The 114,983-nt window shown below is 37.0% G+C and overlaps 4 protein-coding genes across 5 annotated transcripts; 3 read left to right on the top strand and 1 right to left on the bottom strand.

The window, feature by feature from the left end:
- The first annotated feature begins 2,698 nt into the window (after positions 1–2,698).
- LOC121406434 lies at positions 2,699–14,093 on the top strand. Its single transcript, XM_041597458.1, has 4 exons — positions 2,699–3,494; positions 9,612–9,824; positions 11,605–11,714; positions 13,513–14,093. The coding sequence occupies exons 1-4, from the start codon at positions 3,227–3,229 to the stop codon at positions 13,744–13,746; spliced, it is 825 nt and encodes a 274-aa protein (XP_041453392.1). The 5' UTR covers positions 2,699–3,226; the 3' UTR covers positions 13,747–14,093.
- Positions 14,094–22,042: 7,949 nt separating this feature from the next.
- On the top strand, positions 22,043–54,129 carry LOC121413810 (E3 ubiquitin-protein ligase SH3RF1-like). 2 transcript variants are annotated; one of them, XM_041606782.1, is made up of 12 exons: positions 22,043–22,137; positions 26,840–27,363; positions 39,325–39,386; positions 40,480–40,693; positions 41,168–41,263; positions 42,171–42,283; positions 46,131–46,503; positions 46,934–47,049; positions 48,240–48,407; positions 49,176–49,872; positions 52,197–52,501; positions 53,540–54,129. In XM_041606782.1, exons 2-12 carry the CDS (start codon positions 27,004–27,006, stop codon positions 53,706–53,708), a joined length of 2,673 nt encoding a protein of 890 aa, XP_041462716.1. In that variant the 5' UTR covers positions 22,043–22,137; positions 26,840–27,003; the 3' UTR covers positions 53,709–54,129. The 2 variants fall into 2 exon arrangements, with proteins under 2 accessions (XP_041462716.1, XP_041462712.1); XM_041606778.1 differs by having other exon boundaries at positions 49,176–50,385.
- A 19,453-nt stretch (positions 54,130–73,582) lies between these two features.
- On the bottom strand, positions 73,583–86,897 carry LOC121413804 (4-hydroxybenzoate polyprenyltransferase, mitochondrial-like). The gene is made up of 8 exons (XM_041606766.1): positions 86,814–86,897; positions 79,635–80,200; positions 78,948–79,114; positions 77,675–77,796; positions 76,248–76,333; positions 75,028–75,161; positions 74,364–74,552; positions 73,583–73,792 (listed from the first exon to the last, which is right to left on the bottom strand). Exons 2-8 carry the CDS (start codon positions 80,188–80,190, stop codon positions 73,625–73,627), a joined length of 1,422 nt encoding a protein of 473 aa, XP_041462700.1. The 5' UTR covers positions 80,191–80,200; positions 86,814–86,897; the 3' UTR covers positions 73,583–73,624.
- Positions 86,898–103,239: 16,342 nt separating this feature from the next.
- Positions 103,240–110,775, top strand: LOC121413795. The gene is made up of 7 exons (XM_041606753.1): positions 103,240–103,384; positions 105,242–105,550; positions 105,784–107,384; positions 107,795–108,007; positions 109,044–109,354; positions 109,927–110,056; positions 110,540–110,775. The coding sequence occupies exons 1-7, from the start codon at positions 103,321–103,323 to the stop codon at positions 110,576–110,578; spliced, it is 2,667 nt and encodes an 888-aa protein (XP_041462687.1). The 5' UTR covers positions 103,240–103,320; the 3' UTR covers positions 110,579–110,775.
- The last annotated feature ends 4,208 nt before the right edge of the window (positions 110,776–114,983 follow it).

Raw genomic sequence — 114,983 nt, 5'->3', positions numbered from 1 at the left:
ATCATCACCACCACCATCATCATTATCATCATCATCCTCATCATCATTATCATTATCATCATCATCATCATCACTACTATCATCATCATCTTCCACCTCCTCATCATCATTTATTTATTCATGTTTTATTTAACAAAAATCAATAAAAAGAACAGTGGAGGGTAGTCCGGTCAGTCACAAAACTGTTTTGCAACGGAGCCCTCCACGAATAAAAAGAAACAAACATGATAAATGAAAAGCAGAACTCATACATAGTAAATGAATATTACAGAAAATGAATATAATGAAATAGATAACATAACACAAATCATAATAAAAAAATGAAAACAAAAACATAAATATAAACAAAAACCATAATTGAATGTGGCTGTACGTGGTATACTCCCTCCTAAACTAGGCCAGGTTGTAAAGTTAGAGCATGTCAATGATAGTTTTGCAAAGTTATTTTAGTTTTGTATGGAAAATGGTAATTTATTGAAAATAGAATATGCAGTGAATGAGAATGATCTTTCTTGTACTCAGATTTAGGGGATGGTATTTGTAGACAATTTTGGGTGGAATGTGTAGTATTATAAACAATGGGTCGTATAACAGATAATGGTTTCAAGTATTTTGGTGCAGAATCATTCCAAATTTTGTAAATTAGAATACGTTGTTGGTATTTAATCCTTTGTTCAACGGATTGCCATTCGAGTGTAGTTAACAAAGAACATTGTGAAATTGAATAATCTGTATTCAAAACCAAGCGAGCATATCCAGGTATACAATCGATCTCATTCCAACATGTGTCGTCATTTAACCATGTCTCAGATATGCTGAGCAAATCATAGCTATTGATTGCCAAAAGCTGCTGAACATCGATCACCTTGTTTCGTAGGCTTCTGATATTAATAAGTGCTATTTTAATTCCCTTTTCATGTGGAAAGTCAGCACATATTGTTTTCCCATTGCCTTTATCATGGTCGTCTTCATTACAAATACTATTTCCCAGGTGCATCAATAACTCATCGTTTTCAATATTGTCCCAAAATGGTAAAATCTGTAATAAACATCTACGGCACTGCCAATTTACAAATCCTTCTAGTGGATCATTATATTTACATATTAATGGAATGTCATCACACTTAATATGAACCCATCTCCCACAATGTGTACATGCAAGGGCTTTTTTTCTTTTTACTGGCCTACTACAACAAACACATGGGTACTTTATTCCTATATATGGAATATGATTACGTAAGTTTTAGCAAAGGTATAAAAAGTAGATACCTATAGAAAGTATACAGAGTTGATCATGAAAGGTATTAAAATGACTCTATGATATTTATAATATGCAACATCATCCTAATATGAAACATGTATTATATAATTATGTGACTGATTATTGAACAATACACAGCAAAAACTGTGGTGTTAACCGGTGTACATAGAAGACCACACCAGTTATTTTACACCAGTGTTAAATTGGTGGTGTTAGTTTTACACCTAAAGGTGTTATTACAACACCTATGCTTGTTATATTTACACTCTTTGGTGTTATGTTCAATCTCTAGGGTGTAATTTTAACACCTCAGGGTGTGGTCCTCTATTAACACCAATTGGTGTCAGTTTTAACACCACAGTTTTTACAGTGTAGAAAGCCTTTCAAACAAAACTATTAAGATTTAAAAAGTTCAATAACATCATCATCACTATTGTCATCACCATCATCACCATCGTCATCACCAACATTACCATGATAACTATTGTTTTAATGGGGATTTTTGTGTGACAAACGCACTTCACGAACTTACATCAATTGAAACTTTAACAAAATATACATAAAGCAAATTCAGGCAACCAATCACCTGTCAAAATTCGTTACAATTCCTTGGTCATTGTTCTGGCTCAAGGAAATGACCCAAAATGATTTCAATTTGACATGCATTGAGTATCCCCTATACACTGAAAAATAAAATAATAATAATAATGAGATTTGTAAAGCGACAAATCCACTCTGTAGGGTGCTCAAGGTGCATAAAGAGCTAAGAGTTAAATAGCAAAGTTTTTAGAAGATTTTTGAAAGTTTCGACAGAGGTACATTTTTTATGTCTTCAGGAAGGCTATTCCACAAAGTGGGGCATGCAAAAGCAAATGAACTTTCCCCCCAAGTTTTTGAAACTTTTGGAATGACAAGGAAGCCAGAGGTGGATGAGCGCAAAGATCTGCCTGGTCTGTAGTGATTGGTAAATGAAAGACTGTATTGTGGTGCTGATCCACGAATACTCTGAAAGGCAAGCAACAAAATCTTAAAGATAATCCGGTTTTTGATAGGGAGCCAGTGCAGCGAATACAAGATGGGGGTGATATGTAAGCGTTTACTTGACAAAGTGACAATGCGAGCGGCTGCATTCTGAAGCTTCTAAAAGCACACATATCTAAGTTCATGAAATAGTCACGAGGGGGAATGGTGAATAATTCAAACAATTTTATACAAAATAGCGAAATGTTTTATCTGGCCATGTCGACTTATCGAAACTTAGATCACCATGTCGACATAATTTCTTGTTAAGTCAACTTGGTGAGAAATTTATCTTGCAAGGTCATTTCTTTTCTTAAGTCGACTTGGCAAGTAAACGTATCTCTCCATGTCGACATACAACTTATAAGTAGACTTGTTAAGATGGAAATATCTAACCATGTCAAAGGATTAAGTCGACGAGTCAAGATTACTCATCTCAACGTGTCGACATAAAAGGCTATTGATTAGACCTGACAGGACGAAATATCTTGCCGTGTCGTCAGGTAGTTGTCACTTTAAAGCTTCCGTATAAGTTTCTGTCTTGGTCTTTTTGTCCTCGATATTGGGTTAGCATTCGAGGGATAATTTGGATCAAGTGAAAATCCTTCCATTATTGGGTAATCTTCATATCATCACGGTTTCCTTTGCTCACGATCTTCGCATCATGTGGGTGCCATAAAAGACCAACAAGTTCTTAATAAAGTTGGCGGAACGCGTGACAAAGGAGTATACATCTTCTGCCGAAGTAAGATTGAAGTCATCGTGCGCGTTTCTTAATCTTTCTTGATTAGCATCCAAGAAGGAAAAAAAAATGCAGGAGTGAAATAGGAAACACCTAGTTCGGAAGCCTTCTCGAAATCTTATTAGCATGATTAGGAGAATATATTTGAGAGTTTATGAGCTCTATCTCTCCATCCATCATTTGAAGTTTGTGAGGTGGTGACGATGGCGCTTATATGTCACGTCTTTGTGCCTATCATGGGCATCATCTGTCTTTCAGCTATGGTTTGCCCACATCGGGTAGATCTTCCCAGTGGTAGATTCCAAGTAACCCTCAGAGAGTTCCCCCTCATCGAACCGCCTAAAGAAGTCAAGAACAGTGAGAGGCATGACTGGAACAGTGGCGTTCTGGGGATCTTGGACGTTAGCCCTGGAGAAGATTCTACATCGAGTTCTTGGCCAGAAGTAAGCAGGTCATTCCGTCCGTCTCAAGGTGAGAAATTATTTTGCCACCCTTCTAATTGAATAATAAAACAAATAAAGCACAGTTCTTGTAAAAAGCATATGATATTATGTAACAACGTTTCTATGCGATTCCATTTTTTTTTAATTTCATGTCTTATCTGGCTTGAGTGGGTAAATCCCATGCCATGGCCGTACGCAGCGTGGGGGGGGGGGGCAGTTGCTTCCCAGAAATGTTTAAAACTTGCATTTTTTACTTAAATTTTCACAACATTCACCAAAAGTATGCAGAAAATCCTTCAATTTCACTTTACAAAATGCAAAAGCGTCCCAGTGACAAGATCGGTCGTTTCGCTCCCTTGCTTTTGAGGGTTTTTTTTTAAAGTATTTGTGTGCTGATATACCCCCCCCCCCAGCAAAAAAAAAATCTGCGTACTGCCACGTCCCTTGCTAAAAAAGAATTAAAGCCATGGCTGGGATTCGCATCCGCAACCATGGACGTAAGTCGGGGGGGGGGACCTCTCCTTTCGACTTTGGGATGGGGGCCCATATATATATATATATATATACATATATTAAATTAACCCTGGCCCTTATGATTTGTTCTAAAGAAGAAAAAATGATTTTTCTCACGCTTCAAGCTTTCATAATTTTGTTGAGTGACAAACGCATCCTGTTCACGGTTTTTTTAAGCGTTCTAAAGGCTAGCGCTTCACGCACGCATTTCATGATAAGTGAAATACAACAAGTCTTTAAAAGGCCCTTCCATTAATGTATCGAAAACTTCAGCTCGCGCTTCGCGGTCGCATTATGTCTATTTTTTTTTTTGGGGGGGGGTTATACGCATTCTGTTCATTGATTACAAAAGTGCTCAAAACAGGAGGATCCAGGACTGAGACAAACTTTCAGGTCACCAAATGAAAATAAAATTCTCTTTTCGCTTCACACTCGCATTATTTATTTCGAGAAATACGGAATATGCTTTTAAAAAAGTTTGTCAAAATATCTCCTTATCCGGCCAGTATACACACTAAGAAATACCGGTGCAAATGGGGTGTGGTGCAAGTTATCTCTTATGCGAGAGTATACGTGTCTGCTGTACACCAATGAATTTGCGTGCACCCCACCAGTCTCGCTGATACACGTATGCAGTGGCATAACTATGGGGGGCACCAAAAAAAAAAAAAACGGGGAAAAGGATAAACAGAGGGAAAAAGGAAGAGAAATGTAGTGTGAAAGAAGACATTATTGTTCATTATAATGTTATACTATAATATAATTATGTTATGTTATATTACATAAGAAACATTTTTTCATAACTTTATGAAACACAATTTGCTCAGGGCCTGTGTCTTCATTGTTCCTGGTGCTCGCATTGTCTGTTTACCTAGATATATAATCCTGTTATACTAAAAATCCCGTTTTCAAGTCAATATACACCAAACTGCCAAATATATTTTCTCGCACTTCGAGTTATTAATGTTTTATGGACAACAGTATGTTTCTTTTTTCATGACTACTTATATCAAGTGATTGCCCCATCTTAACGGGTCTTAATATAAACATTTCCTGTCCGTGCTTACGATAGCTGTAGTGAATTGGTGGAATATGTCCGCTTTTCATGAATTCCTAGAATCAGTCCTTAAAATGTCCCTTTTTCTAATCTGAATATCAAAAATTTTCAGCTCGCGCTTCGCGCTTGCATCATTTGGTTAGTGAGCTACGTATGGCCTTTGTGAAACAAGCCTTAAAATGCCCCTCTTCAGGTCTGGATTTCCTAAATTTTCAGCTCGCGCTTCGCGCTCGCAAGATTTGATTAGTGAGATGGGTATGTAAATCATGATTACAAGTGCTTTATTTTCATGTTTAGATGTAATTCTAACAAAATCAGCAAGCGCTTATTGGCACTCCCATTAGATGACTATGGTGAGATGTGTATACGTTTAATGGATTCCAAATATATAGTCCTTAAAATCTTCCTGTTTGGGGGTCAATATTTACAAAAATTTCAGCTCGCGCTTCGCGCTCATATTATTTAGCCAGACAGGTACGTATCATGATTACAAAAGAATGATTATAATTTCCCTTTTTAGGTCTGAATATCAAAAATTTTAAGCTCACACTTCGCGCTCGCATTATGCTCGCATTATTTGACCAGGGAGAGACATATCCGTTTAATGGCACTAGCTGTCCTTAAAATGTCTTTTTTAGGTCAGCATACCTGGCAACTGGGCGCACTTCGCGCGCTCACTTAGTGACTCAATTTTTTTTCTGGTGCCCCCCCCCATGCCTTGACCCACGGTACGCCACTGCACGTATGGTATAGATAACGTTGATTTGTGATCGAAGATTACCAGAAATAACAATGCACCAAATTACACTTTACCTAAGTGAACTTATTTGTTAACTATTTAATATTTATGTGATGATAATTGTTTCAAAAACACATTTGATTACGTGTACATTTGGAGAAACAGTAAATAGAGCTACTTGAAACACAACCATCAGAACAAGTAAAAAAAAAATCGGAGCATGTCGCTAGATACCTTATACAGTCTCGGCGCTCTCCCTGGCCTAGCGGGAAGAATCTTGACTGCAAATAAAACTAGATGAGATCGACTCCCAACGAAGGTAACTAAAAAATCGATACAAAAAGTGAATGGATCAGACGTCTCGACAATCTTTTTCTTATTTTAGGTGGGGGGGGGGTACATTATGCACCCAAAGGGGTAAACGTGTACACCCTCAGGTGCAGATGGACACCCCAAATAGGGGTGCACACTGTACACCCCTATTTGGGTCGTATGTGTACACCGCTAGGGGTACTCGTATAGGGACAAGCCTGTGCACCCCTAGGGGTGTCAAATTGAACCCGAATTTCTTAGTGTGTAACACACCGGCTTGCGCTTCGCGCTTTTGTTCATTTTACAAAATGTGTTTGAAATGTCTAGTTCTTATCAGTCTTAATCCTTCAGTAAATTCCACTCGCGCTTCTTGCTAGTATAATGTATTTATTGACATACGTAATGATTTTCTTACATGTCAAAAACTGCTAAAAACTTCCTTTGCGATCAGCATGATCAGTGTTGCCCAATACAAAATGTACGCTCGCGCTTTGCACTCGTATTATTTTATGATTGGGATATATCTCCTCGTCATGAATTTCTACAAACAAACCTTAGAATATTCCCTTTGTCCGAAAATTCCAGCCCCCCCCCCCCCCCTCTTTCCCTGTTTTGGGCGATATTGGATGTTGAAAATTTTCTCCTTTTCAGGTTTGAATACCAAATGTTTTTGTGAAATTTTCATGGAGAAGTGAAAAACAAATACTCATTTGATAGAGCCTATTTGGGGGTCAATATATAACAAATTTCAGCTCGCTCTTATTTTCTGAGATTAGCATCTTATCCATGACCAAAAGAAATGTTTGGAAATTTGTTATGTCGAGATTTCCATTATATTCGGCTAGCACTTTGCGCTCGCATTTATTGGCACGTTTCGTGACATACGCAACCTCAATATTTTCCCACATGCATGTAAATTAGTGCTTAATAGTGACAAAAGAAACCAATCAGTGGTTCGTATTCGCATTAATCATTTAAAGAAATAACCATGAGTGCCAATCGGTGATCATGGTGGGAGGGGGGGGGGGGGCGGCTGACAAAAAATGGTCCCTGTGAGAGACTTTTTTAAAGTTTATATTTGGAAGATTAGTGGCGTAACGAGTAGGGTCAGTCATGGCGTAAAGGCTTCGCAGCTTCATGCGTACGAGCAAAAAATTGACCATTTAAATGCAATGTCCTTGTTTGTGATTGACTTCGGCATGATATTAAAAAATATATATAGGATTATTCGCCTTTCCACTTTTAATGTTCATTATTTTCTCCTTCCTGGTCATGACCTTTTTATGTGTGTGTGTGTGGGGGGGGGGTCACCACGTCTGCACGCCAGCGAAGCGAAGGTGGGATAGTCCTCAAGATTAAAGATCTAATTATATGTCATATTCATTCCTACAACAAGACTAGGAGCTATATAAATGCAAGGACTAGATCATTAATGCGAGCGCGAAGCGCGACCTGAAATTTTTGAAAAATCGTCCAGATAATGAGCCATTTTGAGAACTCTTGTCGGTTTGCATGGTTATTTTTACTTCATAAATTATTTTGAATTTCAATATTCCTTTCTTTTTTTATGTTCTTCGATTATTTTACATCATAATCGGAATGAAGAATACTGACAAAAAATGAAGTGACATTCATAAGAGGGGGGGGGGGGGTAAAATAAACGGGGTTCATCCCATGCGCTCGGTTATAGGGAGATGTAAATTTCTTTTAAAACTCGTTTATTAGTTATAAAAATGAACATGTTATTCTATTTCATTCTGGATCCATTTTCTTTCTCCATCCGGCATCCGTCTGTTTCTCCAACAAACATAACACTGTAGATTTCATCAAAATCGGATGTAACCTCATTTTTAAGTTTCGCTTAAATTTCACAAAAAAGTTAAATGCATATCCTGGTCGGTATGCAATTGAGGAGACTGATGACGTCACTATTTCTTTTGTATTTTATAATATGAAATATGAAATATTCTAATTTTCTCTCCATTGTCAAGTGTAACAAAGATTAATTCCTACCTGAACACGTGGAACTATCATTGTTTAATATTATATGGTTCTGTCAAATTGGTCCTCTTTGTCAAATCTGTAAAAAATGAAATATTGTATAATTCAAGCAATAAAAAATAAAAGAAATAGTGAGTGAGGGACATCCGATTTTTATGAATTTCTTAGCGTTATGCTAGTTTTATTATTCTCTATTTATTCAAATTTACATTTTCTGGGATGAACTTGACATGTATAGGGCATACGGTTTATCGTGTCACTGGCGCACAGATAAAGAGCTCAGGGCCATATGGACCCCCCCCAAAAAAAAAATGACGACTAAGAAAAAAGGAGAAAGGAAAAGAAAAGAAATTTAAAAAGGTGAAATATCATATCCTTTTCCTATCTTGTTACTTGTCGCAATAATCCCAAAACGCAGCTCCTTGGAAGCTATACTGGGATGTCCGATTTTGTGATAGATATCAAAATCTATCACAAACTTTTATATATGCCTCAAAAGGTTCAAAACTTTTGCTCGCTTGCTTCACATGCTCGCTGCTTTTTAGACATTTTCCCCATGCACCCGGTCTGGCTCCCTCGTTTTTTATTTTATTTTTTTCTCATTTTGTTACTGCTCCGTGTGGTCTGAAAGAAACAAATTCAGTAATAAGCATTCGATAACCATTATCGTGTATATTCAAGTATAACATATTTCTATATAAAGACAACCAATTTAGGATAAAGTTACTTATATAATTCAAATATCTCCTCTTCACCTATTTGAAGGACACGGATGCCACGTTCTGTCTGCTTCGTAACTTGAACGTCACGTTTTTGTTTGCAGCATGGTGTCGTTTCCATGGAAACTATGTAATCATGGTTATACTACAAGTGACCAAATATCTACACTTCGTGTATTTCTCTCAATGATTTTCACTTATTTTCATTTCAAATTTTAAATAGAAGCGGGCAGATTAATTCCGTTCGGTCAGGTTGTCAGGTACGTCTACTAAATCCTCCAAACAGCATAGAGGTTGAAAAATGGCAGTTTCGAAACACATGGACGTCCGACCCTTATAGATTATGACCTTCTTAACATAATTTGATTTTTTTTCTATCAATTAAATAAATCTTATATTATCATGGCGTTCCTGGAATGATTTGCTTCTGTTTTCTATATATGAGAAAACCCCCTCGATCATGAAATATGTTTAAATATCATGGCTTGGGCAGTTCAGTTTCAGGGTCCGCACAGAACGGTTTTGAAAGTGTGTGTGTGTGGGGGGGGGGCTAACAAGGCAAATGTATTTTTTTACGTTTTTGTACATGTTTATTGAAAAAGGGGCTGTCGCCCCTCCCCCTCAGGATGAGTATAGAAAATGGGGGCTTTGGGCTTGATGGACAAAAAAGTTGATTGTAATTGCTCTCGAGATTCACTGTGCAAACTGTTTCTTTCGAGTAACTACGACGAATCAGACACGGTTAATTTACCATTTTAATGTGTGTTATTCATTTTGTCTTCCCCTTCATTTATATCCAACCAGATGATTCTTCATATTTTCAAGATTCCATTTTTTTCGAGCAACTGCCTTCGTTACCCAAATACCCCTTTTCACCGATTCACATAGAGAGGAGAAGCGAAGCGGGCGCTGTCAATAGCGGCCGGATGTACCAATTGCAGATGTGTACCGGGGACTATCTACGCATCGGGAATGACGGTGTTGTCTCAAGCGTTACCAGTAGATTTGATCTCAATAGTAAGTAAGAAAATATTTAAAAAATAATAACAAAAATGTAAAAGCATTTTTTGATAAAAGAATAAACACATAAAAAAAATGCTTTGTTCCAGAAGCGTAATGAATGAAAAAAAAAACATGGGGCTAGATATGGCGTATCATGTAAACTCTATAAAAAGTTGCGACCGAGCAAAAAAAAAATATTATTACAAAAATCAGATTTTGTAATGTATTTTGATATAATATTTAGAAAATAATATCACATTTCACCCTTCTCTCTTTCCCGTTCTCCTTTTTTTTTTCTTGGTCGTGAAAAATCTGGGAGGGGGCAATATTCCCCCCTCCACCCTTCCCCAGTTGCACGCCACTGTTATGTTCATTAAGAAATCAATAAAGCACTTCATTATAAAAAGAAGTTCAAATTTTATATTGTCTGCTGAGCAGGAATAACTGTGACAATTTTTCTCTGAATGGAATCGCATGAAATAAAAACTTGTATTTTCAAACATTATTTTAAATCTCTTGTAAAAAAGTCTTAACCATGATATCATTTCATGAGGCTTGTCACTTGTCAACACTGACAAGTTTCCATTACCTGTTAGCCACCGATGGAAGATTAATTTTCGATCTTGCCAAGTCGATGAGATGGGATGTTCTCATGGTAACATAATTTATTTTACAAAGTAGACGTAACAAAAACTCACATAACGAAATTTAAAAGTTTGTCATTAAGGAAAAATAACGGTCTCATTGCTTATCATTTTTGTAGATTTTTACATGTAAGTATAGAGCAAAAATACTGATAACCTCATATCCAAAGACAATACGAGAAATCTGAAAAAAAAATCAATGATTTATAATATGTCATATCTCGATTGACATTTCAAACAATATAGAAATTGCCCATGACATGTATAGGCCTAATGTAAATGTGAAATGTTTAAGAATCGAGTCCCAACTAGCTAGTCATTATTTTTTTTGTTTCTTTTCATTTTGTTATTGCATTGCCAAGACAAATCAGTTAAAATGACTAGTTAATCAGATCAGCTGGGTGCAGCTGTTATTCTAGTCATATTTGACTATTTTCTAGTTGTATTTTACTCGAGTAGAGTTATTTCTGACTATAATATGCGTCAGAAATGTGACTAGACATATCAGTTGCACCCAGCTGACTACTGATCTAGTCAATTTGACTGATTTTTTTTAAGAGTGAGGATCAATTCACAAACATGGAGCGGGACATATATATTTTCAGAGTAAGATTCTTGCATATAGCTCTCTGATATTGGCTATATATAAAAGATAAGTCACTGTATTCGAAAGACAATACTGTAGTATCAACGAGAGGGACCCTAAAGCTTTCAACTGTCAAAAGTTAGAAGTTTCATTAAGTAAATGAAGAAGGATGTTAGCAGTCACTTTTTATTCGTATAAGATTTGTAATGTTTGAATGCCATGAATGATGATATGCCATTATCACTGGCTTAGAGATGAAGATGGCTTTGGGACATGTCCCCCCCAAAAAAAATAATAATAATAAATAAATAAAAAATAAAAATGTTACACGACCAAGCAAATTAAAAAAAGAGAAAGAGAAAAGAAAAAGAGTGAGATATGATGTTATCATCTAAATATTTTGTTATAATCTATCAGTAATTTAGAAATTTCATTTTAAAAACGTCAAAAAAAATTCTCGCTCGCCTCGATCGCTCGACACTGTCCAGAATGATTAACATTTAAACTTCAACATTTTTTTTTATAAAACCAATCCTGTTTTGTTCATTTTGTCTGATTTTCACAGCTTATCTGTATTTTTACCAGTGCCTTGGTCCTTCAGCTTTTCGAATAAAAGGGGTGAGAAGTCAACGATTCCTTGCAATGAATGACGCGGCAATGCTTATAGGAGTACCGGTAAGAAAATTAGGGCCTTTTCACACGTGAATCTTGAATCATCATTGTAATGATGATTGGAGGCGTTCGTGTTTCTAATCATTTTCTGGTTTGGCTTCACAGTACTAAAAATTCGTCATTAGCCATATTTTTCACTGGAATCATCATTCAGATTACGATTTCTTTTAACGTGTGAAAGGGCGGTTAGTCACATCGAAGAAACTGATTCCTATTTCTATCTGGTCATTTTCTGGGATTCCCTTGACCATTTTGTACCTTATACATATCAGGGGTTTTGGGATATTGCTAGACTCGATTACTACGACGTTGAGTGAGGGGCCGGGGCACGTAAAATGTTCAAATTTATAAATTCACGAGGGAAGAAAACAACCAAAAATGTTGTGTGTGTTGGAAGGGTTTTGGTCAATTGAATTGAAGGGTCTGATGCATGAGACTATTTGGTGAAACTATGACAATTTGCCAAAAAATAAAAAAAATCAGAGGGGGTGTGGGCCACTTTATAGAACGTGTTCATCCTGATTTGTGCCCCCCCCCCCAGCAAAAAACCCTAATAGCTATAACCTATTGGCCTATAATCATTTTCTTCAACAAATTCATGAACTGACGGGAAAACAATAAACAGATATTTGTATTTCTCCCTAGGCCTATATAGGCCTACTATATCAAAAAAATCTTGTCAGATTGACCTGACAACCGGATGAATAATAAGTCCAACATTTCGTACCGACGACCTACTGATGGTAAAATAATGACTCTTAAAGGTATTGTTTAACTTTGTGAGCAGCCGATTTAAAAAATTCTCAAACCAAGATGAAACATGTGTACAAGTGCATGTATTAGAACTAATAAACCCTGAAAACAACTATTATTTTGAATGAAAAGCTAAAACTACAAGGCAAACCCCGATTTTGTAAGTATAGGCGTCTTATAGACACCTAAATAGTACACATAAGTGTATGGGATGAAATTAAGATGTTGTTTCCGGTCACTTTGTATTTCAATTTTTGAAGCACTAAATAATCATTTTCGAACCCAATTTTTTCTGGGCTTCATTTTTGGAACATATTACAGACACAGGTGACAAGTGTGACCTTCTAGCTCAGATTTTTTAAAAGTCAAACCAATGTTAACCAATCACTTTAAATAAGGTCCACTGACAGTGTCTGTATCTCATTTTACTTTATCGTGGATCAATTTTGATGCAGAAAGGTTTGTGATAACAACAGACCCAATTTGCTGGTAGTCTCAGGGGCCATGGAGGCGGGGGGGGGGGGGACTAACGAGGTTTCAGACTCCACCCAACTTAAATAAAGTAACGTATGCAAAAGTGTAAAAAAGAATGACGTCTTATTGACTTTTGCATGGTCACATACTCCCTTCGAGTGTTCATTGTGGACACATAAGTTTCTAATTTCTTACTACTAGTATCTCAATTATATTTTTCAAATTGCTTTAGAGGAAGTTGTCTTGACAACTCAACTTTGGGGCTTTTACAACTTCCCTATTTCCTTTATTGTTTGAATGGTAAACTCAATATGTATGTTGTATATGTATATGCGAAAGACTTTTGTAACAATATGAGGTTTACAATTGCTCTATTGTTATGTATTTTCATGAATTGTTATATGTGATTTCTAATTTCGAAATACATGAATGGAACTGATCTGAACTTCAAACTCGCTCATGGTCTCTGAATCTGACCCAGTATGTCTTGTTATTTTTTTTATTCTGTATTTTTCTGCAGTGCATATTCCTCTTTACCCATTATCTCTCGTTTTGTCTTTTGATTCCTACTTAGGAAGACGAGCGCGATTCTGATTGCAGCGATTGGAAGTCTGTGTGGTTCGAACGCCTCGCTCACTTTCAGCTCCCCCCTCTTAATGACATCACACTCCTGACGTATCACGTGACCTCGCCGGCGAGTGGACTACCGTGGTATATCGGCTTTACGAGGAGCAGTCGCCCGATTGCCTGGAACCGACAGAGTCGCGCCACAAGGCAACAAATCTGTTTTATAAAACAGGCTCGATAACGAATCTCTTCATCTGCATTTAGGCCAGTATCATCTCATGCAAGTAATTAAGTTTAGATAGTCTGTAACTTCAAGTCATATTAGTAAATATAAATCAGTGATATTTTCAATGGCATGTTAACCACCTTGAAGTTTATTTTTGTATGACAGCAATCAATGTTAAAGACATCGAGAAAAAAAATCTCTATAAATGTTGCAAGGTGTAGGTATATATGAATATATACGATTTATTACTACTTGCATTAAGTGTACTGGCGTGTAGATGGGGGCTTGGGGCACTTGAACCCCGCCCCATCCAATGTTCCTCGATCAAAACCAAAACAGGGGGAAAAGGAAGAAGAAATGAAATGGAATGGAATATTATGTAAAAATCTATCATATAAAGTAGATTTAAGTTTTAAAAGGATGAAAATTTCGCTCCCTCGCCATACACCATGTTAAGCCCCCTGATTTTTGTTGACTCATTAATACGCCACTTCGTATTGTATTACTCACTGAAAGATAGTGTTTTATTTTCATGATTGTGTACGAATTGGGCAAAACAAGAGACTGTTAAGGTTTTAGGGGACTGAGACTGAAGTGGAGGGGCTGACCATATTATAGAAAATTAAAATCGCAATCAGATGGGTTTTTTTTTTTTTTGGGGGGGGGAGGGGGTAAAATTTTATTGAAAAAATGCCCCCCTCCTAAATACATGCATGGCTCCTACTTGTTTCTGTCGGATTGATTAATTGATTGATTGATTGATTGATCGATCGATCGATTGTTTTGCACAGTTGTAATTATTTCACGTATTTCCTTTCGAATGATCATTAAATATCTTGTCAATTGTATAAATGTTGTTTAAAGTATAAATTTGTGACGATAATGATGATAAGCCCGCCCACATCACCATACACAGGAATAGCCATACTCTCCATGAAGGGGGGGGGGGAGGTCGAGTGTCCAAGAATGCTAACACGCGATGGAGCAAGGTGGTCGAGCGGATTATTGGGACGCATGTTTGTATTCGGTGGTCGGAAACGAAGGGTACTGAGGTAACGGACCGGGCATTTCATCAATATTCGACAATTTTTTAGAGCAGACAACTTCGCTTTATCCTTTTGGTATTTGACTAGAATAAAACATTCTTTTACAGTGAGATAAAAACATGCGACAAGTCCTTTCATGAGACGCTACCCTGCTGCACACTTTAGTGTATGCATAAATTTCGGAAAATTTGAAAAACGAAACTTGGTTTTGAAAACGTTTGAGAGCCTACAGAGGCTTAAAACATTTCCCCGTGAACCCCCCCCCCCCCCCGCTTGACCATGCACATGTTATGTGAAAAAAATAATATATATTATTGTTGTTTTACAATCATTACTATACAGTGCGTATCAAAAAGTTTAAACTTTGAAAAAGGTGTGGGAATTAAAAAATATACAACATGTGGGTAATATTTTCACATACAATCTTGGGTTTGGGTCTCATCTATCCAATGAAGGTAAAAGTTTTGACAGAATGTTACACCTGTGTGAGCACTGTCCATTTCTGTAAAGCTCGCAGAAATCTGTTTGCACAGAAATGATCGTTTTCACGCTGTGTTAAAGGGAAAGGGCGAAATCAAACTTAATCTGCGAAATATTTCTCTTACATTTCCGTTGCACTTTTAGTCAACTGACACAACGGATTCATTCAAGCATTTTGTAACACTTTTGCCACCCAAATTGAAATTTTAACACTTAGTAAGCACAACCTTTACTACCCTTTTGTGCCAGCTGGATCTGAGGATATTACTGAATCTGAACAAAAGTTTATATCAGACATCTCTAGCATTTTTCACTAAGTTTTTATCATTTAAAGTGGGTTTACATTTCATTTTTCATTTAATACTTGTTTCTCCACACTTTTCCCAAGCTTGACAATGATTAACAAAAACAAAATCAAGCCTAAGCCATTTCATGTAAATCACAGCTCAGTGTAAAGCAAATATCGTCATGATGGCCTCGGTGTGTGGGGGAGTGGGGTGGGGCGCAATGTACTCTTCGAAGTGTTTTGGGCATGGAAACAAGTAACAAAAGGGTTAATATATCTTTAAATCAATTTTACTAGTTAAATCCACACGTTCTTCATGATTAAGGTCTACTTTTATTCGCATAACTATTTCAAAGTTCTGCGCAAATCATTTTTCACTAACTTTTCAAAAGATAGTGGCGCTCACTCAAGCGGAAATATTTTTCGACAGTTACATCGTCATTTGGATCTGTACCAATGTGTAAATGTGGAAAAATCTTTAGGATATTACATTATGTATAATTTTACAGGATTTTTTCTAAGTGTAAACTTTTTTTTGATACGCACTTTATAAGACAGCGGCGAGAATTTGTTTTCTTCTTATAACTTTGTTGATCAAAGTATCATGAGTTTACATAGTACGAAATATATAGATATGACAGCATGTAGATTTATTTCGAACGATTATAAATGTCTTTATGATCAGATTATTATACGGTGAAAGGGATATCCATGTTTGAGTGGAATTTAACCATGTAAGAATGTTTTTGATTGATTGATTGATTTAGGCATACATAACTTCACGATTGTATGATACATCTGCATGAATATGACATGATCTATATAAGAAATTACATATTCATTTAGAAGCTTGTAGATAAGTTATTGCATTTTCTGATTAAATTATTCGATTATAGAAGCATCTATTTGGGAATATCCATGCATTAATTGGGTCTTGTTGTAATCACATTTTATCATGTTTGTCCGCTCTTTATGAATTGAATGGACGCATGCTCTTCATTTGTCAATGAATTTTGTTGGTTGCCTGTTTCTGAGAGAAGATATAATGAATACTTGCTCAAACTTACAAATCTCATTCAATTACATTTCAAACTTCTCTTCATTCTATCCGCACCGTGCGCTTCTTTCTTTCTTTCTTTCTTTCTTTCTTTCTTTCTTTCTTTCTTTCTTTCTATCTTTCTTTCCTTCCTTCCTTCTTTCTTTCTTTCTTTCTTTCTGAGAGAAGATATAATGAATACTTGCTCAAACTTACAAATCTCTTTCAATCACATTTCAAACTTCTCTTCATTCTATCCGCACCGTGCGCTTCTTTCTTTCTTTCTTTCTCCCTCTTTTTATGTGCCTTCTTCCTGCTACTATTTTTTCTTCCTTTTCTTTTTTTCCCTCTTCTTTTTCTTTACTTGAAAATCACAGGGGCACCCCTCCCCTCCTGTGGTGCATCCCTCAGCCCTGCAAAAAGCTATCATTACATTTGCTTGCAAAATGACACCGACTATGCTTATGATAGGTATCATCTCAATATTTGAACCATTGTATCGGTGATGGCGCCATCACTCTCTAATATATTACGCATAATATTCTTTCATCCATTTTTCTTGTACAATTATGTGCAAGGAGATTATTTATATTCTGTACAGTGAAAAAAAGGTCATCCTTTACAAACTTTGTTTTTGTTGCCGATTGATATGATTTTTTTTTTCTCACCTGCGAAGCAGAGTGAGACTATAGGCGCCGCTTTTCCGACGGCGGCGGCGGTGGCGACGGCGGCGGCGGCGTCAACATCAAATCTTAACCTGAGATTAAGTTTTTGAAATGACGTCATAACTTAGAAAGTATGTGGACCTAGTTAATAAAACTTGGCCATAAGGTTAATTAAGTATTACTGAACATCCTATTAGAGTTTCATGTCACATGACCAAGGTCAAAGGTCATTTAGGGTCAATGAACTTAGACCATGTTGGAGGAATCAACATCGAAATCTTAACCTGAGGTTAAGTTTTTGAAATGTCATCATAACTTAGAAAATATATGGACCTAGTTCATGAAACTTGGACATAAGGTTAATCAAGTATCACTGAACATCCTGCATGAGTTTCACGTCACATGACCAAGGTCAAAGGTCATTTAGGGTCAATGAACTTTGGCCGAATTGGGGATATCTGTTGAATTCCCATCATAACTTTGAAAGTTTATGGATCTGATTCATGAAACTTAGACATAATAGTAATCAAGCATCACTGAACATTTTGTGCAAGTTTCAGGTCTCATGATTAAGGTCAAAGGTCATTTAGGGTCAATGAACTTTGGCCGAATCGGGGGTATCTGTTGAATTACCATCATAACTTTGAAAGTTTATGGATCTGATTCATGAAACTTGTACATAAGAGTAATCAAGTATCACTGATCATCCTGTGCGAGTTTCAGGTCACATGATCAAGGTCAAAGGTCATGTAAGGTAAATGAACTTTGGCCATGTTGTGCTTTTTGTTGAATAACCATCATATCTCTGTAAGTTTATTGGTCTAGTTCATAAAAAGTGGACATAAGAGTAACCATGTATCACTGAACATCTTCGAGTTAGAGTAGAACATCAGCGAGTTAGAGTAGTATTCAAAGTCAGCACTGCTGCTATTGAACCGCGTGATGCAGGTGAGACGGCCAGAGGCATTTCACTTGGTTTCCTTTCCTTTCACAATGTTATGGAAGAGAAATTGGGCAGTTAACAAATGTAATAATTCTGAAAATGTGTAATCTCATTGATATTGATATATTTTTGGTTTCATATACATGAACAAAATCTTGATTTGAGTTGTGATTGTAAACTTATCGATTTGAAAGAGGAAGAAAATTAAATATTATTAAAAAATAAATATATAAACCTCTCTTTAAGAATGTCGAATAATCCATCCCTCTGATTGGTCAAAAGTGGGGTCATGTATTTGACTATGCCCGCAAAACAACAAACTGGTTACTGAGGGCAACGGGCACAGATAAGATTTCTGCCCGTTGCCGCTCTGACACTCTCCTTAACAATGGGCATAATTAAATTTTATTGGTTATCGAAAAAATTATGAAGATGAAGATGAAGCTGAAGTCTTCTCCGTCAGTATCAGACCAGACTATACCAACAATCAATATTTGAACAAACACCAACAGCTTTGTCATAGCCAACAGAACGAAGGTACTAAGCAGTATTAAAGGGGAAGTTCACCATGACAAAAACGTTTATTATAAAAATAGCAGAAAAATTAAAATATTGGTGAAGGTTTGGGAAAATTCCATTAAAGATTTAAAAAGTTATTATACTTTGTTTTATTTGTGACGTCATACTTCCCATGTGAATCTCCCCCCCCCAAAAAAAAATCAATGAAATGCCATTTTCTTAAATATTTTTAAATGGGTATTATTGTACCTTTAGTATACCTATAGACAAGTTATTTCACGTCTACTCTTGAAAGAATTGTTTTTATTCATCATGGACCAATTAAAAAAAAAAATGGAATTTATGCATTTTTTTTTATATAGCATATGGGACAGCTGCTGGCAATATGACGCCAAAAATCAAAAACTTAAAATTCAATTAACTTTCTTAATCTTTAATGGAAGTTCCTCAAACCTATACCAATATTTTTTATTATTTGTATTCTGGTATTTTTACAACAAACTTTTTGTCAGGGTGCCGAACTTCCCCTTGAAAGCAGCTTTCTCATTCAATTTGCGACATATATGTAGGGATCATGTTTCAATTCATCATCATGCATTTACTTTTTGCTTGGCTAGGATCATCGATGTGACGTGTGTAAAATAGGGGACGCGGAACCGAAGGGGGGGGGCTGATGCCGGGCGTTAGCCCCTCCCCCTCCCAAAGTACAAAAACGTAAAACTGACCGTCAGGGGCCCATTGCAGAAAGAGTTGCGTTTAAACGCAAGTCAAAAAATCAATCGCAAGTCCCAAATGCGCGCTGTTGATTGGTTGAAAATCAAGTTGCATGACTTTTAGAGTTGCGATTGATTGCAACTCTTTCTGCAACGGGCCCCAGGGCCTGATTGTGATTTTTTTCTCATGGTCAGCCCCCCCCCCCCTCCACACTTTCAAAACCGTATCGCGACCCCTGTAAAATGTCTTCAAAATCTTGCATATGGCGCAGGGGCGGATAAAAAGTAGCGTTAATTTTTCCAAGGAGGGGGTTTGACCGAGAATTTTGACGAGCAAAATCAATGGGCTGCACTACAGCTTGACCCTGTTGCATAAACGTTATATGATAACCTTGTTATCCAATGAAAACTCATACGGAATCCTTGATTTTGATTGGCTGTTGCAAACTTTCGCCGTGGTAGTTGCCATTGGATGATAAAATTACCATATTAGTAACTTTTCTGCGACGGGTCCCTTGACAAAATTCATATTGTTTGCTCAATGGTTGAACTAAAAAGGTTTCTTTTTTGTGCCTTCTGGTAGATGAGATTTAGAGCATTTGCCATATTCAATATGGACAAAAACATCCTTCATACATATTAATTGAATATGAATATCATTCTGACAGCTTTTTAATGTATACAGGTTTTCCCGAAACGCACTGTTTATAACGGTATTGTATAAGTTGAAGGTGGCTTTTTTTTTGGTGCATTTAGAATCATTGAACACAATCACGTATTGTCGATTACAAGAGGACAAAAAAGATGATAGAAATTATCATATAAATGTAAAATTATCCAATCTTAGATTTTTTTCATTAATAGAGAATAATTACAAGGCCCCGCCTCACAAAGAGTTGCAATAGTCAATGATATAGAATCAGATAAACAAAAATACAATTATTCTGAAATGCATCTCTCAACTACACACATTAAACAATCGCAATTTATGTTTAGATTTGTATCCACTGCAAATCTTTATAAGACACTGGCCCATGTATAAGATTACAGCTGTAAATGAGATTCGACAAATCAAGAAGTTGGAAGAGAGGGAGAGAGAGAGAAAAAAAGAGGGAGAAAGAACAAATCTGGAAGTCGACCCCCCCCCATGACTGCTTAACCCTATGAAGCTTGAAGAGGAATTCAGTAGGGGAGGAGAAGAGTAGTGTAATTATGTGCTTTGACGCGGGGTTATATTGAGTTTTGAATTTTTGGTGTGATTATGAGAGCAGATTCTTGTGTCTGTGTGTGTATTGAATTTTGTTAGACGTGTATCAATCAGATATATAATTATTTTCATCTGGGGCCGAACTATACAGTTATACCTAGTCAATCACATTTTTTACATTATATAACTTTAATATCATATGATTTCGGTATCTGATAATAACCGATTTGATTTGATTTGATTTATTGTGTTCTTCTGCATCCATAACATTCGTATAATACATTTTTCATAACATAATAAAACATAATAATTATGTTAGCATTTTTGGCATGAATCATAAATAAAGAGTACTAAAAAGATAATTCCAGACAAAAATGATTAACTATATGATATTCACAATTTGCAGTAGGATTGTCATCATAGGCAGATTGCTTGAAAAAAAATGACAATCCCATACTTATACTAACTGAATTAATTAATACATTTATAAAGCAGAATGGGCATATATTTTCAAATACGAAACATGAATTCATGCAATCTTATATAGTATGAAGATGAAGGTGATAAAGCTGAGGGTGACGGTGATAATTATGATTATGATGATGATGATGATGATGGTGGTGGTGGCCGAACGACGGGACGACAAGTCGTACAGCAGTTTTTTTTTTCATTTTCATTCAATACATTTATATGTAGCTGGTATACAAAAAAATGTTAAAACTAGTCTAGTTAAAACGGCTGTTTTCGACTCGCCGTACGGCCGCCGTAAGGGGGAAAAATGACTGCGCCGTCACGGTGAACGTCACCATCCGAAAGACGTGATCCACTAACCAGGGCGCGAACCTCTGCATCAGTTTGTACCTTCAAAAACCAAAACATAGCTTGGATTACAGGCACACGCCACAATGATGCCCCTCTAGCTTATTCCAAGTATATATCAATTCTTTAAATATCCTCTTTTTAGTGATCGGACTGAAGTTTCGTATAGATGAGGTGCCGTCCGGGCCGAGTGGTCTAAGGCGCCTGGCTATACATGGAAATTAAGTCCGGGGTTCGATCCCCGGCTGCGGCCCCTATGCCCGTGAGCAAAGCATTTAATCTACAATGCTCTTTTATATTGCTTTCAAATAAATGGAAATGCTATATGCATTATTGGTAACTAGGTGTGCACTTGTTTTAAAAAAAAAGTATAGGGCCTAAGAATAGGGGAAAAACCCGTGGCTACGATGAGAAAAACTATTCAATGATATTAAACGATTTGTATTTTTCAAAATTGAAATAGAATTTTTCTGAATTTGTATCACACGATAGGCCTAACATTACATGGAATTGAAAGGCACGATGTGCTGGCAGTTCTATGCTGCTCGTATACGTCACAACTAAAAAAAACTTCGTCGCAAGAATTCTTGGCTTTTTAGTTAAAATTTCTGCGAGCTGCATGTACGTTGAAGATACCATAGTGTATTAATGGACGCCATCAAGCAGCGACAAAACCCCTCTCGATGTTACACGTAAGTCGACAGAAATTGGGCTTGATCTTGTTTGTTACTTGATTTTTACTTGATTTTTGTGGAGTTTTTATTTAATTTTGTGTGTGTTTATTTGAATTTGAAAGAATTACAGGGTCTAAAACGATATAAAGAGTTGTATTGATTATGACGATGAGAGAGTGTTGAATGAACCATTTGGTGGGCTTGCAGGGCAGGGATCCTTTGAATGTACGGTAGGCGTGTGCAATTTCTTATGCACACAAGTGAATAAGTCAATATCACGTTTCCATGTTGAACTTGTAGGAGCCTCGACCGAATAACAAATGAATTCACTGATAACTCTTTCATATTAATTTTGTTCCTCTAGAATTAAATAGTAATTTGTATTTGGAATCTTATTCAGCTCAACAGCCACCCAAATGAATGAGCAAACATGATGTAAAATCATGTATTGTCAAGTATTTCTTATCAATATCATGTTTATCTTCACTCAGTAGAGTAGAGGCGCACGGCCAATAATGATATGGGAGACTCCAATATGGGAGATAATCTTAATATATAAGAACAAAAGAAACAACACCAACAAAAGCGTAATTTTTCCACCCAAAATTTTGTCTCACTGAGGTCAGAAGCCCATTTGTTTTGTGAGCAAGACTTCCATGCCCCTACAGAAATTTCCAAGCTTGCGAGAAGCGTGCGACTAGCTTGCGCAAGCTTGCGGCATGCTAGTAACTAGTAACTAGCATGCGGTGAGCTTAATAAGCGTGTGATATGCGTGCAGAGTAATAGTTAAGCGATCCTTTAGCGAGCAGGGACTGTTCGCTAGCATGCACTCGCTTATTAAGCGAGTGCCCTGCTAGTCGCATGCTAGTTACTAGCAAGCGGCACGCTTAAATTTCGGTAGGGGTGATATGACCCCTCCACGAAAATTGAAAAAAAATATGGAGAACTCGAGAAGGTTTATCAAGAATTATCTAACATATATCTAAGAGATTTAAGAAAGAAAAGTTGGATACATACCAAAATATGGCTTTATTCCGTCAAAAATTCGAGTGTGTGTAATTCCCAATGGCATCGGTTTATTTAGTCAAGAAAAATTTAAACCCAATACTCTTGGAGAGTAGACTAGTCATAATATCGGTTGATAACCGTTATGAAACCAGTAGCCTTCAACAATTCCTGCTAGCTCAGTGTGTAAGGCGACAGACTGGAGATGCTTCGTTCTGCAGCGAGAGGTTTGAATCCCACCAGAAGTAAGAAGAAAAAAAAAAGAAGAAAAAAGAGAAAGGAAGAAGGGAGTTTTGGCGAAGTATTTTTTGAAATTAGTGGAGGGGACATACTTTACTTAATACTTTACTTTAAGTCCTCGATGCTGTAGGCTTGAGTTGAGTGCCTGTTCATCGATCGGAGTATCTCCTCTGGTGGTAGTACAGTATCCATTGTATTAAAACAAAATATATATACCGGTACTTAAGACGAGAAAGGACTGACAGAAGTGTGTACATGTATGCTAGAAACCGTGGAAAAACAAAGACAATACTGCCTACACTGGCTTATAGAGCAAATCATAATTCCTTGACCAGTGCCTATCTAGACGAATTTTGAAGGAGTTGACTGAAGAGGCTGAAATAACACTGTCAGGAAGACTATTCCACACATCTACAACCCTGTTACTGAAAAAGTACTTTCTAATATCAAGCCTAGAAAATTTCTTCTCCAACTTCAACCTATGACCTCTAGACCTCCTCTGTGACTTAGTGAAAGGGTTGTGTTGTGTGTAATATATTCCAGTCATGTACTTGTAGACATCAATCATGTCACCTCTCCTTCGCCTATGAGCAAGACTCGGTAATTTTAGTTTCATGAGACGTTCCATATAAGACAGATTTCTAAAACCTGGAATCATTTTTGTGGCTCGCCTCTGTACACTTTCTAACTTTCTTTGTTCACTCAATTTATATGGTGACCATGCAGCTTGTCCATACTCTAATAGGGGTCTGATAAGACCTTTAAACAAATATGACATTGTAACTGCATCCAGATGAACAAAAGATCTTCTAATGATTCCTAGGACTCTGTTTCCCTTTAATGCTGCTTGTGACACTTGGTCTTTAAAAGACAGCTTTGAGTCAATTAATATCCCTAGGTCTTTTTCAGCTTGTACCTCCTTAAGAGTAATTAGATTAGACTCTCCTTTCATGTAATACTGGGTCTGCTCTTCTGTACTGTTTTTTCCTAGCTTTAAGACGGTGCATTTATCCGGATGGAATCGTAGCTGCCATTTTTTAGCCCATTCTTCTAAAAGGGAGATATCTTTTTGGAGTTGTTTGACACCGACAGCACTATCAGAACGTACATACATCTTTGTATCATCCGCAAACATTACAATATTAGACTTAACAACACTTGGCAGATCATTTACAAAAACCAAAAAGAGGGTCGGACCCAACACACTACCTTGCGGTACGCCGCTCAGTACTTCTCCCCAAGATGACGATTTTCCACCAACAACTACACGCTGCCGTCTTCCCGTTAAAAAAGACATAAGCCATTCATGGAGTTTACCACAGATACCAAAGGATTTCAACTTAAGGAAGTCTTACCGTTTTGTGTGTGGATGACAACAAAAATCCTTATCAAAACAAAAGTAGATGGTGAATTTTTAAATTAGCCAGTGAAAAGGGGTAAATTTTCATGAGGAATCTGCTTATCACATTTTTATTTGCCGCCAAGGTAATCCTTTTGAAGCAAATGTTAACAAAGGAAATTGATCTCCCAAACTGGAGACTGTCTCTGAAATTGGATACCCAAATTCTTTACAGAAGTCTCTGATATTGGAGATAATCTCTCTCATGGGAGACAGTCTCCCATATTGGCCATGCGCCTCTACTGATCTTTAAGTTTGAGTTCGACTTTGTCTTTATTTTAATTCTTTCATTTTTTATTTTTCTTTGGAACTCTATAGTCTTAACGTTATAATTCTTAATTCTTTCATTTTCTCTTGTACTATAGTTGTAAGGTCTAAGGGCATACCCAGTTGTGTGTCGGGAAAATCAATTTTAAACAGCCATTTGGAAAATGTGAAGGAAATTTCCAGCAATATTTGCCTATTTGGTATAGGGCCTAAACTGTTTAATATTAGCACAGAGAAAAAATAAAACTGAAGAAGATTTAGATCTACAACTACCGGGTATTGCAATTTGCATTCATATTTTTGTGGAGAACTTATCCAAATTAAGCCAAAAAGAAGGCTTCAAAATTTGATTGTGTCTGGGCACCCCACCCCCATCCTAATCAAATATTATATTTCTTTGTCTAAAGATCTTATTCCTTCTTTCATATTCTCTTCATTTTGTTATTTTGATAATTTCTTTCATCTTTTCTTCTTTCATATCATGCATTTCTTTTTAAAATTTTTCTTTCAATATCCTCTATCAATTGGAATTTATTCATTTATTTTTTGTCTTCTCGTCTAGACTCAAATATTATGTAATTCTTTTTTTTCCTCCATTTTCTTTTCTATGATTTCTCATGTATTGTATTTTTTCTTCTTATTTTTTGTCATATCGTTTGAATTTTTCCTTTTGTCATCTATTTCCCATTGCGGCAAGAAAGCGCTTCACCAAGATGACTTCTGTTTTCTACCTGTGACTGTTTAGATAAATCTACTCTCAAACAGTGGATCACATGGTTTATTTTCATTTGGTCCAATGCCCAATCGTCCAATTGCCAACTGCATGTAGTATCATTTGGTCTTCTATCAGTTCGTCCAATATCCACATGGTCTAATTGCCATTTCTTCCACTCACCATGTCGTTTCCTAACCAGTTGGTCTAATAGCCGTTTAGTCCATATACCTTTTGGTCTAATTAGACTAAGTGTTAATTGGGCAAAATGAATGAAAATGAAACGAATATTAGACCAACTGGTTATGAGACAAAATGGTCATAGACGAACTGGTGATTAGACAAAGTTATGATTGGATCAAATAGTTATTGGACTAAACGGTTGTAAGACGAAATGTTGATGGACAGAATGGCATTTATTTAGACTAAATGAAAGTAGACCATATGGTGTGTGGATGAGTTGGCAGTGGACTAATTGGCAATTTACTGATTACGTAGCATGACACCGGAGGTTGTGCTGTGTCATGCTCGACAGTCTAGCATGATTTTCACCTCAGACTAGGGGAAAAAATTACATGGGGGCTTGCCGCAGTTTCACCCCAAAAATGCAACAACAACAAAAAAGAAAAAACCTGGAAACCCCAAAAGAGCCATGGAAAATCTCCATTCATTGCAATGTTAAAGCTCATCCAATTTTGCAGATTCAAGCAGTAAGTTGTGAAGAGTAGCCCCCGAAAATAGAACAATATTTTTTGCCTTCTTCAGACTTACCACAGATTCATGCTTTGTCCTTTTGTGCTGAGTGTTTAGATCTAACCTTTGACAAAGGACGACCTGAGCTATTCTAGGTCACTCCAGATTTTTGGTAGATCTAGATACAAGGTAGAAGAAGACCCGTGTAATGGCTGTGTTATGGACGCATTTGGAGAACAGTTCAGTTGGAGAATAGTAGTTCTTAAATATTTTCAATTTTCCATGTGGCAATGAATTTTCTGTAATCTGTAATTGTATTATAATGATTTTCATAGTGGTAATAATTTCCAACATGATATTGGAGATACATGTTTATCATTCTTCATAATTCTTTGTTGTCACAGGTGAAAGCTGCGTGTAAACCTATTTTCATCCAGAGTCACGTATCGGCATGCCTGTGGAATGATGTAGCGTGCTACGGACAATAAGCCATGGAAGGATCCTGACTTTGGTCACATGGATACATTTTATTTCCAATCAAACTAACGTGATGAGGCTACAGAGATAAATGAATGGTCCATTCAAAATGGATGAACAATCAATATTTGACATCCTCGAGTGCTCTGTATGCCTAGAGCGTTTGGACGCGACCAGTCGAGTCTTGCCATGTCAGCATACTTTCTGCATGCGATGTCTTCAGCAGATCCTCAACACCCGAGGTGAGCTACGCTGCCCGGAATGTCGAGACCTTGCTCCGCAACAGAGGGTGACCGACCTGCCCACCAATATTCTCCTTGTGAGGTTGCTTGATGGAATGAAGAGGCCTGCTCCAGCATCTCCTTCAACTGGATCGAGTTCTGGAGGAGGCCTGTCGAAGACCAGTGACCAGGCAGATACAACTTCTTCAAGTAGGAGTGGTGTTTCTAAGGTAAGTGTACTAACTTTGATTTACTTGGAGTTTCCCTTTGAATGTGTAATTCATTGTCATGGGGCATTGGCATTCATGCGGAGTTTGACACCGTTTTAAGCATCACACATGGTCAAACCATGGTAGATCAAGATTTCTGAATAGGCTAGTGCTCAGACGTTATGTAATGCCACTGGAAAATTCATTATGGTTTAAAGTCATTGTCCTGTATTCCGAAGTTGGGTTTAATTTGTACTCTGGTCTAAAGTTGAGGGTTAACTATGGACAGCCAATTGTGGCATAAACCTCTCAGTACATGTAGGTGTTCAATGTATCAGTTCATTCGTAACTGTCCTGAAAGGATAAATAAAATAGTTGTCAGATTCTTCACCATTAAAGAATTAGGAACGAGCACAGAAAAGATAAGCATACAAAGTTAACAAAATTTTGACATGTTTGGGTTCCCACTATTTTAACATAGTCAGACTGTGGTCTTACAGGGATGCCAGTTTTCTGGCTATAGCTGGAATTCTGGCTTTCCATTTTTTTTTATCATACAATGTAAATTCCGGCATTGTCGATAATTGTCCGTTGTTTCTTTTGATCCCACCGCCGATTAGCCAGAAAATATAATAGACAATATAAAACAACAACAAAAAAGTAAAGCAAGGAAATCATGAGACAGCCAAAACAAAAATTAGACTCCTCCATGGGAGTTTCTTGTAGTGTCTTAATCGCCTGTTATATTCATAGTACGTTACATTCATATTATGTTATGTGTACATACTCCAACGACTGAAATGGAAACTAGTCTATCGCATGCGATTTTCTTTGAGAGCGTGAGAGATCTAGATGAAGCCAAACAAACTTGTTAGTTTGTGACATTACAATTGACACTTCGGAGCCCTTACACTTAGATATTATTTAGGACATTTATCTCGTGAGTGTGCAACTTTAGCGACCTTTTATTTTTTAGCCTGATCAAAACGCACCCACAGCCATGGTCGTCGATGGACCTAAATTGATTTACAAGGGGTACTTTGGACTGAAAAAAAATTATATCTAAATAAATATTAAAGTAAAATTCACCAAGCAAAAGATGAAAATTTCATCAAAATGATATCTGATAACAAAGTTTCTGAATTTTAAAATTATTATTATTATTACTACTTGTTATTTGTACTTCGCTTTTCCCATTAGGCCCAAAGCGCTTACAATGAGTGAATTAATTAAATGTAATATTTTAAAAACTACAAAGTACGAAAGATTAGTTTTTATTGACTTTCTGATTTTTGTTTTAATTACTGTAGTCTTATGCATGGTCATGAATATGCAATAGTCGGGCTGATGTTGTCATGCTCTGACTTTTCTTTTAAAGAGATTCCGCAGTTTTTGTTTTTATTTTCTTGTTTTGTTTAAATAAGTGTGTATTTTCATGATAATTCTTAGCAACTTCTCAATGGTCCTTCCATTATTCTTGTATTGTTCTTAATTTGCTATACTGTTTTTAGTCAACATTTCTTGATATGTACATGTATACTGTACATGTATACTGTATTTGTGAAAGTGGTAAATAAAATTTCGAATTCAATGTTACGTGTAATTATTTAATACTTCATTCTTCCTTTAATAACCCCGAAAGGACTGGGGGGGCAAGATGCCCCCCCCCCTTTGACGCTTCGTGCGATATTTCCAAAACACAGAAAGTTAGCGCTGCAAAATTTGATAACTTCTTCCTTTGAAGTCTCGCGCAACTTTTGAGACCAAATTTGTGACAAACGGGTATACCATCACAACGTCACATGATTTTTTATGAGGCAATGTCATGCCGAAAATGGCTTATTTTTATACTTTGTGTACAAAGTCTTTGGGAGATGAAATTCATGAAATGTTGATTATTTTTCATTCTAATCAGTCTGCTTAATATAGGTTTTAATTTAGTTGTAAATGGTTTGTAATAAATTCCATTGAAAAAGAAAGAAAAAACAGAAGATGAAAAACAAAGAAATACATAAGAAATTCTAAAACAAAGAAACTTACATATAAAAAAAACATTGGCTTTCGCAATTTTTCTTTGTAGAAACCTTTGAATTAGATTACAAAGATGACATCTGCAAAAAAGAAGAATATTTGAAGTGAAATAGGGTGATGAATATGCAAATAAAGTTTTTCAGGAATAAAGTTGCATATTTTATAAATTAAAAAATAATTATTTTAAGAATTCTTTTCATACTAGCTTGTAGTTTATGTGGTAATGGATGTGCGTGCCAATTTTTTTTGCGCGATTGCGTGAACGGCGGTCGAGATGAAGAGGGGTTCATCATGCCCCCAGTCCTCGTTACATCTCAAATAGCCCAGTCCTTTTACGGTTAATAGAACTTGTAGTGCAATGAAATCTCTAGTTACAAATTAAATCAGCAATCTTACTTTAATAACAAACAAAAAAGGTGTAGCAATCTTTAAATATTTATTGTCTTTAAATATCTTTAAATATTTAGTCCAATTTAGCAATCTTTAAATATTTAGTCCAATTTTTTTCATAGTTGGAGGACAACATTTGACTAAATATGATTCATGTGATAAAATTCAAAACAATCAAGTCAGGATATGACATCATGAGCTTGCTCATTGCATAGTCATGAAGACATGCATAGAACTGTTTTACAATCACCAATTATTAAAAAATAATGCAAAATTTTAGAATGTCTTGACTTTTTATTCCTTTTCTGAGTTTGATGAAAGTTTTGCCGTTTTGATTTTGGGAGTTCCCTAGGCTTTTTAAGCCAGTTTCCACAAGTTTGGTTTTCCTTGAATTAAAATTTCTGACTGAAACATGATTTACAGGATTAAAAGGAACCTGTTCATAAATCATGTCACCCGATTATAAAGACCACTTTTCTTGCTGTCCTATGATGGTCTTTTTAAGGGTTTGACTGCATACATGTAGTAATTTCATAATGCCAGAGGACAAATATTTGTCAAACTTGCATGAAGTTTGGGTCCATTGTAAATGATTGTAGCATGAAGATTGAAGCAGAGAATATGAAATGATTGATTCAAGCATGTTACAAAATAAACATTGAAAATAAAGGGAAAAAAGTGGTGGAAATTGGTATTGTTTGGAGACTGTAAGGGTTCATGCTGTTTTCAAAATACATACATCATACCTGCCTACATAAACATGCTGATACATGTATATGATTGTATTAATACATGAAGATGATATCTCGTGCATGGGGATTGATTGGTTAAATGGATTTTTACATTTTTAGATCAAGTTGATTGGATAATTGAAGTGAAATTGAAACAAGGAAATTACTTAAGATCACAGTCAGATAAAGAATGAATTCCTGACATTTTTAGGTATTGTAACTAGGTTCCACATTAATTACTTGATAAATCTACACTGTCTGTATGAAAGAAATCAAAAGTTTTCAATTTAAAACTTCCATGTCAAATTTTGCATGACTCAGAGTTTCAAACAGATTTCAGTAGTTATGAATTATAATTTTCTCCTATTAGAAGCCTCTTTATTTATTTATCTATTGTCCATGGTGGACTGCATTTGCATATTAAAATTCAAATTGAATTCCAGTTCATCGTGATTTAGCCATGAACCACAATAGCCTAGTGGTTAAGTCACTGCCCGGAAAGCAGTAGATGGCAGGTTCGAATCCCGCTGGTTCCAATTCTTTCTGACTTGTGATTTTCATTACAGATAGAGCATGCGATCTTAAACACGTAGGAGTAATGCCGAAAATTTGTTTACAAATTACATGTACAACTTCCTAAGTATCAAAAGCCTCTTTATTTACTAGATTTCAGTGGTCTCACTCTTAAGAGATTTGGTTTGCATAAACATGTAACCAGATCTAAGTACAATAGAGAAACATTGAAAATATTCACATTATTGTAATAATTTTGTACCATTACCTGAGCTCTAGCATGTTTTTTAAAGAGCTGCAAAGTAAAGTCTGATATTCAGTATGAGACTTGAGAGTGAAGATGAGAATACTGATGGTTTCATTCATGCAAACAACATAAAGTTTTATTGACTTGTCATATGGTATTTCTTTGAAAATACTTATTTCCTCACCAAAATACTGATTTTCAGCTTTTGAAATAGTGGATGTTGTTGTTCAAGGTTGGCAGCTCTGCATAGAAATTGTGTCAGACAGACGGAAGCTAATTCTTTGTGCCGTGACCCACGTTGGCTTTTCAAATAAAAATTGCTACAGGATTTGTGGAAATTCGAACCGAGCCAGTCAAAACAGCACAGACTGGAAGTGGAAACTTCTTTTGGATCTCATTATTATGGTGGTATACATGTACATTGTACATGTACTTTCACACCATGTAAGAACTCATGGGCATGTGCTAGTACGATAAAAAGTCTACTTTAAAAACTCTCCAGTTATCTGCAATTATGGGATAAAAAAAATAGGTGATATTTCAGAATCCCGTTATTGCATATTAAATTTACCTGAGCATTTACATGTATCTGATATCATGACGTGACAGTGCTAGACAAAGGCCTATTGAGCTGAATCTGTACAAGTCTATTATATGTTAACCAGTTTGATATACATGTATATCCAACATTAGCATAATTGTCGAAAAATTTAAGAAAAAAAAGTGGGATAGTGTACGAATTGGATCTTTTTTATTTGGGAGGCAGTATCATTCATTGTTTTAATTCTTAGTTTGAAATGAGTACGATGAGTTTCTATTGCCCGAATGTCATCAAAGGCAGTGAAACACTTCTAATAATAGGCCCTACTCTGCGCAGCCTTCAGTGTTTCAAGAGAAAAGGAGGTCAGTTGAAAACAAAGCAACTGGACAGTGTGAGGCTGGGAATAGGTTTAGAAATATAATCCTCCTCTTCACCGTGGGATGACAGGGTCTTCGGCCAAATTAAGATTCAGTTCATAAGCCTCCAGAGGAGAGAACCCTGTATACTGTTACACAGTTTTGTGGCTAGATCAGAAAACCAATATGGCACTCATTACGTCTCTAATTGGAATTTATCAGTGTTGTTCTTTTTTTAATTTTGGAGAAAAAAAAATCTCAGAAACTGCTGGAGGAAAGGTACATGTATGTATTTGGAGCAGTGAGACATCAGTCAAATTTTCTAATCATGACTCTTGTCAGTGAATCTATCATGATAAAGCAAAAAAAAAAAATGTTAATAATCCATGGGTTTTAATGAAGTTTGATTGATTGATTTTATTTGGCAAGTCACCATAACATGTATACAGTACATGTAGCATTAAAAACAACAGGCTTGCACAGGATGACCCATGAAAGCTTATATTTCCAGCATACATGTACTTTATGTTGTTGTTTTAGCTTAGTATATGGCACGTATCATTCTGTCGTGAATATTTGCACCCTTCAATTCAATAATGGTCTTGTTCCAATTTCCAAATAACTTTATTTCAGGATTTTTTGTTTTCTCAGAAATTGCCTTGAAAAAGAAGTATTTGGGGACACTGACAAATTAGTTGAATTTTTTATGACTCTATCTATTTTTAGAATTGGTTGAGATAATAGAAGGAATAAAAAAAGGTTTATTTAAGGGTTGGTATAGAGCAAGCAATATATTTAAAAAGACATTGATTGGTGTTCATGTAGTCTTCAGGCACAGATCCCTTGGTTTTTGCAATTTGCATAATGCTTGATACAGTGTCTGAAATAGTGAGGGGGCTTGGGACGAATGGTGGACTGTGGGGTTCCTGTAAACACGGCGGGATGGTACACTATTCTTTAAGATTAAGCCTTATAAAGAAAAGGAGAATTCCAATTTGATGAAACTATGAAAGATAATACAATTTAACAGTAATATTGCTCTTGAATGATAGCTTTAAAACAAATTCTACTCCGCTTCAGTATTCTTTAAGAACAAGCCTTCAGAAAATGTGAATTCAAATCTGATGAAATATAACATAATTTATCAGTAAACAGATGCTTATTTTTCATCATGAGTAGCATACATTGTAGTTTTGTGAATTACCGTTTGCTGTAAAGTGTAGCTGGGATTGTTGGGTCTTTTCCTCTTCATGTGTGCATGTACTACATGAATTGACAATATCATGCACAGCATTGCCTTAACATATGAATAACCCACTCTCATCTTCATAATTCTTTTGCGATCTTGATGCCTCCAACTGAATATGACATCATCGTTAGATTATTATGCAGCACACTCTCCGCTTGACCTGGATAAAGTTGCCGCTGGAGATACAGTATATAATTTATTGCATACAGTATTATGAGGCATGGGAGGCAATTGACATTTTTGGAATGACAAAACTGACCAGTTGCAGGACCCTAATAGCAGTTTATCTTTATTGCAGTCCTAATCAAATTCTTAGATAGAGCCTCCGGAGGGGCATGTTTCATTTAACCCTGGAAAGAAAGCAAAGGTTTGCGCTGTGATATGCAATGAGGCAAATGTATTGATGGGACCAGGGAGTTGGGACTTGGGAGAGATATCGTTCACAAATTTGGACTGAAAAAGTGAAGCAAGCAAGTTGAAAAATCAATAATAAAATTAATGATTATTGTTATGATAAATAAAGTGATGGGACTGAGTTGGGAGCACTGTGGGGGGGGGGGAGTTTGTGAGAGAATACATAGAAAGCAAGCTGGAAAATATCAAACGTAATAAATAATTTTATGATAAAGTTTGGGTCTAATACCCTTTTTAGACAGGCTAAAATTTCCTTAACCCCGTACTATTGGTGGGGCTAAATGGCAATTTAGCCCCACCTATAGTACGGGGTTAAGCTTAGCCCACTTTCGTTTTACACAGCGTTTTTGCAAAGTGGGCTAACCCCACCTATAGTACGGGATTATTTGGCCCTGCAAAAAAGCAGGGTTATCCCACCAATTGCGGTGCTAAGAGCAATAGTACGGGGTTAAGATCGCATGTGTAAAACGAAAGTGGGCTAAGCGCTCCCATTCATGCCCCGCAACAGAGCCGGCCCTGTTGTCCAATCAGAGGTAAGTATAATGAATATTCATGAACAGCGATCACGACAATTCCGAGTGAAGTACCGGTACTTGTACTACGAATCGAATGCACGATCGACAAATGTATTTAAAGCGCGCGCAATTTTGGATATGACCCGATTGACCCCTCAGTGCGCTTCGTGAATATTCACGAGCTACCAATAGTCCAGGGTTAGCTAGTTTCGTGTGTAAAAAGCAAGCATTCCTTATCCGGGGTTAGCAAAAACAATTTGTGAAAAGGAAAATAAATAGTACGGGGTTAAGGATAGTACGGGGTTAGCGATAGTCCGGGGTTAAGAAAATCCTGTGTAAAAATAAGGGGACAGATATTAACTTAAAAAAAGGGAAAGTCAGTCTATTAAATGCTGACACATACAATACAATGGTTTAATTGAAGCTAAATTGACATTTGAAGCAAAAACTACCCCACTGGTCAGTGGTAATTTGGGGCTTTTTACTTGAATTCTTTATGACAGATTATCCCGGGAGGGGGGGAGTCAAATACCGGTATTGTATATTGCTGTACACATGCGTGACCAGGGTATTTCCAAACAGTTTTTCGTCGGCTTTATTTACACCTTTTGGCCTTTATAAAACCATATATATCCGTAATTCCGAAACTGCGTTATTCCGAAGGTTCGTTAATCCGAAAACAAAATGAGGTTCGTTGTTCCTAAGGTTGGTTAAACTGAAAACTAAATGAGGTACGTTGTTCTGAAGGTTCGTTTATCCGAAAGCAAAATGAGGTTCGTTGTTCCTAAGGTTCGTTAAACTGAAAACTAAATGAGGTACGTTGTTCTGAAGGTTTGTTTATCCGAAAGCAAAATGAGGTTCGTTGTTCATTTCGTTTTCGGACTAACGAACCTTCGGAATTACGAACCTCATTTCCTTTTCGGACTAACGAACCTTCGGAATTAGGACTCTCATTTCCTTTTCGGATTATCGAACCTTCGGAGTTACGCCACAAATGTTCGGATTAACGGACCCCTTTTCGTTTTCGTATTAACGAACATCGAGGTATAGGCAATGTACGTGTTTCGGAATTACGAACCTTCGGAATAAAGAACCTTCGCAATTACGAGCCTTCGGAATCACGAAGTGTAACCCTATAAAACAAGTTATAGCCAAAATATGACCTCTGGCCAGCTTGGGGGAAAAAACATACCCTAAACACATTTGGCTAGTCTCTATTAAAAGAAAAAGCTTTGGGGAAAAAAACATACCCTAAATACATTTGAAGCCTGCGATTGACTATTGACCAGTCTTTCAAAACCACCTTTTTTCTTGAAAATCTGTGTTTTTGATACCCTAAAAGAGTCCACGCACGGACTGCGTCCAGAACTGAAAAAAAACATTTGACTGCCCCCCCCCGGGGGGGGGGGGCCACTTCCATTCACGAGTGGATACCATGCACGACCATGGGGTCTCGAAAAGCACCCTAAACACGTAATTTCCATATTCTGAAAATGCACCCCTTAACAAGTATTGGCGTGTGAAACCCTACCCTTAACAAGTGTTGGAAACAAAACGATACTCTTGGCAAATATTCCCTGAAATGAACCCCTAACCAAGTACAGGAATGTTTTATTGAACATTACGGGTCCTTCGGTCGTCGGTCGTTTAGTACGACCCCACCTTCTACACCTCGTGCAAATCGGACTCTAAACACGTAGTGTTGGGGCAAAAAGGACATCCTTTATAAAACATTTTGATTTTGTTTTATCATCCCCGCAAATTCGACCCTGAACACGTAATTTTCCTAGCAAAATAGATACCCTTTTTTCATTATTTTTGTGTTTTTGACACCTCACGTTACATACGTAACGTGCCCTATCGTGAAAAAGAGATCCTTTTTACGTGTTTTTTTGGTCGCGCATGGTATCCACTCGTCAAAGTAAGTGGCCCCCCGGGCTGCCCCCCCCCCCCCTCCCCTAGGCAGATTATAAAGGGAGTAGCACAATGTGTGGTAATGCAAACATGCTTTCTGAGTAAAGATGAGTAATCCAGATTCCTAATTGAGATGTAAGAAGATGCATGCCACAAGCCTGTTTACTGGAACTCATCTTAGTGATTCAGCACTTATTTCCAGAAATTTGAAGATCTTATCCATGTAGGAATGAATCCACTTTAGGTTGCTGATGATGAAGGGTGATTCATAATTTATGATATACATTATAATGATAATTGAACATTTATACATGTATTGCACATTGCATGTTGTTGTGCTAATGTTCAATGTATGAATTTTTTTTTTCTGTCCTTTTTTCGATTTTAGGGCTGTCCATAAGATTAAATCAATCATAACAAAGATAAGAATACATGTAGATGCACTGGTTAATTAAAGGGGGAATAAAGGGGGAAGATTGCTCTGTAATAATAGAGATTGCTCTGTAATATGGTCTGTAATACAGTATGTGACATGTCAACAGCTCTTCTTGTTTTTCCAGACCGCAAAGAGATGAGCTATGGCCCAATCAATGTCAATTATCCTTGTCTTGCCTTATGAGAGGGGCCCCCAATCCTAAAATCTGTTTGTGATGTATATATGTGTATCAGCAGTGGCAAAGATTGATTTCACCCTTGGCCTCATGGCAGCCAAAATAGCCCCTAGCCCCCTCACATCACAACCATTATTTCTTTATGCAGTAGTTGCTCCAAGATCTGCCTCAATCAATAATTAGGAAATGTGTATATAGAAATTAAATATTTTACATACAGCAGAATAATACAACATAAAAAATAGCCATAAATAATAGTAATATAGCTCCAGAAATTCAGAAATAGTCCCACTGTGTTAAAAAATTGCCCATAATCTTTGCAAAATGGAATTACGGTGACCATCTTTTCAACATTTGCTAGTTAGGGAAAAAAACTAGACCTTGAAATGAGAGGAACAGCCTCCAAATTCAGAAATTGCCCCAAAACAAAATAAAATAGCCCCTAAAATAAGAATTATTTCCTACCCTGAGTGGACATACATTGTACCCTGTTCATTTTATGTATTTGTGGATTGTCCATCGAGGGAAATTTTTAACAATGAACATTTTTCATTTAAAAAATTTACATAACTTGAAAATCAACACCAAATCAAATGTACATGTATATGTACACATGTACACTGTAGGCGTATATGACCATGTTCTCAATCTCATTAGTGTCCTAATACTGAGAAACCAGCTTATTGGCAAATAGTTACACATGTGTTGAGAATGGTCGAAGTGGTCTTGGAAGTGATCTTCCAAACTGGTTCTCAATACCACCTCGCGATGTAGTTTTCAAGATTGCTTTGCCTCGCTAAACTGGTTTTAGCGTAAGTGATGACACGATCATTCTTCAGGGAGCGATCTTTGCACATTTTGAGTGCGCTACTACTCCATACACTTTTGTGTGGAAAGTTGAAGCTGAAGATTCAAATTTCGCGAGAAACATGTCACCCCACTGAGAGTGTTCACATAGCAACAACAAGACCGCTTTTTGTGGTTTGAAAACCACTTTTGGGGGATTAAATGGTAATGCTAATTGGTCTTATCATTACTTCATCTAATCATCATTTTGTCTCATAACCAGTTGGTCTTACATGTATATTCATTTTATTTTTATTAACTTTGCCCAATTAAGTCTTATTAGGCCAAATCGTGTGGACTAAATGGCTATTTGGACCAACTGGTTATTAGACGAAATGGCAATTAGACCATGTGGATATTGGACAAACTGATGGTGGACCAAATGATAGTAGACGAGTTGGCAATTGGATGGTTTGGCATAGGACCAAAAGAAAATAAACCATTGTAATGAGAGTGGTGTCTATGTTTTTGAAATGGTTGATGCTGTGCACATCATACATTTACATTTGATTGAGGACGGGAGTAGAATACTATTGTATCTGTGAATGTCCAATTAACATTCCAATGAACATGATTGACTATCATCATGAACAGTTATTTCAAGTTATACAGACATTTAAAGGGTGAGTCTACATGTGCTCTTACTAAAGGGCAAGGCTACCCCCAACAAAAAGCATATTTGAATGAAAAGAAAAATATCAAACAAGCATAATGCTGAAAATTTCACCTATTGTTCACAAAACATCTGCATACGTAGCACTGTGCGATGCAAATGAGAGTCAATGATGTCGCCCACTTGATATTTCTTTTGTATTTCATTGTTTGAATTGTACAATGTACACTCCTTTATGCTGAGTGTTGAATGTAGACAGCAACACTGCATGTACATGTACAATGTTCAGTGAGCTCAGAAAAACAAAATTTATTGAATGGAATATTTTATCACCTGACTTCGCTATAAAATTCATGTAATACCTAAATATGGCAAAATTTGAACACTTTGAATATTTTAATTTTCTGGTGGGGTTCACTCTATAACCACAGTATAACAAGAGCCAACATAAGAATGGTATTAAAACGAGTATTGTATATTGTTGAAAAGGAGGCATTTTGATACCAAGAAAAGAAAACAAATTATGACGAAATAATCAATCATGCAACAATCCCACCTCCATTGTGGAATGGTTGACTCAAGCCATGTGAATTACACAAAGGCTGTATTTCATTGATTATAACTTACATACAGAATGAGTATGAATACTTCTTAACATGCCCCCTCTTTTTGCATATTGTGGATATTGTGGGATCGAAAAAAATATATAAGAGAATTTTTATCTGAAAAGCATACTGTATTTAACCTCTTTTATGATCAAAGAATAAAGGGAATTTAGTTGGGGTATGAAGCAACTGGAGATTGCTTTACATGTATGCATGTACTTTGTTCACATATGTTTAATGTGAACTACATGTATACAGAGTCATTAGATTTTGCTAGCAAATTGTTGTAGAGGCCTGCAAATGGATGAAATCTAAAAACTTGAAATCAAAGCTTTAATAATCTGTCTATGTTTTGTCAGCTCTGAAATGCCTTCTGCATCTAATTATTGATTTTACTTGTCTCTAGATTTCTGGTCCTAATCAACCATGTGCTAAAGCTATCTATAAGTATGACGGACAAGAATCTGGGTAAGTCTTTGATTCGCATGATAATAAACAAATTATTTGTCATCCATGATTCATGCTGATTTCTCAGTTTGCATTTGAACATGAACATGTTTAGAATAAAATATGGGAGAAGACTAGATACATCCTCAACTTTTTTTTATTAAATAGCCCTTATACATGTACACATGTGGGTGCAAAAAAGTTCCTACATGTATTGGGTCAATACAATGCTAGTATGATAATGATGATGATAATACATGTATTCTGATATTTTAATAGCACTTTACATGTACATTGGAACTTTTTTCTGTGGCTCTCCACAAATGTACTATTTTATAGAGTATACATTTTTGTCTTCGTATCGTAGCATTATTATTCTTCATAGGAATTTGTGTTTGTGTAGTGTCATACCCTGGTTGTAAAGTGTATTCAGACTGCCTTGCTCACCGGAATACCAGTTAAATTGATTACAAGAAATTTTTGTGTCTAGAAATTAACTGATAATTATTTCTTTGCATTCATACTGACCCAAAGCAAAAAAAAAATGTGGTGTGTGAACATACTTTTGCCGATTCAAAACAATTTGCCAGTAGCTTTTGATATTGCTAACGTTTCCAACACTCGTCAGAAAGGGTGATTGGTCCAAACATGGCTGCCGTTGCAAGCATTTGTTCCTCGGTGAGATAACAACTTTAGCTTGTAGCGGTTACTGGAAATTTGTGGAGCACTGTGGCCCAGTGGATTGGTCTATAGCTTCAGGGCCCAATGGATTAGTTTCCAAGACATTAAAAAAACAGAGGGTCAGGGTTCGAATCCCAGCCATGGAGTAATTTCCTTCAGCAAGAAATTCATCCACTTTGTGCTAAACTCAACTCGGTTGGGGTAAAAACCGTAAATGCGTACCTGGCAGGAATTTATTCCTCGAAAGGTTCATGAGCTTATTACAGTAATGTTGTTCGACTAAAGAGAGGTTGTAGGCGCTGTATAAGCAGTATAATAATTATTATTTTGTTACTACATGTATAACAAGTTTTATGAAACAGGCCCCTATATCTGTATTCATTGTTCGTGTGGTTTTAATCCAAACTTTTCCTGTCCATCTTGTTCTCTGCAGTGATTTGTCTTTCAACAAAGGTGCTGTTGTACTCCTTCTGAAGAGAATCGATGACAACTGGTATCATGGCGAACTTGATGGAAGTCGAGGCTTCTTTCCGGCCAGCTACGTAGAAGTGCTGGTGCCTCTCCCTCCTGACCCACCTCAGTGTAAAGCGCTCTACGATTTCGATGTCAACGAACAGGAGGAAAAGGATTGTCTTACTTTCAATAAGGTCTCTAAACTTTGTTATTTGTTGTTCAGGAGAGGAGGGAGGGGGATGTTTAATAGAAATTTATTGAAGTGAGTCTAGCATTTGCACTTAAAGAGAAGGGAAGGCGATCTCACTTTCGGAGGCATCAAAGAATGTTTAAAAAAGGGCTATGATATTATGAGATGTACTTTTTAATGGGACACATGTACTTGATTACCACAGGACACCAAAGCCTCAGGCAAAAGCGGAACTTGTTTAGTTTTAAGTCTACAAATATTTGGAAGGGCATCAAGGCTATTCATGGGGCATCAGAAGCCATGGGGGGGGGGGGGGGCTTGGTTGAAGCAATCCCTCTAAAAGTTCTTTAATGAAGTTGGCAATTTGTAGACTATTTAAAGTGTTTGTTTTTTCACTCAGTATAACTTACTCCCATTCATCCCTGTCACTCATGTTTAAAATTTTTATTTGATTTTTTTTTTCTCTCCCCTTTTACAGGATGAAGTACTAATGGTGATAAGGAGAGTGGATGAGAATTGGATAGAGGGCCAAAAGGGGGATAAAATTGGAATATTCCCAATCTCTTTTGTGGAGGTGAGAAAAACATTCCTACTTCAAGTCAGTTGATTTGAGCTGTGAGATCATCCAAAACTAGTTTGTTTATATAAACACGAGAACAGATTAGTTGGAATCCCACCGATCACAGCCGTCAACCATGTATGTTCAACCACGGGTGTGAGAGTTCAGATTTTTTTTCAGCTTGTTTTGGCTTTCCTCCGTACAAAAAGTATGGGAGCTCTTTCTATTTCAGACTTTTTCAGCGCCCTTCAGCTTTTTCCAGATCTTTTTATTTGTGACCACTCACACCCGTGTTCAACAATGATGAGCATGCATATCATCACCCAAAACTGAATAGTCAACTGCTAGGTGCTGTGTTATAGCAACAAAAGATAATTTTTTTTATCTTATAAGCTTCAACATTTTTGGTCAAGATGCTCTTTGAGATGTGTGCTTTATAATCACTGATGAGGTCCACATTAGGTGTTAACTCATCTTATCTTCAATTGTGTATCGTTTGATTAATGGCATGTTTTTCTTCAGCAAGATATTTACCCATGTTGTACTGTGTTCAACTCGGATGAGGTGAATGGCTTTTGGGCAGGATTAATTCCTTGAATGCGCTGAGCGCTGGAAGGCAGCTCAAGCTTGTGCCGAGGTTATAATAACAATGTGCTTCGGAATAGATTATTTTGAGATAGATGGCACCATATCAATGCTTATTATTATTATTATCATCATCATCTTCATTTCCATCATCATCATCATCATCCTCATCATTGTCCCATCATTTTCATCATCCACATCCTCATCATCATTATCCTCATCATCCTCAACATCATCATCGTCTTCATCATCATCTTCGTCATAGCTGCCGTCGTCTTTGTCATCATCATTATTACAATTATGAAAAGTTTGACCGGTTATATGTTTTTGTGTATAGTTGAATGATACAGCCAAGAGCCTTGTGGATGTGAATGCAGGTGCCACAGGAGGAGATGCAGGAGCCAGTGAAGGACAGGGAGGCAGCTCCTCCTCCCAAGAATCAGGATCTAGGTGAGTGGTCTGGTCATGGAGATAATAGCAAGTTTTCCGAATCAGAATGCAGAAGCTTTCTGGGACATTGAGAATCTATTGAAAATGCCCGTCAAATCACAGTGAACGGCTTAGAGGTCATTATCGAAAATTGGTGGACCGGGACAGCAGATCGTCCTAAGATTTGGAGCGGACAAAAAATGTCAAAATATGTTATCTATACAGAGTCCAGGACGACACTATTGGTTTGATTCACTGATTTTCTTTCGACCAAGGCTGCTTTGTTATGGAGGACTTGAGACAATATCAACCTTCCAGAAAGTGTATGTAATGGTTTCGAAAACTCCCATTGAAGACTCGTTGCCACTGTTATACTCAATGGTCTTGTAACTCTATGACGTGTGTTCAAAACCAAGTTGTTATATATATATATATATATATATGTGTGTATATGTATATATATGTATATACAGGTATATACATTTATATATTGATATATGTATGTATATATATATATATATAAACCCTCAAAAAAGTTTGGAAATCTGTGTTTGGCCATTAATTTCTCCCAACTCCCAATTTTACACAATGCATATTTTACATCATTCAAAAGATCATTTACTTCTCTTTAAAATGGTACCATGCTTGTTATGATCATGCCATCACAAAAAGAGCAGGATTCAAAAGTGTTGGATGAGGTCTGAATTGAAAAGCTGCAAAAGGAGCAAAAAAAGTTTGGAAATCTGAGTTTGGCCATTGAAAAAAATCATCACCACTGAAAAAAAGTGACTTTACTGTGCCATTTTGCAACTTTTGAAGTTTGACCTTGCCCCACATTTCAAGGCACTGCACCTCCATGTGAATGATAATCACAATCATGTAGGGTTTCATTTTAAAGAAAATTAAATGATCTATTAATTGATATTAATAACACATTGATATTTACTAGTGCTGTTGTCGGGAACAAAAATCCATGTCGACATGTCGCTTAAAAACTAATCCCGACATCGACAATGTCGACATGAAAAAGGGACCGTAATTTAGCCTGCGCCTAGGCTCCCTAACAAAAAAATCATTCGATCATGGAACATAACACTCTCAATCAAACGTATTCACCTTGACACGAAGAATATCCCCACACTAGATCTAGATCTATATAATACAGGCTCAGTTCGGGAAAACATATTTTCACTAAGCTACAGTGAATTCACTTTCAAAATCACCGATTTAATCCACATCTTTTTGTGGAGAATCAAGTTTTGTACCACGATCCGGTCTCGAAAGCATTGCGCAATAACACTTGGAGCCAATTTGAGAATCACCAATTACAATAGTGATCATTGCGTATTATACGCTGGTACACATGTGCTGCAAACGCAAGCTCCTCAAATTGACAGTAAAAAATAATGAAAATCGACCGATAATTTCAGTATCACTTCCGCGGCGATCCGTGCAACGATCTCCAAACGAAGGAAGGGAGTTTTCTGTGACTCCGTGATTTGAATTAAGCGCTCAATTGCGGCGGTCACAACTTTGACAAAAACGTTTATGTGAAAAGTAATGCATTGAGGAGCAACGTATTATCAAGCACGGTGAATAGCGATGGGTACATATGGATGGGTACGGTGAATGCTACTACGGCTACGCTACGCTCGCGATCGTCGAGCGAGGGGCGCGGCAGCTCGATCGGGCAGGCCGGCCCACACTCGACTCAGGCACTGACGTATTTCTGCTGCCGCGCAGCTCGCAGGTATTCTTTTTCATTTAATGTGCCGCTTTATAGCTGAATAAACATTTTAATCGCGCCACTTACTGTGGATAAAAGCTTCCAACTTTTCAGCTAAGCTTTATACTCGTGACTTTAGGCTAGACCCCTTTTTATTTTATGTTTGCATGTCGATGTGGGTGCGTGCATGTCGACATGTCGGAAACATTGAAAATCCTTCGTATGTCGACATCAATGTCGATATGAGGCCTATCGACAACAGCACTAATATTTACTAAAACTGATGAGGAATTATCGATCAAAAACTCACTCATCACCATGGAAAAAAGAACAGTTACTTTCAATAGTGTGTCATTTTGCAACTTTTGAATTTTGACCTTGCCCCACATTTCAAGGCACAGCAGCCCCATGTGAACCATAATCATCTCACATAGGGTATCATTTTAAAGAGAATTAAATGATCTATTTATTTATATTAATTACCTATTGATATTTACTAAAACTGAGGAAGGATTATCGATCAAAATCAGATTTCCAAACTTTTTTAGGAGTTTATATATATATATGTATATTGTAAAGAAATGGATGAAGAGAACAATGGTAGGCGTAGCTTAAATCTGTGGTCTAGTGGTTAAGGCACTGGCGTTCAAAGCTGGGGGCCCGGGTTCAATTCCCGGCAGAGACATTTTTTCGGCACCACCAATTTTTCCAAAGGGTAGATAGCTCTGGGGAACCTTGATTTAAGCTACGCCTACCATTGTTCTCTTCATCCATTTCTTTACAATATTTAAATAAAAAGAGTTGCCAAAAGCTGTTGTACATGTATAACTTTACACATTTGTATTTCTTCTCCCATACGTGTACTGTATCGAAGCAATAGCTTTGATCCAGCTGAGGCATGGCGGCTTGTCATTGTTCTAAACCCACCTTCACCCGACAAAGGAAATTATAATTGGTATGGTGTCGAAAATCTGTCTATCTGACGGTCAATCGGATCTGGTTCGCCCTAACCACTAACCCGTCTCTGTGGTCTAGTGGTTAAGGCACCGGCGTTCAAAGCTGGGGGCCCAGGTTCGATTCCCGGCAGAGACATTTTTTCGGCACCACCAATTTTTCCAAAGGGTAGATAGCTCTGGGGAACCTTGATTTAAACTACGCCTACCATTGTTCTCTTCATCCATTTCTTTACAATATTTAAATAAAAAGAGTTGCCAAAAGCTGTTGTACATGTGGGAGTGTTTCATGAAGCAAGTAGTTATATTCACTGACTAACTTGTCATCGGCCAATCAGGTGCAAGGATTTCAGTAGCTTATAACAGTTACAAGTGAAAAATCATGGACTATTTGTTTCATGAAATGCTCTCCAGATGGATATTAATAACTATGTACATGTAAAAGCATACATAGTATGATCTAGAAGTTAATAGAAAGCTAGAATTTTCTTACCGTTGTACCTGATCTCTCTCTTTCGTTTTATGCTGTTATAGACACTTGGGTGGTCACTTTATTGGGTTCTGTACAAACTCATTTTGAAATTGCAAAAAGACATTGAATGTCACCTAGCCAAGAAAAAAAAAAAACTTACTGTACATTTTAAGAAGTGGCAATTCGATATACTCTGTATGATTTTCATTTTAGGTACAGATAGGCCTATATTGTCCCCCTTTTCCCATTCTATTTGTTTTTGTATCTTGTGATTTGTATTACATTGTACACAGTAATATGCTATATGTCATTATACATGTAGATTTACTACGAATGACCTCCATCTGCCCCCACAAATTGATTTATGTTTTCCTGCAAGGAATGTTTGGCATTGAAACCTACAAGTGGTTTTTTTTTTGGGGGGGAGGGGTTGGGGGAACTGTACTCCCATATCTATTGTTTTGCTTTGATTTACATAATGTCACTTCTTTATTTTCTTTATTCCCTTGTTTTTTTTATGTTTATTATTTTTGAATTTACAGTTTCTAATAATTTTGAATTACGTGTGAATATTGTGAATGTGTGTGATGGAATACTATTAAATAAAACACATAATTAAAAAAAAAACTCATTTTGAAATTGCTACCACAACTAGCATCTATCTGATAAGAATAAATACTCATAATTTCCCATCTCATTTTTGTTTATCTCATGCAGCAAGAACAAATCGTCCAACAAGCGCCATTCTTTCACTTCCATGCTTGGTGTCCAACTCCGTTCCAAGGAATCTCAGGATAGAGGGAGCGGTGGCGGTGGTGGTGGAGGGGGGAGCGGAGGAGGTGGTGGTGATAATCGTCACTCCATGGAGATCTCATCTCCCGTTCTCCTGAGATCCAGCAATCCCACCGCTGCCACACTAATTGAGGCAAAGGCAGCGGCGGTAGCTGTAGCCATGGCAACCGGTGGCCCTTCCCCCGCATCATCTCCGTCTCCATCATCGTCTCCTCTCCCTGTTGCTGCTGCGTCGGGAAGCGCCGCCCAGACTGGGGGAAGCAAGAAGAAACCAGCCCCACTTACATTGAACAACCAGGTTGGGATATTTTTATCAATTTGTTTGTTTGGTTGATTGAATTTATTCCTGTGTTCAAAATAGACAAAATGATATGGCGTTTCATAATGAAAATCAAAATATTTTTATATACATAAACGATTTTTATGTATTAAATGTATTTCCCAACAATAAGTTATTCAAGTCATTCTTAAAGTAGTTATCTCAATTTGTTCAAGTCAATTTGTTGTTTGCATGCCATTGAACTTTGTAGAAATTATAACAAAGTGTGAGTCATTCTGCAAAACATAGAAATTGTGATAAACAAACTATCATCACATAATAATAATAAATGCAATAACTTTTGTTCATTTCTATCAGATTTTAATGAAATTTTCAGGTATTTGTGTGAATAGTTTTAATCTATTTATTCATTCATAAATGCAATTTTGATGTATTATCTTGATTAAAGCCTACTGGCGCTGGACTGCCACCCAACTCTCCTACATTGATTGCATCAGGACCAGCCACACCTACTCATCTCACAACCCATGATACACCTTCCTCACCCAAACCTAAAGTAGAAGTGTAAGTGTGTAATCTTGTTTCATCTCCTCAAATTGGCAAAAATCATTAACATTCTATTCACAGTTATAGCTGAGTATGAGTTCTGGGCCAGTATTCACTTCTAAATGCTAATTGACTAAAGGCCTGGTCACACCGCCCGAGCGTTGTTGGAGCGGTCATGGAGCGGTAGGGAGAGAGGGTAGAATTTCGCTCACATAATTGGGGGAAAAATCGAAAAAAAAAAATCAAAAACAAAAAAAAACAATTGAAATAAAAAATGGTGAACGGTAGCGAGCGGTGATGATTTTTTCTCTCCGCTCCACGACCGCTCCAACAACACTCAGGCGGTGTGACCAGGCCTTACGTTTGTAAACTTAGTCAATCAACACTTGAACTTTGAAATAGAATTGTACTTAGTATTTTATTTGCCTAAGCAAAAGCTTATATTCATATTCTATTCACTTTTAAGTATTTTAATTTATCAAGCCAACATTAAGCAAAATACTTGTTGATAACCATTGTGACACCATAAAGCCCAAACCAAATCATGGGCAATGTATTATCCAGCTGCAGGCAGCATGGTTGACTTGGCGTGGGTACATTTGTAAACTGCATGTAAGCCAAACTTAGCCAGGTGGGCAGCTGGCTTAGATTTAAGCCAAATACTTAGCCAAACATACAGTTGAATACCAAAGACAGTTAAGCATTTTACTTAAGCAAAATACTGAGTAAAGTACTTCAAATTCTGGTAAAGTATCGAATTGAATACCAGCCCTGGTATCTAATTTTGATAGGAAGTGGTTGGAAGCAACCCCAAGTGTTATCATACAACAGAATGCTTATTTAGAACAATAAAAGTTTAAAGTAATTCAGGCATTCGCGGAAGTGGTTTATGGTACACTATGTGTAAAGTCCAGGAGGGACTGAGATAGAAAGTGGATAGAAATGGAGGTGAAATGGAAAGGCAAGAAAGTGGAGGTTAGAAAATAGAACATTCTTTTTGAATGAGTGTAGACCTTAAAAAGACTGTAAACCAGAACAAGTGGAAAGCTGAGTAGTACTTTCTTGCCTTGAAAGCTGATTATGGTAACCTTTCCAAAGCCAGGGTAATACTGTACAGCGCCTGGAAAAAAGGTATTAATGTATATAAACGTTGCATAGTGTTGTATCATTAGAGTATTCAAAGCCGTTGTTTAATCATTTTTTAACAGATACGTTGCCATGTTCAACTACAAACCCCTGAATCCCGATGAGATTGAGTTAAGGAAAGGAGAGTTTTACACTGTGACGGAGAAATGCAAAGATGGTTGGTTCAAGGGTTTGTCCGTCTCCAGCGGTCAGATTGGCGTGTTCCCGGGGAACTACATGCAGGTCTACAGGTATGCATATCCGTTTGCATCCACCTGGTCCATTAGCAGATGGTCGAATTGTAACACCATCATGGCTAATTCAGCTTGGTCTACTATCAATTTGGTCCAAATACCACTTAGTTCAACCGATAATACCAGTTTGGATCGCCTTAGTCCATGAGCAGATGGTCTATTCTGAACACCATCCTGGCTATACTGACATGGTTTACTATTAGTTTGGTCCAATTACCTCTTAGTCCAACCAATCATACCAGTTTGGATCCACTTGGTCCATGAGCAGATGTTTTAATGCCAACACCATCGTGGCTTAAACCTCTTGGCCTACTATTAATTGGTTGTTGACAAATTACTACAAGTCTAACTTATAAGGGATTAGACCAGCTGGAAAGTAGACAAAGAGGGTTTAGACCAAGTGGAAATTACCCTTATTCCATTTTCTTGGGGGTTGTTTCGTCAAGCTGTTTGTAAATTTTCTAGACCTTCGAACTGGTTACCTGGAGCCTGTTTCATAAAGACTTACAATTATTGCACCTTCCATGGTAACAGGGCTCAGCAGCCAATCACAAAAAGAATTTACAGTGAGTTTGATGATACCTTTTTATGTGACAAGGAGCTAGTTAGGGATATTAAGTTTGATATTTTGTTCAGCGATGAAGTGGATACTTCATCCTACTAGATTATACATTTATGTGTCCAGTTTCATTTCTCTGATTTGGTATGTGTTATGAATTAGATTTGAGTTCAGATATGTTATTTGTTGATTTTATTCCTCTGCAGGCATGATAGGCAAGAAAAGCAGAAGAAAAGTGCACCATCATCATCGATATCATCATCATCATCTTCAACACCATCATCATCCACCTTTACCAGCTCATCTCTGCTGACATCAACAGCATCAAGCTCTCGGTCAGCCTCGGCATCATCTCAATCAACCACACCCAACTCGGCACTGAGCGGTCAGAGTGGCAGCTCTGGGGCAGGAAGTGGAGAGAAGAAACAATTTCTTCCTGATGGACAAAAGACTGTAGCACAGCTGCAGAGTGAACGAGCTGCGTTGAGGATGCAGTATCAGGGTGCAACCCAAGGAGCTATCAGTAGGCCTATCCAAGCACCCCAGACAAGACTGAATGAAAGGCAACCCCAAAGTAGCCCGCCCTCTGTGGGTGTGGAGTCATCGAGGTTGGGTGGGTCAGTTGCATCTTCAGCGATGGCAGGCAGCTGGCCAGGGAATGCCCAAGCTGCTCAGCCCGGTGTCGGACACCGCCAGGTCCACACTGCGGTTCAAACCTCAAACGCGAATGCGCAGACTGTGCGGCCAAGGACAGCGAATCCCACCGCTGCCACCATAAATGCATCTCAACCGGGTTCTCCACCAGTCTCACACGGGATCAGAACTCACATCGCTGGTGCTGCCGATGTACAGCCCGGTGTTCCTGTCAGACAAGCCTGTAGTCAGATGGTAGTCCCTCACCAGGTACTCAGGCAGTTCAGTCACCCTAATGACCTCACTTTCAGTGTTGCACCCGCTAAATCTAAACGTGTTCCTGTTACCTCTTCTACCCAAACAGGCGGGCCCTTGCTCGCCGTGAGACACACGGTCGATAAGCCCCGGCGGTTCAGCGAGAGTGACCAGCTCTCGTCAACCAGAGCTACCTCAAGTAGCAGCAATAGTAGTAGTTGTAGTAGACAGTCTGCTGCTGCTAATCATAACACTCTCGCACCAAATAGCACCACCTTTACCTACTCTAAGTCTGGTTTGCATGCACAGCCTCCACCAACCTCACCTCTGCACGCTGGCACCTTTATTTTCTCCAAGCATGTTGCCCTGTTATCTGGTGATGGTATTGGGCAGGCACAGGTAGGGGCCGATAGTGGCTGTAGAACACCTCCACCAACACTCAACACTAGTCCACCACAGGTCAGGGGTCATCGTAGACGCAGTGGCAGTATGCCATCTCAATTCACCTTAGCTCACAAGGCAGATAAGGTAGAGTCCTCTTAGGTTGTAATCAAGGAATATGAAATTTCTTGGGCAATGATAGTTACACTTTACAGACAATTACAGCTTGTTTTATCCAAAAGGTAGAAGTAATTAAAAAATTAATTTACCCCTCGTCACTGTTGGGTTATCACAATATAGCTGGGGGAAATTCACATAAAAAAGGAATTCATGGCATGATAGTTTTGCCAGTTTGCTCTTTCTTAAACCTGTATAATATAATATATTTCAAAACCAAATCAGCTCTCAAGAAATGTTTAAAGCTAGCAAAATGCCTGGAAAAGTAGTTTAACAATTTTAGAAAAAAACCATTTGCTAAAATAGAGAAAATTTGATTCACTCTGCCTACTGCCTATTTTAAAGGCTTTTTTTTCATGCATCTTTTTGTTTCTCAAATTCATTTCATCCATTTTAGAACAACCATATCATTGATTTTAGTTCATAGAAAACCTCATCATTTTTCGGTTCATATTTCTGAAGAATATGTCATCTTTATTTCATTGTTTCAGTGTAGCAAGAGCATTCATGGTCCAATAATTATATTATCAAAAATCAATTTAGGACCATGTGTATTGCTTTATTTTCATTCTTTTATGGAGGGGTATTTTTGCTTCGTCTTTCATTTTCAGTGGCCTTTATTTCAAGCTTTTTTGTTGTTGCTTTGCTCAAAGTGAATTAATTCAAACTAATCTTACTGCCCTATTCAAAGTGACTTACTTACTATTTTGTTAGTAATTGTTTGAGAATGAATTTGGCAAATGAATGATATCCCATTACCGTACAAATAAAGATGATAATTGATTAGCCGGGGTAATTATAACAATAATAACAAAGCACCTCAGAATATGATATAGATGGCACTATATAAATTCCTATTATCATTATCTGAATGTGACACCATATTCATGTATTTTATTTCAAATGTAATTTTCCTTTTCAACTTTTTGTGTGTGCCAGTTATGCTCAGTGTTCACAAACTTGTATTACTTCTTTGTCTGCTGTGTAGCTTACAATTCAACTCTTTTTTTCTCCAGTGAAATGTGTGTGATGTGATCTGATGTTTTGATTTTTGTTGATTGATCTCACCTGCATATACAGTATATTTGTGTGTTTTGTTTTTCAAAGCTTGCTTTATAGTGCGATGTAGTTGTAAATGATCAGTAAAGCTAAATGAATGAAGGAATTATTCAAATTTGAGAAAGAATGATCTGCATTGCCTTTGTCTTGCATTATTAGCAGATGGAAGCTACTGCAGCTTGGCTGCTTGGTTTTTAGAGAAGTTATATATATTGTCGTATTCAGTGACATCTACTAACTTGCAATATAAACTGATAACAATATCTTGCTACAGAAATTGAATATTGCACATGATATGTAACAGATTCAAATGCAGCAAACTATGAGATGATTTTAGGTGTAAGATAAGTTTACCATTGGTGAATTTTGATACTTGATAACGATGTAGATTATGCTGAGATGTAATCTTTATATTGTTTTATTGTGCTGCAGAGGCTACTTTGTTTGAATTAAATTGGAAATTAGAATGAATGAATGCATGCATGCATGCATGAATGAATAAATAAACGAGTGAGTGAGTGAATGAATAAATGAATGAACGAACATATTAGCTAACAAAGCTATATGGAAGGAATTGCTCTCGGCTAACCAGTGCTTGAGATGATATCATTGAAAAGCACACACACACACAGACATTCTTTTAAAGAATAGCAGAAAAAATAGATTTACCTTGAGCTTGTAATCATTAATTTTTTTTCTATTAATATAATATAACTGTACAGAAGGAGAAGAAAGAAAGGAAAAGCAAGAAGCCATCCAACAAGCATGTGACATCGAACGAAGCCCCTGAATTGGGAAGCAATCGAACCACAAGCCCCTCACGCTCTGCAATGCGTGCATCCGCGACCCACTCGCCCAACTCCTCAAAGTCATCTTCACCCGACAACCATCAGGGAGAGGCTCCTGCGGCTGAGTCTCCAGCAGGAGCCATGCCAGGGGGAGGAGAAGGAGGAGCGAGGGGTGGAGACACAGGTGCTGCCACCACAGAACAAACCCCACCGAAAACAACTCCATTGCTGCGTGAAAGGTGAGCTTATTGCTAACTCGACCATAATGTCGGCGAAAGATTATGCGGTATCGTTCTATGAAAAATGGAAAAAATAAAAGATATCTGATTTCATATTAGGTACTCGAAGCAAATCTCCACTCTTGAAAATAATGAGCAAGTTTTTTTTTCATTGCAAGAGTATAACTTTCTCTGCAAACTAAGTCCTTGTTACATTTCAATAGAGTGAGGCTTGAAACAATCCACAGTAAACGGGTTTATTTTCAAATTTACAAACATATATGTAGTATTCTAACAGGAAGAAATGTGATATGCTTTTCACACTGTACTTTTTGTCCTAAATTGGTGGGGCTAAGGGGGGTCTTAGCCCCACCAATTTCCCGGGGTTAAGCTTAGCCCACTTCGTTTTCACACTACGTTTTAGCAAAGTGGGCTAGCACGGTAAATAGTACGGTACTATCTGGCCCTGCAAAAAGGCAGGGTTAGCCGGCTTATTGTGGTGCTAGCACCACAATTGCGGTGCTAAGAGACGCAGTGTGAAAACGAAACAGGGCTAAGGAAAGTGGGTCTAAGTATTAACCAATCACAGAAGTCGAATTGCGCGTTAATCACGCTCTGTATGGTAAAATCATCAGTATTCATGAGCTGAGGGATAGTCCGGGGTTAAGGCATTAATCACGGTTGAGCAGATAGTATGGGGTTAAGAAAGACAGTGTGAATCGAAAAAAAGATAGTATGGGGTTAAGAAAGACAGTGTGAATCGAAAAAAAGATAGTATGGGGTTAAGGATAATCCGGGGTTAAAGATAGTATGGGGTTAAGGAAATGCAATTTGAAAAGCATATAAGTTAACATGTAGAATACCAAACTTTTCTGATAAAGTGGTTGGTGCAATATTGCCATCCCAAACTGGTTTCACTTTTGGACATAACCAAATACCTGAATGGCTCTTTCAAGGTCTTTTTTTACAGAAGAAACAAAAGGGGAATCTTTTCTCCTGGTTTTGAATAAACAATTCCTGAAGGTGGTAGTTTTATGAAATGTCTATTTTCTTGACCAGATATCGTGTGATCGTCCCCTACCCACCGACCACTGATGCAGAGCTTGAGCTGAAGATAGGAGATACTGTATTTGTCCACAAGAAGCGTGAAGACGGTTGGTTTAAAGGCACATTGCATCGAACGGGAAAAACAGGACTCTTCCCTGGCAGTTTTGCTGAACCCTATTGAGATTTCATTTTATGACACACTAGGTGGACTGACGACTGATGCAGAACCTGATTTCATTTGATATGGACGTAAGCTGTGATGTGAAAGCCTCGATCATGTTTTACATTTATATTCATGGACAAGTGTCAGAGCTTTCGTGAATCCGTTCAGATGATGTGTATGGTATGCTGAAAAGGAGTTTTCACTCTGTGGTGTACAGTGGATTCAAGAAGACAGTAAATGTATTGAAAATGCCTATCAACTGACAAAGCACAGCGGGGAGGTCTTTGTCAAAAATTGGTGTAACAGGAACAGCTTTCCCAAGCTTCGGACCTGACAAAAAATTGCAAAGATGTCGTTTGTCCAAAGTTAAAGGACAAGTCCACCCCAACATAAACTTGATTTGAATAAAAAGAGAAAAATTAAACAAGCATAACACTGAAAATTTCATCAAAATCGGATGTAAAATAAGAAAGTTATGGCATTTTAAAGTTTTGCTTATTTTCAACAAAATAGTTATATGAACGAGCCAGTTACATCCAAATGAGAGAGTTGATGACATCACTCACTCACTATTTCTTTTGTATTTTATTATATGAAATATTGTTATTTTCTCGTCATTGTCATGTGAAATGAAGTTTCATTCCTCCCTGAACACGTGGAATTCCATTATTTTAACATTTTGTGCTTCAGGCAAGGAGGTCCTTATCGTCAAATTCATAAAAATTGAAATATTGTATAATTCAAACAATAAAAAACAAAAGAAATAGTGACATCATTGACTCTCTCATTTGGATGTAACTGGCTCGTTCATATAACTATTTTGTTGAAAATAAGCGAAACTTTGAAATGTCATAACTTTCTTATTTTACATCCGATTTTGATGAAATTTTCAGCATTGTGCTTGTCTGATTTTTCTCTATTGATTCAAATCAACATTTTTCTGAGGTGGACTTGACCTTTAAACACTAAACTGCCGTTTTGATTTACCAATTTTCAACAGACTTTTTGGTTCTTTGTCCTAAAGGGCATTTGATAAAACACTCTGTTTTTAAATTGTCTGTACACATGTGAAAAAACTCCCAATTTTTTAAATGTCAGCAAGATAATTGTGTAACGAGCATGATTCTCTTCTGTAATTTACTGCTATCAAGTAAAGCGTAAAAGAAGAGAGTAAATTTGTAAGAAAAAGCAGTTAGCATTGTATGTGACAGATGTTGTCCAACAGAAGCTTATGGCTATGCTATCATGTTGAATTATGAGCAAAAAAAATGATTTCCATTGTAATGATGAATATATTCTAACTTACATAACTCGGAAGTATGAAGCTGATGTCAGAAAACTCTGTTTCTATGCATTCATGCATATAGGACATTGACAATTGAATCTTCATGCCAGAATATGAGATGTCTTTTCTCCTTGGTGTTTTCATCTTTGCCGGACAGCAGGCTTTAATGATCAGTGACTTGGTTCCAGTGTAATAAAACTTGTTGAGTTGAGATTGTTTAGTTTTAAAACACACAACCTTGAGTATATACATCGATTTATGAAATAGTGTAGATCTGTAGTCTTACGATGTTTGCATAGTTGTATGAGCAATCATGGAGGAGGTTTACGGTACACAATGTTTTAAAGGGGAAGTTCACTCTGACAAAAAGTTTATTGTAAAAATAGCAGAAAAAATAATAAAAAATATTGCCGAAGGTTTGAGAAAAATTCATCAAATAATTAAAAAGTTATAAGAATTTCAATTATTTGATTTGTGACGTCATATGCGAGCAGCATTCCTACATAGCGAATGGTAAAAAATCAATGAAATGTCATTTTCTCAGAAAATTGAAAATAGTTTTCACTGTACCTTTTGTATATCAATAGAGAAATCATTTCACACCCGATCATGAAAAGATCGAACAAAATTAAGTCATCAGGAACCATACAAATTTGAAATTCATGCATTTTATATTACATAACACATGAGGCAGCTGCTCGTTTATGACGTCACAAATCCAAAACTTTGAACTCTAATAACTTTCTTACTCTTTAACGGATTTTCCTCAAACCTTCACCAATATTTTTTACTATTTTTTCTGCTATTTTTACAACAAAGTTTTCTTCAGGGCGAACTTCCCCTTTAAGTCCTAGAAGGACTGAGATAGGAAAAGTGGATAGGAATGGAGGTGAATTGGAAAGGCAAGAAAGTGGAGGTGTGAAAGTAGAGTATTCTTTTCGAAATGAGTGGAGTCCTTGAAAGGACTGTAAACCAGACGGAGTGGAAAGCTGAGTAGTAGGCAGGCTTGAGTAGATATATCTTGAGTAAGTGAGAGAAGGCTGGTTTGAGTAGGCGAGTAGAGTGGTAGCAGGAGCTGGAGAGTAGCCTCGCGACACTCCTGAAGACGGACAGTCAACCTGCCCAAAACTGCTCTCCTGCTACTACTCTATTCACCGAATCAAGCCAGCCTTCATTCACCTACATCTACTTCTCAGCTGTCCACTCCTTTTGGTTCACAGTCCTTTCAAGGACTACACTCATTTAAAAAAGAATACTCTACTTTCAAACCTCCACTTTCTCGCCTTACCAATTCACCTCCAGTTCTATCCACTTTTCTTATCTCAGGACTTTACACATGGTGTACCGTTAACCTCCTCCGCGATCTGTAGTCTTATCCTTAGAATGACTGTGCTATTTCTACAATTTATAAGACTTGGATAGAGATTAATTCTGAGCCAATCAAAATTAAGAATTTCACTAGCTTATAATGAATTGTCAGTGAAATCTAATGAAATGCCCCCCTCATATCCCCTTTTCACTCCAACAGGTAAGACTGAATATATATACAAGATTCTTGTATCTATGGTATCTCTAAACTGTTTTTTAATTTTTTTTTTTGAAAATCGTTATCAAATGTTCAGTGTCTATTCAATCTCATGTATCGTGATCACTGATACCAAAGAAATATTGTTTATCTGTCATTTTTATGTTATCTCGACCACATTTCCTGATTTGTAATATTGTTTTTATATATTACACATAGGTTATACCTTGTCGTCTGTATTCAAGTATTTTAGAAATTTTATCACTTGGTAGAAATGAATCATACATGTTCATTTATTTTACACATTACTGTTTATTGCCAATACAGTTTTCTAGAAAAACAATTTTGCATGAAGCTATTATAGTAAAGGTTGCTTTTTATATTATTTATTGATCAGAACTTCCTTCGGACTTTCAGCACCAAGCCGCTAGCTCGTTTGTTTGGGGGGGTTTTTTTGTGAGGGTTCTTGAAACACAGACAAAAGCATAATAGGGTGCTACTTTGAATTGATTTTTTAAAAATGCCTGAAAATCATCTCGAAACGTTGTGTATTCAGTGGCCTGAGAATCTTGATTTATTCAATTAAATTCAGGAAATTAGTTGCTAATTGATTCAGTTTAATTGATGATATCATAATCCATTGAAATCAGTACAGAAAATAAATTTATGATTCATTCAAACAAATTCAATTCAACTCATAGAATAAGTTTATAATGCAACCAATTCAATTCAGAAAATATTGGATGATTCATCCAATTCAGTTCAGAAAATAAATTGATAATTCATTCAATTGAATAATTGAATTCACAAAATAAGTTGATAATTCATTCAATTGAATAATTGAATTCACAAAGTAAGTTGATAATTCATTCAGTGGAATTCACAAATAAGTTGGTACATTTAATTCATACAAATCAATTCTGAAAAGAGTAGATGATTCATTGACTAAAAATTTTTTTATTTCATTTGATTTGATATTCACTTATTGAGATCATGATTCACTTGATAAAGCTTGAATTCAGACTTAGGACTGAAAAGACACAACCATGATGATTGCTTTCATCCCTTCCTGAAAGAGATTTGTCCAAGGCCAATTCCCTTAAATTGTGATATGAAATTCAACCCAGACTATGCTTCTAGTCATACATGTGTCACGGTTTGTCATTTTCTCTTGTAAAAGCAGCGGGTATGTTTCAGTGTTCTACATGCACGTACATTTCATGTGCCATACAGTTTTGAAATGTGTCATTCAAAACTCAGATGTTGGACCCCACATCGGAGGTTAAAGAAAAAAATTAATTTTGTTTGGAAGTTTTGTTTTAGACAGAAACTTAAACTATTCTGATAAAAAAGCTGAAATTTTAATCAGTGTATTTGTGTAATTGAAAGTGAATAGAGCCCCTTTTTGGAGAGGAAAATTTGGGTAAAAACAAATTTTCATATTTATAACCATATTTACAATCTATGCTACTAAACAAAATATTACCTAGACTTTATGAATAATCGCTAATATCCGACTGAAAAAAAAGAAGAACAAAATTATCAATTCTGTGGCAACGTAACCATCATCAAATAATCAATAGTTGTAATAATAGTTATGTTATTGTAACTTGTGGTGGTGGTATGTCATGTATGTACTGTGTTTGTGACTTTTGTTTTTGTGTGTTTTTTTTAAACAAATACAAGTGTCTTTTATTTTTATATGGTGAATGTATATAGAATATTTGTTAGTATTTATAGCATGTAAAGCAGATATTATTAGACCTTCTTTGGCTTCTTCTTCAGCACTGTATTCAAGCAATGTCAGGGCCCCGTCTTACAGAGAGTTGCGATTGAGCTAATCCTCTCAACTATGGAAAGCCAGCAATGCAATAATTCTACACAAAGCAAATGTCCTTGATTTCCCTTTAAAGCATATACGAACCAATAGTCCTGAACTTCTCATACCTGGCCATACTGGGCGTTGTGGCGTGCGCCTGTAATCCAAGCTGTGGGGAAGTTACAAATTGATGCAGAGGTTCGAGCCCTGGTCACGTCTTTCGGATGGTGATGTTAAAGGTCGGTCCCAGACGTAAATAATCATATCTGATTGAGTTTTGACGTCTGTCAAAACTCAAATACACACACACATACACACATGCCAGTTTCCTGACCCTTAATGCTAGTTTAGTCTAGTAATATACATGTATACTCACTTGACTGACATGCTAATTAACTACTCAAAACATTTATACCGTAATAATTGTTTTGCCAAGTAGCAAAACAAAATACTTTTCCTTTCAAAACATTTTAGTTTCTCTATACAAGTACAATTATAGGTAAATTTATTCTCTGTAGTATTATTAACTAGATTTCTGATAAAGTATATTCTAAGACTATTTATAACACACAGTCAATTAGAGACCACACGCAGTACTTCACGCCCCCTTTAAAAAACAAAGAGGAATACACTGAGTTATAAAGAAAATAATGTATGTACTAGAATACGGTACGTCTTATGGAGCGTTAAAAGAAACTTGCAATCAATCAATTGCATTTAGGTTACCAAATCAATCATAACTTGGAATTAATTGCAAATTTGCTATCGATTGATGATCTGCTTCTTGCTATCAGCTGGTAAACATTGATGTACTTTTGTTGAAATTGACGTATCACTTGTAAATGTGCATCTGACATTTGCATTTGATTGCAAATATTTTCTTGCACCCACCCCCTCCCTTTAAGGTTTATGGTTTTATTAGAATATCCATATATCGCAGCCAATTAGGCTCAATTCCATTGGATTTACAAAATATGACGATGAAATTATAACATGATAAAGCAATCAAACGTAAATATATGATTTACAAATAAAAAGACAAACACTTTGGGTAACTTGGCAGATTGAGGAAAGGATGACCAGAGTGTAAGTCACAAAATCTCACCAAATGATTGAAATTGAAAGTCAAGTTTGTCCATGAGGTAACATTAGTCCAGGATAGAAGAGGCATAACCTTGTTTTTTATATATATACAATATTTTTTGATGGTTTCTTGTCAATTCGAGGGTGCTGATTACGAATCTGAATGATGCCACTCGTGTAACCTTGAGCATTTTCCGCAAATTGGCAAAATCCAATACGGCCGCCAAAATATGCAAATTACCCATGAAACTCATGAAATTGTCCGCACATTGGCTGTGAAATGCATGAAATTGTATGGCAGGAGTGAAATACAAATCTTAAAAAATAATTTTTGACAAAATATTTATTTTCCTGATATTCAAAATGAATTGACAAGAAACCATAAAAATATTGTATGTATAAAAAAACAAGGTTTGGTCAATTTTCTATGGGGCCTATCCTGGACTACACAGGACTGAAATCAGGAATCTGCGTGGTGTATAACAGTTATAAAATGAAAGAAAAAACAGAGCTCATTTAGATTGCAGCTAGTTCAGCGCCCGTTTATTTCCTTTTATTTTGAATGGATGTACTCATTCTAGATGTTGGGGTTGCTGGCTTTCCACGGTAGTGATGATTGATCAGATCAATCGCAACTCTTTTTAAGACGGCCCAGGTCACATGTCATTTAATGTAATGTATGTTTCCTATTTTGGAATAATGGAGGGTTCTTTTGCTCATGTATTCAATTTTAGTCAAATCCCTGTATTCATAGTGACTTAAAAGTATTCAAGTGAATGTCAGATTTTGCTCATTAAAAATATCATGCAAAAGAATATAGGATTGATTTTGGAAAATTTCTTTTTCTGAAATTGATTTGAGAAGAAAAAAAAATAGGAACTTGAGTTCCTTATGGCATGAAATTATGTAAATGGATTTCATATGTCCATCAATTATATTTAGGTTAGGAAAAATTGTGAACTGTATTCAGCAACTCAGTATATTTTCTTTTGAAAAGAGCCTCTGAATGCTTATTTGATAAGATTTGGTGATTGAGGAGCAGAAATATCATTATATGGTAAGATTACATCCTAAAATTCTGGCATATTCTTTGTGAGAAGTTTTATACAGAAACAAAACAAAACATGCAGTTGTCCTATTTTTGCCCAGATCCCGGCAAATAAACATTTTCATGTAAAATCATAAAAGACATCAACCAAAATGGGTTTTTATTGAATATCATCCTCACAATAAGTTTTAGGACGTAACTTTCCATGAGTGGAAAAGTGACAGTTGCTTTTTGGAGGAATTTACCAAAGATTTACTTAATCTTAAAGTTTTTTATTAACTCAGTATCTTTAGATAGATTGTTGGTGTTTTAACTGGTTACTTCTTTTTAATGTAGCCTATGTAGTAGTGTACTAATTGATCAAACAATAATCCCGTGTTCATTACCACTCTTGAGTTAGTGTTATATCCATCTCTATGGCGTGAATTGACATGAATTGTTCATCATTGAGCAGCAGCGAAATGAGCCAAAAATTTTGAGGGGTCCAGTTATGGCCTATGGGGTAAATTTTCTAAAAAGCTGTAATTTGGGGCATTTTAACACAAAATTCTAATTTTGTAATAGATTTTGACATGAAATGCAGAAAATATCATATTTTACCTTCTTTCCTTCCTTATTTCTCTTTCTTTCTTTTCTCAGTCATAAGATTTTTTTAATTTATTTTTGTTGGGGGGGGAGGGTTCTGTGCTACATCTAAGAACTTTTGGTTATTGTCGATTCGTTGTGGTGCTATTTTTTCTTTGATGGTATATCAGTCTGTGAATCGAATTCTTAAGTTAGATCATAATTTTTAGTTAGATTTCATTCTGTTATGAGATTCTTTATTATTTCTTTATTAGTTAGATTTTCTTCAACAGAAAACTTGGGAGCATTCCCTGAAAAGTTGTCAGTGATTTTCACAACTTATTTGCTCCGAGCCGATAAGATGAAAGGTTTTCAGTTGCTTATAACAAATAGTCGAAAATCGCTTAATAATTGTTTCATGGAATGTTATCTGCTTTTTTGTTTTGGGTTATAATTATTTTTATTGATGTTTTTTATAACGTTCAAAATTATTTTGGAGAGTGCCTTGAGAGTTTATGAAGAATGTGGGTTCAATTTTCTTTTTGGCAGATGAGTTTTAGGGCACTTTGTGAAAAGGGGTCACTTTGCTAGATTTGATTATAAAAATATTGTTTCTTGTAATTAGTGACATCATGTTGTATTTTTGTGAATGAATGATTGTACTATTTTTGTCATATACATGTATTTATATCACAGTACATGTTTATATATGTGCCTGCTGCAATTGTTTTGTACATGTATGTGTCGTTCAATATCTTCAACCGTAATACTTTGCGTCGATCTGGGAAGTGTTTCATGAAAGGACTTGTCAGACGTTTTATCCAACAAGTCCTGATTCCACAGAACAGAGACCATTGAAAGACCACTGAAAGACTTAAAATTAGTGAGGTCTTACAGCGGTCTTGAAGATCACTGAAATTTCTCATCTCTGTGGAATGGCTCAGAAAGACCCCTGAAAGAACTCTGAAAGACTGATGGATATTTCTTGTCTTACTGGTCTTAGACTAGTCCTATAGAGATCTTTCAGAGATCTTTTATGAGTCTTACGGTGATCTCTGCAAAAACTGCCGAAAGAACATTGAAAGACTATTAAGACCTTTGAAAGTTCGAAAGACCGCTGAAAGACCACTGAAAGACCATTTTCCTGTAAGACCGTTGTAAGACTGTTTTGAACCATTTCAAAAGTTTTGGAACCCATGAAGACCACTGAAAGATTGGTCAGGACTCGTGTAATACCTCAAAGACAACTGTAGGTTCATTGAGAGACCTCTGAGAGATCAAGCAGAATTCATGGTCTTTCAGCGGTCTTGTTCTCTGTGGAATGGGGTTAGTTACCAGATTTTACCAATTGTCGGACAACAGATTTTGATGAAATGCTCAACTAATCATGTCACAAGTGAGATTACGATAAATTCCTTCAGCGTGTAATGTTGCACAGTATTTCCAGAGCACCAAATCGCCCACTAAACATTTCATTCAGTGTTGTTTTAATCTAATGTGAAAGGGGGGATCTGCATTGCATAGCCCCAGGTTGTCTGCAGGCACAGACCCTGATAGAAACTTTGGTCAACAAGTGGGTCTTCATTCAAGACTAGCATTAGGCCTTCAGACAGAAGACATTGTAGGCTGAGCATTTAGACCACCAACTCAATTCAAAGGTTTGCACAGCAGACTAAGCCCCAGAGGTGCGTAGCTATGTGACATCACAGTGTGGGGGATAATGTCACACCCCCCATGACTTCGATAGCCTGTGCATAGGCCTATTTATTAAATCGCCCCATTTTTGGTGGGAAATTATTATGATTTTCCGTGTACCGCTATAGTTAGGTAATGCTAGATCTTAGACATGAAAATTTTTCCCCCATCTTTAAATCATTTCATTTTATGTGGAGATAGTGAAGCCCTTGCTGGGGCAACATAACTTATCGAAGCATATCACACAGAGAACAAGAAACTATATTCAATTTTCATGAAATTGAATATTTGTAATTAGAAATGTTTTATTTCATCTTGGTGAGTGATGAACATTGGCAAATTTTTTTTTGCATATATTTTTTATCAAGCATAAAACTTGCTTTGTATTTCTGATAATTATAATAATAATCATTATTGAATGTACTACTAATTACAATGAATGTGTATGCGAAATAAACATAAACATGTAAATGGAGATGATATCTTTGAAGTTGTGTTTTCTGTGTGGCTCTTCGCAAAAATGGTTTACTGTACACCATGTGTAAAGTCCTGGAATGGACCGAGATAAAAGTGGACAGATGTAGAAGTGAAATAGAAAGGCAAGAAAGTGGAGGATTAAAAGTAGAGTATCATTTGGAACCGAGTGTAGTCCTTAAAGGTCAAGTCCACCCAAGAAAATTGCAGATTTGAATCGATAAAGAAAAATCAAACAAACATAATGCTGGAAATTTCATCGAAATTGGATGTAAAATAAGAAAGTTATGACATTTTCGTTTCGCTTATTTTTCACAAAACAGTTAAATGCACAACTCAGCGATATGCAAATGAGAGACTCGATGATGTCCATCACTATTTTTGTTTTTTATTGTTTGAATAATATTTCAATTTTTACAGATTTGACAATAAGGACCAATTAACTTAACCATAAACTGTTAAAATAATGGTAATTCCACATGTTCAGGGAGAAATAAAACTTTGTTTCACTTGACAAGGAGGAGAAAATTAGAATATTTCACATAATAATATACAAAAGAACTAGTGAGTGGGTGACGTCATCAGTCTGCCAATTTGCATACCGACAAGGGTGTGCATATAACTGTTTTGTAAAATTAAGCGAAACTTTAAATGTCGTAACTTTCTTATTTTACATCCGATATTGATGAAATTTTCAGTGCTTTGTTTGTTTTTTTCAAATCAACTTTTTGTTGGGATGGACTTGTCCTTTAAAGGGACTGTACACCAGGAGGAGTAGAAAGCCGAGTAGTAGGCAGGGTGAGAGGCTTGAGTCGAAGGCTGGCTTGAGTCGGTGAGTGGAGTTGTAGTGCAGAAGCGGGAGAGAAGACAGGTTTGGGGCAGGTTGACTGTCTGATTGTACATACCACCATGCAAACCCGAGTTCTCGTTGAATATTCAGTTACTGACAAGTCGGCCTACAAGCATGTGGATTCCTCCTCAAATAGTCCATTATCACATGGGCTATTAAAATCCACTGGCCCAAATTCACAAAGGTGGTTTTAAAAAATTCAAATGATCTTTTGAATGATACCAAGTGTCGGTTGGTTTATTACTGGAAGATGGGCAAATTTATTGTGGAACTCGGATTCTGAAGCTTTATTGGAGGAGTTAAAAGGGGAATGAAACCCTTGGAACAAGTAGGCTTGTGTAAAAACAGAAAAATCAAAGAATAAGAACAAAGAAAGTTTGAGAAAAATCTGACAAGTTATGAGAATTTGAATATTGCAATCATTATGCCATGGAGATCCTCCTATTGGCAATGTGACAAGGATATGTGATGTCACATGTGAACAACTTTCCCTTTGATGGACTATAAAATACCCCCTAAATGTCTCATTTTGCTTTTTCTTATGGTGATGCAAACTCTTTATCCATGAAATATTCTTTAAACATCTGTATTACATGCCTTTCTATAAAAAGAACACATGATCTACTGATAGATGCAATAAAAGAGGCAGTTTAAGTGAAATATATACTAAAGTAATGGGGAGAGTTGTTCACAAGTGATATCACACATCTTTGTCGCATTGCCAATGTGAGGATCTCCATAGCATTAGAGATCGCAATATTCATATGCTCGTAACTTCATCATTATTTGTCCGATTTTTCTCAAACTTTCGTTGATCTGTTTCTTTGATTTTTCTGTTTCCACACAAGCTATCTTGTTACAAATGTTTCATTTTCCTTTACATTCAAATCATCTTGGCTTGAATTCTCTTCATCTCATCACATCATACCAGGCAAGCAACTTATCTATCCATGAATACAAAAACTAAACTCAGAAAAGTAATAGGTATATAATATAGTTGATTGCATTTCATAGATCTTTACATGAACATAAAATTACTTCATACATTATTAAAATATGCAATTTTCCAGTATAAAAGAAACAAGGAATTTGTTGTCTGTTTCCTTGTTGGAGGCCGGAAGTAGTAAGAGCTCTCAATTTCACTGTTGGGGACACTGTTAACCTTCTTTTGCACAATGATCCTTTCATCATTTTTTTTCTCATTTCAGTAATCAGTAGATTCATACGAAATATTATGTGTCCAAGTCAGCATTCTTGATGGGACATCGTGGCCCAGTGGAAGGTCACCCGCCTCATGAACAGGGGATTGTGGGTTCAGTACCAGGCCAAGTCACACAAAATACTTTAATATGGGATGGCTTTCCTCTTGTCAGTTGCTCAACGTAAAAGAATGGAGAAGGGTGACAAATACCATCATGGTATGCATGACCAGAGGCATGTTTCATAAAGCTGTTTGTAAGATACAAATTATTATGACTGGTGATCCTTTCTTGTGCTACGTGATATCCCTATATAATTGATTTATGACCTAAAAACATGTTCCAGTCGTGCTAAAGTTGTGCATAACTTTACGAACAGCTTATGGAACACCCATCAGGGTAAATAAGTTCATTAAAATGGAACATTTTGCCTTCTTGTCAGGCACTCAATGGAGAAGCAGAATAATAATGTTATGTTATGCATGGCAAAGGTAGAATATTTCATTAGAGTTGAAGTTGCTAACCTGGGTAAATAAATAAGAACATTTTCATTTTTTTTTATTGTGACAATGCGTGTCACTTGTGTTAGAAATGAGGGGTTAACTTTCACATGTGATTTGGGTAGTAGCACATGTTGTTTTCAACTGGACAGGTCGCAGGTCTATCCTACCTGTCATAATTATAAGTCCATGCTGATATTTCATGCTATGTTCTGACCAGTTTCTGACCATGGCTCGTCCATGTTGCACATGTTCCCCTCTCATCCATTTAATCATGTTGTTTACCGGTCAGCTACTTTTAGAGGAAGAAAGTCCTGTCAGCATCCTTGGGTTGGGATGCTTGAAACTTTCTGGGATGTAAATATTCGATTGGTCAGTTCTAGTTTCCAAGGGGAGGGCTTTCACCTTACAATGTTATGTTTTATATCATATTGTTGCCAGGAGTGGCAAGAGATTCATTTGAATAAATCTAGGTATAAATATGGGAAATTGGGGGAGAATAGTCAGTTAGTCTTCAACCATCGACAGGACGGCGTCCTAACTCATTGAGTGTACATACGGTCACTCTCTTATCAAACATTGTAACTTGGAACTTTGTGAAGTTTTGAAGAACCTGAATAAATACTCATTTGTACATAGTAAATGTACATGATCGTCTCTTGAGTTATTCTTTCAACGAGGTTGCTTCATCACATTTGGTGGCAGCGGTGGGATGGTTTATCCCAAGTCACAACGATATTCAAGAAGCTGAGACATTATTTCTGCGCTGTGTGAATCCAGAGATATTGCCTGATCCGGTCGTCGCCGAGTGGCTCACCGTGCAAGATATATCGTTGTTGTTAAGTCTTAGAAAGGACTGATGAGAATTAAAGTTAGAAGTCGGCAAAGTAGCTGAATCAAAAAGGTTGTAACATTACTGCAGAGACAAGTCGGTTGAAATTGACTGAAAACACCAGTAAAGTTATGAAAGGCTGGTAAATGCTATGAACTGATTACAAATTGCTGTGACTGAACAGAACTGATCAGAAGTTCATTGCGGGGATTGATTGAAGTGTATCAGACTGGTCAGAAGTTGCGGGGGCCCGGACAGATGTTGCTGGGACGGGACAGATGTTGATGAGACTCAACGGAAGCTGTTGTGATTGGACAGAAGTGTGGCAGTGACCGAACAGACGTCACAGTGAGCGGTATTAAACCAGTAGTGGAGAGGAGCTTTATAGCCTACCAGCTGACCAGTAAATTTGATAGAGGGGTAAGTGAGCTCTTGTAGTTATTGGTATGTTGGTTAGGCAAGGCAGATAGGATTAATCTTAGTATAATCAGTTGATAGATGTTTGATAACCATTTACACTTTTGTTTGATTGATTTATAGTAGGACTTATTTCAGTATGAGTGATAGGAATAAGTTAGCCCAGTTGAGGGTACCTGAATTGAAGGAAAAGTGTGAAGAGTTGGGACTGCCTTGTGAGGGTATGAATAAGAGTGAATTGGTTAGGGTATTAGAAGTCGCTCTGCAAACTGGGCAGGGTGATATTCCTAGTAATGAAGATGTCATACCGGATGATATTACAAACCAAGAACTCCAAACTAGTAGAGAGGATATGCGCATGCAATTTGAGCTGGAGAAATTGCGTATGCAGCTGCGCCTTGCAGAGTTGGATAAGGAGAAGCGCGAAAGTCGATCGGGGCCAGTCCCTCATAATATGACATCAACAGGGGATTTAAGAAAACAGCTCCCAGTATATAGGGAGGGGGATGATATAGATGTTTTTCTCCGAACATTTGAGAAAGTGGCACAATTATATTCTTGGCCAAAAGATATGTGGGCATTGCAATTAGCACCTTTACTTAATGGAAAAGCTAGGGAGGCATACGCCAGGCTCTCTCTTGGGGAGAGTAATGACTATGAGTCTGTTAAGGGGGCAATACTAAGACGATATGACTTAACCCCAGAAGCCTACAGGGTCAAGTTTAGAGAACTTAAGGTAGACCGAGACGAGACTTATACTGAGTTTTCAGTAAAACTTAACGACTTACTGGGACGTTGGCTAGAAGGAGCTAATGCAGCGCAGGATGTGCATAGATTGAAAGAAGAAATTTTGAAGGAGCAAATGCTCAAGCAGGTCCCCATTGATTTAAGGGTGTGGTTACAAGACCATGAGCCACAGTCCATAGATCAAATGGCGAGACTGGCTGACCAGTATGTAGTGAGTAGGAAGGGAGTAGGGCATGACCAGTTTAGGCGAGACTATAGGCCCCAAAAACAATTACCGCCACGGGAGACCCAGGGAGCAAGAGGGGGGAGGGGCGATACACCCAATAATTCTGCACCTAGTCAGAAAGAGGGAAACCAACCTCGTCAACCCAGACGATGTTATGGTTGCGGAAAATTAGGACATCTGGTGATAAATTGTCCCTCTGCTCCAAAGCAGAACCCCAAAATGAACCCAAAACAAGAACCAGCATATTTTTGTCGATCTCAGGCAGAGCTGGGCGATCAAACAAACCAATTTCTGAAGGCATATACTAGTGATGGATTCCTGGGGGAAGCAAAATTAAGATACTGAGAGATTCGGGTTGCACTCATTCTATGGCGAAAAGTAGTCGGGTTGACCCAAGCCTAATAATTCCAGGTGAGAGAATTAAAATGAAAGGTCTATTTGCGAAAAGAGAATTGCCTGTGGCGCGAGTGTATCTAGAGAGTGAACCCTACAGTATAAAGAAGTGGGTTAGAGTGGGTCTAGTGGATGAGAATCATGAGATGGAGGTGGACCTTATTTTGGGGAATGAACTTGTTGGGGAGGATGACCCAGAGTTACAAGCCCCCATACTTTGTGAAGGGTCATCTATGATTGTGACAAGGAGCAGGGCGAGAGAGAATGAGAACCAAGAGGAGGCAGAAAGAAAAGAAAGACAGGAGTCAGGGGTAAAGGTTAATGACCTGTTTGATGGAGAGATTGAGAATGAGGAGGGAATGAGTGATAGTGATGGAGAAGGGGGAAATAATGATATACAGGCCCCCACAATTACCCCAGAAGTAAATTGTCTAGACATAGGAAGGGATAAGCTCATCTCTGTCCAGCAAGAGGATGCTTCTCTCAAATCAATTTGGGAGAAAGTTGAAGAAGACGAGGGTAATGAGGGACAGTGTTATTTCTATGTTGAAAATGGCATCCTTATGAGGAAATGGTCTACCAAAACCCAACACAAGGGGGAGGGATTTAGGCAAATTGTGGTACCCAAGCAGTACAGATTAAAGCTACTTCAGGTTGCCCATGACAACCTAACAGCTGGACATTTAGGAGTTGGGAAGACACAACAACGCCTAATGCAAAACTTCTACTGGCCAGGTATTTTTAGGGATGTAGCTGAGTTTTGTAGGACCTGTGGGCCTTGTCAGAAATGTGCTGGGCAGGTAGGGGGTAAAGCAAAACTGGTATCAGTATCTGTAATCAACACCCCATTCAGGAAAATCTCCATGGACATTGTTGGGCCACTACCCCGCACCAAAAATGGAAACAAATACATCCTCGTGGTATGTGATTATGCCACTAGATACCCAGAAGCTGTACCCCTCCCTTCTATTGAAGCTTCAAGGGTTGCTAATGAGCTAATTAAGATCTTTAGTAGGGTGGGTATCCCAGACGAAATATTGACTGACCAGGGGACAAATTTCATGTCCATCCTCATCAAACAGCTGTGCGAGAGTTTAGGGATTAGGCAGATAAGGACCAGCCCCTATCACCCCCAGGCCAATGGTCTAGTAGAAAGATTTAATGGCACTCTCAAGGGAATGATAAAGCCATACTGTGTGGAAGGGAAGGTGACCTGGGATGAGGTCATCCCATATGTACTCTTTGCGTACAGGGAAGTTCCCCAAGACTCCACAGGGTTTTCCCCTTTTGAATTGCTATATGGGCATAAAGTTAGGGGACCACTGGATGTCATTAGAGAGACATGGGCGGGGGAGATCCCATCAGAAGAGGGAATAGTATCATATGTACTAGACAGCAGGGATAGGTTAGCTACAATCACTAAAGAGGCACAGGCAAACCTAGCTGATGCACAGAAAAGACAGAAGGTGTGGTATGACAGAAAATCTCGGGCTCAAAATCTAGAGATAGGGCAGAAAGTCCTCGTTCTTCTTCCCTCGTCTAGCAACAAACTGCTGGCAAAATGGCAGGGCCCTTACCCGATAGTTCAGAAATTGAGTGAGGTAAACTACGCGATTGAGATGGGGGATAAGAGAAAGAAACATCGAGTATTCCATGTAAATATGATTCGGCGGTGGAGAGAGAGAGAAGAGTCAGTGTTGTTTGGAGAGGTGGTAGAGGAAGAGAGTGAAGAGGATATTGAAGCTTTTATCGAGCCAATTCGTAACAACTCGATGCCAAGTCTGATTGAAATACCAGACTACCTAACGTCCGACCAGACCAATCAACTTAGGGAGTTGCTTGAAGAAAATGGTGACATCTTGAGTGACAAACCAGGACGGACGGACATAGTACACCATGACTTAAAAACTAATGAGGGCCGACCTATAAGACAGAGACCGTATCGACTCCCCCATAGCGTTAAAGACACGGTCAAGAGAGAGCTTGACGACATGCTGGAGGCGGGTATCATATCTCACTCTGACTCTGCTTATGCTAGTCCATTAGTGATTGTAAAGAAAAAGGATGGGAACCTGAGATTATGCGTCGATTACAGAAAATTGAACCAAATTACAGAGTTCGATGCATACCCCATGCCAAATATCGAAGAAATCATTGATGAATTGGGTAAGGCCAAGTACATGACAACAATTGATCTGACAAAGGGATATTGGCAAGTACCCCTCACAGAAGAAGCTAAAAGAAAATCGGCATTCATAACTCCTTTCGGGTTGTTTGAATTCAATGTCATGCCATTTGGGATGCAAGGGGCGCCTGCAACTTTTCAAAGGCTTATTGACCAAGTGCTGCGTGGGGCTGATTTTGCGACCGCTTATATAGATGATATCATCATTTACAGTGAAACCTGGGAAGATCACCTTGCTCATGTCAGAGAAGTTATGGTTAGGCTAAGACGTGCTGGTTTGACGGCTAAGCCAAGCAAATGTAAATTTGCAAGAAAAGAGGTCCTTTACTTGGGATTTGTTCTGGGAGGGGGTGCTGTCAAGCCAGAACCTGCCAAGGTCGAGGCAGTCATCAACTACTCACAACCGGTTACGAAAACCGATGTTAGAGCATTTCTGGGATTAACTGGGTACAACCGTAAGTTCATCCCTAACTACAGTAAAGTAGCAGCCCCATTAACAGACCTTACCAAGAAAGATGAACCGAGGTTAGTTAAGTGGAATGACAATTGTACGAAGGCATTTCAGGCACTTCAAACAGCCCTATCCAGCGCCCCTGTGCTCAAGAACCCAGATTTTTCGAAAGAGATTATTGTTCAGGTTGACGCCTCAGATAGGGGCATTGGAGCAGTGTTAAGTCAAAAAGATGATGACGGGGATGATCACCCAATAGCTTACATAAGCAGAAAGCTGCTTCCAAGAGAGCAGAAATATGCAACCATTGAGAAGGAATGTATGGCTATTGTATGGAGCATCCAGAAGTTCCAGCCATATCTCTTTGGGAGACAATTTCTCGTCCAAACAGATCATAACCCCCTTAAATGGCTCCATGAAATGAAGAATCATAACGCAAGACTCATGAGGTGGTGCCTTGCTTTGCAAGCATACCCCATGAGACTTGAGCACAGGAGTGGTGCCAAAAATGGTAATGCAGATGGGCTGTCTCGTATGTGAATAGGATAGGTTAGCCATAGAAGAGTTCATGTAGTAATATGTCATTAGAAGTAGATAGGGACTATAGTTAATTGTCTGTCACTTTAATGATTTGAAGTGTGAATATGTATCATAGCGTTATATATTTGTTAAAAGTATATTAAGTGATAGTAATACTCTTTGAACTGACAACCTGCCTTGTCTAATCATCTACTAAAGAGAGCTCACAAGTTTATCAACCCCAGTCTAATCATAACACTATGAACACTATGGACACTAAATCCTTTAAATGCAAGAGAGAAAGATCCATTCAACATTGAGACCAACGACACCACTGGCCGTAAAAAGTTATTTCTCGACGTCCAATTTGAGAGGCAAGAAGATCATCGACTTGAATAATTTTATTGGACTATAATTATACTAAATTATGAACATGATGATTTTGTGTTGTATTTTTAATAAGTGCAGAGCCTGATACCTACAGATATTTTTATTTTTTGTTTGTATGTACAGCAATCAGTAGCAGGCAAAAAGGTATTTAAGCTTTATTTGATAAGATGAAGTGTATAATTGACAGTGATGTAGTGATTACCGGCATTTCTTTAACCCTATCTAGGCCGGGGGGGGCCTTGGAGGCCCCCCTCAACGAATCGCTCGATATTTTCACCGTGCGAAATTTTTTGACTGCGCCACTCGCTGAGTTTTTACTTTCAAGTCTTGCGCAACTTTTGAGACCAATTTTGCGTCACCCAGGTATGTGGTTCCGAAATTACGTAACATTATGTAAGTGCATGTCAGACCGAAAATTGCTCAAAAACGTGATTTCGTGTACAAAGTCAATGCAAATTGTGTTTTCAACCAAATTTCATAAATGTATGATTATTTTTAGTTCTGCTAGTCTAAATGTATTCATTTTATGCTTTTTATGATCACAGAAGAGTCCCCAACAAATTTCATTGAAAAACAATGAAAAACAAAAGGTCCAAAAAACAAAGAAATACATAAGAAATTGCAAAAAACAATATAATACATAAGAAAATGATTTGATATCACAATTTTTTTCATGTACTCTTGCTTAGGACACCTCAAAGAGTTTCTATACCAAAAATTAGTACATTTGGAGCTTTATTTAGGGAGTTAGAGGAAAAAGTATGATTTCGCATACTAATTACGCATAAATTAGCATAATCACTTAATAGCGATTCGCATGAAATAAATTACTATACAATCTTGTAGATTATGTCCCAGGCAACCCGTGTGCCAATTTTCGGCGCGATCGCGCGGTCGACGGCCGAGATCTTAGGGGGGGGGGCCTCCCAGGCCATAGGAACTCCCAAAATACCCCGGCCTAGATAGGGTTAATGATGATCAATAAGATGAGATTTATTGAAAAGAAGATGTTCCTTGTCAAACCAATCCCATCTCATGATCTTAAGTGGGGGGTAGTATGTGACAATGCGTGTCACTTGTGTTAGAAATGAGGGGTTAACTTTCACATGTGATTTGGGTAGTAGCACATGTTGTTTTCAACTGGACAGGTCGCAGGTCTATCCTACCTGTCATAATTATAAGTCCATGCTGATATTTCATGCTATGTTCTGACCAGTTTCTGACCATGGCTCGTCCATGTTGCACATGTTCCCCTCTCATCCATTTAATCATGTTGTTTACCGGTCAGCTACTTTTAGAGGAAGAAAGTCCTGTCAGCATCCTTGGGTTGGGATGCTTGAAACTTTCTGAGATGTAAATATTCGATTGGTCAGTTCTAGTTTCCAAGGGGAGGGCTTTCACCTTACAATGTTATGTTTTATATCATATTGTTGCCAGGAGTGGCAAGAGATTCATTTGAATAAATCTAGGTATAAATATGGGAAATTGGGGAGAATAGTCAGTTAGTCTTCAACCATCGACAGGACGGCGTCCTAACTCATTGAGTGTACATACGGTCACTCTCTTATCAAACATTGTAACTTGGAACTTTGTGAAGTTTTGAAGAACCTGAATAAATACTCATTTGTACATAGTAAATGTACATGATCGTCTCTTGAGTTATTCTTTCAACGAGGTTGCTTCATCACATTTATTAAGGAAACAGACTAAACTCAAATGAGAGAAAGTTCTCTTAAACTTCCAGTCTTTCTTTTAGATCATCAGTCTTCTCTTCAATATTTGAGTTAGCCTTCGCTAAAGTCCCAGCTACGATGCCAGCAAAGATGATCAATCCTAGACGTTTGTTAGAATAGAATTTATTCCAGCAATCCTCTGGCTTGTTGATGTCAACTGTCCATATCTGTGAATGGGGGAATACACCACAAAAGCAATTTTCACAATGTGGTGGATACAACTGGGGGTGCTTCACGAACCAACAATTATCAGCGCTGACAAATTTTAGTCATTACTGTCTTGAGATTGACACATTCAAAGTTTACAGAAACAACGACAAATAAATGTAATAAACGATTTCTTGTGAGTTACCAAAATGTAACCAAATAACTATTAAACTGATAAAAAAGTAACCAAAAAAAAGAGTAGCATGAAATATTACACTATACTTTCATATCAAGATTGAATCTTAAAAATAAGTAAAACAGAAAATTCAAATTTAGCTAAAAATATCTAAAAAAGGAAAAATAGAATGACACATCAATATATAATTTTGAGACCGAATTTAGAGAATTTGGAACTACCAACATGTATAATGCTTCATAAAAGATGAAAATTTGAATTTATTATGATAAACTGTTATAATCAAAGAGGGACCAATTTATGGTGAAATTTAAATGAAATTGATAGAAGTTTGAATATCAATCTATATCTTGAAAAAATGGTAAAATCTTCACATTGCAGTGCATTGGCCTGACCTGGTGTGAGAGTTTTGCTCCAGCTAGCACTACAGCCAGGTAATACGGCATTGTCTGACCTGCATTGTACCCTGACAGAACCAAGCAACAGATCATCAGGCTTCCGAAGGCACTCAACCACTGCTTTGTGTTGTCACCCATGAAGATCGAGGTCGACTTCAGGCCCAACAACATATCGTCTTTCTTGTCCTGTAAAAAAAAGTATATGAAATTCAATTGAGTTTTGCATGACATCAAAGTGGTGTTTAACTAAAAATTTGAAGCTATAAAAGTTGAATAAAACACAAGATACTAGAGTTTCTTTGATAACCATTTTCTGTGGACTGCTAAGGAGTTCCAATGAGAATGCAGTAAGCACATCTCGTGTCTGAGTGACTCCAAAACTTCAAACCTTGTCTCATTTGAATTTGGCTGCATTCCATCAAGTACTTGTGAGATTTATTGTTGATCAAGTTTGACAGGTTATATACCATTCTAAAGCTTAGGAGATGCTTTCTCAAACTCAATGAAACTTTTAAAATTCATTTTTGGCAACCGATAGTTGGTTTTGGGCGATTGGTCACGCACAGACTTGATTTGATCAACCTTCTTTTTTGCATGGCTGCTTCATCAATAAAACAACTCGGATGAATGCTGACAAATACATTGAGGATGATTTGTGTACCTGATGACCATAGATGGTGTCATAGACCAACGTCCAGGAGATACCGGCAAGGTAGAGAGGAAGGACAACGCTCCAATCACATGATCCATGGATCGCTGCCCAACCCAAGACAGCTCCCCAATTGAATGCCAATCCTACAAGAATGACAAGACATTTTACATTAAGAAACCATCTTTTTTTAAACTAACATAGTTAAAAACAATGAAAGAAAAATGTGTTTCTTAATAGTGATATCAGATTGAGTGTTAGTGCTACAATCTAGATGGCCTTCTTCATCACCAAAACCATATGTGTGCTTAGAAAAATAATTCAAATCGGTGACACATTTGCTCTGGCGACAATAGCTCCTGGCTTTATTTTGTCTAAGGTACAGGTTTAGGGTTAGGGTTGCAATAGGGTTTTATGTTAGGTTTAGCTGTTTAGGATTAATTTTAGCATAGGGTATAGAGTTAAATCCAGGGTTGAAGTTGGTCGTTCCATTAATGTGTGGAATTTGCAGAGGAGCAATTGTCATTGGGGCAAATGTCATGGAACCTTCAAAGCACACAATATTGACAGCGTCACCGAATGAGAATAATCCTACAGCTTATGTTGCTGTTTTATATTTTTTATTAGTGGTGCTTAGACAAGCTTGTGTGTGTCCTGTGCACCAATTGCTGAATGAGATCTTACCTAGTTGCTATGGATTTAAAATCATTATTAAACTAAATTTTACTGGTTCACAAAAAATAACTTAGCAAATATTATTATAGATATCTACATTTGGAGCGTTGTGGCCTATTGGATTAGTCTCCGGACTTTGAAACAGAGTCGTGGGTTCAAATCCCAGCCATGGTGTATTTCCTTTAGCAAGGAATTCATCCACTGTGTGCTGCACTTGATCCAGGTAATGTAAATGGGTACCGGCAGGAAGTAATTCCTTAAAAAGATGTGTGCCTTGCTTAGCCGGGTAATAATAATAGTAGGGCCTTTTTTAAAGTGCCATGAGCACCGAAAGGTGGACCTGTGTGCTATATAAGAAGCCTCTAATATTATCATGGCTAAAGTGAATATCGTTTTTTATTTAGTTGTTCCCATGTGACAACATCTGATAAAGGTTCAAGTGCTATATATATATATATATATATATATATATATATATATATATATATATATATATATATATATATATAAAACCATTGATCGTTTTTTAGGTAGAGTATTGTATTATGATATCATACCTAGTACAGCTTGAGGCCAGTAGGTTATCCTCTTCATGAGTGGATAACTGATCACAAGGAGCATTGAAGAAGCACCAAGCGCGACACTGTTTAAGGCAAAAGTTGTGAGAAAGATGGGGAAAAAATTATTTAAATTGAGAATGTTATTATTGTTAGATTTTTATTATGTCAGTGTATATATGATATACAAACTGTTTTACGATGCCCCAAATTTTGTTTAAGTATATTGTATCTTGAATTAAGAGCAATAAAATTACTTTGAATTGAATTGGTATGGTTTATTGAAACAAATATCAAACAGGCAGCTCGCAGGCTGAAAATGTTCAATTTACAAGCAAAAAAAAATCCACAGAGATACTAAAATTATACAATGGGGAGAAATAAAACATAAATTAAATTAACATTGATAAAATGCCAAATGCAAATTATGGAAATAGCAATAAATCAACTTTCTAGTATTATGTTTGAATCAAAATACAGAAACCAACAAATAGGGCTAAACGAAAAACAATGAACAAAGGCAGAAAATGAGTTGTGTAGTTGACGCAAAGTCAAGTGATTGAAATTTAAATAAAGCAAATCTGTTGCGTTCACAAAAACAGAATCAATATTTGTTCAAGCCAAAATAATATGAAAAGAAACAGTAAACCTCAGTTTGCAGCAAGGTGTCAAGGTTAAAGATAATTCGACAAATTTTAACTGTTTCGAAATATTGCAAATTAATTGACAGATAAATAGGATTGAACACGGGGTGACAATTAACTTAAGTACAGTATAATTAAACAAAATAAGAAAATGTCCCAGGATGTAAATATGTTTTATACAGAAATCAACAGAATATTTATTTTCAAATAATGAACGATGAATTATTAAAGTGGTTGATATTGTGACAATATGTGTCAATTATTGCACAAATATAAAAACATTACAGAGAGAGAAATAGAAAGTTAAAACACACAATGTTAAAATATTCAGGAGAATATTATGAAAGATATGCTTAGTAAAGACTTCTGTGACCTTTGACCTCATGACCCCAAATCTAATCAGAACACTGACACTTGCATGGGGAGGTGACACGCCCGGGTGACACGTTTGCTCCTGAGACAAGTGCTCTCAGAGGGCATATGGTTAAAGTTATGACTTTTGGTTCAGAACAATGTGAAGATAAAGATTAGGGTTAATTTATTTTTGGAGGTTAGATTTTATGTTCGGCTTAATGTGCAGATTTTCCATCGGAGCAATTGTCGCCGGAGCAAATGTCATGGAACCGCATGGGGGACCTGATCACATAGGATTATCTCTGATATTAATAAATGTTGCATATTATTACTATAGGACAGAAAATAGAAATGCCCAGATACACGATACACATACGAACAGGCATGGGGCACTGCATAGCCTTGGGGAACCCACTCATATAGACATACCTGTACCAATTGAATGAGAGCAGGATAGCTAGAGATGCTGAGAGCTGAGATGCAAGAAAGCACAGGGCTTGAAACTGAGTGATTTCTCCTGCTGCCAAGGGCCGAATCTTCGTCCTTTCTACCTTTAGAATTCATGCAAAGTAAATAAAAATATGCTTCCTAAACATCAGTCCATGATACATCTAACTTTAATGGGCTAACATTTACAAGTGTTCAAAACATTACCCAAGGGGTGTATCACAGAGTCAAATTTGACTAAAAGTCATGCTAACATGCACATGTATAATATTTCATGTTATCTCATTATTATGCAGTAGAGTGAATTTATTGATGCATTATATACCACAATTTCAGTTTTGTTACATCCCATTGAAAGATTCAACCATTTATCAATATTCCCTGATGCTTAGTCATTCTTTTGACACATTGATTTGATTGAAGAATGCAAGTCAACCTTTTTTTTCTGACAATCAATTACTTGCCATGTAACTGAATGCCGTGATAACAATGTCAAAGATTGACAAGACAAAATGAAGGGAAAAAAAAGTTTTAAATCACTCCATTAAATGCAGAATAAGATAAATGGAAACAATAGAATAATATGCAAATAATGCACGTAAGCGCATGTATGCCGGGCCAAATAATGAACGACGTGCGAGAAGAGCCAATGGATATACCGCACGGACCTCAGTGCGGTATATCCATTTGGCAAGTCGAGCACAGAGTTCATTATTTAGGTCCTCTATGCACAAGAATGCGTGCATTGTTTGTTTTATACAACCCCCCCCCCTTACCCATGTTACTGACTTGCCCCGAATGCTACATGTATATTTGATCTACATTCTAGATAATTCCAGAACTCGCACTATCTTGCACTCTGACGGCAGAGTGCAGGATAGTGCATAAAGTACGACGTCAGAGTGCAGGATAGTGCATTTTGGATGCAATAGTGCAATCCGCTGAATATCATGTGATCCGATTTGGACCAATCAGATTACAGAACAATCTTGGGAGTCGTATAATGAGGCTCCTTTCTGTAGGTATATGTATGATAGAATGATGTAGACTTAAACATTGGGTCCTGCTGCATGAAAGTTACTGTTTTGCTAGCTTTACCATTCAATGGCAACTACATGTACCATGGTGAGTGGGTAACAACGCTTAATAGCAAGTCAGATTCAAGGACTCAATAGTAGTAGCCATTGGGTGGCAAAGTCACCATTAATAGGAACTTCTATGCAACAGGGGCTCTGTAAAACAAGTACATACTCACAGATTTATCAAAATCCTTGTCCCACATGTCGTTAATGATACAGCCAGCTCCCCTCATTAGCAAAGCTCCCAGACCAAAGATACCCAACATGTATAGATCAGGAAGTTGACCGGGTGAGGCAGCCATTGCTATACTCCACGTACACGGCAAGTACAACAACCAAGTACCTGAAACAAGACATTTTTTTATAAGAGAATAATAAACAAAGGAAAGCTCAGAGTTTTGCAGTGCTTTTTCAAAATATGCTTGGCCTATAGAAAGAGTAATCTTGACCAAATTAAACAACAATCTTCTTTTGAAAACTATGCCATTTTAAGCATAGATCTCCAGCTTTACCATGGTGTAAAAATTAATTGGGCTCTTGAACAAAAATGCAACGTAACAAAAGCAAATTTTGAAAATGATAATTTTGGAGCATGTTCTAGATCAAATGTTTCACCTTCATTACAAAAGTTTTGAGATACATGTAGGTCAAGCTTGATATGACATGAAAGAGTGAGCGTTCTACCTCACAAAGATACCAATAACATGAAATTGGATAAATATTCAGATCAGTAATAACAAATTAAAAGTGTTTTGATCTGCAAATTCTGCACCCAGCTCATTAAATAGGCAGAACCTTTATAATCATGCATATCATTTGGATGAAAGAAGACTCAGAATAAAGATCTTGTGCCCTGAATTTACCTATTGGTTTATCGAGCCTGATGAGACGAAGGTAAGGCTGCATCTTGGTGGGAGCCGCGTTGACGATACCAGCTGGACTCAGACTAAGATGTCTCTTTGAGTCTATTCCAACAGGAGCTCTTGAAGTTAACCTCCAGGATCTCTTACTATCTGCTAAGTCTAAGATAGAACAGTCTGTCCACAAGGCATTTGGAAATGTTTTCGGACAATGATGCATTGTAAACCAACGACACTGCTGTACTGGAAATGTGATAGAACTTCTACCAAGAGGATTGTCCGGGGATATTGAACTGCAAGATGGCCGCTGCTGGTGATGCAAAGTTGGATATCTTGTACAAGTTCTATCTTCTAAAGTCCTACAGTCATTTGGTATAGTGTCCAACCTAGCATTTCCATAAACGCATGACCCACCTACATGTACTTCATTTTGCTGCTGAAGTCCAGCTTGAGATAAACATATTGCACTTTTTAATGGATTATGAATCATCGTCCTCCAGGGAACCATGGACAACCTTGAAGTGTAGCAGGTCACAGCAGAGATACACGTAGCTGCCATTTTTACAATCCTGAAGAAAAAAAAAGAGAGATTTGTCAGGAAACACTACTACTACTACTACTACTACTACGAAAGGGAATTATGTTCAGGGAAAACAGCTATGACAAAATGTTTGAAAAAAATGTGAATTTTCTTTTTTAAGTATGCAAAATAATTGAATTTTAATTTCACCTCATAATTTCACATCTATAAAAAAAAACATGGAAAATACACCTTTGTAAGGATTCTGTGTTGATGATATATATTTAGATCTATGGCATCACATTTCATCTTCCAGTGAGATTTAAGCATAATGAATATTAGCATGAATAGCATAATGGGCTTCTATTAAAGTTAATTATGCCTCACAAACACTTGAAGTCAACATTAAAACTACATTTCCTAAACAAAATCTATAAATTGAAAGCAAAGATCCAGTAACCTTATGATTTATTATGAAGTTCCATTTTAAAATCTTATAAAATAATATTTGTTATATTGTAAAAAAGGAAACATATTGCCCTCTATTATTGGAATGTGAATATGCTTGTTTGGTTTGGAATAATTGTAAGGTGTTTGGTTTTATGTCTATTGGTAATTTAAGCTGGGAGGACATTCTTGTAGACCAAATTTTCAGTTCTCTAGATACGGGGGGGGGGGGGGGGGGGGGGGGGGGGGGGGGGGGGGGCACTCACATGTATTGGTGGTATGGGGATGTGCTGCTTTGAAGACACCCTTTTTCAGACCCAATATTTCATGATGTAATATTTGTTGAAATGCATCTGGGCCTAATTGTCAGTAATAATTTCCAGTATTGAAGTTTGATGTAGGTCCTATAATATTTTGTATAATTACGGATTTATTGCATAATTTATAATCATGTTTCAAATAATTTCTACAACTGGTTCATGAAATGTGAATGTGTATTTTGTTTTGAGAGAATACAATAAAAACTTCCTTAAAAAAAAATCTCTAGGAGCCTCCTGAAGAAGTGGGCCTTGGGTTCAGCTCTAAGTCTAACCCAGCCACAGGGCCTGTGAGCTCTGGCCTGCGAAGCAGGCCGAAGCTTTTCCTTTTTTGAGGGTCCAGTTTGTGCCTCGTTGTCAAGATTCTGTGTTTACTTTATCCATTAGAGGTAAGTGTGGCAGCGAGTCCAAACTTCGCGCGTGTCCATACTTTGCGGACAGTCATTATCTAAAAAACTAGCCAATATCCTTAAAATCTGACATCACCAACATGAAAAGCGACCAAAAATTACCCTTTGATGTAAGTTTCTTCAGGATGAGTTCAGCATTCATGAAAATATTGACAAAAGATCGGCAAATTTGTCACCGTTAGCACCCGTTTGGAAGAAATCTGATATTCTCAACAAGCATCACGATATCACAATTTTGAAAGCAGAAATCATCAAAAATGTGAGTTAAATCTGGTACTAACCGATTCTATAGCATTTTGCCATCAATCTGAAATATTTCACTTTTTGTATTTTGTGCCTGAGTTTTTGTTTAAATCTCCACAAAAACTTTGGTCCGCGAAGTTAGGTCACACTTTTTCTGAACGGTTTTCCGGCACAGCGTGCATTCGCCGATCGGAATGGAATTTTGAGATCGCAATACCGGCGAAACCACTCTAGGCGACAACGCAATACTTACCCGTGTTAAGAAACTGGGACTCCACTCACGCGCATTTGCGCCGCCCTAGCTTAGAACTAAGCTTTGTTTCACGAAAAATTGAATATTCTTATAATTCAATACATGTAACTAATTAGATTAGTACTGTTAAATCGGTACTCACCGGTTCTTTTCTTGAATTTTCTTGAAAATTCCCACGCTATTGGCTTCAATTCTGCGATAGATTCTGTCGCCATAGACAGCTAGTCAGCTACACGTGCAACTTTATTTATAAATGGAGCGCCCCTTACGAGAGTCGCTAATGCCGCGGAAAAATTGTTAGGCATTTTGGCCTGTGGTCAAGGCGTTCTTCTGTTCTATTTTTTTATAGGTATGAGATCGAAATCACAGCGACTATTCACACTGTTCCATAATGATTCCGAAAGGAGGTGCAACACCCCCCACCCACATGGGCGCAAATCCCAGGGGGACACTTCCCCCTAACCCAAAATAGTAGGGGCACATTATCAAATGTCTCCCTACTATTTTTGTTCTTTTATATATGATGGAAAGAAATAGGCCTACATCATTTAAATCGAAGTAAAACATGTATTTTGGACGAGACGACCTTCTTTTGGGGGTGATAAACCTTCCTTTTTGTTTTTTTTTTGTTAGTTTGTTTTGTTTTTTTTTTTGCCTGTTTTCCAGCCCCTGGTCCCCTACCTTAGATTTCCACCCTTGCCTCCCACTACTCTTGATATTGTTTGCGAATCTGTTTTGTAAATTAAAGGGGAATTTCACCCTGATAAAAAGATGATGAAAATATGAGAAAAATCATTTCAAAATATCGATGAAGGTGTTATTTGACAAAAAATGGAGTTGATAGAATTTAGAATGCTTGATTTATTGTGACGTCTATAACGAGCAGTTGCTCTATCCTAAATATAAAATGCCCAAATTTCCCATTTTTAATGGTCCGTAACGACCCACTTTTTTCTTTTTGATAACAAGTATGAATTGATGTACTAAATGTACCATAAAAATCATTATCATGTATTTCTTGACATTTCATTTACTTTTTTACCATAATAGCTGCTTGCAAAGGCCTACGCCGTCACAAAAAACCCGGGGGGGGGGGGCCACTTACATTGACGAGTGGATACCATGCGCGACCAAAAAAAAAAGGAAAAAGGATGTCCTTTTCACGATAGGACACGTTACCTACGTAACGTGATAAGGGTGTCAAAAACACAAAAATAACGAAAAAAGGGTATCTATTAATTCGCTAGGAAAACCGTCGTGTTTAGGGTCTAATTTGCGGGGATGATAAAACAAAATCAAAATGTTTTATAAAGGATGTCCTTTTTGCTCCAACACTTCGTGTTTAGAGTCCGATTTGCGCGAGGTGTAGAAGGTGGGGTCGTACTAAACCAAATAAGGTAAAGCCGACGACCGAAGGACCCGTAACAATAAAACATTCCTGTACTTGTTTAGGGGTTCATTTCAGGGAATATTTGCCAAGAGTATCGTTTTGTTTCCAATACTTGTTAAGGGTAGGGTTTCACACGCCAATACTTGTTAAGGGGTGCATTTTCAGAATATGGAAATTACGTGTTTAGGGTGCTTTTCGAGACCCCATGGTCGCGCATGGTATCCACTCGTGAATGGAAGTGCCCCCCCCCCCGGGCAAAAAAAAATCTTACCTTTGAAAAAGATTGGTGGGGGATGGATTTTCCTCGAACGCATACCAATTTTTTTTCTGCTATTTTCATAATAAACTTTAAATGAATTCAACTTTGCACTACTTAATTTTTTTCAAAGACAAAATAACAAAATTACATCTCGTCATCATCATCATCACCACTATCATTAGCATCACCATCATCATCACCACAACCGTCACCACAACCATCATCATCACCAAGATAATTTTCATCATCATCATTGCCATCATCATCTTTTTTTTTTCTTTATTTTCCCCCATCCCTTCTTCTTTTTTTTTCTTCCAATATTCCTCCTTTTTTTTTAGAGCGGCACACCGTCATGCTCCCTCACTGATTATCCGCCTCTATATGCTTGGTGTTGTATAAATTGGCGGATACCTCATAAAATGAAATACTGAAGAGAAAATAAGGAAAGGGAAAAAGTAAGAAGAAAAAGAAGATGAGAAGACAAAAAGAAAGCCAAACAAATGAAACAAAACAATGTCAAAATTTCGTAATAAAGTCTTCTACGTCAGTTTAATAATGATGTTTTCATTGAAATGAGAACAAAAAAAGAATTGAAACCATAGGCGGCGGAAGCGGGGACGTTCCCCCCTAAATTTGTTGTTGACCTTTTTTTTTTTTTTTGCTTGTCAATTTATTTTCCTACGTCCCCCCCTAAAATGTTTGGGTTGAGAGCCTTTTATTTTTTTGCTTGTCAAAATTTTTTAGGTTGTCCCCTCCTAAAATTTGGGGCTTCCGCCGCCAATGATTGAAACAATGAGGTAAAAAGGACTACATTATATAGTGTAAAGAAATAGAGGGAAGCTCCGAGACAATAAAAAGGTTGAAAAAGAAAAAAATGTGAAAACACAAAGCTCTCACAACATGAGCATAATAACAAATAAGCGAGGACAAGTAGCTGAGGGACCCCCCCAACTCTCTCTCTCTAGTTATCTATCTATCTATCTATCCGACTCGATTATATAAGAGAAGAATTTACTAATCAAAATATTATGAGCAAAAAGCACGAGCTGATATTTTGTATGAATATTCAAAACTGATAGAGAGACGCAATCGAATTATTCGATTGTGACAAAATTGATGATCTGAGAATTTGTTTTTAGGAATTCATTAAAAGCATAAAGTTGATCAGCATTAAAATATGGCAGGCGCAACCCATGAGCTAAAGCTTTATAGGCATACACCGATAAAAAATTTTAAGTATTTTTGGTAATCATGAAAAAAATTGATATTTCATGAAAGAAAGCTCAAATCCCGAGGAGGAATATTCTTATGAATTGACTTTAAAAAAAACTGTGGTAAGCCCCATTTAATATTTGATTATAAGTCGAATAAAACAGTAAAAGCTGAAAAACGTTCGCGTGATATTTGGCAACCTCCCCCCCAAAAAAAAATAAAAATAAATAAAAAATAAAAAAAAGTTTTTAACTATAATAATGATCGAAGGTAATTTTGTCTCGCGTAGAACTGGACAAATGAAAGATTGTCACTAAAAAAATGAAGGTAATTTTGACCCACGTAAAATTTGGCGAGCCCCCCCCCCAAAAAAAAAAAGGAAAAAAGGTTTTAACAAGCAAAAAAAAGGCTAAAAAGAGAAAGAGACAAGAATATGAACGAATTAAATATCCCCATTACAAATAATGCTGTGATCATCATAATTAGGGGTCGCATAACTAGTATGAACAACGTATTTAATTCCAAAATATTTACTACAAATCTCAATAGGGGGATCGGGCAGAAATGCTCACCCCCACCCCCCCCCCCCGATCCGCCACTGATTCCAATCAATAATGACATTTATCTGCAATACTGATACTTTGGAATCAAGATACTGAAGATTGATACGCTTTACATAAATTATGAACGTCTGACAAAAAGATAATCTACCGATCACCTGACCGATCAGCTGACCAGTTCGCGTATCACTTCGGAGTTGATCACTCGTCGCAGCTGTGTGGAACGCTCACCGAAAATCAACAAAAAGGGCCTGAAATGTAAGTTTATTGTAATTCATTTTAATTTCAACTCATTTTTGGAAGTATTTAAAGGCTTCCCACCAAATGAAAGTCATATCGCATAACTCCAAATTGTATTAAGGCGTACATTTACCAAAGTCTTGGGTTTGAAATCAGAACTGAATTGTCTAACCCATAATTTCGGGTAATGTCGCCTATGAGGTCCACACATGTTAATGTTTGGACCTCATTGGTACTAGGAGTGGCGAAACCACTTCACCTACTTTACATTTTCGTCTAGACTATGATTTTGTAGTTTACGATCTTGCCGTCAATGTGGTAACTAATTCTTGAATTGGTTTTGTATAAATTATGAACATTTTGTGAAAAATGTAGGCCTATAAGGCTAAGCCTGATGAATATTTTTGAAAAGTGCGCAAAGTTTGGACACCCCATCACCCATCTAATTTCTTTTTTTTTTTTAATTTGGGGTGCTAACCGTGCTATGCCCATGGTAGACCAAAAGCTTCGGTCTCTGTTATGTTGGTTGTTCAGCTGACTCCGTTGGCTTCACTCACCAAATACAGAGACCGAAGTTCTAGCGCGATCTGTACAGGGAGTCAATGGCCATATGTTTATGTACTTAAGATCGGACAAAACGGGGAAGTGCATTTGCTTGACAGCCGAGGTAAGTCACTGTTTTTGTTCCTTTTAACTTGATTTTTCTCCGTTTTTTGGCAATTAATGCCAAGAGGGAATATTAACTTGCATTTTGGTCAAAATAATTGTCAATTTTTTTATTCATTAAAGACAAAAATTGAAGAGCCCCGACGGGGGGATTTTGCATTGCAAGTCCCCTAATGGTGCGTGCACGATAGCGAGCCGTCTGTGTACGAGGAGAAATAAAAAAAAATGTTAAAAAACTCCTCGAAACAGACGGCTGCCAGCTGTCTATGCCCATGGCTACCCCATTCTACCCCAATTTGGAGAGTACCAGTCCCATGTCTGCCAACTATTACACGGACGAGTCCTGGGCTTCGGCGCGCGATGGGCCGGGCTCCCGAACCTGGGACCTGGCCGGGTTAGGTCGTTCGGCTCTGCCTGCATGCTACTGCTAGCTCAGCCTTGGACCGATGCAAATTGTTATACCTCTGACACAAATAGACACATGTGGGACTAGGATAATCGTGCGGAGGAAAAATAAAACCTAGAAAAGTAGAATAAGATGCAATATTTTCCACATTTCATTTTAAACAAGCTATTACACGAAATCTATATGAACTGTACATTTTAATGGAAAACAAATATGATGGAGTTCAGTTAGAATACGATAAAATTATTATTTGGCTTACCCCGATTCCAGAAGAAGAAAGTCTGAGCAGTAGTCTTGTTTTGCAGACTCTGTGACGAGTGTGTATTGTGGATAGTTGAAAAAGTTAATGATTCAATTAAGTCCCATGTCCATGACGGTTTCAAGCAAATATGCTAGTTTAGGGGATTTCGTTTTTTACACATGTGCAGGTTTGTATCAATAAATGATTTTCATGTATTAAATAGATTGATAGAAGGGATCAAAAGACCAACTATATGTTTTTCAGTAATTCTGTAAGAGACTTACCTGGAGGTGTAATTTTTGATGATGTCAATATTGTGAAAGTAAGCTCCACCAAGTTTCTTGGACTACATATTGATGAGAAGCTGAGTTGGGCAACCCATTGTAGTAATATTTGTAAAACTATATCTAAAAATACTGGTGTAATCTATAAATTAAGTTCATTTGTTCCACAAGAAATTTTGCTTATTTTATACTCCACATTAATTTTGCCTTATCTTAATTATGGAGTGTTGGCATGGGGGAAGTCATTAAAAATGCAGCTAGATAAGATACACATCGCTCAAAAAAGGGTGGTTAGAATTGTTTTTAATGTAAATTATCGTGCTCATACAAATGCTTTGTTTTATAGTAATAAACTATTAAAGCAAGAAGATATTTACTTCTTACAGTTAGGCTCAATCATGTATATGATTTTGAAAATGGTACTCTCCCGAGTGTGTTGGCACAAATTTTTAGAAAGAATAATGAGTTTCATAGTTATAATACGAGACAGGCAACTGCACTTCACATTCCACGTGTCAGAACTACCTTTGCCTTGAACACATTAACTTGTACTGGTCCCAACTTTGGGATTCACTTCCTATTAATGTAACTTCTTCTGTCAGTATCTCTGTTTTTAAACGCAAACTTAAATTACATTTATTGAGTAACTATGCTGAAAATATTCAATCATGCCTATATTCCCCTTTCTTTCACAGGCTGGCCCTTAACAATGATTTCTGATCCAACTTGCACTCTTGTTTTGATTTGTTTTCTTCTTTTGTGTTTCTTTTTCTCCAACAATATTTCCCTATCCTTGAAACCGTCTTCTTTCACATGTTTTCTTTTTGCCCCCCCCCCCACACTTACTGTTTCCTTCTCCATCTTGTATAAATATTTCCTCTTTCCAGCTTTCAACTCTATATCCCTTTTGTAGATATTTTTATTTTAACCTTAATGTAAATATACGTTAGCTTATTTTGTTTAGATGTCTTAAAGTAAGTAAACATTCAAGTACTATATATTATTTTCTCTTTGGGGACCTTGCGTTAACAAGCCCAGCTTCTTTAAGGTCTCCTCCTTTCTTTCACGACTTTAATATTAGTAGCAGGTTATGAACTTTACTCTGTAACACTTAATTTGTTAATGACAAGATGTGTCATCTATCATACTTTCTTATTTTGTTTCTTTAATAATTATGTTATTATTTCCTTTGTTAAAATTTACCATGTTACTCACTTAATGTCCTGTTTGTACCAATGTATATATGTGAAGAAAAGAAATCAATAAACTTGAAACTTAATATATATCAATGATAAAGGCCACGATTGCCCTGGGGCGGGGGTACTAAGGCGCAGGATCTCAAGAGGTTTCAATTGTACCATGGTATAATGGTTTTGTACCATTCCACAATTGCATCATTCTTTTTTTAATATTCGGGCCAAAGAGTTCAAAATCAGTCCAATTTATTCTCAAACGAAATTGACTAAGCAATTAGCAAGAACTTTAAGAAAAAATAGTTATCACTAGTAGTAAAAACAGAAAGAAAGAAACAGGAATATTTGTTTTTTTAATATTAGAGCTGAATTATCATGATTATAAAGAAAAATTAAGAGGTGAAGAAATTTAAAGGACCGTTTTGAAACGGCGCGGCGCCCTATCAGTCCCCTAAAAAAGACACGGGAACAAGAAAATAAAACAACGAAGGATTCAGGGAGGAAAGGGATAATTAATATAACTTCAACTTGTAGAAAGAAGAAAATAAAATAATTGGGCGAAAGCTAGGGAGAGCGTGCATGAAAGGGAGAAATATTAGTTATTTTGCCTGTACAGAGGCCCATGTAGGCCTGTCATTGGCGGTGCTATAAAAGGAGAAAAGATGATCGAGACAGAGACGAGAAAAAGAAGAAAAATAACTTACACAAATTAACAACAACAAAATTACTATCTATTTTGGTCAATTTGTTATGTCCACTTTTAGGTCAATATATAGCCATTTATAGGCTATATTCTATTGCAGCTATAATAACATCACTGCGCTCTCATTATGTTATTAAGTCAGTTACATAAATCTATACGTTACCATCATGATTTGAAGAAAGATAATGATTGTAATTATAATCCCACCGTTGGGTCACCTTATGTATTAGCTCGCGCTTCGCTCTCGCATTATTTGTTTTCCTATACACATTCTGCTCATTTCAAACGTGATTAGAATGTCCTATCAGGTAATTTTATGAAGAATTGTTTATTTAGGCCCAATTTATAACTAAAAAATAAAGCTCAGCAAATCTGGGGGCGATGGGGCTGCTTGGGGTCAGTGAAGATCATACCCAAAAAGCAGAAATTGAATTTTTAATGAAACTTTTTTGGGCTTGTTAAAAAATCGTTCCCATGCAGGACCGTACGAAAGCAGTGGCGTACATGGGGGGGGGGCAAAAAACTGAACAAGAGAAAGGGAAATAGAGATCGGGGGGGGGATATATACTATGATTTTTTTAATTAAAATGTCAAATGTTTTGCTCGCTCACATTTTTAAAATAAGTTTTATATGATACGCTAAGGCTACCCCCCCCCCTCGTTTTTTTTATATTTTTTTAACGCCACTGTGGGAAAGTGTGAACTGAACGATTCCCCAAAATGAATTTGATTTAATTATTGTTCAACTAATTCAACAAAATATATGTATACATAACAAATATATTTTTAAGATATAGTGTGTCAAAATTAAATCAATTATAAGGTACACAGTACGGATCCGCCCTCGTCATAAGTACCCTATAGAACTAGAAGTATTGGTCAAAGTCTTTGGTATTTTGAACTCTCGTTGCCTAAGTGATAAGAATGCATCTACCACGTACTCTGTTGCTTTAGTCAAGTTTAGAGTATTCTAGGCTGCATGTATTGAGTGCAGACCCCGTACAGAGAAAAACGCTGAAAAATATCTTATCAGGGAATAATATTTTGATGATCTGTGGCAATCAGTAGCGGACCGTGACCCGGAGGAGACAAAGCATGGGGGGGGGGCACTGCATTGTTTGTGAACAATGCCGTGCCCCCCCCCCCAATGCTTTGTCTCCTCGGGGTCACGGTCCGCCACTGGTGGCAATTAAGGGAAGTGTGTCATTATTTTGTCAAATCTAATTTTTAAGGCATGATGGTGCTATGTGGGAAATTATAAGTCAGGGGTAGGGGTAGTCTTAACGGTCACTTCCTAACTTTATTCTAATAAAACAATAATCTCAAACTAAATAGTGCGAGCTAATTTTATTTTTTAAATTGTATGTATTTTGTCCTAAAATCTAAACATTCATGACAATGTTTGTGATCCTGAACAAGATGTGTATGCAACTAAATAATTACTGCGAGCGCGAAGCGCGAGCAGAAATTTTCATTATGCATTTTGATCTGATCGAAAAGGGATTGCTTGCATAACTGCAAACGCAATGAAAACATTACATAATTCAGAAATCAAATGATGCAAGCGCGAACTGAAAATGGTTGAAATTTCTACCAAAAGACTGAAAATTATAAGCACATGTTTTAATTTCGAACAGGATATAATGATGCGAGTTTGAAGCGCGAGCGGAAAAACTTGATATTGATTTGAAATAGAGAACAAGTTGCGTATCTAAATAAATATGCGCGCACGTGTTTCACATTTAGACCTACAATTTGGGCATTCTACATTTTTATCACGAAAATAAATTAAGCGAGCGCGCGAGCTTAAAATATTTCATATTCCGATCTGAAAGTGTCAATTTAAGCTCTATGTTTTAAAGACTTTGTATAAATTGTGAGGTGGATATGAATCGCACTTATATATGACGAGCTGATATTTTTCACCATAATCAACGTTTTAACATATAGGACCGGGACATTCTAAGGACTTTTCGTCATCATACAACCGCGTAGCCATGATTTGATTTTGGAGGGGCGGTAAGTGCACGCAAAGTGTGCCAATACTTATAAAGCGCCTTCCCGGGGGGAGGGGGGGGGAGGTTTCCAATGTTTCATCAAATTCAAATAAAAAGAAGACGTCTCTTGCGTATCTGTACCCGAATTTAATTGGAATGCTGAGATTAATAAAAAAAACTTGTTTTGAACGATTTTATGAGTACCCCCGATGGGTTGTGAGAAAAGATTGAGAAATTTCAAACAATTCCTCTTCCCACCGATCCACCCCCCCCCCCTCCCCTGGCGGATTTCACCGGGAAAATTAGTAAAAAAAAAAAAAAAAACGGGAAAAGAGAAAAGGGAGAAAGAGAGATAGGAAAGGAAATGAACAATATAAAAATAGGAAAAATGGAAGAGAAGCGGGAATAGGAAGGAAAGAAGAACATAATTATAAGAATATACAAAATATTCTGAAATACTAATATATTAGCATGATTAGCAAGAAAAGGATATTAAATAAAAATATATGACTCGATGGCACGGGCGAGAATGGCCGGGAAATGGGGAAAAGAGGAAAAAATAAACGGGAAATGAAGGTAGAGCCAAAAGCTACTTTTTGGAAAATCAGAATATGAAGAAAAGGGACAAGAAAAGAGAAAACTTAGTAACACGTACGACCGGGCTGCCGATCGAGGATTGAAAATATAAAGAACGGGAAGGAAGGTGGGTGGCGTCTATTATAAGCTTGCTAAATTTTGTGCAACAATGGTCGCAATCAGGACAAAAAAACCATAGCCAAGGGATAGTTATATCCCCTACATTATTACGTCCGAACCTAAGTAAAGCTTTTCGCTGGCAAGATTTGCAGTAAAGGGCCTCTTAATGTTTTCTTTGGCTCAATTTCCAAAACTACTATCACACAAGTAGAATTTAATTTCAAAATAATTTTGAAAGGCAAATTTTTTCTGGCTCGCTTCGCTCGCTGGCGACTTTAACATTTTGCTATATTGTGTATGAACAAAATATTTTGTTTATTTTCCGCAACTGCGTTCAATTTAAAGTGTGTATGTACCCACAATTTAATAAAACACTGGCCATCTGCAATGTTTAAAAATAACACGAGCAGGCGCGGATCCAGGAGGGGGCCGAGCCGGCCCCGGCCCCCTATTTTTTGACAACCTGCAGAAAAAGTGTACTCTTTACCTTGATAGAAACTACGAAAAACAGAAAGAATCAATATCAATTTGCACACAATTTTTTTAGCTCGCACATCAAGCTTTTATTATTTTGTTTGATTTACACAAATTGTTAATGTGTATCAAAATGTTCAGCTCGCGCTGCGCGCTCGCATTGTTTGATTTGTGAGAAACCTATGCTCTTTGGAAATTCTTACAAAAATTTGTCAAAATGCTCCTTTATCATGTCAGTTTATCAAAAAATTAAGCTCATGCTTCGCGCTCGCATTTAATTGTTTGAGACACACAGCTTGTTTATTTAAATAAAAACGCGCTTAGACTGTTCATTTTTTCAGGTCGGAATATCAGAAGTTTTGAACTCGCGCTTCGCACTCTCATTATTTAATTGGTGATACTTGTATCCTCTTCATTAATCACTGAAAACAGTCCTAATTGAGTCACTTTTCACGTTACTATATGACAAAATTTCGGCTCGCGCTTCGCGCTCGCATTGTTTAGTCGGAAACTTATCTTTGTTCATGATTATAAAAGCTGCTCTGAATCTTCAGTTCTAAGGACATGAAATATCAAAGATTTTTAGTTCGCGCTTCGCTCTCGCATTATATATTAAGACCACATGAGATACCTTATATTGTTTATAGCAATAAAAACTAACATATACTTAAAACTTCAGTCTTTAGTTAGGACATTGGTGTCGATGATTGACCCCCTGAAAAAACCGGGGACATCCCGATAGACCGCGGGTCCGATAGTCCGCGGGTCCGATAGACCGCGGGTCCGTTAGACCGCGGGTCCGATAGACCGCGGGTCCGATAGACCGCGGGTCCGTTAGACCGCGGGTCCGTTAGACCGCGGGTCCGATAGACCGCGGGTCCGATAGTCCGCACCAGTGTTGTAGTGCCTTGATGCTCGGCCTTGGCCTTAAGGCGCCTTAAGGCCTATTTTTTCAAAGCCTTGGCCTTGAACATTCAAGCCTTGGCCTTGAGAGGGCCTTGGCCTTGGCCTTGAGGATTTTGAGCCTTGAAATTTCAAGGCATTTTCAAGGCTTTTTCAAGGCATTTTGTATTTTGTACTTTCATTTGTTTTATATAAGTAATTATAAATGTTTCAATTGTTCTGTATATTTAATGACACTAATGATCAAAACTACCAGTCACCAGTAACAGTAGCAACAGCAGTATTGTGTACTAGCTGTGTCATCAATTGTAATTGTTAAATCATCATTATTAAGAATTATCATCACATTGTAACAAAGAAAACAGCAGTGATGAAAAATAACTATTAATTGGTAATGTGTTGTAATCATGACTAATGATGATGACAATATTAATAATAATGATAATAATGACAGTAATAATGATTATGATCAAGATTATAGTGCTTTGATGAAAGGAATAATTCTGACAGATCTGACTGCAATTTTGACAACAACTTTCACACTTTAAACATAGCTAAATCTAAGGAATGATTTATAAGGTTGATTTCTATTCCATTAGGATTTTCCTTGTATTATTTTCTTTAGCCAACAAGAATGATTTAAGTCTTAATTATATTCTGAAAAGATTTGGAAAACTTGAACACAGACTTTAATTTTGTTATATCCAAATTGGCTATGTCAATGGCATGATGAGCCAAAAATTTAGAGGGGCCAAGCATGGCATATAGAACAAAATTTCTGCCAAAAAAGTTGAAAGCGATTGAAGCGAGCGAGCGAACAAAATTTGTCACCCTCTTGCTATAAAAAAAGCTTTTTTTTTGAAAGATTGTGACAGTATGTTTTGAAAATAATATCAAATTTACTCCACATTTTCCTTTCCTTTATCCCCCTATTTTAAGTTTATTCTTGGTGGTGGAACTTCTTCCTCTCTCTCTCTCTCTCTCATTTTTTTTTTGGGGGGGGGTCTGATATATTTTTAAACAGACGAGAAAGAGGAATTGGAAGAGAGAGAGAGGATAAGGGAGAGAAATATGTAAGGGGGTAAGAAAGATGGGTGTGGCTGGTTAGGCAGAAAATACTGCAAAATTAGTTAATGATAGGCAGTATATCTTTTCTAAATTGTAAGGAGAAACATGTAAGGGCGTAAGAAAGATGGGGGTGGCTGGTTAGGCAGATAATACTGCAGAATTAGTTAATAATGATAGGCAGTACATCTTTTCTAAATTGTATACATTTTGTTTTGGGTCTATTGTCTCAGATTGACAAAACAAAGGGAGAAAATTCAACGAAATAACGTATTTGTTTTTGTGAAAATGTAGGTTCAAGAAATAATGATTAATTAAAATAATGATATATAATTAATAATTATTAATATTATTAATAATTATCAATAATTAAATGTTTCAGTAAATAATCAAGATTTACCCCCCCCCCCACTAAGGGTATGGGGTACACCCCATTTATTTTGTATCCTTTTGAATATAACTTTATTTTGTAAGTATTCTTTATTCTGTTTTTTTTAGGTAAAATAGGTGTAGAAGATACAAGAAATGAGAATTGAAATTTGAAAGTGGTTGTAAGCAGAAAAAACATGAAAACTGGCAAGAATCCTAAAAATGACACATTTTCAAGTCAGCATTTGAAAATTTCAGCTTGCACTCTGTGCTCCCTTGTCCCCCCCCCAAAAAAAAAAAAAATCCTGTAGGAAAAAATGCCTCTTTTTCCAAAGTAAAAAATGCCTTCTTTTTTCAGAATGATTTTGCCCTTTTTAAAAAAGAAATACCTTCTTTAATAGTAAAAATAATACATTTTATTTTAAGTTTGAAAATCACAAATTTTGAATCATGCTTACATCAGTTATTGTTTAGTACAGTACTACATGTAATCCTGTTCATGGTAACAAAAATGTATAGAATGGTGTTTTCTGGTTGGAATATCACAAATTTTTGGCTCGCTTTCTGCACTCGCATCAATTATTGTACTCATTCTATTCCTGTTTGCACACAAAAAATGCTTAGAATGTCCAGTTTTCAGGTTGGAATATCACAATTTTTTTTAGCTCGCACTTTGCGCTTGCATTACTTTGATTGGTGAGTTATGTATCCTATCAAAAATGCAGTCCTTAAATGCTTCCTTTTCTGATCTGTACATTATCTAGCGTTATTTCTTTAATTAGATACACATCTTTTTCATTATTACAAAACAGCTCAGAATATTTAATTTTCATATCTTATTTCACATGTCCAGAAGTTTGAGATCGTGGTTCGTACCGGCAACATCACGCAACAGTGATTTAACAGTCATTAAACCCATAATTGACCAAAAATCGAGTTTTACAACTTCAGAATTGATTTTCTTTTCAAAACTGCTTGCTCGCTACACTTTCTCGCTGAGAAGTAAAACCTAAATCAAAATATCTATCTTATCAATAAGAAATAAATTTAAAAAGGCTTTGCTCAACTTAATTTCTACAAAACAAACAACTACTTCACGCAGTTGATAATCTCATTTTGAAAATACATGTATCTGTTAGCACCAAAAATTCCCATTTTGGTATATAAGTGCCTTTTTGGCTCTGAACCACCCCCCCCCCAAAAAAAAAAAAATATATATAATATATTACGTCTAAATCTAACATGAAATTATTATTGTTTTAAATGTACAAGAGTGAAATTCTTTATTCGCTCAGTCCGCTCGCTCACATACATTTTTGCCATGTGTGATGTCTAGCGGCCTAAGCATTGTTAGCTCATTGTTCTGTATATCGTAAGTTTGAAATGCCTTGGCCTTGGCCTTGAGGTTTTCAGGCCTTGGCCTTGGCCTTGGGTTTCCATGCCTTGGCCTCAGCCTTGGGTATTGAAGCCTTGGCCTTGGGTATTAAAGCCTTGGCCTTAGCCTTGGCCTTGGAGGTTTGAGCCTTGACTACAACACTGGTCCGCACTGCGTGTAAAATTATGATCAGATATATCAAATGTCATCGAGAGGTCCAAAGGTCAAATGATACGAGACCATGGGGTTCTATCAGGTGCGGATCCATGGGGGGCGAGGGGGAACTGCCTCACCCCCCCCCCCCCGCTCAAAAAAAGAGGGGGAGAGGGGAAAAGGAGAGAATAAAAAGAGAGAGGAAGATGGGAAAAGAAGATAATAGAAAAGAGAGTATAAGAGGGGGAAAGGAAAGACAAAGAAAAAGGGAGAACAGGGGGAAAGAAGAGAAATTGAGAGGAGGGAAAAGGAAGAGAAGAAAAGAAAGCTAGGAGAAAGGAAAACGAGGAAAAAGAAGAAGAAAAAAAAGAGGAAGGAAGAGAAGAATATTTAAATAGAGAGGAAGATGGGAAGAAAGATAAGAAAAAAGAGAGATAGAGGAAGAGGGGAAAAGAAGAGAATAAGAAGAGAGAGAGTGGAAGGGGGAGGGCGAGAAGAAAAAAAAATAAAAGAGAAAAAAGGGGAAAGGAAAGAAAAAGAAAGAGGGATAAGTAATGGGGGAAAGAGAAAAAGAGAGGAAGAGGGAAGAGAAAGAAAAGAAAAAAAATAGGAAGAGAATAATATTAAAAAGAGAGAAAGATGGGAAGAAAGATAAGAAAAAGAAAGATGGAAATGAATGTCGAATGTCCCATTGGGGGATTTGAAATCACCTTTTTTTAGGTTGGAATATCAAAAATTTTCAGTTTAATCGTTGAAATATGTATCGTCTTAATGACTAACTTTTCGACCAGTCCATAATATTTAACATTTCTTCTCGCGCTTCGCGCTCGTGGTAATTATCTAGTTATATACGCGTCATGTTCAGGTTCACAAACATTGCCCAGAATGTTAAATTTTCAGGACAATATACATGAAATTTAATTTTTAGCATGCATATGGCTTATGAGATTTTAACACATTTATGTTGCTTATAAAGTAAATCTAGGAAATGACTGTTAGGACATGGGCGTTTGCCCCCCCCCCCCCAACAAAAAAAGAGAGAATCAAGGCTAAGAAAAAATAGAGGGAAAAGGAAAGGGATTAGGATGTAATATACTATTATTTTCCAAATATTATGTCAAAATCTATCACAACCTTGTATTTTTGTAATAAAAGTGTCAACATATTTGCTTGCTCGCTTCGCTCACTGCCAACTTCTTATTAATTTTATGCGATACGCCATATCAAGCCCCCTCGAAATTATTGGCTCATTACGGCACTTGGACAAATCAACTTTGAGCGGCCGATCGGGGAAAGTATGGGTGAAATAAATGGCCCCTCCCCCTATTGGCGGAAGCTGGGTCCGCCCCTGACTTAGGCTTTCAGGATAAAATACAGGAAAATTCTATAAAAAAAAATCAGATCGCGCTTCGCGTTCTCATTATTTATTTAGGCCTTGTGAGATATATCTCAATGTATTTTTCAAGAATAAAATCTCAGATTTTCTTTAACGTCTACCCCCCCCCCATTTCATTTATTTATTTTTCTTCGTGCCCTCGCCCCCCCCCCCTGCACCCATGCTGAATTAATACGCCACTGATGAGGATAATTAGTCGAGATTGCATATTTCCTAGAGGTTATCATTAATAATATTGAAGGGTATACTAAAACAACAGTACAGAAACTACAGCTCCCGTTCACAATATTCTCGTAGGGCCTACTCTGGTGAGAAGTTAAACCAAATTGAAACCCCCCAAAATCACTCGTGCTTCGCGCTCCCATTGATATTACATCATTGGCGGAAATTCCAGGGGACAGGGGGGACAGGGGGGACGTGTCCCACCTACTCAAAATAGTAGGGGGACACAATATCAAATGTTTCCCTACTATTTTGGTCTTTGATAATCATAGAAATACATAAATCGAAATCGAAATAAAACATGTATTTTGGGACGAGATGACCTCACTTTGGCGATGATAACCTTTTTTTTTGCTTGTCATATTTTCCCGCCCCTTGTCCCCATAGGCGGATCCAGGGGGCCGAGCTCCCCCTCCCCCCTCTTGGCGGAGCAAAAAAAGAAAAAAAAAAGGAAAGAAAGAAGGAAAAAGGAGGGAAAAGAGAGGAGAAAAGGAAAAGAAGGACGACGAAGGCATAAAATAAGATGAGGGGAAGACTTGGAAAATAAAAAGAATCTTTCGTGCAACTGTATAAAACTTTCGCTCGCGCTCACATTGCCTATTAGGTAATTTGCATACCTTGTTCAATATGGAGATCGAATATCAAGTTTGGAAGTCAATATACAACACATATTTCACCTCGGAAATCGAACTTTCATTTTTTTGGTGTAATTTACAAACTGGTTTTTACAAAGTGCTCTGTAAAAATGTCAATTTTATGGTTTGAATGTTAACATTTGCTGCTTGCGCTACGCGCTCGCAAATTTTGATTTATCAGGTACCTATATTTTCTAGTATTCCATAAAGTTTTCAAAATATCCCTTTTCTGGTCTGATTGTTAAGGCATATCAGCTAGAGCGCTGTATGCTTGCATTTTGATTGGCGAGTTATATAAATGTTTCAATATTGTTTATACAACAAACTACTTAAAATCCCCTTTTCATGACAGTTTATCAAAAAGTATAGCTCGCGACTTGCGCTCGCATCAATGGTTAAAGATATAATCTGATGCATCCTATTCATAATCACAAAAGTGAAATGTCCAGTTTTTATGCCATGATATCATCAGATATAGGCATTTATAAATAAGATATCAATTTAATAATTAAATTGTCCCTTTGTTTCATCTCGCGCTTAGCAAGATGAATAGGAAGATAGTCATCATTTTCATATGATGGCATGTCGTAATGATGTTCCGTTCCTATGTCAAAACTCAAAGTAATAATAATATCAGCTCTTTTTTAAATGCGATCCATATCCACCTTACAATTTTTCTACAAAGTGCTATAGAAATATAAAGCTGAAATTGACTCTTTTTTCAGATCTGACTATCAAAGTTTCATGATTTTCATGATTAAAGTTGTATTTAGAATGCCTAGATTCTAGGTCTAAATATGAAACATGCTCGCGCATGTTAGATAGATAGATAACTGGTTTATTGATAAAAAAACATCATTGCGACAAAGTCGAATTGCGATGAGTTTACAAAGGTAAGTTTACAAAAGAGGCATTACATAATCATAATAATCCAAACAAAGTAAATAAAAATATTAGTTAAGAAAAATATATCACATAATCATACGTTCGTAATTTCATGAAAGTAATACATTTTAAACACAATTTAGATGTATAATACGAGATCAGTTTGAAAACAAATATATGAATTCAGAGAAAGGTAATAAAGAATATGCACGTAGATGGAGGAGAAAAATAGGTGAAGAAGGAAAGGCGGGGAGAAGATACTGAAGTTAAGGAGGGGAGAAATAAGAGAAAAGGTGAAAGGGAAAAGGCATACAAAAGAAAGAGGAAGGATGGAAGATGAATCACACAGATTGAAATATTGATAATTTAATGAGAAAAAAAAATGTTTATTCAGATACCCAACTTGTTCTCTACTTTAAATCATTATCCAGTTTCAGATCACAATATCAAAATTTTTCTGCTCGCGCTTTGTGCTCGCATTATTAAGGAAGGAAGACCCCATATTACTCATCATTTTGATGATTTACAAAACATGAACAGAGTGGCCCACTTTTAGGTCTAAATCTCGATTTTTTTTTCTGCTCGCGCTTCGCGCTCGCATCAATCGTTAAATTACATAGCTATCCTGTTCACGATTACAAAAACTGATTGAAATTTTCCATTCTTTAAAAAAATTCAAAAATGTTCAGCTCGCGCTTCGCGCTCGCAATTTTTGATTGTTGAATTATGTGACGCCTTCATGGCTAAGGGCAAGCAGTCCTTAACAGGTACCAGTTTAAAACGTATAATTTTTTTTGCCGCGATTTGCGCTCTTATTATTAATACTCATATTTTTGAGGATTTACAAATCATGAATAGAGTGTCTCGTTCAGTAAATATTATAGGACTAAATCTAGAAATTTTCCGCTCGCGCTTCGCGCTTGCTTTAATTGTTTACTCATATACCTATTCTGCTTGAGTTAAAAAGTGCTTAGAATTTCCTTTCTTTGGGTGAAAATTTCAAAAAGATTCAGCTCGCGCTTCGCGCTCGCATTATTTGATTTTTTTTAAATGCTATTTTAACAGGTATCTTTTTCATCAGTTCGTTTCCCCTTGCGCTTTGCGTTCGTAGTGATTATTAAGTTGCATACATGTCTTTTTCAGGATAACAAACATTGTCCAGAATCAGTTCAAATTTTAGGAAAAAATACATAAAATTTCCCCCAAAATTAGCTCGCGCTTCGCGCTCGCATCATATAAATGAGGATTATGATATTATGTATTAATTTATAAGAAAACTATAAGAATAAAGCCAAGAAGTGACTAATGAGGACTACCCCTTCAAAGAAACAAACAAAAATTATCTTCGAGCTGCCGATCGGCCGGGGAAAATATGGTTGAAACAAATTTCCGCCCCACCCTCCCCCTATTGGCGAAGGCTGGAACCGCCCCTGTGTCCCCCTACCTTTTGGTATTTATGTATTCATGGATTTTTTTCGAGAACACATTAAAAAGTGGTCTTTATTTTTTGTATGTGATTATAAGATAATTTAAGTTAGCCTGGCCGGGAGGGAGTGGGCGCCATTTTTCGAAAAGTACACATGAGCGCCAATCATCAGGTCAAATTTGCTCCCCCTCCCTCCCCTTGAAATCCTGGATCCGCGCCTGGGTTCTATAACAATAAGCCAATTAGGGGCAATCACCCCCTGACAACTACTTCAAGGAAAATATTAACCCCATATTTTTTACCGCCGGGGACTGTTACCCCCTCCCCCGGAAATTTACTCTCCAGACAATTACCCCAGATTATGAAAATAATAATTGTGAAAATGCCTTAACGTGACGACATGGTGTGGTACTTTATCTTACCATGTCTTAATTAATCATTGGCGGCCGAAGGCAAAATATTTAAGGGGATCCACCTGAAATTTTGGGATGGACACAGGTAAAAAATTGACAAGCAAATCAACCAAAATTTTAGGAGGGACCACCAAAACATTTTGACAAGGAAAAAAAAGAAGGTTATCAACCAAAATTATGGGGGGGGCAAAAATATCTTAATGTGGTCTACCTCAATTTAGGGGGGGGGTAGAAAAGAAATTGACACCAAAAAAGGTTCTCAACTTAAAATTTAGGGGGGGGCAGTCCTCCCACCTCATATTTAGGGGGAAAGCCCCCCCCCCGCTTCCGCCGCCTAAGTAATTAATAAGCTTATTATTTCGACATAGCGATGTATTATATCTCGTCAAGTCGATATGTCCACATGGCGAGATATGAAGTGTACAAGTCCCGGCAAGAATCCCGACATATCGCCATGTTGACATGTAATATAGTTAAGTCGACTTGGCAAGATACAATATCTCGCCATGCTGACATATAACTTTTTATAAGTGGACTGACTTGGCAGGATAACGTATCTCGCCATGCGGACATACATGTAATAAGCTTATTTAGTCGACATGGCGAGATAAAGTATCTCGCCATGTCGTCAAGTCGATGGCATTTTAGAGGCTCCATATGGCGTCTAGAGGGCATATTTCCGGGGGGGGGGGTATACAGTCCCCGACGATAAAAAATATGGAGATAATATTTTCCTTGAAGTAGATGTCAGGGGGCGATTGTCCTGTGGGTCATCGTTATAGAACCCCATGGACTCGTATCAATGACCTTTTGACCTCTTGATGACATGGATTTCACTATATTGTCCTGATCATAATTTTACACACACCGCGGACTATCGGACCCGCGGTCTATCGGGCCCGCGGTCTATCGGACCCGCGGTCTATCGGACCCGCGGTCTAACGGACCCGCGGTCTATCGGACCCGCGGTCTAACGGACCCGCGGTCTATCGGGCTGTAACCGAAAAACCACCCCCCCAAAAAAAGCCAAATTGTAGCGGCCAATCGAGAAAAATGTTGATCAAAATATTTTTTGCCCCCCCCCCCTATTGGCGAAAGCTGGATCCGCCCCTGACGAGGGTCCAGGGCCTCCACCCCAGACCGGTGGCGGCACTAAGTGGGGAGGCATGGGACATGATTGTGATCGAGTTGGCCCCACCCCCGAAATTGTGAAGAAAAAAATGTATAGTAAATATTGTCATAAGCATCCTACATCCTACTAAAGCTGAAAAAGTGCTAAAAAACAGCTTTTTCATTCTTTAAAATTTTCTCATCCATTCACTGTTAGCTCCAAACAATTTTTTTTTATCTTTCAGGTCATTATATAAAATTCAAAATGTCGCTCGCGCTACCTGCTCGCAGCAACTGTTCACTGAGAAAAGTAAATTATCTGTACACTTGGGGCTTGAATATCCAATGTGCTTCTCGCGATTAGAGTTGTCATTATTCGTTTTATAAATTAAATTTTAAAAAATCAGCTCGCGCGCATCAGTTGTTTATGAATTAGGTAGCCATCCATTCATTCTGTTCATGATTACAAAAAGCGCTTAATTAGAACGTCCAGTCATAATCTCAGCTCGCTCTTCGTCGCTCACATTCATTTTGTGAGATATCATCTTCATCTGTTCATGACCCAATGCAAACAGCTTGTCCTCAACAGGTCCCTTTTCTTGTTAGGGTCTACATAAAAAAAAACCAGCTCGCGCTTCTTGCGCGATTTTGAGAAATAGGCAAAATATTTGTGTATCCCCCCAATAAAAAGGTTCTTTTGCCTCCCTCGAGTTAAAAATCCTGGTGCCGCCATTAGCCCGGACCCGATCCGCGCATAGCACTTGCCCCAAAAAGTTCTACGACCGAGAAAAAAAAAAGAAAAGATGACAGAAAAGGAAAGGAAAGATGTAAGTTATGATGCTATTTTTTGAACAACGTGTCATAATCAATTTCAAATGTAGATTCTCATGAAAAGGTTTTTTTCTCGCTCGCTTCGCTCCCTCGGGACTCATGCACATGAAGTAACATTTTGCTGCGCGCGTCATGGTTTTGCACCCTTTTGTTTGTACTTATCACGCATTGAGCTTCGCCCTAATGCTCGGGCCACAATCATAAAAAAAATCCTGTTCATACCATGATATGACCGCCGAAATAAAAAAGCTCTTGCCCCGCCCCCCCCCCTCCCTGGCCACCGACCCCTGTTACGCCCTGACATGCGCCTGTCCAGGAATGCATTGAGCGAATTGACGTATTTGTGCCCCACACTGGCCTTTTGCTTGCAGACAAAATATCAGCAGCTGTAGTTCATGATATACCAACCTGGGCTCATTCCACTGGTGCTTGCATACAAAGGAATCATCATCAAAATCGGTGAGTAATAATATTTATAGGCAGTTTCGTAAAATTTGTTTTATTGTGATTATCATTACCGACCATCGACACGATTTACGATAACCTTATCATGCTTATAGTGTTTGCCTATATATTTACATATTGTAAAGGGTAAAATCAATACTCACATGAGATTTACACATAAAGTGGTAGCTAGGCCTACTGTTTTTCCGGGCTGTTTTTATCAGAAATGTCCTTTATTTATTGAAAGGACTTCAGGTGAAAAATAAATCTCACCAGGGATAGATAATTTCTTTGAAAGACAATTTTGAACTGTCCAGTAATATAAGCCTATGCAATGTGACTCGTGGCTATATATATGACGGTAAACGGATTAAATATCCAATAATATCCGTGCAATGTCTGGCGAATATCGATATTCATATCGTATTTAGGCCTACTTCACATCCACTCTGCAGGCTGTTGAAAGGCAAGACAATGTGGAAGGAAAAATTAAAGAGAAAAGGTAAAGGGAAAAATTAATATTTTAGAATAAAAATCAAATAGGCCTACATTAATCTAGACCTATAACCTAGAATGATGGGTAAGTTCCATATTTTGTTCCAGAGACGATTGCCCCGATTGAATATTTTCACGATGAGTCAGACATGAACTCTAACCTCCAAAAGTAAATTAACCGTTTACATTCTTGACTCTAGTCTGTAAGCCCCCTTAGATAAATATGAAGACCGGAGTAAAATAATGTCACAGAAAAAAAAATGTCGGAAAGGAAGCTGGGTAAGCGTGTTCAATATCCTCTTTCCCAAATCATTTGTTTTATTTACTATGTAAACCACTTTGATATATAATAACTTAATTGATAATGATACTGAAACTAGAATAAAACACCGGAAATTGTGTGCATATTTATTTAAATACATGTATACAGCATTTGATATTTATTTTATCCACTGATCATGCTGATAGGCCTACATTAAGTATTAAGAATAACAAAGAGTGAGTGGGGGGCTTGCGAATTAACTCATGCTTGATTTAACCCTTCAACTGTGTCAAATTTTTATTTGTATATAGGTTAGGAGAAAGGCAGCTTCTTATTATCAAAGCATAATGAAAATTCATATGCATTATGAAAAATCACGGCATGTGGTTGACTTTGGAAACGAGTATACGTCACTATTTCGTGTGCAAATAGGTTGCATTGTAAGATAGGAGCAAAGTTCAATAGGCTGCATATTTTTGATACCCTAAACCAATCGGCGCCAGGTACAAGAGGTGGCACCGGAGATGGCAGAGGGGAAAAATGGCAGATGTAATAATGGCAGAGGTAAAAAAAAAAAGTAGAGGAGATAATGACAAGAGGTAAAACCGCTAATCCTAACTCTATCCCTCCAACCCCATTACCCTAACCCTCACCCTAAACATTACCCTAAGATTAACCATAACCATAACCCGAACCTTAACCCCAGCCCAATCCCTAACTTCTAACCGTAAATATTCCAAAGGAGGCGATGTTGGTATGTATGTTCATAAATTTTTCGCCTTTTCAGAATGCAAAACATAACCCTTATTAAAACCGAGTGCGATTCTTTATTTATTGAACTCGAACAATTATAATAATACAAAATAAAAAAATAAAAATATAATCATGAGAACCTTAGATCTAGCTCCTTCACTTGACAAAAACTATTTTCTTGTAGAGCTTGGCAACCTCCAGATCCAACTATCCGGGGAGAACAAAAGCAGTTGCAAGTAATATTTGATTGGTTTTAACATGTTTAAGGTATTATCAATATGGAAATTATCCATTCAATTTTCCATGAATTTTATGTAAATAGGAGCTTATAAACAACATTTTTTCTCGTTCTTTATCGTCAGTTATGACGAAAAGCTCCCTCCAACTGGGTGATGACTTCCTAGCTAGCCTAGCAAGTGACATCGAGACAGAAGAAGATGCTGAGATACTTGGGCGAAAACTTGGTTTCAAACAAGCCGAAATCAATCGTTTTATGGCCACCAACCGGAAAGGTTATCAGGTGACTTGTGCAGGAACAAGGTCTATGCTATTTGCTTGGCGTCAAAAGGTGTCACCCTCAGACCAACCAGATACACTGAGGAAGTGTCTCTGCGACGCCGAATTGGTTGCATTGGCTGACGAATACCTTGGGGAGATAAAGCATACAACAGGTTAGACTCTTGAAATTTCCCATGATTTGCCGAATGTGGAAGAGGGGTCGGGGCTTATTTTTATTGATTATTTTAAAAACAATAGTTTTTTTTCTGTCCAATTATTTGTTTTGTTGGATGTTCCTGTGAATTCTCTTATTTTCGATTCATATTAATAAGCCAGATGGTATTCTTCACTAAATCATTTTTATGGCAAATTGTACTAACATTTTTTTCTTTTACCCTCACTTCAGACCCCAAGCCGATACCATCCCAACCAATGCTTTCCTTCAACTACCTCCGTAAAGTACTGAAAGACCAATACAAGACTGTCCTTTGTCAAATTCAACGTAGGCCTTGGGACCCAAATGACTTCGCAGATCTGAAACATTTATTTACGGATATCAATCTTGTTAAGTTTGACCGAAGTACGGGGCAGTTTCAGAAGACACCATTGAAAGGTTCGGTTAATGGCATCTTTGGAACTCAAATCGATGGCCAATTCCCTAAACGTATTATTTTAACGGCACCCGGTGGTCATGGTAAGACATGTGCAGTCGCAAAATTGGCATATGATTGGTTGCACCAAATCGATGGATCACCCATGAAAGGTTTGAAAGCACTCTTCGTTTTAAAATTCAGGGAGGTTGAGGAATCTATGTCTTTGGGTGAAACCATCATCTCACAGCTCTTAGGTGAAACTTTTGGTGTTACTTCGGAATTAATAGAAAACTTTCTTGAGATGCATCAAGAGTCATGCGCTCTCATATTTGATGGATATGATGAGTTCAAAGGAAGTGTCAAGTCGACAATCACGAGTCTGACGAAAGTTCTCAGGAACAATAGGCTGAAGAACTGCAGAGTTCTCGTTACCACTCGACCATACCTGGAGGGAGATTTTAGCCAAGGGGAACTGTCAAGGATATACACCAAGATGTCCATCGAAGGGTTTAGCTCAGATTCATCCGTACAGTTTATCAGACGGTATTTTCAAGCAAGATCAAGTTCCAACGGTGGTAGAGAACTCATCAAGTATATCGGCAATAATAAGTTTCTGGAAAGCTTGATCAAAGTCCCATTGTTCTGTACTATGGTGTGTCACTTATACGAAGTGGAAGCTTTATCTAACGCTCATTCACTGACAAGTCTGTTTGATAGCATAAACCAATTCTTGCTTCAACACGCATTAGCTAAAGAGGTTCCATCACTCTTACCAAGCGAGGCAAAACTTGAAGATATTCTATATGATTTGGGTAAATTTGCATTTGATGGACTTCGAAGTGATAGCAAGAAGCTTGTTTTTCAAGTAGAAGATTTCAAACATTATCCTGATGCTTACAAAATAGGCATTAAGCTAGGAATCCTTTCTGCTTCCAAAATTCCCATTAAACATCTGGTAAATCGCCAAACGTCAAAGACAACGGTTGAATTCTTTCACAAACTTCAGCAGGAATATTGTGCGAGTATTTACATGCGACGACTAGGCATCACCCGAGAGAGTCGTTACATCAAGTTCAGAAGCCCATCAAAACTTGACTCGTTGTTGGCCAAAGAAGTCAACACAGTAGCTAAAACCCTAGAACTGGAGAATGTACTTTGCTTCATTGCAGGTGCTAACAGACCAGCCTGTCTGTCCGTCTTTAGACACATTGCCAATCAGGTTAAGGACTTCGTTCTCTACTATAAATGCCGTTTGGTGTTGCGCTGTCTCTTGGAAGCAGATAGATCTTATGTAGATGACAGTGTGGCCAGCGCCTTGAGAAAGTGTTTCTGGGATGGCAAAGTTGATCTCTATCCTCTTACTGATATGATGATGACTGGTTTGGAAAGGCTACCACAGGTAGCCAATAGAGCGGTAATAAAGTTTAATTTACTCAAATTTACAAATCTTCATCTATATTGTAGAGATTATTATTTCGTAACTGTATAATTCTTGATTGAAAAAAAATGTGAAATTAAATAACTAAATATTGATTATTAATTATAACCAGGAAAAATGAACATAATAATTCTACCAAGGCGTCTTGCGACGAATAATTAAAACAAAAATTACACACAGGTCAGGCAAGGGATATAGGGATTGGATATAGATATGAAAAGCATGCCTTCCTATAGATTATACGAATTTGAATGATAAAGCATTTGAAATAAAAAGCTTATACTAATGATCACATTTATATTCTATTTTGCGAAACGACTGCATTACTTTCTATTTATGCAACTCGAGTTAACTTCTAGTTTCACCCCAATCTTTTCAAATTTCAGATCACATCCGTTGCTTTGTGCAGCACAAATCTTTCGGTCACCATGACAACCCGACTTTGGTCTTGTCTATCATCATTTGACAACCTCTGCAGCTTGTATTTGAACAGCTCCTCCATAAATGTAGAGAATGGTAAGCTTCTCCCACCCCTCCGATCCGTGCGTCGATTAGAGGCTTGGTCCCTTCAAGAGGAGACGTTCAATCATCTCACAAGGGTAAATAAAAAAAAAACGAATCGGCGCGGGGGTTTCGATACGATTTTTTAATCAATCTCTTTTGAGAGGACTCAATGTACCACAATTCACGACTCTATATGATAACGCATACAAAAACCCAGAACAAAACCTGCACAAAAAGTTTTTATTTCAGCATGCAATGCCTCTGTGCTTTTAACTACTATATTTCAAGACACATCATGGACCAGTTAGAGAAGAGCATTCAACGCTATTATTATTTTCTTTGCTCGAACGAGATCCGCCGCAACATATTTGACAATATAGCGACTACCAAGCCGTAGCTGATCATCTACAAAGGCACAGCTTTCCTGGTTTTGGTTTTGTTGGCTCATAGGTCCATGGTTGGCTGATGCCCTGTGCTGTCAGAAAATACTTTTCAATCAACATGCTTTAGATTTGAAGCAGCAAAGCTAAGAAGCAGACGATTTTGTGACATAAATTACGTTACTATTTGATCCGCACACACATATCCTCAATGACATTAAGAGATAAACGCTCTCTATACACGATATGAGTCATGTATCTCTGGAATATTAGGAGGAAAATTGGCTTATGAATAACAGACTATTAATCACAATATTGCCTCTTTCTTAAAATATGCATAAATTTTCCCAAATAAAACACATAGAACTAAAATTGCCAAATGCACTTCGATTTTCCAGGAGTTTTAAGTGATTCATCATCTTCTGCACATACAGTTTATGCAATATCAATGTATAATCATATAAACTGCTTCGACTCATGGCCTATTTGACGGCGTAACACGGTAAGCAGAAAATATTAAGAGAATGCTATCAGAGCACAATGACGTTCACATGGTAGTGAATTCGTTAACTATTCGATGAGTGTCCATTTCTAATAAGTCCATGCATATAGGAAACAGACAGAATAAATCTTGATTATGGATTCATTAAGAGTTAAAGGTAAAATAAAACAGGTCAACAATATTAATATGTTTTATCATCCCCACATTAAAAAAAATATCTAAAATTTATTTGTTTCCATAAATACCCAGGGCCTTCCAGCTGTGGAAGATGTCGAGATTTGGATTGGGAATGAGGACAACCTAGACCAGGCCTTAGACTGGATCACGCACAGTCTTATTGAGATGGGCCACACGCTTCGATGGATAGAGATCAATGGGCTACTCAACACCAATGGATCGACTGTGTCAAAGTCAACATGCGAGAAGTTTGGGAGTACAATCCAACAGAAAGCGACGCAGCTTGAGACCTTGTGTATGGTTGAGATCAAGATGGAATATGCCGAGAGCTTGATCGACATTGTAGAATTCTGCAAGGGCATTAAATCTTTCAAACGACTAAGGTTAATTTTATTTCTATTGAACTTTAACACTGATCTGGTACATAGTACTCACAAAGAGACGCAGAAACTTTCAACAAGTAATGGATAAAGCCCAAGGGTTCACTACAATCCAGCGTTTTATGTCACGTTTTATTTTTATTTTTTTTTCCATTTTAAGAAGGTGGTATAAATTGTCATCTAGGAACTGTATTGGTAAAGGCTCACCAAACACACGATGCATATAAATTCCAGTAAATATCATATTTCTGATATGATTTGAATATGATTGATATAATCTGAATGACTTTCTGGTAACTGAAATAATTATGTTTTCAGTGCCGGTTTCAGTGTCGTTTTTGTGAATTATCCTCAGCCTTGATCTCATTAAAAGGATTTATTAATTAATAAATCATAGAACTCCTCAAGTCAACCAATCACAAATCGGCTAACTTTCAAACAGACTAATCAGGATGTAATGTATTTAACTCCAATATTTGCTGAAATTTCTAACATATAAAATATTATATTTGGATTGTCTTTCATTACCATACAATTATTTTTACCTTCATAATTATGAACGTTTTGTTGTAAAGATTCGAGTGTGATATTCACATCAACAAGGAAACTGTCTACAAAATTTTAGATGGCATTGGAACGAGGGTAGAATCTCTTGGTGGACTTCAAAAAAAGAGGTGTAACTGCATGGGAGTTATCATGAAGCAAGTCAGTAGTTTTTATTCTTTTACAATTTTCCACTTAGGGTTGCTTTTTATTTTTCCTTTCTTTATTTTTGATACAATTGTTTACACCGATATACTTATTTTTGGAACAATGATTTTTCACAATGGTTTGAACACGGCAGTGTAGCTTGTAGCCTATATGCACTATATGGGGACATTTATATGAGTAAATGGAATCATGGCATTGAAGGATGTGGATAGATGCTCACTGACTTGAAGATTATAAATGAAATATTTTTAAAATATGAAAATGATCCTGCAAAGCATTGCTTGACCTTTTTGTGACTACAGTACATTTATTTTTTTTATATTCAGCCCCCCCCCCCACCCCGTGCTTCGCTTTTTAAATCAGTACACGATAATAGGCATATGGGAAGAAGACATTTTACAAGAGAATATGAGGTACACTGGAAGTGTTAACTAGATGTAACAAATGACTTCTCATTTCTCACCCCCCCCCCCGCAGCCTGGAGATTCCATACTTAACTGGAAAGTCCGAAGATGAAACGGTTTGTCTCCTATTCCTGAAAGGATTTCACCTCGTCCATGGATAAAGCAGGGTTTGCTAGATGATCGGATATAGCTATTCTTATCCAGAGACTTCAGAACACAAATAGATAGATGGTTGGTGCCGTAATAGAAGTGCCGCAGATTTAGTTCTGGTCATAGGCGGCGGAAGCGGGGGGACAGGTCCCCCCTAAATTTGAGGTGGGGGGACCCTAAATTTCTAGTTGATAACCTTTTTTTTTGCTTGTCAATTTTGTTTCCTGAGTCCCCCCCCCTAAATTCTGGTGGACCCACTTAAAATGTCTCTTGTCCCCCCTAAAATTTAGGTCGATGACCTTTTTTCTTTCTTTTTTTGGGGTTGTCAATTTTTTTTTACATGTGTCCATCACAAAATTTCAGGTAGACCCCCCCTAATTTTTTCTTGGCTTCCGCCGCCAATGGTTCTGGTTTGGATTGGTTTTTAGAGGACCAAAACCAAAGCAATGAATGCATGAGGATCTCATTTCATGCAGAAATCGACCACTGTACAAAGTAATTTTGACTGAATCTTAGGCGGTATAGAGGCTATTTGAAGTCTGTAATCTGAGATTTCAAGGATATTAGATACTTGAATGTTGCAAGTATGAAGGCATAGCTTTATAAGTGGATATGATTATATTGAAAGAGAGTTTTAATTGTGAGAAGTATAGATGGGGTATTATAGCTGTAAGGAAGCGTGGTCTATTAGGACAAGAAGTCACGTTAATTTTTATAATCGAGTCGGTAAGATTGTAAGATCCTAATCATGAATACGTTTTATGAAACAAGATTATATTTTAACATACCCATTATTTTCAATACTATAAAACAACTGTAAAAAATGTGTGTTTTTTATTGGTAATACTGTTCTCGAGTAGATTCCAGTTTTAGGTGCTTCTTTAATGCACTCATAAAATTTTGAATAGATTTAACTTTATTACGAAGAGCATTTCAAAATGCCATTGAAATAAAAAGTAGTCCCTATATATGACATTGGTGCCGGGTAAAAATGGCAGAGGTGATAATGGCAAAGGTAAAAATGGCAGAGGTAATAATGGCAGGGGTAAAAATGGCAGAGGTAATAATGGCAGAGGTAACAATGACAGAGGTAAAGATCATGACATGCTAGATCAGCAAGGATAAGATAGAGCCTTTCCAGTAAATATCAGTCATAAAAATTGACCTTGAATATACTCCTATCGACAAAATAAGTATTATGAACTGATTAGATATTATTTGGAATTTTGTTTTCCTTCAGGTCTATACTTAATCGTTGATAAAAACTATGATTAACCTCAACCATTGTCATGACAAAATAATTTTAATTACTGAGTGATGAAAGGATTTATCTTGCATTGGCCAGTTCGTAGAGTAGAACAGCACTTCATCACATATACGAATTGTAATGTTAACACCTATGTGCGCAGCAGGCTACCCTGAAATAGACGAGTTCGGGATTTCTTTGAACCATGCACTTACATAACTTGGATAACAGAAAAACAAAGCGTTCTGTAATAATTTTTCATTTTTCAATATCTTCATGGAACCGAATATATATTGATATTAAATGTAAATGATATAATAATAGCACCTATATATGTTCATTTTTTTAGGGTAATACCTCATTGCAGCTAGTCCAAATGGATATCAGGTTCCTTAACTAGTTTCTTGTGGTAACGGTTACCACATGAATTTTGAAATAATAATAATAATATGCAGTTTTTTATATAGCGCTTAATGTTTCTAAGCGCTGCATACTATGTGTAGCATACTATGTGTAGCGAATCAGGGATTTAATTCAAATTTATATATAGGTGTTTCTTAGGTACCATTCTATCAAATGTTTTGAAGGGGAAATTCACCCTGACAAATGGTTTACTTTGAAAATAGCAGAAAAAATGTATTGGTGAAGGTTTGCGGAAAACCCATCAAATATTAATAAAGTTATTAGAAGTTTGAGTTTTTGATCTGTGACGTCATATACTGGTATCTACCCCGTATTTTATGCACCAAAATGTCTACTTTTAAATTTTTTAATCAGTGGTTCATAATTGCTAATAAAAATCTTTCAGGCGCGGATGTAAAATTATTTGTATCATATACTTAAGGTACAATTAAACCAATTTCATTTTTTTTAAAGAAAATGACATTTCATTGATGTTTTCAATTACAATATTATATGCGGAAAACTGCTTGCAAATGACGTCCCCATTAACGTACAATTTCAGTAGATTTTTAATCTTTGATGGATTCCCTAAAACCCTCGCCAATATCATAGTAAACTTAATGTCAGTGTGAATTTCCCCTTCAATGAATTAAGTACAATATTTAGGATTGAAAGTGTTCTGAAAATTAGAAAATCAAATTGACATGAGAAGGTCGTGCATGTAAGTCAAGGAAAAAATAATAAACACTCTGCCAGTTTTACCTCTGCCATTTTTATCTCTGCCATTTTTATCTCTGCCATTTTTACCTCTGCCATTTTTACTTCTGCCATTTTTACCCCTGCCATTTTTACCCCTGCCATCTTTACCTCTGCCATTGTTACCTCTGCCATTTTACTTCTGCCATTTTTATCTCTGCCATTTTTACCCTTGCCATTTTTACCTTTGCCACTTTTACCTTTGCCATTTTTACACCGATTACACCTATTTCTTGCCCCATCTTTTAAAAATCTTGCAGGTACCATATCTAGACCAGTATACTTTTTTATATTTTCAAATTATTTAGTTCATCTAAAACAAGCTTTTCTGTAACGGGAAAAATTTCAACTATTTTCAACACCACTTTCACTAATATGCTCTACTACTCAATATAATGTGGTCTATCAGGGAGGAAGGGGTATGAGTCGTACGTATGGCTTATATTCTCATAAATTTGGGATATAGCAGACCTTTTCAAACTTCATCCATTCACTTCATTTCATTAATTTCACCTTCATATGTAAAAACAACAAAAATATATATTTACAATTTAATGTGAACAATAAAATTAGGAATTGATAATTAAGGTGTGCATGGATCCCTTAAGAAGTAAAGAGCTTTATCACCAGTGATCTAAAACAAGCATTATAATACAATGGAAAATAATTACATAAAACAGGAAATAAATGGTATGCACATCTTACGACAATAAACATATAACATTATAAGACAATAAAACAATAAAAAACAACAAAAAGTTAAACAAAAATATTAAAAAATCATTGATTTATTTTGAAATTACAAGGGGCACCTATATGGTAGTTTTCTTGTAAATCTATATGTTAAGCATTCTTTGAAATCTTGTGATAAGTTATTCCGTATCTTTGGACCATTGAATTGTAAGAATTGTTGAGATGTGGTTTAACGTGTTAAATGAACGATAATCTGTATTGGTGCGGGCTTGGATATGCATGATGAGAGTTATTTGTTTTTAAAGATATTATTACAAAATTCTGGAAATATATTCATTCTATATATAGTTGAACAAAAGAATAGCAACATTCATATCTATCAAATCATTTATCATTAAGATTTTTAGTTTTGAAAACGGTTCATTGGTATGATAATTGAATGGAGCATTATATTCTTTCCACTTTTTTTCTGAGCAATAACTAACTTAATCAAATGTGACTGAAATGTATTACCCATATGACATTAAAATACATAAGATGTGGCAAAACAAGACTATTATAAAGTTATCATAGCAGATTTTGGTATAATAAATTTCATTTTTTGTAATTTGTAAAATGCTGATCACTCTGTGGTGTCGGTATATAGCTAATCATCAGATAAACGCTATTTCTTCACAGATTATTTAGTTCAGGCGAGAGTTCCAGAGATGGACTGAAAATGCACTGAAAAGAAGAGAGAGGGGGTAATGGACAATAGAATAAAAAGATAAATTCAGTCAGATAATTGATTCAGGAGTAGAATAAAGTTTTGATAGGGATACTCCTATGGGCGTACTGCTGCATGGATCACGGTGAAATCTCTTTTCAACTTCAGGGCTTCCCTATAATGAAACCTTGATTTGGCAATTAAATTCGTTTTTTTACCCATCCGATCGATAGCAATGATTTGTAAACTCCCGTGTAAAATATAAACTTCGATAATGAAAGAGTATTTTCTCCATATTAGTATTCAAAGCTTTTATTGAAGAGTAGTAGGATCCACCACTAGCGAAAAGTGTATCTATACCTAACCATTACCCGAACCCCCTTAATAAACACTATTAAACACTAAACCTACCCCTCCCCCATATGCATGGCCTGGGGGTATTTTCTTGGCTTTATTACAAAAAACGCCCATAAATTTTTAATAGGTTTCAATATTGTACAATGGTATAATGGTTTTGTACCATTCCTCAATTGCATTTCTTATTTATATAAAAAATTTATATAA

Source organism: Lytechinus variegatus, chromosome 1 (assembly GCF_018143015.1).
Source record: "Lytechinus variegatus isolate NC3 chromosome 1, Lvar_3.0, whole genome shotgun sequence".
Lineage (NCBI taxonomy): Eukaryota > Metazoa > Echinodermata > Echinoidea > Temnopleuroida > Toxopneustidae > Lytechinus > Lytechinus variegatus.
This window is presented reverse-complemented; position numbering and strand designations above follow the sequence as displayed.

What these genes read in the sequence shown, in the direction of transcription:
- LOC121406434 (XM_041597458.1), top strand. Translation starts at nt 3,227, where the DNA reads ATGGCGCTTATATGTCACGTCTTTGTGCCTATCATGGGCATCATCTGT. An exon ending in CAGTAGATTTGATCTCAATA is followed by an intron (nt 9,825 to 11,604) that starts GTAAGTAAGAAA and finishes TGATTTTCACAG; the next exon opens with CTTATCTGTATTTTTACCAG. An exon ending in CAATGCTTATAGGAGTACCG is followed by an intron (nt 11,715 to 13,512) that starts GTAAGAAAATTA and finishes ATTCCTACTTAG; the next exon opens with GAAGACGAGCGCGATTCTGA.
- LOC121413810 (XM_041606778.1), top strand. Translation starts at nt 27,004, where the DNA reads ATGAATGGTCCATTCAAAATGGATGAACAATCAATATTTGACATCCTC. An exon ending in GTAGGAGTGGTGTTTCTAAG is followed by an intron (nt 27,364 to 39,324) that starts GTAAGTGTACTA and finishes ACTTGTCTCTAG; the next exon opens with ATTTCTGGTCCTAATCAACC. An exon ending in TCCCAAGAATCAGGATCTAG is followed by an intron (nt 42,284 to 46,130) that starts GTGAGTGGTCTG and finishes TATCTCATGCAG; the next exon opens with CAAGAACAAATCGTCCAACA.
- LOC121413804 (XM_041606766.1), bottom strand. Translation starts at nt 80,190, where the DNA reads ATGGCAGCTACGTGTATCTCTGCTGTGACCTGCTACACTTCAAGGTTG. An exon ending in ACAAGGATTTTGATAAATCT is followed by an intron (nt 77,797 to 78,947) that starts GTGAGTATGTAC and finishes TGAATTCTAAAG; the next exon opens with GTAGAAAGGACGAAGATTCG. An exon ending in CTGGCCTCAAGCTGTACTAG is followed by an intron (nt 75,162 to 76,247) that starts GTATGATATCAT and finishes TCATTCTTGTAG; the next exon opens with GATTGGCATTCAATTGGGGA.
- LOC121413795 (XM_041606753.1), top strand. Translation starts at nt 103,321, where the DNA reads ATGATATACCAACCTGGGCTCATTCCACTGGTGCTTGCATACAAAGGA. An exon ending in GGAGATAAAGCATACAACAG is followed by an intron (nt 105,551 to 105,783) that starts GTTAGACTCTTG and finishes CCCTCACTTCAG; the next exon opens with ACCCCAAGCCGATACCATCC. An exon ending in CACAGGTAGCCAATAGAGCG is followed by an intron (nt 107,385 to 107,794) that starts GTAATAAAGTTT and finishes TTCAAATTTCAG; the next exon opens with ATCACATCCGTTGCTTTGTG.